This window comes from Phacochoerus africanus, chromosome 4 (assembly GCF_016906955.1).
Source record: "Phacochoerus africanus isolate WHEZ1 chromosome 4, ROS_Pafr_v1, whole genome shotgun sequence".
Lineage (NCBI taxonomy): Eukaryota > Metazoa > Chordata > Mammalia > Artiodactyla > Suidae > Phacochoerus > Phacochoerus africanus.
The window spans coordinates 11,043,075-11,164,970 of record NC_062547.1 but is presented as its reverse complement, the minus strand read 5'-3'; the positions used below and the strand labels follow the sequence as shown (position 1 = coordinate 11,164,970).

General features: G+C 37.5%; 2 protein-coding genes and 1 pseudogene across 2 annotated transcripts; all 3 read left to right on the top strand.

Moving 5' to 3' along the window:
- The first annotated feature begins 8,510 nt into the window (after positions 1-8,510).
- Positions 8,511-11,222, top strand: LOC125124399 (nuclear nucleic acid-binding protein C1D-like; annotated as a pseudogene).
- Positions 11,223-19,971: 8,749 nt separating this feature from the next.
- On the top strand, positions 19,972-29,950 carry LOC125123951 (membrane-spanning 4-domains subfamily A member 12-like). The gene is made up of 6 exons (XM_047774122.1): positions 19,972-20,235; positions 23,278-23,415; positions 24,511-24,567; positions 27,021-27,137; positions 29,379-29,489; positions 29,677-29,950. Exons 1-6 carry the CDS (start codon positions 19,975-19,977, stop codon positions 29,761-29,763), a joined length of 771 nt encoding a protein of 256 aa, XP_047630078.1. The 5' UTR covers positions 19,972-19,974; the 3' UTR covers positions 29,764-29,950.
- An 11,883-nt stretch (positions 29,951-41,833) lies between these two features.
- MS4A13 (membrane spanning 4-domains A13) lies at positions 41,834-75,005 on the top strand. The gene is made up of 6 exons (XM_047774302.1): positions 41,834-41,890; positions 43,808-43,948; positions 47,340-47,396; positions 48,360-48,479; positions 59,349-59,444; positions 74,931-75,005. Exons 1-6 carry the CDS (start codon positions 41,834-41,836, stop codon positions 75,003-75,005), a joined length of 546 nt encoding a protein of 181 aa, XP_047630258.1.
- Positions 75,006-121,896: the final 46,891 nt, after the last annotated feature.

The window sequence follows — 121,896 nt, the reverse complement described above, 5'->3', positions numbered from 1 at the left end:
ACCCCACCCTGCATGCGGCTCAGTACTAAGCAGTCCAGGTAATGAGTCAGTGAGGTCTATATTTCAACCAGCAGAGCAGGGATGAGGAAAAAGGGCAAGGAGATGAGCAGGGCAAGAAGATGCAATGCTGTGCTCTAACACTCCTCAGTATAAGGTGTCTCAAGGTGGAACCATGCCTACTCATCAAAGGACTGAAACAAGAAGAAACATCTAAATTAATACAAGAAATCGATGGGCTTAAATAAGGGGAAGAGAAACTAATTTTTGTTAAATATACACCATCTGACAGGTTTTAGGGTAGAAGCATCATATGCAGTAAATCATTTTATTCCTCCACTCAACCCAGTTGAGATGGGGGTGATTCCATTCTACAGATGAAAAAAAAAAAAATTGAGCTTAAAGAAACCTCCCTTCCCAGAGAGATGTCTAGTAACAGAGGGATCAAACTTCAGCCTGGCCACAAATCCCTCATCCTTTCTCCTACTGTCTCTTTTTAGACCAAAAAGGAAAACCTCTACCTCCTATCTAAAGATAGACCATCTTATATCAATTTTATAATTCACTTGTCACGTAATAACATCTTTGAAACTTCACAGCGTCATGGGTTAAGTGGCAGCATTTTTCTTTCTTAGTGTCATATAGAGTAGTGGTGCATCCTACCAACAGAGATGTGACAGATATACAACTAGACTTGTGATAGAAGCTCTGGTCAAAATATTTTTTAAAATAATAAAGTTTTTAGGTTTGGATATTCACTTTCGGATGGCAAGGGTCTGGAATAGAAAATTTCTAAGAGATGGCTTCTTTGTTTATATCTGTTCTTTAAAAAAATTTTTTTATCATAGTCGATTTACCATGTTCTATCAATTTCTGCTATATAGCAAAGTGACCCAATTATGCATTTATATACATTATTTTTTTCACATAATCCTCCATCATGTTCCATCACAAGTGACTAGATATAGTTCCCTGTGCTATATACAGCAGGGTCTCATTGCTTATCTACTCCCAAAGCAAAAGTTTGCATCTACTAACCCCAACCACCCAGTCCATCCCATTCCCTCCTCCTCCCTTTCCCCCTTGGCAACAAGAAGTCTGTTCTCCAAGCCCATGAGTTTCTTTTCTGTACATAGGTTCATCTGTGCAGTGTATTAGATTCCAGATATAAGCAATATCATATGGTATTTGTCCTTCTCTTTCTCACTTATTTCACTTAGCGTGAGAGTCTCTACTTCCATCCATGTTGCTGCAAATGTATCTCTGTTCTTTATGCTTAAATATGGCTCTGCTCTCAGAAATATTCTACCTTCCAACACTGGAAAGAATTTATTTCCTACAGCAGCAGTTTTGCTTTGCTTGTATGAAAAACACGAAAATTTTATGATATACTGTATCCATAAAAAGAACTCATGAATAGTGCAAAAGCCAGGTGTGTTTGGGAGTATCCTATAAAATCAGAAAAGGATCATGGGTAAAACTCAAGGACCCCAAGAGATGAGGCCTGTACCATATCTCATTCACCTCTTACTCCAGAAGGCAATAACTCACGGGGAGAAGAGGAAGAGAACAGGGTGTGCCTCTGGGACTGGAGACTGGGGCAGGCCAGTCCTATGTTCCCCACTCCCCCACCTCTGCTTGCTAATATTGGGATGGGGTCAGTCTCCATTTCTCCCTTGGAAAAATAGGAAAGCTAAGCACCAAACATATCCAGGCTGCTCATCTTTTCTAGCATATGGGACTCAGACCTGAGAAAGAGTCAATGAGTGGATATGAAGACACCATGAATGGTTCTTGGTTTTAGCGGCCCATGGTGTTGGCCAAAAACAAATTCTCACGCTGATACCTTTTTAAAAAAATTAATTATAACTTACCTACAATACTATGTTAGTTCCAGGTACATAACATAATGATTCAATATTTTTATACATTAAAAAAAAATGATCACAATACACCTGGTTACCATCTGTCACCTTACAAAGTTGTTACAACATTATCGACTATATTCCCCATGCTGTACATTCCATCACCATGACTCATTTATTTTCTAACTGGAAAATCTCCCTCACCTACTTTACTCATCCCCCTGCCCTCCTCCCCTCCGACAACCACCTATTGGTTCTCTATGTCAATGGCTCTATTTCTGTTTTATATTTCTTCATTTGTTGTTGTTGTTTTTTTTTTTTAGATTCCACACACAAGTGAAATCATAAAGTATTTGTCATTCTTTGACTTATTTCACTTAACATAATATCATCTAGGTCCATCCATGTTGTCATAAATGGCAAGAGTTCATTCTTTTTTATGGCTCATATTTAATTACATATGTGTATATATGCCATATATTCTTTATCCATTCACCCACCAATGAACACTTAGATTCCTTCCATATCATAGCTATTATAAATAATGCACAATGAACATAGGGGTGTCCATATCTTTTCAAAAGAGTATTTTTGTTTTCATTGGGAAAATACCCAGAAGTGGAACTACTGGTTTGTATGGTTATTTTCTTTTTAATTTTTTGAAGAATCTCCATACTGTTTTTCCACCATGGCTTCACCAATTTACATTCCCAGCAACAGAGCATGAGGGTCCCCTTTTCTTCACATGCTCACCAACATTTGCTACCTGTCTTTTTGAGATTAGTTCTTCTCACAAGTGTGAGATGATATTTCGTTGTAGTTTTTATTTGTATTTCCTTGATGATTAGTGATACTGAGCATCTTTCTCTGTGTTTGTTGGCCATCTATATGTCTTCTTTCGGAAAAATCTATTCAGGTCCTGAATTTTTAATTGGGGTGTTTGCTTTTTTGATGTTGAGTTGTATGGGTTCTTTGTATATTGGGGGTATTAACCCCTTATCAGATATATGTTTGTAAATATAGCCTCCCATTCAGTAGACCTTTTCATTTTGTTGATATTTTCATTCACTGTGCAAAGGTTTTTAGTGTGATGTAGTCCCATTTATTTATTTTTGCTTTTGTCTCTCTTGCCTGAGGAGACATTAGAAAAATATACTGCTACGAACAATGCTGAAGAGTGTATTGCCTGTTTTCTTCTAGGAGTTTTACGTTTTTAGGTCTTATATTCAAGTTTTTAATCCATTTTGAGTTTAATTTATATACGGCATGAGAAGGTAATTTGATTCTTTTGCATGTAGCTGTAGTTTTTCCAACACCATTTACTGAAGAAGTTCTTTTCCCCATTCTTGCCTCTTTTGTTGTAGGTAAACTGACCTAAATCTAAATGTGGATTTATTTCTGGGCTTTCTCTTTTGTTCCATCAATTTATGCATCTTGTTTTGTGCCAGTGCCATATGGTTTTGATTAATATAGCTTTGTAGCATAGTTTTAAGTCAGGGAGTGTAAAATCTCCTTCTTTGTTCTTCCTTCTCAAGATTGTTTTAGCTATTTAGGGTATTTTGTGTTTCAAGAATAAATTTTAGAATCATTTGTTCTAGTTCTGTGAAAAATGTCATTGGTATTTTGATAGGGATTCATGCTTCTACTTTCAAACTGAAGACTGCTTCTTAGCCCCAGAGACCCCATAAACTCTCTCATCTCAGAGGAAGTCCTGCTCAAATGCAGGTTTAAGGATGGCATCTTCTGGGAAGCCTTCCCCACCAAGCACCTTAAATTCTTATCTCATAGACTAAGTGAATATCCTATATTTCATTGACTTTCATTCACTGACTCTTTCATCAGGGTATGAGATTTTTGAAGGCAAAAACCGATTTTACTCACCTCAATATCTCCAGTTCCTATTCAATGAATAGTTTTTGAAAAATTATGTTAGACTTTATTAAGAACCTAATAAAGTCATCTCTGACACAACATCCATCAGCAACACTCACTTCCCAAGGCACTCAGATTAGAACAAAAGTAAACATGTTTTTATATCCTACACAACTTTACTTTCCTCCAAATATTCCAGAGATCAATATTAAGCACTTCAGCTTTGCTTTTATTCTTTTGGCTCAAACTTTCTGAGAGGGAAGAGGTAGTTTAAATCACTGTCATAAATCCTCTTCTCTGTATCTTCCTAGTGTCCTGACCCCAAACCGACTGGTGTCTTCTACATGGCAAGCATCCTCCTCCACTGACCAGCACCCCTGCCCGTCTCTCCATGATGATTCTGCCACTGTTCTGGGATCCGGCACTTGACTGCGTTCTCACAGCCACTTTAACCCAAGCCTTAACGGTTCCTTCCCCCATGTCTCTAAGCAAATAAGGCAAGTTTTCTGAGTCTTTTTCAAGTGTCAATACTGTTTTACATACATATTTTTATAACCCCTTCCCAATAACCCTTTCTTTGTCATAGATACTACTATGTCTCCATTTCAAAGACAAGTCGACTAAAGCATGGAGAGGTTAACTAATCTGCCCAAGGTGACATGTAGCAAAAGGAAGAACAGGAATCTGAATCCAGCGTCTCTGCATTAGATTCCATCATGTCGTTCACCTCTGCTTTCCCTTTCTCTTTTTCAAATACCATCTTTAATCCTTACATTTACAACCTCACATCCACCTAGGTTTGTTTTGTTGTGGTTTGTCTTGTATTGCTTTTAATTTTCATTTTGAAAAGACTTTAGATTCATATAAAAGCTGCTAAACTAGTACAAAATCTCCTGGGTACTCTCCTCCCAGCTCCCATATTTGTATAATCATAATTACCAAAACCAGAAAATTGATATTTGTGTAGTGTATTAATTAAACCTTATAACTTCTTTGGATTTTATATACACTAGTGTGTGTGTGTAATTTATTTATCACATGTATTGACTCATGTAATGACCACCATAATAAGAATTTAGAGCAGTTCTACCATTCCCCAAACACTCCCTTAAGAATACAGAACTCTTCCATAAGCACAAAGAAACCCCCTTGTATTATTCCGACATAGTCACACCCCCGAATCTGACTTTGGCAACCACTGGTCTGTTCACCATTATATATTCTGTCACTTTAAGAGTAGTCTATAGATAGAATTATATTGTATGTAACCTTCTGAGACTGGTTCTTTTCACTCAACATAACACCACAGCTGGCCCTCAGTAAATATTTGGTGGATTTTAAAATGAATTCTGTTCTTTCGTAACTGCCTAGTGCTAGCTAGGGTCACAAAACCAATTAGTCCTTAACAAGTGAAATTCAAGGTCTTAAGTAAAGAAAATATTTTTTTTATTTTATGAATTGTGCTTTTCATAAAAAGAATCCTTTTTTAAGAAATCTGAGAATTTTTCACCTAGCCCTTCATTCTAAAGGTTTGCTCTTTTTTTATAAAAACTACATTTCACAAACACTGTAAACAATTTAAAAATTTTTTAAACTTAAAAAAAAAACAAAAAAACCCCTACATTTTACAGTAATATATTTTACACATGTATAGTTTTACATTAAAGTCTGTGATTCATCTTCAGTTAACTTTTATGTAAGGTGTGAGATTTAGATTTAAGTTCCTTCATTTCCTTTTGTTTTTGTTTTTTGTTTGTTTTTTGCTTTTTAGGGCCACACCTGTGGCACATGGAAGTTCCCAGGCTAGGGCTCAAATCAGAGCTACACAGCTGCTGGCCTACACCATAGCCACACAGCAGCGCAGGCTCCAAACCGAGTCTGCGATCTACACCACGGCTCATAACCATGCCAGATCCTTAATCCACTGAGCGAGGCCAGGGATTGAACCCGCAACCTCATGGATCCTAGTCAGGTTCATTAACCACTGAGTCATGAAGGGAACTCCCTGTTTATTTGTTTATGGTGTCCACTTGCTCAGGCCCCACTTGTTACAAAGGCTATCTTCCTTCTCCTGAATTGCTTTTGCACCTTTGTGAAGAATTAGTCAGGTGTATTTGTGCGCTCCTATTTCCGGGTTCTCTAGTCTACTCCACTGATCTATGTGCCCAGGGCTCTCCAATACCCCATGGCCACAATTGCTGCAGCTGTGTGGGGAACCTGAATACTGCATAGAGTGATTCCTTCTACTTTGTTCTCTCCTGGGATTGTTTTAGCTGTTCTACAGCCTGTGCTTTTTCACAGAAATTTTAGAGTAAGCTTGTTTATGTTTACCAAAAATCATGCTGGGATTTTGGTAGGAATTTTATTAAACCTATAGATCAATTGAGAAGTGACATCCTTGCTATGTTAAGTTTCTCTTTGTTTTTAAAATGCACTTTTTTCTTTAATTTCCATAACAATATATACCTTTCTGGTTTTCTCTTTTTTTTTTTTTTGCTCCTAAAATTATCCTATCTTTCAGCTTCATCTTCCTCTGCCTAGAAGTTGAATATTTGACAATGACTTTTTTTTTTTTTTTTTTTGGCCAGGTCTGTTGTATGTGGGAGTTCCCAGGCCACAGACAGAACCTGGGCCAAGGCAACAACCCAAGGCAACAACCCAAGCCACTGCAGTGACAATGCCAGATCTTTCACCCGCTGCACCACGAGAGAATGCCAACAAATACTTTCCTAAGGTTCAAGTCACCTGACCCAAATACACACACTGTACAAGCAATGTCATAAGATTCCCAGCCTTTAGTCACCCTCCCACAGTTCCTGGGGAGAAGAGAAGGGACACATTTTCTTGTTTCTCCAAGGTTCTGATAACTCGGAAAAAAAATTAAAAGTGTAATTGCCCAAAACGTGCAAGAAATTTTAAAAAAGAAAAGAAGAGGAAGAAAAGAAAAAAGAAGAGAGAAGAAAAGATGAACCATGAAGGACATCTGGTGGTGAAATCTGTCACCATCATGTCACAATTGCTTCTCTGAACCACACCTGCCACTTGAGGGCACTTCTCAGCCTCAGAGGCAACACAAAGTTTCCAGAGCCTTGGGAAGAGCTACAGCCTGGAAGTGCTATGAGTTCATTCACTCTTGAGTGCCCTCTGCCTCTGTCTGACTCCACTCTTCCTGGCTGGCTCACACTGACCTACAGACCCAGTCAGATCCAGTTCCCTACAGGTGTCCCGCTGCAAGACAGAGTTTGACACCCCTGGACACAGATCCTCAAACACTCACATATTTTCTAACTGTATGATCTTAATTTGATTGCTCACCAGGCTAAGACTCAGATTCCTCATGTATAAGATGGCAGTTAAACCTATTACAGGATTTTCATGAGAATTAAATAAAGGAGATTAATGTAAAATCAAATAGTGTCCAATAAATGGCACATGACAATATTTCTAAATCAATTCTAACCTGATAGCAAACGTACTACCAGCCTTTGACCACTAGAGATTGAGGTTTAGAATCCGTCTTATTGGGAGTTACCTTAGTGGCACAGTGGAAACGAATCCAACTAGAATCCATGAGGATGTGGGCCTTACTCAATGGGTTAAGGGTCCAGCGTGGCCGTGACTGTGGCATAGGCCGGCTGCTATAGCTCTGATTCGACCCTAGCCTGGGCACTTCCAAACTTCCATATGTCTCGGGTGCGGCCCTAAAAAGCAAAAACAAACAAAAAAAGAATCTGTCTTATTTCCATAGAAATAAATCTACATGAGTCAACATCTTCAAATTCATGACTATTTTCTCTTTTCTTGTTATGTTTGTTTAGATTATACTTATTATGACATAATGTTAGGCTTTTTTAATTTTCCTAGTAAGTCATCTTTTTTTTTTTTCGTATTTTACAAAAGTGAAAAAAAGTCCACAATTCATTGGACAGTGTTTTTAATGGTCTTTCTTCACAGACAGTTCGTGAAGCACTGAGCTAGAGGGCTGTGTCCCGGGTCAGCACTCCTGCTACTGGACTCCATCTGCAGAACCAGGCCCTGGAGCCTCACCCTGCAGAGATCAGGCTCATGAATCATGTCTCTCAGGATCTTGCCTGAAATATGGACTGTTGATTCATCTTTCAGGAATTCAGCTCTACCATTTGGTCAATTTCCCCAGACTTGAAACCTTCCAAAATAATGATTTACTTATTTGAAAAGCTAACCAGAGAAGTTTTTTCATTGTACTTAATTTTTAAAAACAGATCTTATGGTTATACATTACAGTATCAATAAGTATACACACACTAAAATTTCACTGCCAAAAAGAACAAATCATTTGCTTCTATATTTTTCCTATATAAGTTCACTCAGTTATTTACATGCGGATCCTAGAAGACTGGGACACCCTTATTTTAATAAATGGACCAGTAATGTACCTGTTACAAAGTATCTTTATACAGGAGAAAACAGGAGACAACAGGAAACAACTAACCACCTTGGACCCAGAAAGCTACCTCAGCAGGTAGCCTGCACTGCTCAGATGCTATACCAGAAAGACAGCATACCTTGTAAGTTGTATGGCATTCTCTCATAGGGGCTATGCCACTCTTCTGATTGTTCCAGTTTTTGAGACATCAGGTAGGTTTGGATTAATGTACTTCTAAAATGATAATTCAGTGACAACTTAATGCCCACAAAATGGGCTAAAAAATTGGCCAAGAAAAATTAAATGCAATTACTATTAGAGAAATGGAGTGAGTAGGGGAGTACTTTTGAGTTGACTCAGACATTGATATGATGGATGTAAATGACAGGAAAATACTTGAAATCCTGCTGAAAATTCATTGTAAAATTAAGGGTTATTATCTCATCAGTAAAAGGGAAGTAACTCTTTTTTAAAAAAAGCATGTTGGCCTTTGATTTGAGAATGAATATTCACAAAATATAACTCAGCAATTCATGCATCAGCATCTTATTTTCCTTCTGTGAAACAAAGGGATGTGATTAAGAAAGCAGTAGGCAAAAGAAATTTGGATTATTACATGGTTCCCTTGGGGTCATGCCCCTAAGGTACAGAACCTACTGAGAGACATCCATCCAAAAACGCTGAAAGGAAAAATACCTGTATGATGAAAGCGTTGATGCTCATTTTTCTAGAGAAATTACTGCAGTCAAAGAGCAGCCCAATTTCCCAATACGATGAAAGTTGGGTGTATAAAATGCATAAAATGGTACTTGGATGGGGGGCCTTCACCTTAAGCATTTGCTAGCTGTTATGACCCTGTGCAAGTTCCTTAACCTCCCTGACATGCAATTTTAGAAGGTTAATCTATAAAAAGAGCCCAGAACTAGGTTATCAAAATGTTTTCAAAAATTATCTGTATTATCATCATCATAATAGCCACTACCATTAAACACCCCTTGTTTAGTTGGAAATTCATTATCTACTGGTGTAACTTCCATACTTCCTTTGGAGACCCTTTCCAGTTGCAGGTCATGTAACTGCAAGTCCAAATCTGCAGGATACCACCATGGGTATAACTTTCTCTCTCATAGTTGACAGGATCACGAAAGGTGGGGAACATGATTCTTTAGGACACAATTCCTGGTAGTCCTTGTTTCTCAACTCTGAACGATCAGCTCCATACTGGCTTAAGAAAGAAGCTTTCTCTTCCCTTGAATTTGATTTCCAAAATTAATGTTTAACTTGTAACCTTAGTCACCTTCTGTAAAGCTCAGTTTTATGAGCATGTTCCTAAACTCATGATGTGAGAGAGGTTATAAAGTGATGCTATATCCCCTGCCTTCCCAGAAGTTAGAGCTACAGTATTGAAAAAATAACAAAACAACACATGGCAGAATCCCATCACTGTAGGTACCAACCACATGGTTATAAGACAAGGAAGGAGAGAGAACAGTGTAGAAACATTAGTAGGATTTACTGCACAGAGTTGGGTCTGCCAGCCCACCCAGAAGAAGGGGCATTCTGGGCTTAAAAAACATCATTCATTTTCACCTCATTCTTCCTGCTGTCTGGATAATATGAATCACCTCAAGCATGAGTCACCATGATTCTGTGGTCTTTCCAAAACAATGTGATTTCTAGCACTTTTTTTTTTTTTTGCTTTTTCCATGACATATGGAATTTCCCAGGCGAGGTGTCGAATCAGAACTACAGCTGCTGGCTTACACCACAGCCACAGCAACTCGGGATCCAAGCCACATCTGCTACCTACACCACAGCTCAGGGCAACAGTGGATTCTTAACCCACTGAACGGGGCCAGGAAATGAACCCAAGTCCTCACGGATACTAGTTGGATTCATTTCTGCTTCGCCACAATGGGAACTCCTTATTTCTCACTCTTTTAATTACCTACAGCCTTTGAGCAGTATTATCACCTGAAATTGTCACTTTCTAAATTCAGAGCATTAATAAATCTTCAGTATCTTTTTTTGTCCATTTTAGAAAAATACATAAAAATGTAAAACCCGAAGGGAAAGAAAATCTTCAATAACACATAACAGGGAAAAAAAACATGGAAGAGGAATCTGGATTGATTCCGATAACTTGTTCAACATACATTTAATGAGTCTAACACATCTGAGACACTGCAAAACACAGGACTGGGGGTGGGGACAGACTTGGGCTCTGCCCGAAGGGGCTCTACCAAAGAGGCGTTTATTTGTCTCTCTGAGAGAGAACTGAAAATAAAAAATTAGAAATAATTGGACACTTCTAAAAAACAGAATAGAGCCACTATTAAAAAATGTAATAAGGAGTTCCCATCATGGCTCAGTGGTTTATGAAACTGACTAGCATCCATGAGGACGCAGGTTCAATCCCTGGCCTTACTCAGTGGGTTAAGGATCCGGCACTGCCGTGAGCTGTGGTGTAGGTCACAGACGTGGCTCGGATTACACGTTGCTGTGGCTATGACATAGGCTGACAGCTATAGCTCTGATTTGACCCCTAGTCTGGGAACCTCCATATGCTATAGGTATGGCCCTAAAAAGACAAAAGACAAAAAAAAAAATTAATGAACAGCCAGGAGGCAGGAGTAGGTGGCCAGCAAGTTGGTCATAGTGTCTGGGGAAGAAACTAATAAAGACTTATTCAGTAGAAATTCATGAGGGTTTATCAACTTTTGATAACTCCGTGGGTTCTCTGGATGAGATGCTGATAACCATGTCTGTTTCTAGAAATGAATTGTTGCAGACGTTGGACCCACTTGAACAAGTGAAAGTGGATTTAGTTTCTGCTTACACATTAAATTTAATATTTGGGGTTTATTTGGCAACTCGGGGAGTGAATCCTAAGGAACATCCAGTAAAGCAGGAATTGGAAAGGACCAGAGTATACATGAACAGAGTGAAGGAAGTAACAGACAAGAAAAAGGCTGGCAAGCTGGGCAGAGGCACAGCTTCAAGATTGGTTAAAAAATGCCCTCTGGGAACCAAAACCTAAAAATGCATGCAAAGTTGCCAGTAAAGGAAAAAGTAAAAATTAACCTTTTGGTTTAATGTACACATATTCAAAAGTACATCATTTTTACTGTGTTCCACAAAGTGGATAATGATTATGTGGCAGTGTAATGTTTAAATGTATTCCTTACTGAATTCATATATTAAATCTGTATTTTAAGTTTATAACTAAATACCTTTCCCTCCAGAAAGATAAAGTTATCTTTACTGATTACCCTACATAACACTATGAGGTTTCTAACACTGTGGTACAGTTTATATTTACACTTTTTTACCAACTCTCTTGACTAGATTCTGGTTTCCTCATACAGGTGAGTCTTTCAAATGCCATTTTATAAGCAACTATAAAATTTAAATTAAAAGTTCTTTGTGAATACTTTTCTATTTTCGATGAATGTGGATTTTTTTTTTTTTTTTTTTTTGCTTTTTAGGGCCACACCTGTGGCATATGGATGTTCCCAGGCTAGGGGTCCAATCGGAGCTACAGCTGCCAGCCAACACCACAGCCACAGCAACGCGGGATCCTTAACCCACTGAATGAGGCCAGGGATCAAACCCGCAACCACATGGTTCCTAGTCAGATTCGTTTCTGCTGCGCCACAACAGGAACTCCATGAATGTGGATTTTGTAAGGTACGCTGAAGTTAGAAATGCATCTGTTTTCACTATATAATATTAAGAAAGAATGAGATGACTTAAATGTCCATATTCTGTCTGTAGTTATTTCATTACGCTTTCATGATTTGGAGAATTATTGGGTTTTTTTTGAAATTTGAAGGATAAAATTAAGACTGTAAGGTTATTCTTGAATTCTTGGCACTTTGCCACCATGTCCCATTTAAAGTAAAATATATTCTCTCATGAACTCTACATGGGAAATGAGGTGGTATATCAACGGCTGATTTTTGGCATAATGGCCATACCCTGTCTTTATAAAGTTGCAAATGTCGTGTAGCTGACCTGTTTATATTTCTCTTTTGAGTAAATCTGCCCTTGAAATTAGAAAGGAAGGTTTTAAAATCCTCAGGAATGGGAGTTCCCATTGTGGCTCAGCAGAAATGAATCTGAGCAGTATCCATGAGGATGCAGGTTCGATCCCTGGCCTCGTTCAATGGGTTAAGGATCTGGTGTGGCCATGAGCTGTGGTATAGGTCGAAGACGTGGCTCAGATCCTAAGGTGCTGTGGCTGTGGTGTAGGCCGGCAGCTATAGCTCCAATTCGACTCCTAGCCTGAGAACCTCCATATGCCGCAGGTGAAGCCCTAAAAAGACCAAAAAAAAAAAAAAAGAAAAGAAAAGAAAAAAAAGAAATCCTTAGCAATGAAGAGATTCATAAGTTTTTGTTCCTTATGCATAGCACTCACAGTCCCCTTGGCCTCACTTTTTCAGATTTTTTCATTATATGTTTCTGAGGCTCTAGCAAGTAGTACAACTTGTTTGGCAACAACTTTCTGTTATAAAATACCACTTAAGCAGAGGAGAAAGCCAAAGGATATTACACTGTGTTTATATTCTGATTTATTTTTCTGGAATATTTGTTACAGAGAATTCTAAAGAGTAAAAAAAATAATTTGGAGTTCCCGTCGTGGCGCAGTGGTTAACGAATCCAACTAGGAACCATGAGGTTGCAGGTTTGACCCCTGCCCTTGCTCAGTGGGTTAACGATCCGGCGTTGCCTGAGCTGTGGTGTAGGTTACAGACACGGCTGGGATCCTGCATTGCTGTGGCTCTGGCGTAGGCCAGGGGCTACAGCTCCAATTCGACCCCTAGCCTGGGAACCTCCATATGCTGTGGGAACGGCCCAAAGAAATAGCAAAAAGACAAAAAATAATAATAATAATAATAATTTTATGTCTGAGGCCATACATAAATTTTAAATTACATACCCTTAATGCTTTGGGTCTCTGAATCCATATCATTGGGTGTGTGAATGCCAAGTACAATAAAGTACTTTAATCTTTGAAAGAAAAAAAAATATCATGGACAGCCTCAGGAATATAGCCAATATTTTATAATAGCTTCGTAGGGAGTGAAACCTACACAAATATGGAATCACTATGTTGTACACCTGAAACTAATATAATATCATGAGTCAAATATAATTTGATTTTAAAAAAGAATTACAAGAAATATATTTATTGACATGAAAAGGTGTTTGAAAGATATTAAGCAAAACAATATGCTCTTAATTTGGTGATTTTCAAAATCACGTCCCTATGGAAAGTACACATAGCATACAAAAGTTTAAAAATCTAAACTATTATCACTGAGTTGCGGAATTATGGCTGCTTTTTTTCCTTTTTGATTATCTGTATTTTCCAATTTTGTTTATGTACTATAAAAGGCATTAAAAGGCGATATGACACTGCACTAATAAGTATCAAAAAGTGCTAAGAGGAGTTTCTGTCGTGGCACAGCAGAAATGAATCCGATTAGGAACCATGAGGTTGCGGGTTCGATCCCTGGCCTTGCTTGGTGGGTTAAGGATCCTGCGTGGCCGTGAGCTGAGGTGTAGGGATGCAGATGCGGCTCAGATCTGGCGTGGCGGTGGCTGTGGCATAGACCAGTGGCTGCAGCTCTGATTAGCCCCCCTAGCCTGGGAACTTCCATATGCCGTGGGTGTGGCTCTAAAAGAGTAAAAAAAGTAAAAAAAAAAAAAAAATGTGCTGAGGTTGAAGAAAATAGGCATGTAGTGTTGGGGTTCCAGGAGAGGCTCCCAGCCCAAGGGAGAGGAAGGCGTGAAAGCACAGCATATTCCACAGTTTACTCATGGGCCTAGGTATCCATTTATGGTGAAGCGTCAATGACAAGGACTTTGGAATTAAATAAAGATAGGAGACAGGCTGTTTCGAAGCAAGGAAGTAAAAAGTACCTGTAATATCCAGGTAAGTATCTCAGATTAGCACAGAGCTTGGAGAAGAGAGAGACAGAGAGAGGAAGCCAAGAAGTGCCAAAGGAACAGAGTAAGTCCACTGACCATCTTCATCTCTCTCTTCATCCAAAGCAATGGCCACCAACAGAGGGGCTGGTGTCGCTGTGTGGGTGGTCTGCAGCGTTCCACTTTCTGGGCTGGAGAGTTAAGGCCAGTTCTTGACTCTGCTGGGCATGTAGGTGAGTGGGGGGGAAGAGGGGGGATGAAGCAGGAAAGAAATGAAACAAGGAAGGAAAGAAAAGCAGGAGAGAAATGAAAGAGAATGTCAGCTGCTATTGAGCAGGTAAGAGATACTTCAAGAAAAAAAAAATCAAAAGTCGATGCTAACAAAGGGGAGACAGGAGGTTTGAACGTATGCTATTCCAGGAAGATTCATCAAGGAGGAAGCACTGTTCCACTGTGAGCCAGTGAAAATAGCAAGGAGACCATGGGACTACACAGCACCAGCAGAAAAACTGGAGCACTTGGCCTTGTAATACATTTTTAATGAAGGTGCTTTTTTTGAATGTCAAAAACAAAAAACGGGGGGCAGGGGGAGGGAGAATCACTCACTTTCACTAGGTCAGTACATTTATTTGTAGATATATTGGGTGATACTTGTGGAAATGATTAAGAATTATGTTGCTTTATATGCTATAATATCTTCTCAAAGATAGTGGTGATCTACATTTTGAAAATGTTAAAAGTGAAATTAATGTGGAAGAGGTAGAAAGAAACTGGAAAAAAGTGAGTTTTCCCAATTTTTATTTGAAACTATCTAATCAGAGCAAATTGGTGAGCTTTCTTCTTAGTATTACAGCCCTGTTCTTTTCATCTCATTGGACCTCCTGTTTTTTGATGTGTTCCTTGCACTTAAAAATAAATGTGTTTAATTTTTAGAATATAAAGACAATCAATAGTAAATATTTTACCAAAGGTTAAGAGAAAAATTGTACTAAACTGAAAGGTGGAATCGAAGAAAAGAGCCTATTCATTGGTTTCCTTTTCCTTCTATCATTTACAAGATTATCCTTATTTCATCCTTATTATCCTTATTTCACTTAGTTATACCCCAAGCATTTTCCCTGCTTTGCACCAAACTATACAGCCAGTAAGGCTGTTTACACATTAAGTCATTTTGGTATAAACTAAAAGGAGTGAGACTGGCTCAGCTCTTTAATCTTTTTATAAAACCAGAACTTGACCCAGGAAAAAAATGCATCTGAGGCCAACATAACCTTTACAAAACTATTAATAATCTGGGTTCTATATGGAACTCAAAGGTGTTAGTCCAGAAACTAAATAGCAGACAGGAAATTCAAAAATGATAAATAGATGGAAAGTCTAGAGTTTTCTTATCAAATTACCCAGTGAGACAAAAAAATTGCAATGATCAATAACCACAAAAGGAGGTAATGAGATTACATATGTATAGAAATACTTTAAGTCTTTCAATAAATAAATAATACTTAAACAATACTTTAAAAAAAATCAAGAAAATTATTGTTCTGGTAAATTACCCTACCCTGACTCCCCATATCCTATCTCCTTGAACTTGTCACTGACCCTTTGAAATTCATTATCTATTATAAACAAACTTTTCAGAGTTCCCGTCGTGGTACAGCAGAAACGAATCCAACTAGGAACCATGACGTTGCAGGTTCTATCCCTGGCCTCGCTCAGTGGGCTAAGGATCTGGCATTGCCATGAGCTGTGGTGTAGGTCACAGACGTGGCTTGGATCTGGTGTTGTTGTGGCTCTGGCGTGGGCCAGCAGCAACAGCTCCGATTAGACCCCTAGCCTGGGAACCTCCGTATGTCGCGGGTGCAGCCCTAAAAAGACAAAAAATAAAAATAAAAAAATAAAAAATAAACTTTTCATTTGGTACATCCACTGTTTAAATAGGGATAGAGGACCTGGGGCTCTGATAACAGAATGACAGTTACCGCTTAACACACTCTTGACGGCAGTGCTGAGCACTGTTCCAACAGCTTCACAGGAATTAGGGTTATGTGATCTTCAGGCCAGCCCCTGTGAACAGCATCATTTTACAACTGCCACACAGGGGCTAACAGGGATCTGGTTAAAAAAGCTGTGTAAAGGAAGTTCCCTTCATGGGGCAGCAGTTAACGAACCCGACTAGTATCCACGAGGATGTGAGTTCGATTCCCGGCCTCGCTCAGTGGGCTAAGGCTCTGGTGTTGCCATGAGCCCTGGTGTAGGTTGCAGATGTGGCCTGGATCTGGTGTTGCTGAGGCTGTGGCGTAAGCCAGCAGCTGCAGCTCTAATCTGACCCCTAGCCTGGGAATTTCCAGATGCCACGGGTGAAAGCAAGCAAGCTGTGCAAGCAGCAGATGAGGAAGGTTTGAACAGTAAATGGTCACAGAAACCAGGTCCACATGATATAAAATCTTCATGTTCCCAAATGTCATTTGAGAGCTATAGCGAGTCACTCCAAGAATCACAGCTATGGAACTGATGCCTTTTTTTTCTCCTTGTTTAAATAACTAGATTAAAATCTGTTTACAGGAGTTCCCGCTGTGGCTCAGTGGGTTAAGAACTCCATGAGGATTCAGGGTCAATCCCTGGCCTCACTCATTGGGTTAAGGATCCAGAGTTGCCACAAGCTGTGGCACAGGTTGCAGATGTGGCTCAGATCTGGTGTTGCTGTGGCTGTGGCTGTGGTGTAGGCCTGTGGCTGCAGCTCTGATTCTACCCCTCGCCTGGGAACTTCCATATGCTTCAGGTGTTGCCCTAAAAAAGAAAAAAAGAAAAGCAAGTGCTTCTACTTTGAATGCTAATCCCTTTTGTAATCAAATGTTTCCAAAACTTGTTTTCTGCCTTTATAGTGAGTTTTCAACCTTTTCATTTGAATCTAGCGTCTGAGCAGCTTAAGGCAAGGGTTATTTATGGGTGTAGGTTCTGGATTTAAACATCTCACTGTGAAACGGGAATGATATTATTATCTACCTCGTGGGTGTTTGTAAAAACGAGGACAGATAACTACTTAACATGGCAATAATAAAATAATCATAGAGCTACTCGTGCAGTTGTAACAGGTACAGCTATAAAAACTTTACATGGACTAACACTTTAATACTCAAAGGGACCCTCCAGAGTTCCCTATGTCACTCAGCGGAAACGAATCCGACTAGGGACCATGAGGTTGCAGGTTCGATCCCTGGCCTTGCTCAGTGGGTTAAGTTGCCACAAACTGTGGTGTAGGTCGCAGACGCAGCTTGGATCCCGAGTTGCTGTGGCTCTGGCAAAGGCTGGCAGTTACAGCTCCAATTAGACCCCTAGCCTGGGAACCTCCATATGCCGCAGGTGTGGCCCTTAAAAAAAAAAAAAAAAACTCAAAGGGACCCTGAAAAGGAAGATACTCTTATCATCCTCATTTTACAACAAGAAACTAAGGCAAAGAGTGGTTAACTAACTGGCCAAAGACACAGAGCTGGTGTTAGAGCCAGAATTCCAACCCTGAGTTTGTGCTCCTAACCATGGCACTAGACCACCCCTATTGTGCCTACATTAAGTGCTGAATGAAATGTCAGCTCTGTGGACAGCCCTCCGGAGGCTTGGTGGGCAGAGGCCTCACTAACTTAATTGCTGAATCACCAAGAAGTCAGTCAGTTTACATAGTCCTCTTCACGGCATTGGAAAATAGTACTTTTGTTTGCTGGCGTTGGGTAGTTACAGGTGCAGAGACAATGCCCTGTCACTACTAGGCAGCCTGGAAAGACAAGCTCTGTAAACCTCCACGTGAGCAGAGTGGCTGCAGGGGGCTTCCCTCCAGTCAAAAGCCCATGTTCTAGTCCTGGCTCTGCCACACACTTCCTGCGTAACCTCAATGGAGCCATTTCAGCTGCCGTGGCGTCAATTTCTTGCTTGTAAACCCAGGAGAATGGGACAGGATAACTGGAAGGGCTCTTTCCTACTTCAAACACCAGTAGGTCCCTGTTAAAACACCAGTGGTGCAAAACTCCAGTAGGCTACTCTCACTCCATAGCAGGGATGAAGGCATCAAGAAGTCCTACTTTATCGAGACTGATGGTATATAAGAACACGGTTTGAGGATGAGCTCTCAAAAAGAATCTTAGGGTACTGAAGACTAATGTTTTTAATTGTTGTGATTTTTTTTCCAAGGATTAATAGTGATGGCTGTCCATATCTAGTTGTGCTGATTTCCAACAAAATTCCCCTTGGCCACCAAGGACCTGAGATACTTTATGCTTCCTGAAGGAACCAAACTGAAGAGGGAGGAGTTCCCATTGTGGTTCAGTGGATTTAAGAACCCAACTAGTATCCATGAGGATGCAGGATAGATCCCTGGCCTTGCTCAGTGGCTTAAGGATCCGATGTTGCCATGGCTGTAGCATAGGCCAGCAGCTGCGGCTCCAATTTGACCCTTAGCCTGGGAACTTCCATATGCCCCAGGGGTGGATCCAAAAAGAAAAAAAAAATGAACAGGGAATCTCAAGTGTATTTTTTTCTTAAAGAACAAGAGAATCAACTTAATAGATCATATACGAATTATCTACTTGGAAAAATACTGACAATTTTAAATCTTGGACTCCTTCCTTGCCAGTCAATTGTATTCTAAGCCCCTGTCTTCATTTTCTATTTATTGATATAACACATTACCAGAAACATAATGGCTTAAAATAACCCAAAGTCATCATCTGATGGTTCTGGAGGTCAAAAATCCAACTGTGTTTTCACTGAGCTAAGATCAAGGTGTCAGCAGAGTGGCATTCCATTCTGAAATATCCAGGAAAGACCTGTTTTCCTCATTTTCTCTGGCTTCTAGAGGCCACGACATCCTTCGGCTCACGGCCCACTTCCTTGGTCTTCAAAGGCATCAAGCACGGCATCACTTCTTTTTTTTTTTTTTGTCTTTTTGCCATTTCTTGGGCCGCTACCGCGGCATATGGAGGTTCCCAGGCTAGGGGTCTAATCCAAGCTGTAGCTTCTGCCACAGCCACAGCAACGCAGGATCCGAGCCATGTCTGTGACCTACACCACAGCTCACGGCAACACCGGATCGTTAACCCACTGAGCAAGGGCAGGGATCGAACCCACAACCTCATGGTTCCTAGTTGAATTCGTTAACCACTGAGCCATGACGGGAACTCCGGCATCACTTCTGATCTGACTTGCACCATCACATCTCTTTCTCTGACTTAAGCCAAGAAAATCTCCCTAATTGTTGCTTTTTCCCCCCCTGGTTTTGGTTGTTTTCTTTTTGCTTTGGGTTCTTGTTGTCATTGTTGTTTTGGCCACAAAGTGCAATGGCCTGATGTGGGATTTCAATTCTCAGACCGGGGGTTGAACTCGGGCCACAGCAGTGAAAGGGCCAAATCCTAATCACTAGACCACCGAGGAACTCCCAAATCTCCCCGTTTTAAGGTCAGCTGATTATCAACCTCAATGCCATCTGCAACATTAAACCCCTTTGCCATGTAACCTAACACAGCTACAGTTTCCTGGGTTAGAACGTGGACAGGACATCTTCAGGGAAAGGAGGCGGGTGTGTTATTCTGCCTACCACTGCCTCTCTCCTCTGTCATCCTTTAGACATGGCGAATTCACAGAAGGTCATTGTATATGAATACAGCATCAAGTGGGAACTGCAAACTAAATTTATCCCCATCGTCCCCTCCTTCACGTCCTTTAAACTATAGGAGGTACAGGATTCCAAAGTCAAGTAAGAATCTGGTTCATATTGGTTATCATTCATTTCCCATTAACTGGTCACTTGCTTGTCTCTATTTGCATAGATAATTGACATTTGACAAGATTTTCTTTAGTCTCTTTTCTGGGTAAATTTATCATTCTGTCATATTTTGTAATACTTAGGACAAAGTGATGTCATCCAAGCCAACAACCTACCCTGGAGTGTATGGAACCACACCCAATCCTTACCCACCAAGTAACTTTATGGTGCCTGGGTCTCAACAACCCCCAGGGTTCATCAACCCACGAATCCAAGCTCAGAGTAGCCAGGCACCTTTCATCGTCTCTCCAGGAATCCTCAATAACAGTCAGCAGGTTCAAGGAAATATACAAATGGTAAATCCAGGTACAGGAAAAGCAGCCACAAACTTTAAAGAAGCAAAGACACTAGGGGTAAGTCTACTTACTACCAGAATTTTAATTCTGCATTCATAAGGTTTTATTGTGCTTACAAGTTGTAGGTGGAGAGAAGTTTATGATCTCATGGCACACATCCAATCATTGGGAAGTTCTGGATGCTTCTCCACAAACAGTATCCCTTTTAGGTAGAAATAATTAGTCTACATATAGATTTTACCCTGAATTCATTTTATTTTAGACTCATGCAAAAATCTAATGGGTGACAAAGGATTCTTCCTAGCAGGATGACCCAGTAACACTGACATTGTGGAAACATCACTACTTCTAGCTTGATCTCATTTCTGGAAAGTATATGGTACCCGCAAGCCTTTCTCTGGACTAGCTTCAAACCTGGTATTTGTATAGATGCAAATTCACACCAATATGAACACTGAGGGCTGTGTTAAAAACAGCAGGAACTACGAATGGGCTGTCTATGGAAAGTGGGTGAAAGACCCAGGGGCTATTCTATCTGCTATGCCCCTCACCCAGTGTCCACGGAGATGGGATGGCTTCACTGCCATGTGACCTCCACCTAGGGCACTTTGACCCTTCCCAATCCAGTTTATGGAGGCACTGTAAAATATGCCCTACTCGCATGTGAAAACTCAACTTCCACAGGCAGAACTGTTAGCCCTTTTGCTGTGCTTTTCAAACACCCCTTTCACGCCACTAACACAATTTTTCACCAAATGGTACTGTCCCTCCCTGGGTGTACATCTAACTTCTCTGCTAGAGCATTCAGTAGATAACGCTGAGTGACCATTAAGTGCCAGAAACTCTTCTATCCACCTTAGGAACTGAGCACTGGTCCCCTTCCAGCAGGCAGATCTAAGCTGGGAGGTGGCTTCTCAGGTATTCCTCCTGCCAGAGGGAAGAAGTTCCCTGCTCCCATGGAGTCAATGGGACAAACCAGCACTCCATGCAGCGGACCCCACATGGGTGTTGGGAATATTGCCGAGAACAAAAGGCACAATGTCTGCCCTCACGGAGCTTAGAATCTATTGGGGGAAATCAGACTACACACATAATAAAGCATTAAAGGACACAGGGCGTCAGAAGGTGGTAAAGGATGTGGAGAGGTTAAGAAAAGTGAAAGAGATGAGCAATTCCAGGCAGGGAAGGGGTGGCAATTTCAAGCTCGTCAGGGTAGACCTTCCTTAGATGATGACATTCAAGCAAAGACATAAAGTGAGGGGTGAGTCAAACAGACATCAGGCAAGAGGTTCCAGGTAAAATTGGAAGGTCTTTAGGGGAAAATGTGCATGACATGTTTGAAGAACAGGGAGGAGGCCAATAAAGCAGAGCAGAATGACAGACAGAGGGAGCAGCTGGAAGGAGGCCAGAGAGGCGATGGGGCCAGGCCCCTGTGAAGCTGGAAGGACCAGCGGCCCTGGCTTTCAGTGGAGTAGGGAGCCACTGGGGCATGCCGTCTGATCCCAAAGAGGTGCCTAACAGAAGCGCTTTCAAGTGCTGTCTTGGGAGTTCCCGTTGTGGTTCAGCGGGTTAAGAATCTGAGTAGTATTTATGAGGACATGTGGATGTGGGTTTGATCCGTGGCCTTGCTCAGTGGATTAAGGAGCCCGTGTTGCCACAAGCTGCAGTGTGGATCACAGATGCGGCTGGGATCTGGCATTGCTGTGACGTAGGCGGCAGCTTCAGCTCTGATTGGACCCCTAGCCTGGGAACTTCCATATGCTGCAGGTGCAGCTATAAAAAAAGAAAAATAAATAAATAAATAAATAAATAAATGTGCTGTTTTGTTGTTTAAAAGCTCCAGTCAGCAGAATCTATTTCCTCTCCCTAAAGACTGTACAACTAAAGCCCTTGGTAGCCCCCAGTCACCACAACAGGGTAGGGGCCTCCAGAGGTAAGATCTGAGTGGACCTTCTGCCCCAACTGACTCAGAGCTTAGATATATGAGCACAAAACTAAGAAATAAGGTGTAGGATTTATATCATAAGGTACAACAGAAATTTAAAAAAAATAAGATAGTTTAAATTCACTGGTATAATCTAAAATCAAGAAGACCTCATGGAAGAGGTGGAGCTGAGTTGAGCCTGAGGAGATAGTTAAGACATGGGCTTTGGACTCAATGTGCTGCATTAAATTCTCAGATCTGCCCCTAGTAATTGTGTGATCTTGGGCACCGGAATGGTCTATTTGTCTCCCTGCCCCAAATTCATATGTTGAAATCCTAAGTCTCAGGGATGATAGTATTATGAGGTGGGCCTTTGGGAGGTGCTTATTAGGTCTGGAGGGTGGAGCTCTCATGAATGAGATTAGTGCCTTATAAAACAGGCTTCTGAGAAATCCCTAGCCCCTTACATGATGTAAGGACATAGTGAAAGGCGTGGCACGGGCTAGATCCCAGAAGAGGGCCCTAGCCAGAAGGTGACTGTGCTGCCACCCTGAACTTGGGACTTCCCAGCCTCCAGAACCGTGCACAATAAATTTCTGTTGTTTATAAACCACTCAGCATGTGGGCATTTTTATTACAAGAGCCTGAACAGACTAAGTGGATGCCTAATCTCTTTATGTTTCTATGCCTCCATCCTGCTGTTGGGAGGATTAGGTGTAAAGGGCTTAGAATATTATCAAGTGTATGGTTAATGCTAAATGAATTGGTTGTTTGTTTTTTTTTTCTTTGTTGATACTTTTTTCCAGAACTGGGATTACCCAGGCAGAGGACGGGTCTGTTTGCAAAAGACAGCCATTGAAGTCAGTTAAAGCCCTTTTTTCTAAGAGTCTTAGAGGCTCTCAGGGGATACTAATACACACTTACAAGGTAGCACTTTCTGAAGAACTCTCCTTGGGCCATCGGCACAAACCTCCCCAAATACCTCAAACAAAACCTTATGCTGAGGCCCTGGCTCTAGTGAACATCAAAATCTGAAGGGCCCACCTCCTGTGGAGGTACAGCTAAATGACAGCCGTGGATCTTGACAGCGTTGGCAATAAATAACAGAGCACAATGACAGTAATGCCTGAAGATGAAGCAGTTTTTAAATGTCTGTTTTTTTTTTTTTTTTTTAGGCAATCCAGATCCTGATTGGATCAATGCACATTGGCTTCGGAATTATTCTGGGCTTAATGGGCCGCATTTATATGCAAGTTTTGGGTTTTGCTTCCTTAGCTTTTGTTAGCGGATATCCATTCTGGGGCGGCCTCTCTGTGAGTAGACTTCGACAACACCTCTCTTCAGTTTATCGAGTATAGCTACCCCCAGTCTATGTACAACTCACCTTTTTATAAGCCCTGCATCTGATTAGCTGGGAAATTCAGGTATTAGGTAGTAATATTAAATATTAGTTAGAGAATTAAATACAGGAGAGCTTTTGTTCCCCATTTTAACTTGCAGGCTAAAGTTACACCCTAAAATTTATTCTGATCAAGTAGGCAGCAAACCAAAGTTTTAGTTCCCCATTACATTTTAGATGGAAATGAATGTGTTGGATGGAGAAAAGCAAAAACAAATGATCAGCAACGTGACCAAAAATAACAATTGGAGTTCCTGTCATGGCGCAGCGGAAACGAATCCAACTAGGAATCATGAGGTTGCAGGTTCAATCCCGGGCCTTGCTCAGTGGGTTAAGGATCCGGCGTTGCCGTAAGCTGTGGTGTAGGTCACAGACAGGGCTTGGATCTGGCATTTGCTGTAGTGTAGGCTGGCAGCCGTAGCTCCAATTCGACCCCTAGCCTGGAAACCTCCATATGCCATGGGTTTGGCCCTAAAAAGCAAAAAAATAAAAATTAAAAAAAAAAAAAAACAACAGTTGAAGGAGTTTCCTTGTGGTTCAGTGGGTTAAGGACCCAGCATTGCCTCTGTGAGGATGGGGGTTCAATCCCTGGCCTTGCTCAGTAGATTAAGGATCTGACGTTGCTGCAGTGTAGGTTGCAGATATGGCTCGGATCAGGTGTTGCCATGGCTGTGAAATAGGCCCCAGCTGCAGCTCTGATTGGACCCCTAGCCCAAGAATTTCCATATGCCACAGGTGTGGCCAAAAACGAAAAAAAAAAAAAATTGTTCAGGAGAAGAGATTCAGCAGTAAGGTCAGAAGCCATCAGAACAAGGAAAGCTTACAAGGGAATGAGTTCTTTATATGCAAGAAACTAAAAAGGAAAAGAAAAGAAGTCAAAAGGACATAACTGCTTGAAGAATTTTTGAGAGGGAAGTATAAATAGGCTAAGTTTTCAGCATATAAAGAGAAGTAATTTCTGGGAACAAAGACCCCATCATCTCACAAATACACTGGTCTATTTCTACAGTTCATTATTACTGGAATTCTCTGTATTTTGGCATCCAAGGAGTCTTCCCCTGCTCTGGTAAGTTAGAGTGTTTCTACTTTTCAAATCTCTCTAAAGATTAAATTATTTGAGGAAGAAAATTGAGAGGGTGTATTCAGAAAATGCAAAGGGGAACATTTTTTCCCCAAAAACATCTACTGGCTGACTCTCCACGGTATGTGTGCCTTCACATGGGCCGCATAAGTTGCTACTCAGAAACGGCAGCGCTCCACATCCCAACTCTTTCATTCACAAGAGTGGAAATCAGTGAAGATAGAGTTGGTTATCCCTAAGGCGCCCCAATTCAGTGGGGTCACACTGCATTGGGGGAGCTCCAAGTAGAATCCTAGAAGCCAGGAAACACCTGCTTGCCACTTCAATTATCGAAGACTCTGCTATTCATTTGCCATTTCTCAGTTCTGCCTTGCCTTGTATTTGTATTTCTTTATTTGTGCATGTCTCCGTTCTTACTCAGATGTGACTTTTATTTTATGGTTCCTTAAGTCATCATTAAAAACACCTAGCTCAGTACATAAGAAGAGCTCATAAATCACTGACATAGGCCTTCCAATTCTCTCGGTCATAATGCTCCACCCTTTTAATTTCCTGGTTCCACTTTTGAAACAGGAGAAAGAAAATAGTTGGCCAAGAATGAGAGACAACTAGAGCAGAGGTGCTTTCAAAATTCAATTTAATCCGGCACAAGAGGAAAGAATGGGAAGATGGAAACGTAGAATCATGCTGCTCATCCTTTGCCAGACTAGACTCGGCTAAAAACACAATACAATACAAATGCGAAAACAATAAATCATCCTAATCCTGATTAACCAGCCCTGTTTTAATCCAAAAAAAAATAAAGCATCTTTTCTCTGGATGATTTAGAGACCCTTCCTTCTAACTATGCTTGTCCAAGCATAGAATCTGTCCATTTCGAGAGAAGACAGCTACTCTGAAATTATACCTAAAGCAATTTTTCTAGGAGCCTTACAGAGGCCATCAGAAGACTCGAAGCACTAGCTGTAGCACTAGCACATTCCAAAGAACTCTTAACAAGTCAGCAGAGGACTTGGTTTCATAATTATTCTGCTGAATTTCAAAATCTTGAGAAATGGGAAAGTTTTCGTTCCATTTTGTTTTGTTTGCTTTTTTTTTTTTTTTTTTTTTTTTCAGGACCGCACCCATGGCATATGGAAGTTCCAAGGTTACGGGTCCAATCAGAGCTACAGCTGCCAGCCTACACCACAGCCACAGGAATGCATGATCCAAGCCTTGTCTGCAACCTACACCACAGCTCACGGCAACACTAGATCCTTAACCCACTGAGCAAGGCCAAGGCTCGAACCCGAATCCTCATGGATACTAGTTAGATTGGTTTCTGCTGGCCACAACAGGAACTCCCCAGAAACAGGAAAATTTTATACTCTGCCCTTGCACCTGTACCCTCAAAAGCCTAATGAGTTCCTCATTCTAAACTGAGGGTTCTTTATCTAGTCCTTAGAAAGACAAGGGTTTCATTAATTTCGAAATTTATCAGCAAAGACTGTTTGTGTATAAACTTTTTCATCTATAAAATTTGATACTATGTAGCACTACCTCATATAGAGGCTGTGAGAGATCTACGAGATAATATACTTAAATAATTTAATACAGTGACTGTCACAGAAATATGCTCATTAAAAGTCTGTCGTTTTGGAGTTCCTGCTGTGGTGCAGTGGGTTAAGGATCCAACTGCAGGGGCTCAGGTTGCTGCTGAGGCACAAGTTCAATCTCTGGCCTTGCACAGTGGGTTAAGGATACGGTGTTGCTGGAGCTGTGGCAAAGGTCCCAGCTGCAGCTTGGATTCACCCCCTGGTCCAGGAATTTCCATATACTGTGTGTGTGGCCAAAAAAAGAAAAAAAAAAAAGTATGTCATTTTATTGTTTTAAAAAGGGCAGAGAATTGTTACTGTGCATGAGATTTAGATAAATATAACAGACGAGGTTCTGCTTTCTTTATTTATATTTTTCTACAGATTTTAGAAATGCCCTGCATTTAAGCAGCATACAGAATGGTTTTCATGGTAACTACCCAGAAGAGCAGAGGGGAAAAAAAAAATCACTTCAACTTCAAAACTGTTTTCAAGATTTCAGAGATGAAGAACCATTGGATTTAATTAATTTATTATTATTATTATTTTGCTTTTTAGGGCTGCAACCATGGCATATGGAGGTTCCCAGACTAGGGTCAAATCTGAGCTACAGCTGCCGACCTACAACCACAGCCACAGCAACAAGGGATCCAAGTCGCGTGTGCGACCTACACCACAGGGCACAGCAATGCCGGATCCCCAACCCACTGAGCAAGGCCAGGGCTGGAACCCTCATCCTCATGGATACTGGACGGATTGGTTTCCGCTGCGCCACAATGGGAACTCCCTAGGTTTAACGAATTCTTATTTCACTTAATTTCTTTCATCCTATGTATGATTTATTTTTCCTGTCATCTCCATCAGATAAAAAGCAGCCTGGGAATGAGTATTGTTAGTTCCATCTTTGCCTTCATTGGGATGATCCTGTTGCTGGTGGATGAAAGCATCAACGGGCTGCCCGAGCAAGACTACTGGGCAGTGGTAAGTATTCCATCATCCCCCAGGTGCCTCCTCCCTTTCCACTCACATACAGTGGGGTCTGCTTTTGTTCTTCCTACTGCACAGCAGCTCTAGCAGAAAAAATCCCTTTTTCTATTCTAACCCTATTCCTCGTCACATGATCTCCGGGACTACAGAATAAAGTGGGAGACTCACCTCTACAGATAAGACTAGGGCAGAAAGGGCATTCTTTATTGGTCTATTTCATGGTTAGTCACACAGGGAAGACTGCTAAAGAGAATTCAGAAATATTGGAGTTCCTGACGTGGCTCAGCAGTTAACAAATCCAACTGGCATCCATGAGGACACAGGTTCGATCCCTGGCCTCACTTAGTGGGTTGAGGATCCAGCATTACCGCGAGCTGTGGTGTAGGTCACAGACGTGGCTCAGATCCTGTGTTGCTGTGGCTGTGGCGTAGGATGGCAGCTACAGCTCCTATTTGACCCCTAGCCTGGGAACCTCCACATGCCGTGGGTACGACCCTAAAGAGCAAAAACAAAAGAGTATTCAGAAATACTGGAAAAAATTCCCCAAAATGAAATAATAACTGAATTTGTAGGCTAAATGAGAACAACTTACACTAGGAGAAAGAAATGCAAAGTAAGTGAGCTATAGATACTGATGCATATTGATATATATGTATGTACATTATGCATCCTTGTTAAAGCATAAAGTATAGAAAAGGATTCTTTGAGAGTTTAGGTAGAAAAATCAAATTACTTACAAACAGGAAAAAAAATCTACTTGACTCAGTCTCTACTAAGGCAAAATTTGATGACAGAAAATGATGGAGAAATGTCTGTAAAGATTTGATGAGGAGAAAATGTGATTCAAGAATAATCCAATAAGAGTTTCCATCGTGGCTCAGGTTAACAAACCCAACTAGTAACCATGAGGTTGCAGGTTCAATTCCTGGCTGCCCTCAGTGGGTTAAGGATCCAGCGTGGCAGTGAGCTGTGGTTGCAGACGCTGCATGGATCCTGCATTGCTGTGGCTGTGGTGTAGGCTGGAGGTTACAGCTCCAATTAGACCCCCAGCCTGGGAACCTCCATATGCTGTGGGTGCAGCCCTAAAAAGACCAAAAAAAAAAAAAAAAAGAATAATCCAATAAAACCCTTGTGACAATAGAAAAGCAACAAGAAGATACTCTCAGTAAAACAACAATAACACACATGGGCAGCACTGCTAAAAAACAGTACTATGCAACCATAAATGAGGTAAATTAAATCAAGAATTCAGAACGGCCAGGGAGGAGGTGTGTAAGGAGATTCATGAAAAGAACAAAAATTGAGATATGAAGAGATGAAAGGAAAGATGAGAGAGAACACATGAATGCTAATTACACATGGCTTCTATGTCTCGTCTGTTGTGAAAAGTTCTGCCATGAACACTGGAGTGCACGTATCTTTTTGAATTACGGTTTTCTCTGGATAAAGGACCAGGAGTGGGATTGCTGGATTATATGGTAACTCTATTTGTAGTTTTTTAAGGAACCTCCAGACTGTTCTCCATATTGGTTGTACCAATTTACAGTCCCACCAGTCTACCACTGCCTCAAATTAAAACTTGTAGGTTTAAAATGATGTTGATTCTTCATGGATTTTATAAACTTAATTTGACTTAACTTCTTTTTATTCTGTTAAAATCAAGTAATACTTTTACTTCAAAACAGGAAGTACAAAATGATTCTATTCTTAAAGAGTGAGGTTGCCTCTGTTGCTCATTCTCTCACCCTCTCTTACTCTCATTTTTCCTCTCTTGTTGTCACTCCGTGCATCCATTTTTCTATTCCCCTTTTGCCCATACATAGAGTTTGAGAATAACAGGCCTGAGATGTTAATTTTGCTCATTTCCAGACAGGGGCATTTGGAAAGATGGGTTGTGTTCTATATTGCTTGATTTAAAAAAAAAAAAAAAAAAGCAGATAAGATTTTATTTAAAAAGAAAAAAGAAAGCCACTGCAAAGAAAAAAAAATCTACTTCCTTTCCAATGTTTCTAAATAAAACAGTCCACTGGCAAAAAGGAAGGTCTTCTGACATTTTAAAGAAATTCCAAAATTAATTCACATTCCCCTGAAATAAATGTGTGAAACCGTGGAGAAATAATCCTGGAGCAAGTGAACTACAAGCAAGAGCATGTTTGACGAGTCAGTAACACTTGGAAGCCTGGGTGAGACCCTCCTGATGAGTTAAAATTTCAGTGTGTTTATTTCCAATTTCAGCTTTCTGGAAAAGGCATTTCAGCCATGCTGATTATCTTCTCTCTCTTGGAGTTCTGCATAACTTGTGCCACAGCCTATTTTGCCAGCCACACCGTCACCAACACCAGTGGGGTGAGTTGGGCCGCTTCTCTGTAAAATAGTCTGAGTATGTGCTGGAGAAATACAGACTGCAGCATCAGCTAAGTCCCACTGAGGGCTTATCAGAGCGCTCTCTGTCCTCAACTCTGATAGGACCAGGGTGGGGCGTTCTGCGTAGCATTGTAGTAACAATATTACTTGATTTATTCATTCTTTCCAGTCTGTCCTGGTTATTCCACCTGTGTATGCAAACAGTCCCTTGACAACAGGATTGTCCTCAGTTCCTCCCCCAGTTCCGGCCACTTAGCTCACACCACCTAATACCAGTAGGTATTAAAAGAAGCAGCAGCATCCTGCAATTTCATGGGGGTAGAACCGCTCTGCAGAAACTTCTTAAGAAGTTGGTCTTCGCCATTCACGATGATTGCTAATCTTTAAAGACTGTGTTTCAGGTTCTGTTCTTGGTTTGTCATGAATGAAAACTCTATGGACCTCTCTACCAGTGTTTCTTCCTACATGCCACTACCATGTGCTGGCAAAGGTGAAGGGCTGGAGGACTGGAAATGACTCTGCAATTCTCTTAAAGTTAGAAAATTTCCTGTTAAAGTTACCCTTCCCTCAATAAAATGTTACTAGGAGCATAAACCTTGTTTTGTTTTGTCTTTCTAGGGCCACACCCACAGCATATGGTGGTTCCCAGGCTGGGGTGGAATCAGAGCTACAGCTGCTGGCCTATGCCACAGCTATAGCAATGTGGGATCTGAGCCGCATCTTCAGCCTACCCCACAGCTCACAGCAACGCCAGATTCTTAACCTACTGAGCAAGGCCAGGGATTGAACCTGCATCCTCATGGATGCTAGCCAGATTCTTTTCCACTGAGCCATGATGGGAACGCCGAGCCTTGTGTTTCTTTTCTTTTTTTTTTTTTTTAAGAAATTCTTTTTGTTTGAGATTGGTTTTAAAGCAGTAGATCTGACAAAATACTGCAAAACATACTGACAAAATTTCTTTGATGATGATTTACAGGGTGCCCAAGTCATTAGAATTCCCTTACTCCTCCCCCTTCCCATTTCTGTCCAGAAAGCAAATACCCAACTGCCCTTCACAGGGGCCATGCCTAGATCCCACTGGCCAGCAATTCCAGTGATCAGCAAGGCTGTGTCCCTCACAACAAAGCTCAGCAGAACAGCTAAACAAAAACGAAGATGTGACTCCGGGGCCCGAGGGTCTAGGAACTAAAGAGTACCCACCTCCCAAATGTCTGGGGGCGGCATACTATAAGTTCATACAAACAAATTTAAAACACTTGCTTTCGGGAAGAGAAGTATTTCCAGCAATGTTGACTTTTTAAATAAATTTCCATCAAACATATTCTAGTTTTCATTTTGCTCTAGTAATAGCAATAACAATAATAGCAAATATTCAGCCTACTCTATGTGCCAGTCACACCCCAAACACTTGACATAAAACAATGCATTTCATGCTCACAACAATCCTGTGAGGCAGGTACTATAATTAACATCATTTCCAGATGAGAAAACTGTGGCAGAAGGGTCAAACACCTGCCACTAAGCTCTGTAGCTGGCAAACAGTGAAGCATGCACTGGAATGCAGGCAGTCTGTCTCCCAGGTCCAGCAGTGTTCCTAAACACTGTTCCCACCCTTCTTATTATCACGGACAGAACTAGAGATAGGAAGCTCCAAAGCAAACAAACAATGATTCTCTACGGTAAACCTGTAGTACATCTGGAAGGAATTACCACCTGGCTCTAATGGGAGAGAAAGGGTTGGGTGATATAAAAATACTACCTTCAACGCTTGCTTCCAGAAAGTTACTGTTCCCTCTTTATCACACCTGAGAGCCCCCTAACTCAACGTCTACAGCACCATATGATTCACCCCAATTCCTCTTTCTGCTGGATAGTCAAAAGATGCTAATAGAGCTGGGTTTCAAGCATCCAAAATTAATATTTAAATTGAGCTTTTTTACAGTGTGAAAAACAAGACTGCCTACTTCAGCAATTTTAGCAATGCTGTGAACATAAGACTTGTATACAGTGGATTCATTTTAGGCAATGCAATCACGTTTTTATGCAATTGGGGAAAATACTCATTCATTCTTATGCAGTGCCTTCTCTGCAGGGCACTGTTCTGTGTGCTTAAGAATGACAAAGATCCTGTCCTCTGGAAGCCTAAATTACCTAAGTGTTAGACTTCTTGTGAAGAATAAAAGCAAATACGTGTAATTTTAAGATTTAAATCTTCCAGGCTTTCTAAAAATGCATCTCTAGTCTAAGACCTGAGAAAGTGACTGGAGTAGAAACATTACATCCCAGCACAGAAATCATATGCCTATTACTTACTGATGTGATGCTATTTTAAAGTCCTATGGTATTTTTATTCTGAAATACCTAAAAATTTATTCATTAATTCATTCATTTGCTCAAAAAAAGGTATTACATCGCTACTTTGTGACCACTGTGCTATGCCATTACATAAAATTAAGACTTTACATATTTTGTATTTGGTATAATATAAAATAGGATAAAATGTGCTTTATTTAAATTCCAGTGTGGAGTTCCTGTCGTGGCTCAGTGGTTAACGAATCTGACTAGGAACCATAAGGTTGCAGGTTCGAGCCCTGGCCTTGCTCAGTGGGTTAAGGATCCGGCATTGCCGTGAGCTGTGGTATAGGTTGCAGACGCGGCTCGGATCCTGCATTGCAGTGGCTGTGGTGTAGGCCGGAGGCTACAGCTCCGATTAGATCCCTAGCCTGGGAACCTCCATATGCTGTGGGAGTGGCCCAAGAAATGGCAAAAAGACAAAAAAGTAAAAAAAATAAAAAAATAAATTCCAGTGTATACATTTTTTTCATGTATAAGCAATAAATTCTGGAGTTGAGTACAAAGACTTCACCCCAAAAATATAACTTAAGCCATACAAGAAAAACCCAAGTATATCCTATATTTAATCTCTTCCTACCTCAGAAGAAAACAGTTTATCATTAGACCTCTAGGGTGTCTTCCAATTCTAAATTATAAGGTCAATAATTCATCATGAAATATATGGATTCAAGAATTATTTTTCCACTTTTGTACACTGTTCGTGGAAATATAAGTTGGTGAAGCCACAACAGAGAACAATATGGAGGTTTCTCAAAAAACTAAAAATAGAACTACCATATGGCCCAACAATCCCACTTCTGGATATATATCAAAAAAAAAAAAACCCACAAAAACACAAATTCAAAAAGATACATGTACCCCAATGTTCACAGCAGCATTATGGAAACAACCTAAGTGTCCCTCAACAGATGAATAGATAAAGATGTGGTATACATATACAATGGAATACTACTCAGCCATAAAAAAGAATGAAATTTTGCCATTTGCAGCAACATGGATGGACTTGGAAGACATTATGCCAAGTGAAATATGTCAGACAAAGATAAACACTATATAATATCATTTATATGTGAAATTTTAAAAGTACAACTAACTAGTGAATATAACAAAAAAGTAGCAGACTCACAGGTATAGAGAACAAACTAGTGGTTACCAGTGGAGGATGGGGAAGGGCTCTATTGAGGTGAGGGAGTGGATGGTATAAATTATTAGGTGTAAGTTTGGCTCAAGATTGTATTATACAACACAGGGAATATAGCCAATAATCTTGTAATAACTGTAAATGGGAAGTAACCTTTAAAATTGAATACAAATTTTTAAAAAATTAAAAGAATATACCTGTGGAACAATCCTCACTGGAAACTAACAGAAGGACCCCTATATAACCAAGGCTGTAAGAAAGATACACATGTAATCAGGTAGGAAAGGAAGAAGACCTTTCTGTCAGGACCTGTGCCCATGGAAGGGGACTCAGAGGGAAAAGGAGATTACATGGGTGAACACCCACTCTGAGGCATGAGAGTATGAGCCATTTACAGGGCACTCCAGTCCAGGGGTCCAACACAGGGAAGATGAGCCTTCTTGGCTGCTTGGGAGGCCAGTGGACTAACAGGAGGGCTATGGGAAGCCTGGACTCCACTGGTGGAGAAAACCCACATGCTGGCTTACCTCTGAGACAAAGCAGATGGGGTTCTGCTCTAGTGGAGCCCAGTGCCCTGCAACTGCCCCCCCCCCATCCCAGCATGAGCCAAGCAAATGCTCCAGCCCATTTAGTCCACATCACAGCTCTGCACTGGACCTAGGGCTTCCAAGACCACAAAAAGAGCTCAGCCAGGGACTCAGACCTGAGATGACATCTGAGCAGGGTGAGGGCAACAATTACTGGCACCTTACAGGTGACACAATCAGAGGCAGCTCAGACGTCTGTCTGCAGCCAACCCACTTGCAGCCCATGCCCTGACAGAAGCAGAGAGCCTGCCCAGGCTCTTCTTACTTCAGCACTGTTTCACTGGGGGCAAGGGTCCCAACAGCTTAGAGAGGGAAAGCACACAATTAAAGAGAACAGAGCAGACCCTCAGGGCTTCTGCCCCAGCATCCTGGGACTCAATCACTCCCAATGGGGCAGTGACAGCCACTGAGTAGAGGGGAACCTCACCTCACACTCATCAATGCTCTAGTCCCTCCATCTTCAACCTGACAAGACTGAATCAGGAAGAAACAGACAATTTTGTAGTGAAATGGAATTTTTAATTTAAAAAAACCCTAGCAAGCAGAAGTCCAGGACCAGACAGCTTCAAATGGGAATTCTACCAAACATATAAAGAAGTACTAACAACTACCTTTCTCAAACTGTTCCAAAAAGTTGAAGACACAGCAATGCCAAATTCATTTTACGAGGCCACTATACCAGACAAAGACACTACAAAGAAAAAAAAAAATTACAGGCCAGTATCTTTGATGAATATAGATGCAAAAATCTTCAACAAAATATAAAAAAGGGTCATACACCACAGTGAATTGAGATGTATTCCAGGGATGCAAGGCTGGTTCAATATTCACAAATCAATCCATGTGATACACTACATTAACAAAAGGAAGGATAAAAAATTTTATGATCAAAAAAAAGATCACCTCAATAGATGCAGAAAAAATATCTGACAAAATTAAACATCCATTCATGATAAAAACTCTCATCAAAGTGGGCACACTGAAAATATATCTCAACATAATAAAGATCATTTATGACAAACCCACAACTAACATCATACTTGATGGTGAAAAGCTGAAAAAGCCTTTCATCTAAATTCAGGAAGAAGACAAAGATTTCCACTCTCAATGTTTTATATAACGTAGTAATGGAAGACCTAGCTGCCCACAGCCATCAGACAAGAAAATGGAATAAAAGACATCCAAGTTGGAAGGGAAGAGGTAAAACTGTCACTACTTGCAGATGACATGAAACCATATGTAGAAAACCCCAAGGTTTCCACCCCAAAACTATTAGAACTAATAAATGAATTCAGCAAAGTTGCAGGATACAAGATTAATATACAGAAATCTGTTGCATTTCTTTATACCTACAATGAGCTATCAGAAAGAGAAAGCAAAAAGAAAAAATCCCATTTAAAATCACATCAGGAGTTCCCGAAACAAATCTGACTAGCATCCATGAGGATGCAGGTTTGATCCCTGGTGTCACTTGGTTAAAGGATCCAGCATTGCCGTAAGCTGTGGTATAGGTCCCAGACGAGCCTTGGACCCAGTGTTGCTGTGGCTGTGGTATAGGCCGGCAGCTACGGCTCCTGATTCCGCCCCTAGCCTGGGAACCTCCATATGCTGCAGGTGTGGCCAAAAAAATAAAATGAAATGAAATAAAATAAAATCACATAAAAAAGAATAAAATACCTAGAAATAAAACTTAACCAAGGAGATCAAAGACCTATATTCAAAAAGCTATAAAACATTAATGAAGGAAACCGAAGATGATACAAAGAAATGAAAAGGTATCCTATGTTCTTGGTTTGGAAGAATTAATATTGGGTTTTTTGGTTTTTTTTTTTTGTCTTTTTGCCTTTTCTAGGGCGGCATTCACGGCATGTGGAGGTTCCTAGGCTAGGGGTGTAATCAGAGCTGTATCCACCAGCCTACACCAGAGCCACAGCAACGCGGGATCCAAGCCGCGTCTGCAACCTACACCACAGTTCACAGCAACGCCGGATCCTTAACCCATTGAGCAAGGCCAGGGCTCGAACCCACAACCTCATGGTTCTTAGTCGGATTCATTAACCACTGAGCCACGACGGGAACTCCAAGAATTAATATTGTTAAAATATTAATACTACCCAAAGCAATCTACAGATTTAATGCAATCCTTATCAAAATACCCATCACATTTTTCACAGAACTAGGACAAATAATCCTAAAATTCACATGGAACGACAAAACTGCTGTACTTGCAATGCAGTATGCACATCCAGACTGGATTGGAGAACCATCCCTAGACCCTGTGATTTTGCCAACAGAATTCTTTACTTAATCCCATGACAGTCATGGGCAGAGCTCTTCCAGAAAGAGACCTGGAGAAAGCAAACCGGATACAGATTCTGGAGCTAGACTGCCAGAGTTAGAATGACAAACCTCACATTTATAAGCTGTGACCATGATCAAGACCTTTAACCACCCAAGCCTCAGTATTCTCATCTGTTAAAATGATGACTAACAATGGTATGGACCTCATAGGCACACTCGAAAGTTTAAGGTCTTTAAACAAAACCATAAGACACATAACGTTGATAATTAATGCTGGGGAAAAGAAAGAAAAAAGAAAAATAATTTTTAAACTACAGCTGACCTTTAAACAATATGGTCTGAACTATGTGGGTTCATTTATACACAGACTTTTTTCCAATACTTTAATACACAATCCAGCATTACACAATCTGTGGTTGGCTGAAGGCATGGATGCCAAACCACAGATACGAAGGGCCGATTATGAAGTTATATGTGGTCCCCCACATTGTTCAAGGGTCAACTATACCAATTAGCATTTTATTAAAGAATCACTAGGTAATAATGCTAACTCTATGAAAACTGAAATCCACTACATATGTATATATGTGCATATATGTTTATACATATACACATATACTTTGTACTTTTTATAAATATTTATATATATTATACTTCTATAGTAAAATCAATTGCTTAGTTTCTCCAGTGTTTCAGAGATTTACTTCCATTTTATTTACAAGAACAGCCTGATGTTTACAAAGAGACTGCATCTATTTTCTCCTGCATGTAAGTAATGAAATCCCCCGTAACAATTTGGACAAGACATTTTATCAGGGCTTATAGCCAATAGAGTCCTTGCAATGACCCCCAACAATAGTTTAACAACATTATATCAGGCATGGTGATCTCAGCACACTTCCTCATAGTGTCTTTTTGTATCCTGAGAACCAATTCAAGGGAAATTAACAACATAATCTGCATGGAGAAAAATTTAAGGTGACAAAGATTAAAGCCAAGTCACATTGGCTGTCAAACCATAGCTGATTGTCTCTTCATTGTTAAAGGACACGGTGTTATTGAGGACCAAAAGACAAAAATTAAAAATGAATGACATCTGAATTTTCAAATCCAGGTTATACGGACAGAAGAAAATAAGGTTGGTTTACTAATCTGTGCTATTATCAGAGGAATTAATTAAGTAACAAGGAATTTGGCCTGTTTCACAGTCTGACTCACTCATCTAATCCTACCTATGTTCATACTGAATGCATGTGAATGATCCATATTCACTGAATAAAGATGAATACATATTTGGGCCCCCATCCAAGAAAATCATCAAATCCAGGATAATTTCCAGCAACTGTTGGCTAAACCTTAAGTGAAGAGAAAAGATACAACACTTCTCTCACAATCAATAAATCAATCAACCAACCACGGCAGCAAGTTACAACTGATTCTTATTTCTACTGAATCCATAATCTTGAGGTTAAAGACACATTCAAGTGACTTCCTCTTTCTTTAGTGCCTAGAATCTTAATAAACAGGTAAAGCACAAAAGAATAGTACTGAAGCTCTAAGTCCCAATTAAATATTTACATTACAGACCTGAATTTTAACTTTTCCAAAGAATACCAAGTAAAATTTTCCTGGAATAAATTATAGTTCATAACAATTAGGAGCTGCAGGAAAATCTGCTGTTCAGGTATCTTATTATTTTTTTGCTTTTTAGGGCTGCACCTAGGTATATATGGAGACTCCCAGGATAGTGGTGGAATGGAAGCTACAGCTGCTGGCCTATGTGGGCCTACGCAGGCCTATGCCACAGCAACGCAGATCTGAGCAGCATGTGCTCACCTACACCACAGCTCACTGCAACCTAAGATCCTCAACCCACAGAGCGAGGCCAGGGATTGAACCTGCAACCTCCTGGTTACTAGTCAGATTCATTCCCGCTGCGCCACAAGGGGAACTCCTGTTCAGGTGCTTTAATGCTTCAGTAAATCATAACAGTTGCATCTAACAGGATGATCTATGCTTGTCAGTTAATTTAAGCTTATACTGTTTGCTTCAGTTCATGCTTCTTTTTTTCCCCACGTCCTCATCCATCTTCCCAGATCTGCCTCTTCTCTTTGAGCAGCTACCTCTACTTCTTTACACATCTTTTTGTAAACACTGTTTTAACTACCGTCCGCATCTAACAGAAACTGACGCCAAGTATATCCTGAAAGTTGAACTCACCTCAGCAAGTGGATCAAAAAGCCATTCCAGCGTCTTGCTAAATACTCTCTTCATTAATTTCTTTCTCCGGCTACTTATGTTTAAATAAGAGCCGATGATTCAGCTACTTACCTTTTTCAATACGTACACCTTCTGAAGTGGGTTTATGGCCGAAAATTTTCTTTGAGAACAGAGAAGGTGAAGGGTTGACTTTTCATCAGTGATCCTGGTCACTCTGCTGCGGATGTATGCATAAGAAATTCACCAGAAGGGCTAATACCAGAAATGCAGGTTTGGCGAAGCCACTTCCACAGTCAGCAAGCGGTGGTTGGCGCGGGTCTGAGCATATGGCCCGCCAGGCTCTAGTGAGTCTGCGCACAAGCTCCCCCTACCCCCACCTCCACCCTCTCTGAGCTGGACCCGGTGCGCAGGCGCACGAGGACTGCGCTGCTGCCGTTGGAGGCGCGCGAGGCCTGAGGAGCCTGAGGAGCCTGAAGGCGGGCTGGGTCCTGGGCGCCTTGCTCTGTCAGGGATGATGACTGGGCAGGGTCTGGGGACCTGGCCCTGAGGGAGCCGCCAGCCAGAGATCTGCCTCTTCAGCCAGGGCCTGGGCACTGGCAGGAGGAACCAGAGGCTCCGCGGCAGGACCACCGGCCCACACAGGGACGACGCCGTTAGCCAGGCCCTGGACTTGTGAGGGCGAAAGTCGCATCCTTGGGACTTGGAGCTTGTAAAATGAGGGGTAATCGTATGTCTTTGCTTCTGGCATATGTGGAGTGTTAAAAGTGGCAAGGAGGCATGGAGATGGAATTCAGTGGCTCCCCACCCCCACCCCACCCTTCTTTTCCTCTCGCCTCACCTCCCTCTGCAGAGGCTGAGCCTCAGCCACCCACGTGCCGGCCCAGTCTTCTTCGTTTTTTTAACTTAACTGTAGTTGGTTTATAATATTGTGTTAGTTTCAGGTCTAGAGCTTCAGATTCTTTTCCATTATAGGTTATTAGAAGGTACTGAATTTAGTTCCCTGTGCTATACAACAAATCCTTGTTTATTTTATAATATAGTGGTGTGTGTCTGTTCATCCCCTACTCCTAATTTATCCCTCCTTTTTGGTAACCATAAGTTTATTTTCTATGTCCGTGAGTTTGTTTCTGTTTGATAAATGAGTTGATTTTTTTTTTTAGATTCAACATAGAAGTGGTATCATGTATTTGTCTTTGTCTGACTTATTTCACTTGGTATGATCATCTCTAGGCTCATTCATGTCGCTGCAAATGGCATTATTTCATTCTTTTATGGCTGAGTAATATTCCATTGTATAAATTACCACATCTTCTTTATCCATTCTGTTGATGGACGTTTAGATTGCTTCCATGTCTTGGCTACTGTAAATATGCTGCCATGAACATTGGGGTGCATGTATCTTTTTGAATTACGGTTTTCTCCAGATATATGTCCAGGAGTGGAGTTGCTGTATCCTATGGTAACTCCACTTTTAGTTTTTTAAGGAACCTCCATACTGTTCTCCATGGTAGTTGTACCAATTTAAATTCCCACCAACAGTGTAGCAGGACTCCCTTTTCTCCACACCCTCTCCAGTATTTATTATTTGTACATTGTTTGATGATGGCCATTCTGACTGATATGAGGTAATATATTATTATAGTTTATTTCGTCAAGTCTCAGTCTCTTGGTTGTAGCCTGGGGCTGACCTGGTCACACAGAAATGAGTTCCTGGACTTCTGGGAGCCAGTCCTGAAAATCAGAAGTAAAGACTACACGGTCATAGGAAGTATGCACAGAATGTTAGGGAATTGAGGAGAGGGGTTTTTCCAGAGAAGATTGCTATGGCTGCTGTGAGGGCTTAAACTGAGGGAGTGTGTCAGTATCAGGCTAAGGTAGCCAGGGAGCAGTTCATGAAGGTTTATAGGCCTTTCTTAATGAATTTGAACTTTATTCAGAAGACAGTGAGGTGTCACATCCCTGCTACAGATGGAGAATTGGTTTCCAGAGAGCTCTCTGCGAATGTTCCAGAATTTCTATGTTATGCAAATTGTAGGTGATAAGGATAGGGTTGAGAATAAGGGCTAGGGGCTTGTCTGGCAACTGCTTTTTGGTTTAGTGATGGAATTACCAGAAGATTAAAAATAAATACATGATAATTTCATTTTTATATTCTATTTTTGGTTTATAACTGGGTTGTAGAGTAACCAAATAAAGATTTTTTTGTTGTTTTTACTTCTAAGCATTATTTATTGCAGGGATATATTGTAGCATTTCTTAGTTTCTTCCTTCTGTTAGTTAAGCTGAGGATTTTACACACACACACTTTTTTTTTTTTCTTATTTTAATGAATACTTCATTTGGGGTGGTTTTTGTGGAGCCTGATGGAAGTTATAGTGATGCTGAATGTTCTACCTCCGAAACCAGTCATGGAGCTTCCACTATCAACTATGAATGTGAAAGGAATTTTTCCATGTACACGAAAGGACTTACTATTTTTATTATTTTCCTTTTATCTGAAAAGTGACAAATAATTTCAATCTAGATATGACTTTTCTTCATTACTGTATATATGAATTCTGTAACTCTGTTTTTAAGCATGACAGAATGATTAATCTAGCTTGCCTAGTAAGTCTTTTTTCTTTCTTTGTTATTTCTCAAAGGTGATGTTTGAATATATAAAGCTTACCATTATAATTCACTTATTAACATATTGTTTTCTCTTTTTGCTGTCACCAAGAACACACCAGCTCTTGTGTTCTTACCTAGCCTTTTCAATTTCTATACTTTATAGAATTGAGATATTCAGAAAATCAATTTTAGAAACCAAAGACTAAAATTATTAAAGTCATCAAATCATGAGATTTTAAGGGTGCAGAGAATGACAAATAATTTAGTCAAACACCTTTGTTTCCAGAAGGCCCAAGGCTCAACTTTTGATGTTATCTATTAGATGATCATTTGGATGGCTAAGTGGCATAACTCATATTATTGACCTAAATATGCCATGTTAGAAGGTGTTAAACATTGTAATTTCAGATCCACAAGTGGATAAAATATCAGAAGAGGGTAAAATTATTAGCCAAGTTTCTATGTTCATATAAATATGAATATGATTTAAACACCAGGGAGAAATCTAGGAGTAACAGGGAAAAAAAAAAACAAACAGGAAAAGTCTTTAGGATTGTGGAAGCTACTTTGATAAGTTGTCTGATGGGGGGAAAAATTCATCTTACAGAAACAACTAGGTAGCAAGTATGTGTCAAAAAAAAATCACAAGGCCATGATGAACTGTGTTTTAAAAATGCAGACATGGCATTATGAATTACATTGAATTGATTATGAATTACAAGTGAGGTATTAAAAGCTTTACTGAAAATCCTCCTATATGGTTCCCTAGGTGTTTTATATACTTTATCATCCAGAGACACTGTTTACTACTCAGAGAAAATATCTGTAATATAGCAATATTTTCTATTCATAGAAGCTTTTCAGTTATGGAGACTGTTATCAGAACAGGTGGATGCAAACTGATGCCTCTAACAATTAAGGCAAAAAAAGAAGAAAGCAATTTCTTCTGACTTTGGAGAGGTGGTTGTGAAACAGTAAGAAAAGAAATGAACTTAGGTTTTTGTCTTTTGAGCAAAGCATGTATATGTGTTTTGTACTGTTTTGTAGAAGTTTGCTAATAAAGATATCACCAAAGATAAGAGACATAATCATCTAGAGGAAATGCTGGTAGTATGGCTCCATGTGCGTGTTGTTCAAAAGTCTCTACAGCAGATTCTCTTGTTTTAGGGGTAAGTAGGACTTCATTTTGACTAAATTCAGTATCATGCACTATTTCAACGTAAATAAGGAATATTCTTGAATCTGGAGGGGGCAGATTTGGTTAAGTCAAAAGGGTAAAATTTTGGTTTTTGTATTGATTGTCTTATACAAATTTGATCTCATCGCCCTTCACAAACAACTATGTGCTTGGATGTAAGTATGCTGACTAAATCGACCTACAAAGAGTAATAGATAAATCCAAAAAAGGAATAAAAGAAAAACAGGGTTTTTTTTTTTAACTGTAAGAGAGATCTGTTGCTGATGTTTTCAGATTACTGTGTTGATGTCTGGGCAGTAGGATTATTATTAATTTGTCTCTTGTATTATAAAGAGTTTAGCTCTCTAAATAAACACCAAGGAATTATGAAAATCACAGCTGAAAGGGAAAAAAAAAATTTTTTTCCATTGGATGTGAACTTTTCCTTTGAATTTGGCTACTATAGACTAGTTGTCTAAGTCTCCTACTTGACCGTTCAGCAGAGATTCTTAACCTCTTTCAAAGCCCAGAATTATTTGGGCATAGAAAGAAAGCTCTGAAAGCTCTTCAATTTCATGTACATACCATAATTCTTTGCCCTCGTTTTTATATCGTTTTTATGACCTTTTGGAACCCATTCATTGGCTCTAGGTTAAGTGATCTTTTCTCATTTAAAAAAACTCATTTCAAATGAGTTTTCTCATTTAAAAATCTTATCTTTCTCCATGGATTATTAGCAGCTTTGCTTTCTTATAAGAACTGTTTACAAGATTTGGTTACTTGGATATTTCATAGTTTTATATAAAACAGTTTCAATCCATATAAAAGGAGACACTATTTCTCAAGCCTTTTACATTTATCATAAAGTCATGTGGACTTAATGTTCTTGATATTGATGTTATTATTCAAGGGGGTATTTACTGGGTGCCTGTTCTGTGCTGGTCACCAAGTTAAGAGACTGGATATGGGATAACTATAAAGTCCGGGGTCTCAAGGATTTTGAGATCTAGTAGAGAATTTTCTCCCAGTCAGATCCAAAGAACCTTTGAAAATAATGTCATTCTTCCAAATTCGAAGTAGAGAAACCTTAGAATCTGAATCTAAATGCATAAAATTTTTACCAAAAAAGTGATTTTTCTATACAAAAAAAAATTTATCTAAAACATATCTTAATATTGGCCAGTTGCTTTATGTGTTTCATAGACTTCTTGCTTTATGAATAACTGGAACTATTAAAGTTAAAACACTAAATAGCTTCCTATTAAAGTTTATATGAAAGTGAAAATAATGTATCCTCTGAAATTTTTAAAGAGTAATTAAAATGTAATTCAGTAGATGAAATATCAGTTCATGTATAAATTCAGAAATAAATTTACTTGTACATACTTATTGGGATTATAATTGTCTTTTTAAAATTAACGTTGAGTAATAATTCTTCCCTAACCTATCCCCTATTCAAAAGGAAGATCTTGTTCAAGTAAGAGTATTTTGGGTATTCTTTGTATCTCTGTGTTGGCTCTACCTCACCTAGCATGCTTGTGAAAAAGATCCATACATGTGTGCCTGGAAGGAAAAGAAGTACCCTCAGTATTCTCCTCTCATGCCATTACTTGATCGGTGGGGAGAATAGCCAGCAGTAGAGTCAGACTGTCAACTTTCTTATGGGAGAATTCACCAGAATCACTATTGAATAGTCTGATGCCCCAAGTATGGCTGATTTCTATTTGGTAAACCTCAGTATTTCCAGGTTAGGGCTCTCTTTTTAGACCAACCAGTCCAGAATTTCATGGTGAAGTGCACTGCAATTTTACTTTCATCTTTTGAAAAATGTTGAATGCCTCTTATAGTTAACATTTATCAAAATTATAAATTACATGGTTTCAGTACTAACAACATTCTCTTCTCATAGGCTATCCAGATTATGATTGGCATCTTTAGTGTTTTCATGTGGTATCTCCTGTTGATTTTGTATATGGGACAAATTAAAGGAGTCTTTGGGACATACGAACCTATAAGTTACAAAGCAGGATGTGCTTTATGGGGTGTTATTGTGAGTAGAATACATTTATATGATTTAATCATTCAGTAAATAATATTCATGCCACTAGTGGAACATAGGGAATAAAATTTTAAGGAAAATTAAGTAACTAAATCCCACCTCAGTAATTTATTCAAAATCAGAGTCCTTTTTTCCAACAACTATTTATTGAGCATCTTTAATTTACCAGTGCTATTATAAGAGATGTAGATATAAGAGTGAATATACAATGACAACCATGGGTTGGATTGTTCTTAGATATATGAAAGACAGAATCTTAAGCATAATATCCATTAGCAAGGTAAATTTTTATATTTAGGGTCCTTACCTTAGGTTCCTCACACAATGAGTCTATACTCACACATTTTCTAAATCTGTCATTTTCTGCACTCTTCTGTGGTTTCTAGACAGACATAAGGTAGTAGGAAATCTGGAGAGTGTGACATCATGGAAGCCAAGTGAACAACAACAACAACAACAAAAAAAAAAAAAACAGGGAAAAATCAACTATATCAAATTCTGTTATGTTGGCAAATAAGACAAGGGCTGATAATTAACTATTGGATTTAACAACACAGAAGTGAATAGTAAACTTGACAGTAGTTTCAGGGGATTGGTGGGGCAAAAGCCTGATTGGAATTGGTTTAAAAAACGAGAGGAGAGGAATTAGAGACAGCAAATAGACAACTCCTTTAAGGGCTTCGGTGTAAGGTGGTATAGAGAAATGAAGTGATAGTTGAGGGGAACTTGGGTCAGGACAAGGTTGCTTATTTGTTCCAGTAAGTTAAAAGTATCATGTCTTTTGTCAAGAGGGCTGAACCAGAGGAGAGAAAATTGATGATATATGAGATAAATGGGGGGAGTGAGCTATTGTTAGAATCACGGACTTGTATAGGTAAGAAATGATGCATTTTAATACACAAATCTCTGGGAGTATTGACAGTTTATCGCTAGCAGTGGTTCTCAGCTGAGGTGATTTTTTTATCCTCAGAGGACATTTGGTGATGACATTTTTGATTTTCATAGCTGGAAGTGTATGTCTAGTGGGCAGAAGCGAAGGATGCTGGTAAACGTCCTACAAAGTACAGGAGAGGCCCAACAAAGAACTCTCCACCTTTAATGTAAATAGTGTCAAGGCAAGTAACAGGAAGGAAGGTAGAGGAACAGAGAGAGAGGACAGATTTTATAGATAGGTAGTCAGATGTTGGGAGCTTGTGGAACTTTTCTTCTGACGGCCTTAAATATCTCAGTGACTTAGGAAGCAAGATCATGAGTTAAGAATGTGAATGGTGAATGGATTGGTTGTTTGAGGAGAAAGAAAAGGGTAGGAAATAGTCATCTAGGAAAAGTGAGAGAGTGGATGAACTGTGGAAAAGTAGTATGACTTTCATGCAGCATTAAAGGACTCACTTGTGCTTTTGGAATGTGATTGTATTGTGAGATGGGTCAAGATGGTTTGCACACACCTCTCTCAGAACATGTTCAGCTGCATGGGTACAGGTGTGTAGTAAGGAGGAGAACTGCATTTAATCAAGATTTTGGTTTAACTGTGCAACTATGATCATACAAGAAAGATGAAAAGGAGTTGAGAGTGTATAAAATGATCATTTTTAATTGTTGACCATGGAATTTAAACTGGTAGAGGACAGAATATAACAGAGAGGTAAGGGGCTTAGATTATAGATCCAGATGGGGTCAAAGAATTGTTAGAGTTGTACTACTGCACAGCATGATTTATAAAGATGGAAGGTGGTGGTCAGAGTAGGATAAGTAAAATTGAGATTTGATAGGTATTATACTTAATTGACAGAAACAAGTACAAGAGAATGAATATGTGATAAGTGACTAAGAAAAGATGGAGTCGAAGGATTAGAGGAGAGAAATTCAAAGAACTACAAGACCAGGGTATAAGAAGGATCATATAAGTATACATTGAAATTACCAAGGATTAAGAGGTGTTACAGAGAAAGTTAAAAAAAAAAAAAAGAAAGAAAGAATTAAACTCACCTAGAAAGAGACGAGTGACCAAGGGGTCAATAGATGACTTCAACCAGAAGGGATAGTGAGTGATAGAATCTGATGATACCAGATTCAAAGCTGAAGGAGAGAGAGTGGTTGGAAGAAACAAGAAGGAGCAAGGGGACCACTTACCCAGGCTTAGAACCAGTAATGTTCCATAGCTTTTGCTATAGGAGATAACATAGCCACCATTTGAGAAGGCTGTAAGGGAAAGAGTAGTCTGGAGGAAATCCTTTGCCTTTGTATAGTGGCTTACAGGTATCAAAGCATTGCCTTGGAAAACAATAGGAGAAAAATAATGAATCTGCAAATAAAGTCCAGATAAATGATTCATGTCTTTCAATGTTTTCAATCATTTATGTTACAAAAATAGCACAGTTAGTTCCTAGATTAAATTATCTAAAGCTTCAATTAGATATAATCCAATGCAAAACTTCCCATTTAGGTCATAAACTTTGAAAGGCATTTTGTAAAGCCCATTGTTTGGTAATGTAGTTAGCACTAGTTTAAAATTCACAAGGTATTTTCACTTTCACTTTCTATTTTGAACTAGTTCTTATCTTCACTGTGTACCTTCTTGGAAATCTCAGCTTTTGCTACAGAATGAGGTGCTGAGCATGTAGACCTAAGTTATCCTGGAGTAGTTAGTCAGCTTAAAGTTTGGTCCTTCTGAATATGTTGCATAGTATGTGTGTTATTTTTCTACAAATTAGCAGTTGACTTGGAGCTTTGTCAAAGCCACTAAAACAGACAAGACAAAAGGAATATTTCAAAGGGATTGTGCAGCCCACTTTCAAATAATACGGCATCGCTTTATACTTCTGGGAAATAAACACAGGAACCTGGTATGAAATAATGGAACCTCTTTAAAAAGGAAAAAAAAAAGGCAAAAACATGAATAGCAGCTATTACCTTAGTAATAGCTACTGTCTCAGTTAAGAGATATATCTTGTACAAACACAATTTGGAATATAATCACAGACTACTTTTTCATATCTGGATATATATGCAGTAATTATAATCAATGATATCTCGATAGGGAGGATAGCTTTAGAAGTGAGAATCAAATGAGTTCCAAAAGCATGCATAGATAAAAGCAAATTTGGCCCCTAATCCAGGACTTCTTAAGTCATTTTGGCATATTCCACAATTCCACAACCTACTGTCTGAATTGCCCACTGTCCCCTATATGTTTCTGTTACCTGTGACCTTGCATTAGTATATGATGTAAATTTGTCCTAATCCCTTCTACTGAAATTTATTTATATTTTACTTGGTGTTCTAAAAATAATTGACCTAAAAGAGGGAGTTGTTCAAAATATGATGATATTAAGCTGATGGTCATTATCAACGAGTATTTACAAATATATGTTTTTATATACAGTTTGTCGTGTCAGGAATTTCCATAATAAGAGCAACAAGGCGTCCATCTCAACGCCTGGTAAGTTAAAATGTTTAGAATACCCTAGAAATCAGTTGTCACAAAGATAAATAGGTTTTAATGAAAAGATAGTGGGCATCTAAACAGTGAAAGAATCTACCCTATCTGTAAAATAAGTGAAGGAATTAAATAAAAATCTAGGAGCACATAATTTAATATAGACAAACATGCTGTATTAGTTTAAATATATTACATTAAAGTTTCTAAATTTAAGTGTAGAGGTATTTTTTTGGTTTGGCGTTCTATCAACACTGTATGAATTTCACCGTTACAAAAAATTAAATAAGGCCTAATGCCTTTACATATAGACATAATACTGCTGTAAAACTTCATTTTTCTAACTATCCAATTTGGGAACAGGGTATTTTGTATCTTGTAACAAAATGGAAAATCTGTTCAGAATAAAGATTCAGCTATGGTATAGGTGCAAAGATATTGGGAAGGAAAAAAAAAATCCTAGACTCTTAGAGCTAAAATGACACCTTAGAAATTAACTGGTCTGTTCTCATAATTGTACAGATATAAAGAACTGATATCCAAAGATATTGATGGATTTCCTTCCCTACAGAATGAAAACCCAGGGTTAAAATTCATTGAATCTTATTTGGCCTGTTTCTACAAGCAATCATCTTTTTTTTTTTCTTTTTGCAAAAGAATTCCTTTTATTCAAATCACATCTTACAAGGCATTCTTCCAACTGACTCAAAAGATTATGAACTATAATATTTTTGAGCCCAAATGGAAGATTTATGCTTATTGATGTGATGATATTTCAGTGTTTCCTCCAAATTAACTGAATTTCATATAAACTAGAAAAAGTGTTCAATGGCAAGCATACCGACACTTCTAAAGCTTCAGAACTAGATCAGAGTTTTAACTAGATGGTTTTTTTCAGCAATACAAACTATTCAACTAAACTGTCTATTCTGAGTATAATAAATTTACCATATATCTTCTTTTCAGCTTGTATGTGCTATGATCATGAACATCTTATGCATGATTACTGCAATTATAGCAGTGGTTCTAACAATATTGGAGTTGTCTTCTTTTCATTCTGTGTCATATAGAAATTATGGACAAGCGGTAAGTGACCAATACTATAGAACCACCTTAATTTCAAAATTATTCTTTTAAGAGGTTTTGAAGTCTGAGGAGGTAAACTAAGGCTTTAGGGGTGGGGTCTTAGACTTAGTAGTGAACTCTTGATTGAAGGTTTTAATTAAAAATAACTTTAATATGGAGTTCCCATCATGGCTGTGGGTTAAGAACCTGACCAGTATCCCTGAGGATGCAGGTTCGATCCCTGGCCTCGCTCAGTGGGTTAAGGATCCGGTGTTCCTGTGAGCTGTGTTGTAGGTTGCAGACACATCTGGGATCCCACGTGACTGTGGCATAGGCCAGCAGCTGTAGCTCCAATTCAACTTCCATGTGCCACAGGTGTGGCTCTGAAAAGAAAAAAGATACTAAATTAATTAAAATAAAGCAAGTAAAACATTCAAAAACCTCAGTGATGAGTTGTACATACATTAAGATATATATTAAGATACATATATATGAATGATTCTCTTAATAAAAGAAAAGTATAATCCTAGACCTTAAAACCATTCTCAAAATCAACAAATCATGGACTTGCAGAATAGACTTGTGGTTGCCAAAGGGGAGGGGGGAGGGAGTGGGGTGGTTGGGGAGCTTGGGGTTAATAGATACAAACTATTGCTTTTGGAATGGATTAGCAGTGAGATCCTGCTGTGTAGCACTGGGAACTATGTCTAATCACTTATGATGGAGCATGATAATGTGGGAAAATAGAATGTGTACATGTATGTGTAACTGGGTCACCATGTTGTACAGTAGAAAAAAAAATTGTATTGGGGAAATAACTATTAAAAAATAATAATAAAAGCTGAGACAATGATAAAATAAAGAATTTTGCTCTTGATGTATATAGTGGGAATATAACACCTAGTAATTTCTGATTTAACATAGGTATTTTCATATACAGCCTATTTTTGTGTCTTAGATGAATTTTGCTTTAAGTCTTTAAATGCTCAATGTACATGAATCTGCCTTGCTTCCATTTAACTAAATATCTAGTCACATACTTTGTACCAGAGAAATAACTATGTTTCTTTTTAAGATAACATTCTTCAGTAAAAGTGAATCTCTACTAATATCACAATATTCATTTCAGTTGTGTTGGCTTTAAATTTAGAATCACAGAATATTAGTGCTGCAGAAGACTTTAAAAGTGGTTATAAAAAAAACTTCCATTTAAAATGGGAGATCCCACTGTGGCTCAGAGGTAACGAACCCCAGTAGGATCCATGAGGACGTGGGTTCGATCCCTGGTTTTGCTGGGTAAGTTAAGGATCCAGCATTGCCATGAACTGAGGTGTAGATCACAGACTCATCTTGGATCCTGTGTTGCTATGGCTGCGGTGTAGGCTGACAGCTATAGCTCTGATTCGACCCCTAGTCTGGGAATTTCTATATGCTACAGGTGTGGCCATAAAAAAACAAAAAAGTAAAAATAAAATAAAATAAGAACAGGTTAGAGTGGAGCTCCTCATTGTTACTGAACAATAGAACAAAACATAACAATTTGGAAATTTAATTCAAAATAATTCTGAGTAGGAGCGTCCTTGTAAGTGAGGGATCAGCTTCTTCCTCTTCTGCTATCTGCCCTTTCTCCACACCTGCTGTATATTATAAAGGGGACCATCAGTGGAAGGAATCCCAGCATGGAGAACAAAAGCTGAGAAGACTAATAAGATAATGAGAGAAGATGCAGTAATACCTCCAAATGGATTGTAATGAACTATATATTTATTTAAATAAGCATGTATCAGATTTTCTCTGTAAATTCTAAGCAGGTTTTCCATTTCCCCTGGAAATTCAATCTAGGTATCTTCAATTCTATTTTCAGAGGCAGAGATAGAGAGGGGGGAATTAAATTAATAAGTATAGAATTGTTTCAAGCTATTTAGCTTACCACTCTTACTCATAAGTTTATAATCTTAGTTTAAGAGATGACATAATTGCCAAGACTTATCTTTTGCAAACAGTATTACAAACCATTGTACATCATATATATCTGATATGTCAGTACTAATGATCAGTTTCATAATCTCCCAAACACACATTTCAGCTTTGCTATGATTAGTTGCACAAAATGAACTTATATACACTCTCATTTCCTAAAGGCATTATAGAATTATATACCTACATTTTCTAACACAGCCAAATAGTCTACAAGTAGTTTGGCTCAATCCATAAACCCATTAAGTTATCAGTATTCTCAGGTAGGTTCAGCAGTCCCCCAAAGTTCGTGCCTCTAAAATATACTTCTCAAATAGAAAAATGGTTAATAAAATAAATCCAGAACCAGACTGCCTTTATTCAGTTACTATCTTTCATACTCACTGTGTGTGACCCCTTGGACATGTTTCTTAACTTCTAGGTTCTTTAGTATTTTTATGAGTAGATAGAGAAAATGCTGCAACATATCTATTGACTGCTCTGTCTTCCATACTCCAGGACTGTTGTTGTAATGAATTTTCTTCTTGGACATGCTTCAGTTGTCATCATCTCAAACTCAACATATATAAAATGGAAAATGTTTACTTCCTCCAAAGTACTGTACTGCAGGACTGCCTTATTTCAGTCTCCTAGGCTCAAAACGTTGATGTAATCCTTACCCTTCTCTTTCCACTGTCTTTCCAGTTATCAAGTATTGTTTATTATTTACTCAAATTTTTATCAGCTAGGGATCTCTTGGTTATAAGTAACAAGAAATATGACCTAGGAGTTCCCATTTTGGCTCAGCAGTTTAAGAACCTGACTAGTATCCATGAGGATGCAGGTTTGATCCCTGGCCTCACTCAATGGGTTAACAATCTGGCATTGCTACAAACTGCAGGGTAGGTTGCAGATGCAGCTCAGATCCCATGTTGCTGTGGCTGTGACATAGGCCAGCAGCTGCAGCTCCAATTTGACCCCAGCCCAGGGAATTTCCATATGCAAAAAGTGCAGCTATTAAAAAAAAAAAAGAAAAGAAATATGACCTAAATTGATTTTAGCCCAAAAGGGCCACTTAAGCTGGATTCAGAGACTTAAATCGTATGTTGAAAACTCAGTCACTCTCTCTGTTGTTTTCCTATTTGAACATCTTTGGCACACATCTTGCCACTTTCAGGGGAAAAGTTTGAGAATAACAATAACACATAAAAATTAAGAAAACAAAATTTGTGGGCAAAATTACTTTCTATAGTCTTGCCAGCTAAGAGGTCACAAGTACTTTCCCACTGAAATGCTATGATTATGTTTCTGTCAGTATTAAATGAGAATTCTTTACTTTGCCATTTCAAACCCCCTTTTCTTTATCCTACTGTTAGTATCATCATAAATGAACACTTTAGCTGAGTTAAACTTGATTATCGTTTCCACACATGTTATGTTCATTTTTACCTTCAGTTTTGTGCTCATAGTATCAAACTGTAGATTATGTAATAGGCAGTTTAGCTTTATTTGGGGTTTTTTTGGTCTCCATTTCTTAATTATTTTATCACACTCTTAATTTATGCTATTAAGTTCTGTATGAAACAAAATAAGTTACAAAGAAACAAGTAAATTAAAGCTGCCTAGAATGTTGCTCCCTCCTTAATTTTTCTTAGTCCCACTCTTGTTTCAAAAGTGTTCTTTCTTTATGAAGCCTTCCAAGATATATATGGCTTAAGGTGAGTCTCCTATTCCCCTACAATTATTGATCAAGTTTTTTTTGACATCTTTAACCTTATATGTTACCTTATGCTTTCTACTTGAATATAAACTTTGAGAAATCAGGAGTTTTATCACTTAATTATCACCATCTAATCTCTATCACCTAATAATTTCTTTGGTATAAAAGATATTTAATAAAAAAAAGGAAAATGAAGGAATTGAAGAAGAGAAAATTATGATTTTATTCTTTCCAGGTCAGAATATCATTCTTCCCTTGCAATGAGCACAAAATATACATTTATTTTCAGGATTAATGCCAAGTAACTCATCCTGAGATGTAGTTGAAAATATCTTTCCAATAGCAACAGAAGGAATCTTCTGTTTATCCCAAAAATAACAATTACCTTATACTTCCAAATTAAATGTTCTTAGAACCCTTTTTGAGTGTATTCATTCTTCCATATGATATTATAGAAATTTCTCTATGAGCTTTTTACCACCACACATTTACATTTAAGAAAGTTTGTAATTAATAATAGCCATGGGTAGTTCCTGTCATGGCCCAGTGGTTAACGACTCTGACTAAGAACCATGAGGTTGCAGATTCAATCCCTGGCCTCGTTCAGTGGGTTGAGGATCTGGCATTGCTGTGAGCTGTGGTGTAGGTTGTAGATGTGGCTCGGATCCTGTGTTGCTGTGGCTCTGGCGTAGGCCAGCAGCTACAGCTCTAATTAGACCCCTAGCCTGGGAACCTCCATATGCTGCGGGTGCAGCCCTAGGAAAAAAGACACAAATAAATAAAATAAAATAACAGCCATTTTAATAATGAGAATTGCTTGATGAGCTCTCTTGATAGCCCTCTTATCATTGGAAATAGAAGAGCCAAATATTGTTGACTGAAGAGTTTGGACAGTGAGCTGTGCCAGAGGCTTTAATGAAGAGGATGAAAATGAAGAGTTACAAGAATTGAGACAAGATGAGTGATAAAGATCAAAAACTGAAGCTGTAGCTAATGAATTGGGATGAAAACTAGGAAAGTGAAGCAGAAGATACAAGAGTAGGGAGTTCCCATCGTGGCGCAGTGGTTAACAAATCCTACTAGGAATCATGAGGTTGCGGGTTCAATCCCTGCCCTTGCTCAGTGGGTTGACAATCCGGCGTTGCTGTGAGCTGTGGTGTAGGTCGCAGACGCGGCTCGGATCTTGCGTTGCTGTGGCTCTGGCGTAGGCTGGCAGCTACAGCTCCGATTCGACCCCTAGCCTGGGAACCTCCACGTGCCACGGGAGCAACCCAAGAGATGGCAAAAAGACAAAAAAAAAAAAGAAGAAGAAGAAGATACAAGAGTAGGAACGCTTAGGGAAGCCAAACGGTGAAAGAGCCTTATTTATTCTTTGATTTCCCTTCTTTTCCTTGACTCTCATATTGGTATCTCCTTCCTTGAACATATCAGCACTTAAGACAAGGATGCAAGTGAGATTGGTGAGCTCTTTGGGCTTTTCTGTGGTCTGGTCAGAGGGCTGGTCTCCATATACTTCATCTCTGCTTCCTCAGGTTTTCCTGGGGTTCTTAACTGAGAGGACCATGTTAGGACTGGGCACTTTCATAATACTGTGACTTGGCTCAAGACTGGACCTCATGTACAGACCTCTCTACAATCCTTAAACAGCTTAAAGATAGTTTCCAACATCTTTCAGGTATCTTAGAAGCTTAAACTTGTAGGAGACAAGATGGTGGAGTAGAAGGACCTTGAGCTCATCTCCTGTCACGATCATACCAAAATCAGAACTAACTTCTCAACAATCATTGATTAAAAAAAAAAAGGACTGGGACATACCAAAAAAGATATTCCACATCCAATGACATAAAGAAGAAACCATGATGAAATGGTAGGAGCATCCCACTCACTGTATAATCAAATCCCATATCACACAGGTGGGCAACCCACAGACTGGGAGATAAGTATATCACAGAGGTTCTCCCCACATCAGGCTCCCCAGCCTAGGGGTCCAACATCAGGAGGATGAGCCCCCAGAGCATTTGTCATTGAAGGCCATCATGACTTGATTGTAAGAGTTCCACAGGACTGGGAGAAACTGGGTAAACATAAAGTCTTGCCTGCACTGGGACTCAGGGCAAAAGCAGTGACTTCATAGGAGCCTGGACCAGACCTACCTGATGGTCCTGGAGAGTCTTCTAGGGAGGCAAGAGGAAGGGGAGCAGCTGTAGCTCCCTCTAGGGTCATAAAAGCTGGTTGTGTATATATCAGAGAGTATTCATCTGCATGAACTCTCCTCAAGGCAGATGTCTTGCTTGGGTGATTAGCACCAAGACCTGGCCCCACCCAACAGCCTTTAAACTCCAGTGCTGGCACACCTTAGGACAAAGAACTAACCAGGTGGGAACACAGCTACACCCATGAGCAGACAGGCCTGACCCACAGGCACCTCTAGACATGCCCTTTTACATGGTGTTGCCCACCAGAGAACCAAGACCCAGCTCCACCCACCAGTGGATCGGCACCAGGCCATCCCACCAGGAAGACTGCACAAGCCTCTAAACTAGTCTCAGCCATTGGGCGAGAGGAGACACCAGAAGCAAGAAAACTGATCCCATAGCCTGCAAAACTGAGCCTACAAACACAGTTCAGAATCTAACCTGGGACCAGCTGGTCCCTGACCCTTGGGTCACTAAAGGGGAGTATATTGCTCAGATACAAAGGACACCACCTACAGAAGGCCATTTCTTCAATGTAGAGAAGTGTAACTAACCTAGCAAGTACATAAAAATAAAAAAAAGAAATTTAAACAAGATGAGAATGCAAAGAAACATGTTACAGATGAACAAACACTATTAAACCCCAGAAGAAAGAGTAAGTGAAGTATAGATAGACAGTTTACTCAAGAAAGAGTTCAGAGTAATGATCATAAAGTTGACCCAAGAGCTCTGGAAAAGAATGGATGAACAAAGATGTTATAAGAGGTTTTTGACAAACAGAAAATATAAACCAAAAAACAGAGTTGAAGAATACAATAACTGAAATAAAATATACACTAGAAGGAGTCAAGAGCAGAATAAGTGAGGTAGAAGAAAGCATCAGTGAGCTCAAAGACAAAAGTGGTGGAAATCACTGCCACAGAACAGGAGAAAAAGAAGAATGAAAAGAAATGAGGACAGTTTAAGAGACCTCTGGGATAACATCAAACACAACATTTGCATTATAGAGGTCCCAGAAAGAGAAGGAGGGGTAGAGAAGATAATTGAATAAATAATAACCTGAAAACTTGGGAAAAGAAACAGTCACTCAACTCCAGGAAGTGCAGAGAGAGTCCCATACAGGATTAACCCAAGGAGAAACACACAAAAACACATAGTAATCAAATTGACAAAAATTAAAGGTAAAGAGAAAATATTAAAAGCAACACAGAAAAAGCAACAAATAACATACAAGGGAACCCCCATAAGACTGTCAGCTGATTTTTCAGCATAAACTGCCTGCCAGAAGGGAATTGCATAATATATTTTAAATGATGAATGGAAAAACCTACAACCAAGAATATTCTACCCAGAAGGGCTCGCACTCAGATTTGACAGAGAAATCAAAAGCTTTCCAGACAAGCAAACGCTAAAAGAATTTAGTACCATCAAACCAGCTCTACAACAAATGCTAAAAAACTTCTCTGGGTGAAAAAGAAAAGGGCACAATGAGAAACAAGAACATCATGAAATGGGAAAGCTCAACAAAGTCAGTAAAGGCAAACATACAGTAAAGATAGAAAACAGTAATCATGAGAGGAAGAGTGTACAAATTAAAATGTATTTTTAATTAGGAGACCAGCAACTTAATCATATAAAAACTAAAACCTAATGGTACAAAACCTAATGGACTTATGTACAAAAACCTAGTGGTAACCACAAACCAAAAATCTATAATAGGTATACACAGAAAAAAAGAAAAAGGAATCCAAACACAATACTAAATATACTCATCAAATCACAAGAGAAAAGGGAAACAAACAAAAAAGACTGACATAAATCCATAACAGTTAATAAAATGGCAATAAGAACATGCATGTTGATAATTACCTTAAATGTAAACAGATTAAATGCTCCAACCAAAACACTTAGACTGGTTGAATGAATACAAAAACAAGACCTGTATATATACTGTCTACAAGAGATACACTTCAGATCCAGAGACATACACACTGAAAGTGATAGGATGGAAAAGGGTATTCCATGCAAATGAAAATCAGAAGTAAGCTGGAGTAGCAATGTGATACACCACATTAACAAATTGAAAAATAAAAACCATATGATCATATCACTAGATGCAGAAAAGCTTTTGACAAAATCCAATACCCAATTCGGATTTAAAAAAAAAAAAAAAACCCTCCAGAAAATGGGCTTAGAGTGAACTTCCTACCTTAACATAATAAAGTCCATACATGGCAAAAGCACAGCTAATATCATTCTCAATGGTAAAAAAGTGAAGGCATTTCTGCTAAGATCTGGAACAAGACAAGATGTCCACTTTCACCACTTTTATTCAACATCATTTTGGAAGTCCTAGCTAAAGCAATTAGAGAAGAAAAAGAAACAAAAAGAAGCCAAACTGGACAGGAAGAAGTAAAACTGTCACTGTTTGCAGATGACATGATATTATACATAGGAAATCATAAAGATGCTACCAGAAAACTACTAGAGCTCATCAATGAATCTGGTAAAGTGGCAGGCTACAAATTTAATGCACAGAAATCACTTGTGTTTCTATACATTAACAACAAAGAGTGCGAAGAGAAATGAAGGAAGCAATCCTGTTTATCATCACATCAAAAATAATAAAATACCTAAGAATAAACCTACCTACAGAGGCAAAAGACTTGTACTATGAAAACTGTGAGACACTGATGAAAGAAATTGAAGATGACACAAAAAGATGGAATGATATACCATGTTCTTGAATCAGAAGAATCAATTTTGTCAAAACGACCATACTGCCCAAAGCAATCTACAGATTCAATGCAATCACTATCAAATTACCAATGTCATTCTTCACAGAACTAGAACAAAACATTCTTAACTTGTATTGGAAACATAAAAGTTCCCAAATAGCAAAAGCAATCTTGAGAAAGAAAACAGATCTAGAGGAATTAGGGTACATGACTTCACACTATACTGAGAAGCTATAGTAATCAAAACAGTATGGTACTGGTACAAAAACAGACATATAAATCAATGACACCAGGGTAGAGAGCCCAGAGATAAACCCACACTACCTATTGTCAAATAATCTATGACAAAAAAGGCAAGAATATATAATGGAGTAAAGACAGCCTCTTCAATAAGTGGTCCTGGGGAAAATGAACAGCTAATTCATATAAAAGAATGAAATTAGAATATTCCCAGATACCATATACAAAATATTTTCAAAATGGATTAAAGGTCTAAATGTAAGACTGGATATTATAAAATGCCTAGAGGAAAACATAGGCAGAACACTGTTTGATGTAAATTGCAGCAATATCTTTTTGGATCCATCTCCTACAGTAATGGAAATATAAACAAATGGAACCTAATTAAACTTAAAAACTTTTGCACAGCAAAGGAAACCATAAAATGAAAAGAAAGCCTACAATGGGAGAAAATATTTGCAAATGATGCAATTGACAGGGGATTATCCATCTCCAAAACATACAAACAGCTTATCCAGCTCAATATCAAATGAACAAAAACAACCCAATCAAAAAAGTGAGCAGGATATCTACTAGACATTTCTCCAAGAAAGACAAACATATGACCAAAAGGCCCTTAAAAATACTCAACATCACTAATTATTAGAGAAATACAAATCAAAATTACAATGAAGTATCACCTCATCCCAGTCAGAATGGCCATCATCAAAAAATCTGCAAAAGATAAATGCTTGAGTGGATGTGAAGAAAAAGGAACTCTCCTACACTGTTGGTGGAGATGTGTGTGTAAATTAGTACAGGCACAATGGAAAACAGTATGGAGGTTTCCTTATAAAACAGAAAATGGAACTATCACATGATCCAGCAATGCCAATATCTGGAGAAAACCGTAATTCATACACCTCAGTGATTCATTGCAGCACTATTTACAATAACCAAGACAATAAAAAGATACATACACCTCAGTGATTCATTGCAGCACTATTTACAATAACCAAGACATGGAAACGACCTAAATGTCCACCAACAGAGGAATGGATAAAGACGTCATACATATATACAATGGAATGTTACTCAGCCATAGAAAAGATCAAAATAATGCCATTTGCAGCAACATGGATGGACCTAGAGATTATTATACTAAGTGAAGTAAGTCAGAGAAAGACAAATATTATATGATATTACCTATATGTAATAAAAATGATATGAAATAACTTACTTATAAAACAAGCTCACAGGTTTCAAAATCAAACTTATGGTTACCATAGGAGAAGCCATGGGAGGAGGGATAAATTAGGAGAGTGGGAATAACATACATACTACTGTATACAAAACAGATTAATAAAAGGACCTACTATATAGCATAGGGAAGTCTACTCAATAGTTTCTAATAACCTATATGGGAAAAAAGAAACGATAAATGTATATGTATAACTGATTCACTTTGCTCAAACTAATACAGCCTTGTAAGTAACTATACTCCAAAAATTGTTTTTAAATTCAAAATGAAAAATTACAAATTACAACTTGACACGACATATATTCAAAGGATCGTAAGAGACAAGCAACTATACTCCAATGAAATGGAGAACCTGGAAGAAATGGACGAATTCTTACAAAGTTACAGTCTTCCAAAGACAGACAAATCATGATACCACTAATAAATGGAATCTTAAAATACAAACGAGCTTATTTACAAAACAGACCCATAGATGTAATAGAGGACAGACATAATGTTATCAGAGGGGAGAAGGTGGGGAGGGATAAATTAGGAGTTTGGGGATTGCCATATACACACTACCATATACCAACAAGGACCTATTGCATAGCATGGGAAACTGCACTCAGTCTTTTGTAATAATCTGTAAGGGAGAAGAATCTGAAGAAGAATATATACATATTAAAAGAATATATAATATTGAATCACTGTGCTGTACACCTGAAAGTAACACAACTATAAATGAACTGTACCTCAATAAGTTTTTTTTATATTTTTTTACAAAGATAATAATGCAAGTATCTCCCTATTTTCTGGTTTCAGAAACTTGGGAGAGAAATTTCACGTGTTTTACTGGGCTTCTACCCCTTGGAATTGGGTATCTCATTCACATACACAATCTTCAGCTGTGTTGGTTTGGTAAGTGTTTATTTAACTCTCTGGCAAATCAAGAGACATAGATTTCTAGGAAGCAAACACTATGGGGACATGAAATGTTCTGATACAGTGTGTTTAGAACTAATAAAAAATGAATATGTAATTTTTACTTCACTTTTTAATATTCTTTATAAAATTACAAAAGAAATGCATAAAACAATATTTAAAAGTAAAAAGAAAGAGCAAGAGGTTATTTTCCTTTTAATGTAGTCCTCATCATGCTCTCATTTATCAAAATCTACACAAAAAGGCACATACAGTTATTTTACTAATTGTGTGATCATACTGTTTTGTCACATGCATTTTTCTTAACTATCATCTTTATAAAATAATATCTAAACAAGGCCTTTTCTTTTTGCTTTTTTTTTATTTTTAGGGCCACACCTGAAGTGTGTGGAGGTTCCCAGCTAGGGGTTGAAGCTAAGCTGCTGCTGCCTGCCTAGGCCACAGCCATAGCAACATGGGGTCTGAGCTGCATCAGTGACCTACACCACAGCTCAAGGCAATGCTGAATCCTTAACCCACTGGGCGAGGCCAGGGATTGAAGCTGCATCCTCATGGATACTAGTTAGGTATGTTACTGCTGAGCCACAATGGGAACTCCTCTGAACAATGCCTTTTAATAGCATCATACTCTTCCTTAGTATTCCTTTTAACATTCCTTTCTGCTGCTGCATACTTAACTTTTGTCTAGTTTAACTTATAAACCATGATGCCGTGAAAATCCCACTATGTGTGTGCCCATCCCATATATGTATGCAGTAATACTTTTTTCTTTGCAGATAAGATCAGTATTTCTATAGGTGGTTGATTCCTAGAAATGTAACTGGAAGTTTAATAATATCCTAAAATGCTGTATTAATTCACAATACCACAAAAGTTTATGAGACTGGTTATTTCTTCTCAAGCTTAAAGGTTAGATATCTGGAGTTCCTGCTGTGGCAGAGTGGATTAAGAATCCAACTGCAGCAGCTTGGGTCACTGCAGAGGTGCAGATTTGATCTCTCCCCAGCTTTGTGGGTTAGAGGATCTGGCATGGCCAAAGCTGCAGGATAGGTTGCAGCTGCATCTCAGAATCAATCCCTAGCCTGGGAACTTAACATATGCCATGGGTGTGGCCATTAAAAAAAGAAAACTACACAGTCATTTATTCTTCCTTCTTATGGAGGGCCCACTATTTACTAAGCATTGTAATAGGCACTGAGGACACAATGATTAACATAACAACATCCCAGCCCTCAGGGTGCCTGCATTCCAGTGGGAGAGAAAGACTATAAACAAACAAATACATAATAATTTCAGGAAGTCGAAAAATATCATACAGTAAAATGAAACACAGTAAGAAGATAAGGCAAAGGTTATTTTTCCTAAGATGGTAAGGGAACACCCACTGAGCAGAGACCAACTGAAGTACGTAAGTAACTATGAGACTACATGTAAAAAGGTTTTTCCAAGAATAGGGAATGATAGGACTTCCAGAATGGCTGGATGAGGATATGGCAAATTTCCCTAAAAGTAAATTATAAAGCTGGATGAAATTGTTGATAAACATCCTTTTAAAGATTCTGGAAATATACCAGATCATACAGCAAATTGAGAAAGGTTTGTTTAAGAAAATTTACCGAACCTTTAAGAACAGTGGATGTCTGTGACATTTTATCCTGGGACTGTTCCAGTTCTTCCAGCTCCCCTCCTCAACACCAACTTCCATTCTGCAGAAGTTTACCTAGATGTGTCAGACTGTGAGGACCAGCAGCCTCCTTTCTGGAGAGGGCTGATTTTATTTGGAGTGGAGCTCCTAAAGTTTTATGAACAGGGATGTTATTAAAACAATAATGGTCTCACTTGTAAACAATCTGGAAAAGCCAATATAACACCTAGCCTATAACACCTTATTATGATACTTATTATGGCAAGAAATCAGAAACCAGCTAGAAACTTACCAAGGATATTCTAAGAATAAGATTCTTATAGTGGGCCTTGATAATATCCTATTTATCCCTCATGGCCTGAAAGATTACTAAAGTGCATGAGGCTGTGCATGCACCAAGGACACTGGAGAGGGCCCTGGTAGGCTCTTACTCCTGACTGAGTAAGAGGCCTTGTACCACACAAAGTAAAAGATGTGATACATTTATAGATGGCCTAAACTTTGAATGCTTTTCTTAAGTTACACTTATTCATTGATAAATGGTGGTTGTCTTATTGGCTTAAGGTATATGTTACTTTGCTAAGGTTATCGTAACAAACTACCACATACTGGGGGCTTAAATAACATAAACTTGTTTTCTTAACAACTCTGAAAGCTGGAAGTATAAGATTAAGATGTTGGCAATGTTGGTTTCTTCAAAGGCCCCTTTCCTTGACTTTCAAACTGCTTTCTTCTTTCGGTGTCATCACATGGTCTTCCTTCTGTATGTGTGTGTGTCATAATCTCCTCCTATGACAAGGACATCAGTCATATTGAGTAAGGCCCACACTAATGACTTCATCATCGTAACTTCTTTACTGCTTTAAAGACCCTATCTCCAAATACGGTCACATTCTGAGACACTGGGGATTAGAACTTTAACATGAACTTTAGGAGGACACGATTCAGCCCAGAGCAAGATGTTTAAGCATAACCTCTAACCAGTCATTACTGACCACTTAGGCTGACCCAGGGGAGAACCTAGGAAACTAGCCTTAAATATAAAAACAGAATTAAAAACTACAAAAAAGTAAGCATAAAATATCAGAGGCTACATACTGCAGTCCACAAAATTTCTACAGGCAAGTCACAAAAGAAAGCAGTAACAACCACTCCAGAGGAAAGATGAGGCAATCAGAATCCAAAGTTGCTACAACATATTATCTAAAATATCCATTTTTCAATAACAACAACATATGATATGCAAAGAAAAGAAAATAGTGACCCATACACATGAAAAAAAGCAGTCAATAGATATTGTGTTTGAGGGGAGGAAAAGGCAAAAGTTGGACTTCACAAAGAAAGACTTCGAAGAATTAAAGGTAAACTTGTTTAAAGAATTAATGGATGATATAATGACTAATCAAATAAGAATATTAGGAGTTCCCATTGTGGCTCTGTGGGTTATGAAACCAACTAGTATCCATGAGGATGCAGATTTGATCCCTGGCCTTGCTCAGTGAGTTAAGGCTCTGATGTTGCAGTAAGCTGTGGTGTAGGTCACAGATGCAGCTCGGATCCCATGTTGCTGTAACTGTGGTGTAGGCTGGCAGCTGCAGCTCCAATTCAACCCTTAGCCTGGAAACTTCCATATGCCACAGGTGCAGCCCTGAAAATAAAAAAAAACAGATATCAGTGTCTATTCTGTTGATGATAGCAATGGTATCATGCTGTTTCTATGTGTCTAAATTTATCAAATTGTACATATGAAATATATATAGTTCTTTGTATATCAGCTATGCCTCATTGAAGCTGTTACTTTTTTGATAAATAAGAATATCAATAAAAGAGAAATTATTAAAAAGAACCAAATGGAAATTCTGCAATTTAAAAATATGATAAATGATATGAAAAACTCATTAGAGGAGCGTCAAGAGCAAATCTGAGCAGACAGAAGGAAAAATCAGCAAACGTGATAGAACATTTTAAATCATCTAGTCTAAAGAACAGAAATAAAAATGAACAGAGCCTCATAGATATGGAGGACACCATCTAGTGCACCAACATATGCATAATGAGTCCCAGAAAATGGAGCAATGAGAAGAAAACTTGAAGAAATAATGGCCAAAAATTTCCCATATTTGTTGAAAAATATTCTATCCATCTAAGAAATTCAATAATATCTTCTTAGAATAAACACAGAGATTTACCCCTAGATGCTTCAGAGCCACTCTGATTAAAAAGGGAAAATCTTGGGAGTTTCCTTTTGGTGCAGTGGATTAAAGATCTGGCATTGTCTTTACAGCAGCTTGGGTAGCTGCTGTGGCATAGGTTTGACCTCTGGCCTAAGAACTTCCACATGATGTGGGTGCAACCAAAAAAAAAAAAAGCCAACCAACCAAAAAAAAAAAAAAACCTTAAAAGCAGCAAGAGAAAAATGACTTTATTTGCAGTGTAAACCACAATAAGATTAATAGTTAGACTCATCAGAAACAATGGCGGCTTAAGGCAGTGGGATGGTGTACTAAAGTTTTGGAGGAAAATACAGTCAAGCATGAATTCTACATCCTTTAAAACTATCCTTCAAAGATGAAGGTGAAATAAAGGCATAACACAGATAAACAAAGACAGTGAATATGTGGCCAGCAGAACTTCTTTACAGGAAATGTTGAAAGAAATTTGTTTGACCGAAAGAAAGTGGTATCAGATGGAACTCAAATATACATGAAATAATTAAAGAGCATCAATAAAGATAATTATGTTGATGACTATAAAAATAGTATAAATATGTCTTTTGTTCTTTCTTGACTGACTTAAAAGACAATTTCATAAATTGTTCTGGGCTCACCCAAATAATCCAAGATAATCTCCTTATTTTAAGGTCATGCTCTTATCAACTTTAATTCATGTCACAGCTGCTCAGCTCTGCCTTATAACATGAGTAGCCATAACCAGTATTAAAATGAATGGATATAGCTTTGTTCCAGTAAAATCTTACAGAACAGGTAGTGGGCCATGTTTGGTTCATTTGCCATAGTTTGCCAACCTCTGATCTATAGATACATATTTTCTACTTTTTTTCTGAAATTTTAAAAGAGATAAGAATTATAACACTATCTTGTTAGTTATATAACATATTTAGGTTTAATATATATGGCAATAATAGCACAAAGGAAGGGGAAGGAATACTGAGACATGAGAACAAAGTTTCTATATTTCACTGGAATTAAATTAGCATTCAAGTGGAGCAGATTGTGATAAATTAAAATGCATGTTGTAATCCCTGACCAATGACTCAGAAAATCCAAAATATTATACTAACAAAATTAACAAATTAAGATAATACACAAAAAGTATCTAATTTTTAAAAAACAGATAAAGGAACATAAGACATGAGACATATAGAAAACAAATAGCTAAATGTCAGACATAAATCCAGCATTTCAATAATAACATTAAAACTAAGAGATATTAAGTACCTAAAAGAATGACTATATTTCAAAATACAATTCTATAAGATGATAATAACTATGGATAAGAGAAATTTCTCACACACTCCTAGTTGTAATATAAATTATTGCAACAACCTTGAAAACCTATTAGGCATTATATACTGAAAGTTAAGATGTGCATACCCTATTAGTAATTCATTCCTTATTATTTACTCAACAGAAGTGTGTACACATGTAGCAAGATATACTTCCAGGAAATACATATATAGTTTATTCATAATAATCCCAAAGTGGAAATGCATTCAGTAAATGGTGGATATACTGAGGTCTATAATTCTATGAAATTCTACATAGTAATTAAAATGAGCTATACTGACGCTTAAAAACATAGACGAGCCTCATACATACAATGTTGAATAGTGAAAAGTGACTCAAAAGAATGCATACTTTTTTATTCCGTTCACATGAAGTTTAAAATCAGGCAAAATGGAAACTAAGCCACAATGTTTAGGAAGCTGTTGATAAAATGAGAAAGAAAAGATGTTGATAAAATTAGAAAGAAAAGATGGATTACCTAAAAGTCAAAATGACTGTTACTTTCAGCGGGAAGGAACAGATAATAACTGGGAATATTACAAAGTGATTTCTAGGGTACTGGCTGTTCATATTGCAGAAGACTATGAATATTTATTATAAAACCCTAGAGTATACCAGAGGTTACACGAGGTTCTATAGGAATTAAGAGAGTGGATTGAGGTAGAGATGAAACAGAAAGAACACAAATGTCACTTTAACATTTTATTCTGTAAACATCAGTATCATATTTTTTAAAAACTAAGTACTTATATGTATGATATTAGGAATCAATGTGATTTATAAGAGGTTATTTTTTTTTTCAGTGTCGCAAAAATGAAGACACTCACACAGAGGAAGCTGAAAGTACTCTTTAAAAACTTAGAAACGTGAGATTTTTCCCTAGCACTCTTACCTGATGTGGGCCCTAATGATATATCTGTGTAAGAAAACGCTACAAAGCCCACAGATTTTCTGCAAAAGAAAATACACAAGGTGAATTTTTCTTATCAGTATTCAAGAAAATTCTTTGCACATATTTTTGTAGGCTCCAATTGGAAATCTTTTCCCTAATTAAATATGATATCATTACAAGGAAGAATTTATTTTCTTGATACTCTGGATAGCTGTCACCTTTTCCTACTGGAGCTTTAGTAAAAGACCGTTGAATAGATTTGTGATTTTCTCTAGAGTGCAAGCTACACAAACTTGGAGGATGATATTGTATGATTATCAGGAGAATTTTAAATTATTTATGCCTCTACAAGTAAAGAGTACATTTCAACTTGTGTTCTTCTACTTGAACTAGCTTCTACCTGAACAAAGTATGAATCAAATGACATCCACTTTATTGTCCCCCATTGTTCTTTAACTGCTCCCTTCCTCATTAAAGTTCCATTCTGCCCTGAAAGTCTCTGCTGTCTTTCTTCCCTTTCATCCCTGCTTCTTATTTCGTCTCATCCCTTGGATCACTGTTCAATTGCTTTGCAAAGTAAACAGGATGCGTTTCCATATGAAGGAAGATTTCCCAAGGAATTGTTGTGAATTGAGATGTCCTTTCTTCAAATATGGAATTTCAGAAAGCATTGCTCAGCAGTATTAATCATGCTTGTGAGTATATGCAGCTCTTTTTAAGTGTGCTGCTGTTTTTTGTTTTCGGTCTTGTCTCTCATGAGCTTTCATCTGTTGTTATCTAATACTACAAATTAAGATTTCGTCATACTAAGAATTTCAATGCTTAGCTCATGAGTATCAGCTTCACACACATTGTCTGTGTTCCAATGAATATATTAAACTTTGGAGTATCAAAAATTAGCAAGGTACCTCATTACAAAGAGTTTTTATTTCAGGAGAGGAAACAAACAGGTAACAAATCAATACAGATTATGCAGCATGATACATGTATTAACAGAAGTATGAAAATATTGAAGTAGCACAGAAAAAATAATGATCCTTCCATTGGGGAATAAGAGGAAATAAAGCTTTATGAAGAATATGGCCTCTGAGCAGGGAATTAACTGTACTTTACCAAACAGATTGAAAGGTGGGAGGACATTTCAAATAGAAGAATTAGCTAATGCATGTGAAAAAGATCATAGTATATTCCAGTAGCTAATAAAATAATGAAAGAGGGATTAAGATGGCAGAATAGAAGGACCGGAGCTCACCTTCTCTCATAAAAACAATAGAATTACAACCAAATGCTGAACAACCTTCAACCAAATGGACTGAAAACTTCAAAAAAAATATATCCTATTCCAGAAGACAAAGAAGGGGCCACATCAAGATGGTAGGAAGGGTGATTATGTGATATAAGCAACCCCATACCCACCAGGTGGGAAGCCCACAGACTGGAAAGTAACTGTATCACAGAGACTCACTTACAGGAGTGAGAGAACTGAGCCCCACATGAGGTCCCCATGCCTAGGGATTCGGGATTGGGAGAAAGAGACTCCAGAGCATCTGGCATTGAAGACCAGTGGGACCTGTGTGCAGGAGCTCCATTGGACTGGCTGGGGGAAAGAGAGAAACCATTCTTGAAAGGTACACATGGGCTTTCATGTGCCCTGGGTCCCAGGGCAGCATGGAGGCTCTGTGGGAGTCTGGGTCAGACATGACTGCAGTTCTTGGAGGATCTCCTGGGAAAATGGGGTGACTGTGGTTCGTTGTGGGGGAAGGATATTGGAAGCAAGGGTCTCGGGAGTATTCATCAGCATGTGTTCCTCTAGAGGTGGACACTTTGGGAGAATCTGGCCCCACATCAGCACTGAGAAGCCTCAGACCAAACAATAATCCAGGTGGGATCACAGCCCCATCCATCAGTAAACAGGCTACCTAAAGACCCCCCAGGCACACAGCCACCTCTAATCTCACCAAGAGACAAAGCCCCACCCACCAGAGGGAGAGAAATAAGTGCCACCTACCAGTGGGCAGGCACCAATCCCTCCCATCAGGAAGCCTACAGTAAGCCCCCATACCAATTTCAGCCACAGGGGGAGCAGATACCAGAAGTAAGAGAGGCTAAACTCTATTGTCTGCAAAAAGGAGACCACACCAAAAACATATAAAAATGAAAAGGCAGAGAACTGTAACTCAGATAAGGGGACAAGAAAACCCCCAGAAAAACAGCTAACTGATCTGGAGATTATCAGTCTCCAGGAAACGGACTTTAGACTGCTAATGCTGAAGATGATGCAAGACATTGGAAATAAACTACAGGCAAAGATTGATAATTTACAGCAAACATTGAGCAAAGAAATACAAGATTTAAAACTCAAGCAAGCAGAGATGCAAAATACAATAAATGAAAAAAAAATTTATTAGAAGCAACCAATAGCAGAATACAGGAGGCAGAAGAATGAATAAGCAAAGTGGAGGACAGACTAGTGGAAATCACTGATGTGGAACAGAGAGAAAAAAGATTGAAAAGAAATGAAGACAGTCTCAGAGAACTCTGGGACAATGTTGAATGCAACTACATCCATATTACAGGGGTGCCAGAAGGAGAAGAGAGAGAGAAAGGGACAGAAAATATTCAGAGATAATAGCCAAAAACTTCCCTAAAATGGGAAGGGAACCATTCACTCAAATCCAGGAAGCACAATGAGTACCATATAAAATAAACCCAAGGAGGAACACCCCAAGACACATATTAATCAAACTGACCAAAATTAAGGACAAAAAAAAAAATACTGAAAGCAGCTAGGGAAAAGAAACAAATAACATACAAGGGAACCCCAATAAGACTATTGGCAGATTTTTCAGCAGAAATTCTGCAGGCCAGAAGGGCATGATATACTTAACATGAAGAAAGGAAAAAAACCTCCAACCAAGATTACTTTACCCAGCAAGGTTCTCATTCACATTTGAAGGAGAAATAAAAAGCTTTACAGATAAGCAAAAGCCAAGAGAATTCAGTACCACTAAACCAGCTTTACAACAAATACTAAAGGAACTTCTCTAGGCAGAAAAGAAAAGGCCACAACTAGAAACAAAAATATCACAAATGACAAGGCTCACCAGTACAGGCAGGTATACAGCAAAGGTAGGAAATCATCCACACACAAATATGCTACCAAAATCAGAAATCATGAAAAGAGGTGGGTACAAATGCAGGACACTGGAGATGCACTTGCAATTAAGAGACCAACAACTTAAAACAATCTCATATGTATATAGACTCCTATATCAAAACCTCAGGGTAACTGCAAACCAAAAATCTACAATTGATACACACACAAATAAGAAAAATCAACTCAAATACAACACTAAAGATAGTCATCAAACCACAAAAGGAGAGAACAAGAGAGGAAGGGACAAAAAAGACCAACAAAAACAAATCTAAAACAGTTAATAAAATGGCATTAAGAACATACATATCAATAATTACCTTAAATGTAAATGGACTAAATGCCCCAACCAAAAGACATAGACTGGCTGAATGGATACAACAACAGACCCATATATATGCTGTCTTCAAGAGACCTACTTCACTTCTAGGCACACAAACGAATTGAAAGTGAGAGGATGGAAGGAAATATTCCATGCAAATGGGAATCAAAAGCTGGAGTAGCAATGCTCATATCAGACAAAATAGACCTTAAAATAAAGGATATTGTAAGAGACAAAGAAAGACATTACATGATGATCTAAGATCAATCCAAGAAGAAGATACAACAATTGTAAATGTATATGTACCCAACATAGATCACCTCAATATATAAGGCAACTGCTAAGAACCTTGAAATGAGAAACTGACAATAACACAATAATAATGGGGGACTTTAACACCCCACTTACAGCAATGGACAGATCATCCAGACAGAAAATCAACGAGGAAACACAGGCCCTAAATGAAGCATTAGACCAGATGGACGTAATAGATACTTATAGGACATTTCATCCAAAAGTAGTAAAGTAATAACAGAAGAGAAAAAGATCAAGAGTGAAAGTAGGAGACCTAGGAATAGATCAGATGATAGAGTCAAATCATCAAAGACTGATGACTAAAGTACTTTGCAGACAATAGGAAATCACTAAGAGCTTTTACGGAGGAAATGATAGGCTTGTATTTACCCTTGAAAAAGTATTAAATAGAGGGAAATGTGTTCAAAAGGTAAATTTAATAAGAACTAGAGTATAGGTGATAGTGTCGGATAACTGCCACAATGATTCAGACAAGCAGTGAAAAGAGAGATTAAGTTTTAGTTGTGTTGATTGATTAAACATAAGGTATAAAGAAAAAAAAATCTAAAATCACTCTCCTTTGGAGTGGATAAGCAATGAGATCCTGCTGTATCACACAGGGAACTATATCTAATCACTTGTTATGGAACACGATGGAGGATAATGTGAGAAAAATAATGTATATATATGAATAAATAGGTCACTTTGCTGTACAGCAGAAATTTACAGAACATTGTAAATCAACTATAATTTTAAAAAAATTTTAAGTCACTCCCCAGTTTCTGAATTGGGTGACAGCTGCAGTGATGCAAAATGCAGGAGACCTAGCAGGATTGGATAAAATGATAAATTCTATTTTGAATAAGTTGAGTTTGAGATAACTATAAGATATTAAAGTAGAGGTGTCTATTAGACAGCTGAAAATACGTAACTGGAGATTGAAGAAAGGTTAACTATGTAGGAAGGGATTGATTTTGATGGTAATTAAAAATATGGAAATAGGAGGGTTTGTATTTCCAGCAGTTCAAAACTAGGTTCTTGCAGCAAAGCCTCCTACAAAGAACACAACAAAAGCAAGCCAAAAATTTTAAACAACATCTGTTTGAAGGTGTTGGAAATCTAGGATTTGAGGGAGCTGGAATTTAAAAAAACTGAAAGTCCAGAATTGAAACCAAAGGATGATCCAGGTTTTTAGCCTAACTTTTCCCAAAAATGCATTTTCTGAATCACAAAGAGCAGATGAGAGGTTAAGAAGCTAAGAGCTTCTGATATTCTTAAAAGATTGTAAAGACTACATTGGGACCTCAGGCTCATGAGAGCACAAGAAGTTCATAGACACCCAGGACTTTCTGTTCTAATTCTTACAAGGGCTATATCCTAACAGTAAAAGTGAGAAAAATAAGACATCCCTCTCATAGTCTGATGCTCAGCTCAGTTACAGGTTGTATTAAAGTGAGCTTCTGCAAATCTAACATTCTACCAAAGCAAATATAAATCATTTCTAGAGGAGGATAGCATTATCCAGAGCAAGTTATCACTACAATTTTCCTACACAATGTCTGCAATTCAATAATAGTAAAATAAAAATTAACTTAAATCCAAGAAAAAATACAAGCCCACAATAGGTCCAAAAAATGGATTTATAAAATCTTAAATGACAAGATTTCAGCAGAGAAATGAAAATTATTTTTTAAAGAAGAATCAAGTGTAAATGAGAACTATCACAATAACTGAAGTTACGGTCTAAATACATAACTGTAACAGCAATTAGACAAAGCTGACAAATAAGTAAGCTGGAAGAAAGAGCAAAAGGAAAAAATTAGATTGAAACATTGATAAAGTGTTGGAAAATGCAGTGTGGGGATAGACAAGGTAAGAGATACATGATGCTGGTGAAAAGTTCCAATACCATGTATTTGGAATTTCAAAAGGAGAGTAGAAATAAGAGAAAATAAGTAATATTTAAAGAGATTATATCTTGGAATTTTCTCAAGTTGATAAAAAATTGCAAAGTATAGATTCAAGAAGGGTTATAATCCGGAGTTCCCATCGTGGCGCAGTGGTTAACGAATCTGACTAGGAACCATGAGGTTGCAGGTTAAATCCCTGGCCTTGTTCAGTGGGTTAGGGATCCAGCATTGCTGTGAGCTGTGGTGTAGTTTGGCTCGGATCCCTGTGTTGCTGTGGCTGTGGCGTAGGCCAGTGGCTATAGGTCCAATTCAACCCCTAGCCTGAGAACCTCCATATGCTGTGGGAGTGGCCCAAGAAATGGCAAAAAGACAAAAAAATTAAAAAAAATTTAAAAATAAAGAAGGGTTACAATCCTAAGCTAAGTAAATACAAAAAAAAAAAAAAAACCAGCATGAAAATACATCATAGTAAAACTACAAAACCAGCCACAAAAAGTCTTACAAGTAGACAAGGAAAAGAGACATTTTACCTTCAAAGAACAACAGTAAAAAAAAAAAAAATGGTGGCTGACTTGCTAACAAAAATAATAAAAGCCAAATTTATCAACGTTAAATTAAAATTTTAGTAAATGTTCATCAGACAAAAGGGAAATGATCTTAGATGGAAATTTGAAGTGGCAACAAGAAAGGAAAGAATAAAATTTTAAAGGGTAAATGTCTGAGTAAATATAAATAAATAACGACCATGTAAACAATTTTTAGGAATACTAAAATAGATTTAAAAGAGACTTAAATAGCACAAGGAAGGTGATAGGTGTAGTTAAAGTATTCTAGACTCTTTGTCTTGTCTGTAAAGCAGTAAAGAACTAATTTACAACAGCCCTTAATAAAATGAGGGTGCATGTTGTAATCTCTAAGAAAAACACAGAAAGAATACTGAAAGACTATGTAACAACCCAGGAGTTCATTAAAATAAAATAAAAATATGTGAGAAATCTGAAAGGGGGGAAGAAAGTAAAGAAACAGAACATGGGTAAATAAATTAGTATTAGAAAAATTATTAAAGCAAGAAAAATTCTTGGGATGAAGAGGAAATTTCATCAGAAGTGTCAATCCACCAGGAAGATGTAATTCTATATTTGTATGTGAATAATATTAAAATACAAAAAGCAAAAGTTGAGCGAAAATGAGCAACATCATCATGATTATACTGGAAAAATTTTAAGAATTTTTGTCAGTAATTGATGGAACAAGCAGACAAAAATCAGTAGGAATATAGAAGATTTGAATAAAACACAACAATACTCACCCACCTGAATGGCAAAGAAAAGAGTGATAATACCAACTCTTTGTGATCATGTGGAGAACCTGTAACTTATATATGCTGCACGTAGGAATATATTAATTGTTTAAAACACTTTGGATACTAGTTTGAGAATATCCAATATGGAAACTTCAATCCTAGGTTGAAAGGCTAAAAATTTGTACATATTAGCCTATATGTTCAACAAAAGACAGGAATACCCATGGAATAGTCACAGAATCAGTATTCCAAAACCCAACTGGAAAAAAAAAATCTAAAATCCCAAATCCAAATGCTCATCAATGGTAGAATAGATTTCATTAAATAAATTTAACATTGAGCAAACATATTAAGCACAAAGTGGGATTTCCTGTTGTAGCTCAGCGGGTTCAGAACCTGTCAAGTATCCATGAGGATGCAGGTTTGATCCCTGGCCTTGCTCAGTGGGTTAAGAATCCAGTGTTGCCACAATCTGTGGCTCAGATCCCATGTTGCTGTAGCTGTGAAGTAGGCCAGCAGCTGCAGCTCCAATTTGACTCCTAATCTGGGAACTTCCATGTGCTGCAGGTGCAGCCCTAAAAAGAAACGAAAAAAGAAAAAGAAATAAAAAAGAAGTGCAAAGTATTATATACTTCAGGATTCAATTTGGTTAAGGATCAAAAACCAAAAAAAAAAAAAAATGCATGTTGGAAGTCAAGATTGTGGTAACTTTTCAGAATAAAGGATGGAAATTAAACAGCATCATTCTAAATAACCCTCAGGTTAAAGAGAATTTCTCAAGGGGAGTTTTTTAAATGTACATAATAATGAAAATTTGAGCTATCAATTTTTTTTGTGATATAGCTATAACAGTGAAATTTATAGCATTTAATGTTTACACTAGAAAATAGGAACTGTCTTAAATCAACCTAAACTCTGACCTCAAGAAACTAGAAAAATAGCAAAATGAACACAAAGCAAGAAGGAAGTAAGAAATAAAAGGAAATAGTGAAACCTAGGACAGAAAAATAGAAAACAAAACAAAACAAAAAACTGATTCTTGAAAAGACTGATGAAATTGACAAGAGTTTAGGAGGACTGACAAAAGAAACACATTTCTAACTAACATAAGGTATGAAATGAGATATCACTATAGATCTACAGACATCAAAAGTAAGGGAACACTACAGACAACTCTATATGAATAAATTGGACAACTTACTTGAAAGGGTCCAATTCCTTGAAAAGTAAAAAGCTACCACAAATCATTAATATGAAATAGATCATTTTAATAGCCCTAGAAATATTTTTCAAATCTAATTTATAATTTAAAACTGTATGCAAAAAAATTTCCAAGCCTACCTAGTTTCACTGGAGAATTCTATGGAGTATTTTAAGGAAAACTAATGCCAATTCTGCATAATCTCTTTCTGAAATACAGGAGCCAGAAACACTTCCCATTACCCTGATGTCAAAACAATTAAAAATAAAAAAAGAGTAAAAAAAAGAAAAAACCCTACATGAATAAAAATGCAAAGATTTCTTTTAAAAATTAACAATACAATTACTTGAATGGATCTCAAGAGCATTATTCTGAGTGAAAGGCAACCTCAAAAAGGCCACATGTGATATAATCCCACTTACACTGTTTACCCTTGAACAACCCAGGTTCAAACTGCATAGGTCTACTTATAACACATAGTTTTTTTTTCAATAAATGCTGTAGTACTACATGACCTGTGATTGACTGAATTCATGGATGCAGAGCTGCAGATATAGAGAGCCGAGCTGCAGATATAGAGAGCCAACTGTGGGACTTGAGCATCCATGGATTTTAGTATCACTTCTGGGTCCTGGAACCAACCCCCATATTGTTCAAGGGTCAACTGTAAATATATTCTCAAATGACAAACATGGAGATATGGGAAACAGATTCCTGACTGTCAGGGTTAAGGATAGTGGGGATAGACGTGATTAAAACGAAGTAGCATGAGGGACATCTTTGTGATAATGCAATCATTCTGCATATTGATTGTGTCAGAGGTTACATGAATCTACAGGTACGCCCCACTTTTTAAAACTTCACTTTATACTATTTCACTTTTAGGTAAGACCTACCTTAGTACCTGTTTTTGCTGAGAGAAATCTGAAAAGGATTGTCACATTTATGGGGAAAAAAGGGCAAAAAGCAAAAATAGCATTCAGTGTTTATTCTGCAGCAAACAGTTATAGAGGCAGCAAGCTCTCCAAGCAGCAAGAGTGGTACTGCCAAGCTCCTTTCCCAGAAACTATACTTGGCATCTCAGCATTAAGCCACCATACCTTTGAACTGTGTCTCTGAGCATCTGTGCTTTATCTTGATTTATTTTGTGTATCCATTAGCAAGATGTATTTTCTTTTCAAAGGTAATTTCTTTTTTGTTTTGTGCTATTTCAGCTTACCAGAGGTTTTATAGGAACACTCTACTTTCAGGTGGTAGGGGAAATCGGTACACATGATAAAATGACATAGAACTATACTCACACATAGTACTAATATGAAGTTCCTGGTTTGAATAATTATATTATAACTGTGTAAGATGTAACTGTTGGGGATGCTGGGTAAGGAATATATGAGGCCTCTCTGTACTTTGTTATCTTTATGAATCTATAGTTACTACAAAACTAAAAGTAAAAAACAGAAAATTTATGGGTTGTGATATCACAGGGTTGGAGAGGGGCTTCTCAAGAGATAGTAATGCTTTCTTTCTTAAACTGAATGGGGGGTTACATGGATTTTCATTGTGGTTAATTTATCTAACATATACTGGATGTATACAGCTTCTGGCATATTTAATTCAACCCAATTATTTTTTAAAATGTGAGAATGTGTAAAACCAACCAGGATGAAAGTATTGAGTGAATAGAGTGTACTGAGGGAAGAACCCTGAAGAAAACTAACTTTAAGATAATGACAAGAAAGAGGATGTAACAGAGTCTGGAAGTGGTCATAGGAAAAAGAAAAGAAAATTAGGAAATTATAGTATCATGAAAGCCAAAGGAGAAGTGAGTTCCAAGGTAGGGACTCAATTATGTCAAATAAGTCAGTAGTGGAATTGGAAAATAATAAATTCTCAGTACTTACATCTTTGGCAAAATTTCAGGAAGTTAAAAAGATTTTAACAGGATATGGAAACAGAGATAAGAGGATGAACTAATTTGTGCTATTTATACTCTCAAAAAGGTTAGGAAAAACTTAAACATATATACACCAAGAGAAAAGAGAGGGTACAGAGAACTGATAAATGGCAGACTGCACAATGATCACAGATTCTTCACATTATCATATGCATGCCACTTTGAAATGTGACTTTGAAGCTCCTAAATATATTAAACATTATTAACCCATCTTAAGGCAAAAATAGGTAATAAAATAATATTAATAGAAATAATGGCTATATTATCCAAACAAAAAGCCAGTCAGGAAATAATGGACTTGAACTATACTTTAGAACAATTGAACCTAATGTATATATAGAAGATTACATACAATAGCAGCAAAATACACTGCTCATCTCAAGGAGACATCGAACACCTTCTAGGATAAATTATATATTTAGTCACAAAACTAGTCTTCACAAATTTAAGAGAATTGAAACCATACCAAGTATCTTTTCCAATCACAATGGTATGAAACTACAAATAACATGAGGAAAGATGGAAATTTCACACAAATGTGAAAAATAAAATGCTGATCAACAACCAGAGTGTCAAAGAAGAAATCAAATGGTAAATCAAGGAGTTCCCATCATGGCTCAGCGGTTAACAAATCCGACTAGGAACCCTGAGCTTGCGGGTTTGATCCCTGGCCTTGCTCAGTGGGTTAGGGATCTGGCGTTGCCTTAAGCTGTGGTGTAGGTCACAGACGCAGCTTGGATCCTGCATTGCTATGGCTCTGGTGTAGGCCGGTGGCTACAGCTCTGATTCAACCCCTAGCTTGGGAACCTCCATATGCCACAGGAGCGGCCCTAGAAATGGCAAAAAGACCAAAAAAAAAAAAAAGGAAAAGGTAAATCAAAAAAATATCATGAGACAAATGGAAATCGAAACACAACATATCAAAACTTGTTGGAGGCAGTGAAAGCAGTTCTGAGAAGAAAGTGTATAGGAATGAATGTTTACATTAAGAAACAAAGATCTCAAGTAATCAATCTAGTCTTACAATTCAAGGAACTAGGAAAAGAACAAACTAAGCCCAAAGTTAGTGGAAGGAAGAACATAATAAAGGTTAGAGCAGAAATAAAATAGATACTAGAAAGACAATAGACATGATGAACAAAACTAAGAGTTGGATTTTTGAAAAGATAAAATTGACAAACTTTTAGCTAGACTAAGGGAAAAAAATAGATGTCTAAAAGGAAGAGACATTACAACTGTTACCAAACAAATATGAAAGATCATAAGAAAATCCTAGAAACAGTTATATGCCAATGAATTAGATAACTTCAAAGAAATCGATAAGTCCCCAGAAACCTACAAGTTAAGACTGAATCTTGAGGAAATAGAATATATGAGCAGACCAATAACAGACAAGGGTGTTAAATCAGTAATCAAATCTCCCAACAGGTGTTCCCACTGTGGCACAATGGGATCAGTGGCATGTTAGGAGCATTGGGGCACAGTTTCGATCCATGGCCCAGCACAGTGGGTTAAGGATGTGGCATTGCTGTTGCTGCAGCTTAGGTCACAACTATGGCTTGGGTCTGATCCCTGGACAAAGAACTCCATGTGCTATGCATGGCCACACACAAAAAAATCTCCCAACAAACAAAATCTCAGGACAGGTGGCTTCACTGGTGAGTTTTATCCAACATTTAAATATCCAATACTTCCAAACTCTTCCCAAAAAATAAAGAGTAAGGAACACTTCAAAATTCATTTTGCAAGACCAGTATTGTCCTGATACCAAAGCCAGACAAGTACACTATAAGAGAATAAATTGTAGGCCAATACCCCTGATTAAAATAGATGCAAAAGTCATCAACAAAACATTAGCAAACTGAATTCACAAGTATATTAAAAGGATCACACTACATCATTCAAGTGGAATTTTCTCTGGGATGTAAGACTGGTCCAACATACACAAAGTGATATACCACATTAACATAATGAAGGATAAAAATCATATGATCATTTCAATGGATGCAGGAAAAACATTTGACAAATTTTAACATTCTTTTATGATAAAAATTCAAAAACATAAGAATAGAAATAAATGTACTTCAACATAATAAAGGCCATATATGACAAACCCACACTTAAACATCATGCTCAAGATTGAAAAGCTGAAAGCTCTTGCTCTTAAGATCAGGAACAAAATGAGAATGCTCACTCTTGCCTGTTCAATTTAATACTGAAAGTCCTAGACTGAAAAATTAGGCAAGGAAAAGAAATTAAAAGCATCCAAATCAGAAAGAAGAAGTAAAATTATCTTTGTTCACATATGACAGGATATTATATATAGAAAATCCTAAAGATTCCACAAAAACTGTTAGAACCCTAACTAATAGAGGAATTAGTAACATTGCAGGATACAAAATCAACATACAAATATTGCATCTATACCTTTACAATGAGCTACAGTAGAAAGAGAAATAAAAGAATCCCATTTGCAGTAGCATCAAACACAATAAAATATTTAGGAATAAATTTAACAAAGGTAGTAAAAGATCTATAGACTTAAAACCTTAGTACATTGATGAAAGAAAGGGAAGAAGACACAAATAATTGAAAAGATACTCCATGTTCTTAATGAGAAGAATTAATAGTGTTAAAATATCCATATTACCCAATGCAATCTATAGATTTAATGCAATCTATAAAAATTCCAATGGCACTTTTCTAAGAAATAGAAAAAAAATCCTAAAATTTATATGAAACCGCAAAACCCCAAATAGCCAAAGCAATCTTGAATAAGAGGAACAAAGAGAGATAATACTGAAAACTTTCCTAACTTGGGAAAGGAATCACTCACTCCAATCCAGAAAGCACAACAGATACCATGTAAAATAAACCCAAGGAAGAACACCTCGAGATGTATATTAATCAAACTGAACAGTATTAAAAACAAAGAGAAAATATTGAAAGCAACTAGGGGAAAGCAGCAAATAACACTCAAGGGAACCCAGATAAGGTTATCAGCCGATTTTTCAGCAGAAATTCTGCAGTCCAGAAGGGAGTGGCATGATGTACTTACTCTGCACAGCAAGGCTCTCATTCAGATTTAAAGGAGAATACTCTGCCTAGAAGGCTCTCATTCAGATTTAAAGGAGAAATCAAAAGCTTTACAACAAGCAAAAGATAAGAGAATTCAGCACCACTAAGCCAGCTTTACAACAAATGCTAAAAGAACTTCTCAGTTAGAAAAGAAAAGGCTACAACTAGAAACAATAAAATTGCAAACAAGAAGGCTCACAGTAAAGGAAAACATAGTAAAGGTAGGAAGTCATCCACACACAAATATGACACCAAAACCAGCAATCATGAGAAGAGGAGGATACAAATGCAGGATACTGGAGATGCACTTGCAATTAAGAGACTAGTACTTAAAACAGTTTTGTGTATATCTCTATATAGATTCCTATATCAAAACCTCATGGGAAATGACAAAAGGAGGCAAGAATATACAATGGAGAAAAGAAAATCTCTTCCAAAAGTAGCATTTGGAAGATTGGAAAGCTACATGAAAAATAATGAAATTAGAACACTATATACAAAAAATGAATAAACTCTATATACAAAAAATAAGTTCAAAATGGATTAAAGACCTAAATGTAAGACTGGATACTATAAAACTGTTAGAGGAAAATGTAGGCCAGACACTCTGATAAAAACTGCAGCAACATCTTCTCAGCTCCACCTCCTAGACTAATGAAAATAAAAACAAATATAAACAATCGGGACCTAATTAAACTTTTTTTTTGTTTTTGTCTTTTCTAGGTCCAAACCCATGGCATATGGAGGTTCCCAGGCTACGGGCCTAATCAGAGCTGTAGCCACTGGCCTATGCCACAGCCACAGCAGTGTCAGATCCGAGCCGCATCTGCAATCTACACCACAGCTCAGAGCAACGCTGGATCCTTAACCCACTGAGCAAGGCCAGGGACTGAACCCTCAACCTCATGGTTCCTAGTTGGATTCGTTAACCACTGCGCCACGATGGGAACTCTGAGGGCTGATATATTGATAGAATTAAAACAAATATTCCTTCTAAATGATTTTCCTGGGAAGTTAAGAAAAAATGCCGGGGTAAATGTGTACTTTTTTTGTTTGTTTGCTTGTTTGGCTTATAGTTGAGCATAAGGGGAAACAAAATCTTCCTATATAAAACTGTGAATAAATTATAAGTTGATTTCTATGTCTCTACCCTCCTAGGACAATAGAATAGGTATGATTTTTCTGTCTCTATGTGTCAATATGTATTCTCCTGGGACCATGAATACTTGGCAGATCATCATTAACCACAAGATTAAAGGGACAGTGAAATTTGTGGTCTCTATATTTTATAATTTGCTGTATACAAAAAGGCAGGATATTCTTCAAAAATCAGAAGTTCTACAGCTAGAGTTGAAACATCAGGTGCTATCCCCAGAAAATTCGGTGCAGTTGTTCAGTAAAGTTATATATAGTTCTGCCCTTTCTATACTTACCATTGCAAATCTGGAAGACAAAATTTATCTTCAACTTGTTTCATCCATCAGTGATGCAGAGAACTCTTTGTCAAAGGTACATCTACCTCTTCCATTTCCATGCCAAGTGCTTCTAAAATTTATGTCACAGGCCCACACTTAAGAAACAACCCAGAGGCAATACTAGTGTTCAAGAGAGTGTACCCTTGCCCCAAAAGAGTATGGAGGTCAGGAATTTATGAGAAGATTCTGGCACCTAGGAGCACTGGAACTGAAGGAAATGCTGAGACTTGGGACTTTAGGAGGCAGGAGGGGGTTGGGAACCAGAAGATTATAGGGACTGTTTTCAAGTACTTGCATACATGTCTGGGTTAAACCAGAGATGCCCAGATAATCCTTTTTTTCTAATCCTGGGTTCTCATGGGAACAGACTATTAGCCCTCCAACTTTGAAATTCACTCATGCTAAACTACAAATGATTGATAGAAGACAGGATATAAAAACAAAGAGTTCAAGTTATGTGAAGAAATAAAAGTACAAGGGACTCAAGTATGAGTTTCAGGCTGAAAGAATAGAAATCATGTTCATTTACCAAATTAGGCCTAAGATATTTTAGTTTTACTTCTAACAATGTGTCATACAGCAGGGATATTCATCAATAAAGATTATAATAGGGAGTTCCCTGGTAACCTAGTTATTAAGGAGTCAGCAGGTTGAAACTGCTATGGCTTCAGTTTGATTCCTGGCCCAGAAACTTCTACATGTTAGGGTGCGGCCAAAAAAAGATTATAATAACTGGAATGTGAAAAAATTTCCCACAGATGATTCAATGGAAGAAACTAATAAGGAGGGAGGAAAAAAACAGAGAATTTAGTAATAATGCCACAGTCTTATTAGTTAACCAAATTTTCAAGAAATCAGACTATCCGAACTGACTTTAAATCCACATATTTTAAGAAAACAAAACGTTTCCAAGCATTAAAAATTAAGAGCCAACCTCTAAAATTCAATGAAAAAGGAAAATAGAGTAATGCTACCCATGCACACACAAAAAGTTCTAATGTCTGATAATAGTATCTCCCTACTTACTGGACTTAATCAGATTCATTCAAAAATAGAGATTTAATCAAAATGAATTCATTTTGGCAGCTTGACCTGCTCTGATCAAAGGAAAAAAGCAGGCACATATGTTGAAGGGCAAGTAGCTTGATGAAGATGAACCTTGTAAAGATTAAAGGTAGAAGGATTTATGCTGATACTAACTTAGCAGAGAAGTGGAGAGGAGGGCATGTATTTGATGGAGATGTCTCTGCAGAGGTAGCCAGGGAATCAGGAGTGCCCCGATTGTGATGCCAAAAGCCGTCAGAGGATGATGCCAACACAGGCAGCAAAGGGTTTGTCTATGTCAACTCCCTTCCCCAACATCTCTTTCTCTCTCCGTGTCCCCCGGGACCTGCAGAATCCGCAGGGCTTCGAGGGCCCCACCACGCAGGTCTTCCCACGGGGCTCCTGGTGCAGCCGCCCCGGAAGCGGCGCTCTTGGCTGCAGTTGCAACGTTGGAACCGCGTGGGGGGTGATGAGGGGCACCACCAAAGAAGCAGCGCCCACTCGGCAAGTGCTGCCACCAGGACTTCTGGGGCAGAAAAGGCCCGAACTAAGGGCGCACCCGAGAGAGCCCACCACTCTAGCCCTGTGATGAAGTGAATGCAGGGGTCCGTGGTCGGTGTGGACCACGCTGAGGGCAGGCATTCTCAACGCTAGTTCTTCTGAATTTTCAACTTTGTACCAATTTCTCTTATTTGCTCCCCCAAACAACCCTGTTTGCTGCTGAGGAAACACCCTTTGAAAGAATAAATGACATGGGTAAGGACAAGATTTGAACGCAAATGTACCGTCTACATTTTCTCAGTTTCAAGCGACAATAGGCCAGCTTAAAGAACTCAAGCCTAAGAGTTCGTGTGAATGGAAGTTGACTAGTGAAGAATTTAAAGACAGTCTTAAATTTCAGAAATGGCTGTAAATAAAAGGGGGAGGGGGGAGAAGAAGAGCCAGACTGGAGCTTCAGGAGAGTGGGTGAGTGGATTATGAGAGTAGATTGCCATACGAGAAAAGTTAGAAGACAAGGTGATTTTTTTAAAATGGCCTCTTAGTTGCAAGAAACTGTCCCTTACTAGTTTTAGCAAAATGGAGATATATTTGTTGTACTATATGAACATATATGATTATATAATGTAAGGGCAAGAAGTTAGCCAGGTTTCCAAAAGAAACTGGAACTAGAAAATTGAAAGCCCTCAGAAACTCAGCAAGTTCTGCTGCTCCTTATCTCTTTTTTCCTCTGGGTGTCCTATTTTTCTCATTCTCAAATGTCACTCTCCAAACACTTTCTCCACAACTCTGTCCATTAGAGTAGAGCATGCAATGCCACTGCTCCTAAGGTTTTAACCTTCCCCTCAAGAAATCAGCCCAAAAAACGTGGGAAAGAGGACATTATGAACCCACTTTGAGTTATATGTTCACATTTTGCCTAGCTATCTAAGATTAAGGAAAAATTCTCATAGATATTAAATATGGAGTCTAGGGACAACTGATACGAGTTATACAGAAAAACCAAAGGTTATCCACAATTTTAATGATAGTTATCCATAAGTTTTACTTGTCTTATCTGTAGAATCCCTTTCCTATATCTTCATAGGTCCCTAGTTTATGAAGCCCGTCTTTACAAAGTAAAATACAGAGCACTTTCCTTTTTAGAATCCCATGCAGCTGATATAGACATTCAGGTTCTGTCAGTCAGACACCCCCGCACCAGACTTTAATTGGAAGGAAACAAGGAGTAAGAGAATAAACCATAGCAAGAAAAAAATCCAATTTTTCTGACCCTGTGACTGTAGGAATGTGGGTAATTTCTAAAGGAACTGATGGATCAGAGCAACCACTGTGTTCTATGTACTGCAGTCCAATTTAAGGTTGTCAAATGAAGAACACTATTTGAGTACTAATTATTGGATTTTTCAAGTTAGTAATATTGATGGTTTGATGAAAAAGAGGGGACTAAGAAACAGTGAAAAATGGGCAGTTCTAGGATTAGATTTCTCTCAATTTTAAGTATCTTATCAGAGAACATAATTACTATTTCTTTTTCTCCATATTTTCCTGTAGAAAAGAAACATTTATCTTCTCATTTCTCTATTGTATCCTAGTGAAAAATGCCAGGACGTCATCTGTGGATAAGAGAGGAAACTAGAATGATGGGGGTAAGAACTAAATGCTACTTGAGTGAATAAATGACTATAGTGTTGCAATTTCTAAATTTGAAAAGGAGAAGATATTAACCACCTCTATTATGAACTCCTCAATTGAAAGAGAAGTAATGAAAGTGTCCTGAAATAGTTATGTAATACCTGCATTTTCCACATGCCACCTAAACGTATCAACTATATATCAGGCTAAAGTTAAATAAAGCAAAAATTATGAATCTATTAACTATATTTTTAAAAAACCCAAACTACTACAACCTAGTCATACTCCCAGAAAATATACTCTGAGTCTGGAAATGATTATAAAATCCCTCTGGCATCTATAAATTATTTCAAGCTGAACTGATGATGACATGGTCCCATATTAAATGGTTAGATTGTGGGAATTAATATTCAGGAGAAGCTGCAGGCCATAAAGCCGTGTGGACAGTGATCATAACAGTGGTAAGTTCTTGACATCGTTTGCTAGACATGGCACTGTTTTCCCAGGCAACCTCCATCAAATCCAGCAGGTTATATTCTTTTGCATTAGCCACCCATATTGCTAGATGATGGAGCCAGATTAGGAATTAAACCAACAGGAGTAAAGCTTGGTCCAGGAATATTCCCAATATCTCAAGTCTGTTGTTGCCTTCTCTTAAGATCTATATGATCCTCTACCAGAATTGTACTAAGAGCCTTACATAAAGCAAGCAATGAACCCAAAGTTTCCTCTCCTCATTCCCAGTTTTATGTTAAAGATCTGGATTCCTAACCTGTTTGTCCCCTAACCTGGTCTGTATGTTGAGAAGGAATAAAGTGTTTCTGAAAATATGTCTGTTACTGGCCACATTACTGTCCTTCTAATGAGATCTACCATTTTCCAAGGGTAAATTTCATTCAATAAAGCATTCTACCTTCTAGCTCTGGACAATATAGATACACTTCTCCCTATTCCTACCACTAGTTACAGCTAGTACTTTGGACAAATAGAATAAGACCTGAAAGGTACAGAGGAAGCGGAAGAGCTAGGGCCCTTGGAACCCAAGGAATGACATGGTGGTGAATTTCTTGGGGTTTTTTGTTTGTTTGTCTGCTTTTCTTCAAATATCCAGAACTGGGTGCTCAAGAAGCCTATAACCCCAAAATAGTATTAAGCACAGACAAAAAATAAAAACAAAACCAAGAAAATCCTATTTTCTCAGCCATAGATCCAGGAAAGGGCAGCCTAGCAAGGCAGAACACTTTCAGACAATAACTGACCTACTCTAGCCAAACACCATAGGAAAAACTATGGCTCCCCACCTCCATAAACAAAAGCCATGTGGGAATCTAGACTTCCATCATCATCTGGCTGTAACAAGACACCCCTCCCCTTCCCCAGGGTGGTGCCAGAGGCAACTAAATGGGAACCTGAGACTTTCACGTCTCTCAGCAGGAATGAGCGCCCTACCCCAGCCTCCCCAGTGTCAGTATAGGCCACATGGTGGAGCAATTAAGTAGTGACCCTACCTTAACCAGGCACCGTGGTGCCTAAAGTACCCCTCTCCCCACCCATCTGCCAGTGTCAGTAGAGGCTGACTGGGGAATCTAACTCCCACCCAGCAGTAATAAGGTTGTACCCCCATGCCCTTGCCAGCACAGTATCAGAGAAGACTTGCTGAAAAAGATTTAAGTAATATATATATTTTACTTTTTTAAAATTATAGTTGATTTACAATGTTCCTTCAATTTCGGCTGTACAGCAGAGTGATCCAGACATACATATATGTACATTTTTTTTCTATACTATCTCCCATCATGTTCTAACCCAAGAGATTAGACATAGCTCCCTGTGCTGTGCAGTAGGAGGACCCCCTGTTGCTTATCCATTTCAAATGTAATAGTTTGCATCTACCACCCCAAACTCCCATCCATATTTTTAATTGTACTAAAATACACATTATAAAATTTACCATCAAAACCAGTTTAAGGCATTCCCATTGTGGCTAACAAATACAACTAGTGTCCATGAGGACGTGGATTCAATCCCTGGCCTTGCTCAGTGGGTTGGAGATGCAGTGTTGTAAGCTGTGGTGTGGGTCAACGACGCAGCTCAGATCCCATGCTGCTGTGACTGTGGTCTAGGCTAGCAGCTATAGCTCCAATTTGACCCCTGGCCTGGGAACTTCCATATGCTATGGGTGTGGCCCTTAAAAAACTTTTTTTAAGTGTTCGGGGACATTAAGTACGTCTACATTGTTGTACCATCACCACCATACATCCGCGGAATTCTTTTTATCTTAACAAAATTATTTTCATCTTACAAAACTAAAACTCTATACTTATTAAACAATTCCTCCCTTCCTGCAGACCGAAGCAACTACCATCTTTCCTCTCTCTATGAATTTTACCACACTAGTGCCTCGGAAAAGTGGAGTTGTGCAGCACTTGCCTTTCGTGATTAGCTCAGCGAACATAATGTCCTCAAAGTCAACCAAGTTGTAGTATATGTCAGAATGTCTTTCTTTTTCAAGGCTGAAAATATGCCATTGTGTATATAACCACATTTTGTTTGTCCATTTATCCATCAGTAGACATTTGGCTATTACAGATAATGCTGCTGTCGACGTAGGTGTATGAATATCTCTTCCAGTCCCTGCTTTCAGTTCTTTTATACATATACCTAGGAATGGAATTGCTGGGTCATATGCTAGTTCTATGTTTAACTTCTGAGAAACTGCCAAACTCTTTCTGAAGCAGAGCAGCTTTTTAGAGTTCCACCAACACTGCACAAAAGGTCCAATTTCTTCACATCTTCTCTAACACTTGTAGTCTGCTTTTTAGATGGTAGTTATCCTAATGAGTGCAAAGTAGTATCTCATTGACTGGCATTTCCCTTGGATTAGTGATGCTGAGCATCATTTCATGTACTTATAGGCCATTTGTGTATCTTCTTTAGAGAAATGTCGAGTCCTCTGCCCAGTTCTTAATTGGGTTATATGTTTTTGTTGATGTGATTGTTGAGTGCTAGGAGTTACATTTTCCATATATTTACTCTTTATAATACTCTTGTGGATATATACTCTTGTGAATATATGTGATTCGAAAATTTTTCTACAGTTCCGTGGGTTGCATTCTCATTCTGATTGTGTCCTTTGATGCACAGCAGTTTTAAATTTTGATGTAGTTTATCTTCTTCTTTCTTTTGTTGCCTGTTTTTTTTAATCTCATATCCAAAAAAATCATTGCCAAATCTAGTGTCAAGTAACTTTTCTCCTATATTTTCTACTAAGAGTTTTGTGTTGTCCCAGCTTATTGATTGTGGTATTCTTGGCTGGGAATGCAGAGCCAATTTCTGAGACCATATTTACTCATAGGGAGCCCCTCCCCACCCCACCCCCGCCGGGGTCCATGTTGTAACTGGCCAGTCCTTGTGGTTCTTATGACCAGAGGGTTCTTATGATCACAGGGTGCACTTCAACAAGAAAACATCAGGGACCTTTTAAGAACAAGATTTATTTCTTGCAGGTCCTGGAGGATACAGAGCAAGTCCTGGAGTTACACAGTGAAGTTGTAAGTAGAGACAGAGGGAGAGAGCATGGACCTGGGGCTCTGCATTATTAGGGCCCTAGCGTAGAATATCTAGCATTTCATGAGCTCACTATTATTGGTGAATTTAAAGCATAAGAGCAGGAATCAGGGCGTGGGAAGGAGGATTCTCTTAGGCAGCTAGTTTTCTAGGTTACCCAGGGCTTTCTAAAGGAGAATTTCATAGGTAGAGGTGGCCTGGTTCCTTATCTGGTTGTTTTGCTAGATGCTGTGTTACACAGTTGCAGTACATTTTTTCAAGAGGGATGTCTTTGAAATAAATTCCTCAGCAATCAAAAGATTAATATCAAACATTTACATTACAATCACAAAAGCTTGATGTCAGGCACTTACACTGCGGAGTTTTATAGTATTAAATCCTACATTTAGGTCTTGGATCCATTTTGGGTTAATTTTCATACACAATCTAAGAAAGGGTCTAACTTCATTGTTTTATACACAGATATCCAGTGTTCCCAGCACTATTTATTGAAAAGATTGTCTTTCCCCATTGACAGGCCTTGGCATTTTTGCCAAAAACCATTTGACCATACATGCAAGAGTTTCTTTCTGATCTCTCCATTCTGTTCCATTGGTATATATGTTCATCTTTATGTCAGTACCACACTAGAGTTTTTTTTGTCTTGTTCTTTTTTTCTTACTAAGACTTTAATTTTTTAAGAGTAATTTTAGTTGCACAGCAAAATTGAAGGAAAGGAACAGATACTTCCCGTAAACACCCAAATAGCTTTCCTCACCATCAACAACCCCCACCAGAGTGGTATATATATATATATTTTTTTTTTTTTACAATTGATGAACTCTACATTGACACATCATAATCACCCAAAGTCTATTTGCTCTTGGTATTGTATATTATATAGGTCTTGACAAATGTATAAGGATGTGTATCCATCTATATGATATCACATGGAGTATTTTTGTGTCCTATAGGTCCTGTGAGCATCACCTTCTCATCTCCCCCCCAACCCAACCACTGATCTTTTTATTATCTCCATAATTTTTTCATTTCCTGAATGTCATATCCTTGTAATCAAAGAGTATGTAGATGTTTTACATTGACTTCTTTCACTTAGCAATATGCATTTAAGTTTCCTCCACGTCCTTTCATTTGGACCTTGTGCTTTCTGTTTTGGAAGCTTATTTATTATTGATTAAATTTCTTTCTTTTTTTTTTTGTCTTTTCTAGGGCTGTACCTGTGGCACATGGAGGTTTCCAGGCTAGGGGTATAATCAGAGCTGTAGCCACCGGCCACAGCCACAGCAACACCAGATCCGAGCCGCGTCTGCAACCTACACCACAGCTCATAGCAACCCCGGATCCTCAGCCCACTGAGAAAGATCAGGGGTCAAACCCGCAACCTCATGGTTCCTAGTCGGATTTGTTAACCACTGAGCCACAATGGAAACTCCCTAAGTTTCTTTAATAGATAATACTTACTCAGATTTTCTGTTTCTTTCTGCGTGAGCTTGGCAAATTGTGTTTTTGAAGGAGTTGGTCTATTCAATCTAAGCTATCAAATTTGTAGGCATAAAGTTGTTCATAATATTTCTTTATTATCTTTTTAACATTAATGGTGTTTTGATTTTATAGCTTTGAGATTAGTTTTGAAATCAGGAGGTGTGGGACAGCCACATCTGTTATTCTTTTTCAAGATTGTTTTGATGATTCAGATTCATACTTGAGATTTTGCATGAATTTCAGGATTTATTTTATTATTTCTGAAAAAAAATTGTTGAGATTTTGGTAAGGATGACATTGACTTTGTATATTGCTTTGGGTAGTGTTGACATCTTAACAATATTAAATCTTTCAATTTATGAACAAGAGCTATCTTTCCATGTATTGGTATCTTTAATTTTTTTTCAGCACTGTTTTGTAGTTTTCAGTGTACAAGTCTTTCACCTCCTTGGTTAAATTTATTCCTAAGAGTTTTATTCTTTTTGGTGCTATTATAAATGGGAATGCTTTGTTAATTTCTTTTTCTGATTTCATAATTACAAATGCACAGAAATACATCTGATGATTTTTATATGTTGACTTTGTAACCTGCAACTTTACTGAATTCATTTGTTAAGTTCTAACATTTTTTGTGGAATCTTTAGATTTCCCACAAACAGAGATCACTTGACTTCTTCCTTTCCATTTTGGATGCCTTTTATTTCTTCTCTTTTCTGAGTCGCTCTGACTGGAACCCCAGTACCATGTTGAATAGAAATAGCAAAAGTGAGCATCCTTGTCTTGTTTCTGATCTTAGAGGAAAAGTTTTTAGTCTTTTACCACTGAGCATGAAGTTAGTTATGGCCTTTAATGTTTGGTCTTTATTATGTTGGGGTAGCTTCCCTCTGCTCCATTTGTTGAATGTCTTTATCATACAAGAGTATTGAGCTCTCAGGTATTCAGCTCTCAGAAAGCTATTATAGTCAGCCTGTTGTTTTTCACTTGATATTTTCATGGGGGAAAAAGGGCCTGGAGCTTCCTAATCTTCCATCTTGCTGACCTTAAGTAATATCTTGATTTTCTAACGCTGTACACAAAAAGTCCAGGATACAATTGGAAATCACTCATCTAAAACAGAACCAGGAGAATCTCAACTTTCATGAGAAGAGACAGTGCATAGATGCCAACACCAGGATAATACAGACATTAGAATTATCTGACAATGATTTTTAAGTAACTACTAGAAAAATATTACAAACAATTATGAGCATGCTTAATACAACTTTAAAAATAGAAAGTCTAAGAAAAGAAATAGAAGAGAGAGAGAAAACTAAATGGAAATGTTATAACAGAAAAATATAATAACTTACAAAACAATCACTGGATGTGTTCATCAAGAGTATAGAAAAGACAGAGGAAAGAATCAGTAAACTTTAAGTATAACAATACAAACTACCCAATTCGAGAGGAGATCAAGAGGACAAAAGCACATAGAACACAAACACATCACTGAAAACAAACTGGAGACTGTCAGAAAAACTCTTATATAGTCCAGGCTGTGAGAAGGAACCACACAGAGTCAAGTAAGAAGGGAAGACAAGAAGTCAAGTCAGGGCCCACATCTTCTGGAGGCTGACACAGAGAGGAAGGGGATCACACAGGTTCATAGATCTTCTCTGGGGAATGAGCAATTCAAACCACATACTGGGGATCCCAAACTTGGAGTCCAACATTGGGAGGATAAGTCCCCTTAGCAGGTTTGAAAACCAAATCCAGACTGACATTTGAGCTGTAATAAACCTAGACTCTGCTCATGAAAGGTGTGTACATGCTTGCTTACTCCTGAAATAAGGCAGAAGGAAGTGGATTGAAGTTGCCTGGCACTCTGACTGATTTCCCACAACTGCCTTAGTACATACTCTAATCTGAATCCAGCACCCATTCTGGTCCCTCTTGCACTGTTCCCTCCTAGGGCAAAGACTGCCACTGCCAAGGATAAAGCACAGTTATGGGAGGATCATACATCATGATCAAGTGGGATGTGTTCCAGGAATGCAAGATTATTCAATATCCACAAATTAATGTGATATACCACATTGTAAAAAAAGAAGAATGAAAAGCACATGGTCATCTCAATATACACAGAAAAAGCATGTCACAACATTCAACACCCATTCATGATAAAAACTCTCATCATGTGGGTATAGAGGGAACATATCTCAACATAATAAAGGCTATTTGTGACAAACCCACAGCTAACATCATACTCAATGTTGAAAAGCTGAAAGCTTTTCCTCTAAAATCAGGAAAAAAAAAAACCAAGGATGCCCAATTTCATCACTTTATTTAACATAGTATTGGAAGTCTAGCCCACATAAATCAGACAAGAAAAAGAAAGATAATGCAGCCAAGTTGGAAGGGAAGAAGTAGAACTATCACTATTTGCAGATGACATGATACTATACATAGGAAACCTAAATCTCCACCCCAAAACTATTGGAACTACTAAATGGATTCAGTAAATCACAGGATATGAAATTAATACAGACGTCTGTTTCTTTTCTGTACACTAATAATGAACTATCAGACAGACAAAGAAAAAAAAACTTGCTTAAAATTACATCAAAAAGAATATAATATCTATTGATAAAATTTACCAAGGAGGTGAAAGACATATACTCTGAAAACTTTAAAACACTGATGAAGGAAAATTATACAGGAAATGGAAAGATATCTCATGCTCTTGGACTGAGAGAATTGATATGTTCAAATGTCCATACTACCCAAAGAAATCTATAAATTTAATGCAATTCCTATCAAAATACCCAGGACATTTTTTATAAAACCATAGCAAATGATCCTAAAACCTTTATGGAACCACAAAAAGACCCTGAATTGCTAAAGAAATCTTGAGAAGGAAGAATAAAACTGGAGGTATCATAATCCCTGACTTCAGACTATACTACAAAGCTATGGTAATCAAAACAGTATGGAACTGGCACAAACACAGACCTACATAATCAATGGAATAGAATAGGGAGCCCAGAAATTACCCACACACATATGGTTAATTAATCTATGACAAAGGAGGCAAGAATATACAATGGAAAAAAGACAGCCTTTTCAATAAATGGCACTGGGAAAACTGGACAACTACATGTAAAAAAAAAATGAAACTAGAGCATCTTCTCACACAATATATAAAAACTAAAAATGGATTAAAAACCTAAATGTAAAACCAGAAAACATAAAACTCCTAGGAGAGAACAAAAGCAGAACACTCTTTGACATAAATCATAGCAATAGGAGTTCCCATTGTGGCGCAGTGGTTAACGAATCTGACTAGGAACCATGAGGTTGTGGGTTCCATCCCTGGACTTGCTCAGTGGGTTAAGGATCCTGCATTGCCGTGAGCTGTGGTGTAGGTTGCAGACGCGGCTCGGATCCCGCGTTGCTGTGGCTCTGGCGTAGGCTGGTGACTACAGCTCTGATTCGACCCCTAGCCTGGGAACCTCCATATGCTGCAGGAAGAGGCCCTGGAAAAAGACAAAAAAAATCATAGCAATATTATTTTTGATCTGTCTCCTAAAGTAAAGGAAACAAAAACAATAAAACTTTAAACCTTTTGCAGAGCAAAGGAAACCATCAAAAAAAAAAAAAGAAAGAAAAGAAAATCCAAACAACCTACTGAATGGAATAAAATATTTGCAAATAATATGACTAATAGAGGGTTAATATTTAAAATATATAAACATCTCATAATACTCAATATAAAAAAACTGACAATTCTAACAAAAAACTCACATAAGACCTGAATAGTTACTTTTCCAAAGAAGATATACACATGGGCTACAGATTTATGAAAAGATGCTCAACATTACTAATCATTAGAGAAACACAATAAGAGCAACATGAAAAGAAATGCTCAACACCACTAATATTAGAGAAATGCAAATCAAATCTACAATGAGGTACCACCTCACACTGGTCAGAATGGCATCATTAACAAGTTCAACAAATAACAAATGCTGGAGAGGGTGTGGAGAAAAATGTACCATCCTTCACTGATGATGGGAATGTAAATTGGTAGAACCACTATGGAAAACAGTATGGAGGTTCCTCAGAAAGCTAAATATAGAGCTACCATATGATCTAGCAATCCCACTCCTGGGCATATATCCAGACAAAAGATTCATTCAAAAATATACATGCACCCCTATGTTCATTGCAGTGCTGTTCACAATAGCTAAGACATGGAAACAACCTAAATGTCCACTGGCAGATGAATGGACTAAGAAGCTCTTGTATATATACACAATGGAATACTACTTGGTCATAAAAAAGGACAAAACAATGCCATTTGTGGCAACATGGATGGAACTAGAGATTCTCATATCAAGTGAAGTAAGTCAGAAAGAGAAAGACAAGTACCATATGATATCACTTACATGTGGAATCTGAAATATGGCTCTGATGATCCTATCCACAAAACAGACACAGATCACAGACATAGAGAGCAGACCTCTGGTTGCCAGGGGAGGATGCCAGAAGGATTGGGACGGATGGGGAGTTTGGGGTTGGTGGATGCAAACTGTAAAATTTGGAATGGATAGGTCTTCTAATGTACAACAGAGGGAACTGTATGTGTTTGTGTCATTTTGCTGTACAACAGAAATTAAAGAAACATTGTAAATCAACTATACTTTAACAAAAAATAAAAATTATTTAAAAAAACTACCATGAGATATCACCTCACACTTCTCAGAATGCTACCATCAAAAAGTCTACAAACAACAAATGTTGGAGAGGATGTGGAGAAAAGGGAACCCTTTGTACACTGTTGGTAGAAATGTAATTGGTACAGCCACTACAGAAAACAGTATGGAAGTTCCTCAAAGAACTGAAAATAGAACTACTGTATGATCCAGCAAATCCACCCCTGTGTATACATCCAAAGAAAATGAAAACATTTATTTGAAAATATACATGCACCCCATTGTCAATAGCAGCACTATTTATAATATCTGAAGTGTCGATTAACAGATTAATGGGTAAAGAAGATGTGGCATATATGTGTGTGTATGTACACACACATATATGTGCATGCACATACACACATACACACATACATACATACATGCAATGAAATATTACTCAGCCATGAAGATTGAGATTTTGCCATTTTCAACTACATGGATGGACTTGGAGGGCACTGCTAAGTGAAATAAGTCAGACAGAGAAAGACTAATATTTTATGTTATCACTTATATGTGAAATCTAAAAAGTAAAACAAGTTAATGAATAAAGCAAAGCAGAAATAGACTCAGAGATGTAGAGAACAAATGAGTGATTACCAGTGGGGAGGGGGAAGGAGGGAGGAGCAAGATGGGGTAGGGGATTCAGAGGCACAGACTACTAGGTATAAAATAAATATGCTACAAAGATATATTGTACAGCACAGTGAATATAGACATATTTTATAGCTTTAAGTGAAGTATAATCTATAAAAGATTGAATCACTATGTGGTACACCTGAAACTAATATAATTTTGTAAATCAACCATATTCAATAAGAAAAAGATTATTCAATGTGAACATGGAGAGGATAAACTAAAAAATAAAGAGTTCCTGTTGTGCTGCAGCAGAAACGAATCCAACTAGGAACCATGAGGTGAGGTTGCAGGTTTGATCCCTGACCTCACTCAGTGAGTTGAGGATCTGGTGTTGCCATGAACTGTGGTGTAGGTTGCAGACGTGGCTCGGATCCCACGTTGCTGTGGCTCTGGCGTAGGCCGGTGGCTACAGCTATGATTCGACCCCTAGCCTGGGAACCTCCATATGCCGCGGGAGTGGCCCAAGAAATAGCAAAAAGACAAAAAAAAAAGAAATTAATGCCAAGACATGTCATGATGAAACTTCTGAAAACTAATAAAAAATCATAAGAAAACAGTGAAAGAGAAGTATGCCCTTAGCTTCAGAGGAAAGGTAACTGGAATGACATATATTTCTCATCAGAATACCATGGAAGCCAGAAAAAAGTGACACAACATTTTTAAAGTGTTGAAAGAAAAGTACTGACAACTCAGGATAATGTAATGTAATATAATATAATATAATATAATATAATATGATATGATATGATATGATATGATATGATATAATATAATATGATATAATATGATATAATATAAATATATGCATACACCCTCCAGGAACAAAGGGAGAAGTCAAGACAATCTCAGGTAAAGAAAAACTAAGAACATTTGTCCCAAACAGACTTACCCTAAAAGAATGGTTAAAGAAGTTATCCAGAAATAAATGATAAAACAACTTTGGAACATCAGGAAGAAGAAAAAAAAGAATAATGGAAAAAGTAAAATTTGGATAAATACAATATACTTTTTTCCCTTGAGTTTTTAACGTTATGTTTGATAGGTGAAGCAAAAATTATAACATTGTCTGATGTGGTTCTCAATGTAAGTGTCTATCTGTGAGTCTGTTTCTGTTTTGTTATGTAAGTATGGTATAAATGGGAGAAAATAAAGGGAAGTAAGTTCTACACATCCCTTGAACTGGTAAAATGTCAATACCAGTAAACTGTGATAAACTACATATATCTTTAAAAAATACCCAGCACAACCACTAAAAAACCTCTACAAAGTGATATTCTCAGAAACACTACAGATACATCAAATGGAATCCTAAAAATTATTCAAGAAACCCAGAGTAAGACAATCAAAGGAAAACAAATAAAAAAGAATGAACAAATAAAAAACAAAACAAATTTAAAAAAAGATTTAAGCTTCATCAATAACTATATGATGTCTACCAAAAAATTCAATGACAAAGGTTGAAAGAAAAAGAATGGGAAAAGAAATACTATATAAACTTAATTAAAATAAAGTTGGACTAGCTCTATTAAAACAGATAAAGTTATAAAGGAAAGGACAGAAAGAGGAATTACACAATGATAAAATAATCATTAGACCAAGAAAATATAATCTTCAGTGCATAGGCACCAAACAACAACACTGCACAAACAAGGAACAAAAACTGATAGAAGTGGAAGAAAAAAAGAAACAAATCTGCAATTTTAGTTGTAACTTCAATATCCCCTTCTGAAAAATTGGTAATTAAACAAAAATCAGCAAGGATACCAAAAAACCCAGGAACTTCCATATTCCATAGGTACAGCTTTAAAAGAAAAGCAAGTAAGGTAAAAAAATACCAAGTCTAGTATCATATAAAACGTAAGAGCTATATCTGCAGGTAAAGATTGTTGACCACATGAGGACTGATGTGTATCAAGGAGATCAGTTCTTTCAAGGCGCCAAGGCTCTTGCCATATGGCTCCTTCAAACAATAGATAAACAGGCTCTTAGTACAATTTTTTTAATAATGATTTTTATTTTTTTCCATTATAGCTGGTTTACAGTGTGTCTTAGTACAGTTTTATTGGGTGTAAATTGTCATTGTATCTGCAAACTTAGTTAAATGTTGAAAATCTCAAAATTCTGTTATGTTGTCACCTTACCTCTCTACCCTGGCTTTTACTTGATGGGTGTTTCTTTCAAAGGTTGGACTGGAATAGTAGTAAGTAATTAATGGTGTTCCTTTATTCCAGGCCATACAAATAATGGCTGGCCTATTTCTTCACTTCCTGGGACTGCTCTGGATGTATTTGTTAGCCACACAAAATCCAGCATTTGGAAATTCATATATTCCTATTGCAGCACTAACAGGATATCCATTTGTGGCAGCTTCGTTTGTGAGTAAATCATCTACTTTAATTGTTATTCATTAATTTATTCATTGAATTTAATAAATATTTCTGATCCCAGTAGCATGCCAGAGATAGAACACTAAAAATGCACAATTCCTATTTTCAAGGAACTCATACCTAGTTGAAAAGGCATATATCAAGATGAAAAAAACTTAGAGTCTTACCAGTCTATTTTCTTCTGCAATAAGAGTCTCTTTTGTTAGATAACCACTTTTTACATGCTCTTGGATATGGGGAATAATGCTAAGATGCACAAGGGGCATTTTGGGAAAACGGAACGGTGGTGATAGTTCCACTACACATAGAGCTTTTCTTTTCCCAGTGGGCCAAGCAAGATGAGAGAACGTAATTGAAATAGTGGCATATATAGGACTTGTACAGGGAAAGAAAAATGAGATCTTTTTTACTATGTGCCCAAGAAGCATTTAGTATAATTGAACAGAGATTTCTAAAGTAAATTTTGTCTGATAGTATGATGAGTGATATGCCATTGTCTCCACAACATGCTGAGTAAAACTCTCAATAATAATAATACATTTGAAATTTGGTCATTCAACTAGAGTACCTGCTATGTGTCAGGTGCCTGTTCTAGGTGTGAGAAATATATCAGTAAACAAAACAAAGATCCCAGCCCTTATGGAGCTTTATTCCAGCAGGGGATTGTATGTTAGAAGATGATGAAGCTATAAAAATAAAAAAAGAAAAAGTTGAATAGGGTAAGACAGAATGAAATTTATGGGAAAATAGCAGAGGAACATGGGTTATCATTTTTAAGTGAATAGTGTAGGTAGACCTCATTGAAAAATTACTACTGATAATCTATTATTATATAGCAAACCATCACAAAACTCAGTGGCATACAATTACAGGTATTTATTTCTTATATCATCTGTAAGTCAGCAGAGACTGGAACTAGCTAGACTTGACTTCAAGCTATAGGTCAGGTGCAGATATGTCCATATGTATCTTATTCTCCTTAGACTAGTGACTACTGAAGGCATATTTTCCTCACTGTGAAAACCAGGAACACAAGAGGTCAAGACTAATTAGACAAGAACGTTTCAAGCCTTTGCTTGGCTTTTGTTTACTAACATCCTAGCCAAAGCAAATAAAATGGAAAAGTCTTTAGGTGAGAATCAGAGAAGCATAGTCCAACCAACCATGAGACCATGGAAAGAACTTCTGTACAATGTTATTACCTGGAAGTAAGGAACTGTGACCAATAATTCAAACTACCATGGTGATATTTGAGCGAAGACTTGCAAAAGTCTTGGGCCAGATGTGGGGAAAGAACATTTTAGGACAGGAAACATCCAGAACAAAATCTTCAAAGTCTCATGTGCCTGCATTGTACCTCAAAAAGTATGGCAAATATTGCTGAAGTAGAGCTAAAAACAGCAAACGTAGCAAAAAAAGAGGTCAGAAAAATAATGGGGGACAAATAATATAACACGTTTTAAGCCCCTATAAGGATTTTGGCCCTTGTTATAAAATGGAATTAGAGTGTTTCATGAAATTAGCATTTAAGGTACTGTTAAATCATCTGGCCTATGTTTTCAAAAGATCACTTTGGGCGTTCCTGTGGTGGCACAGTGGGTTAAGGATCCAGCATTCCTACAGCTGTGGTGTAGGCTGAAGCTGCAGCTCACATTTGACCCTGGCCTGAGAACTTCCATATGCCACAATGTGGCCCAAAAAAAAAAAATTAAAAAATTAAAAGATCCCTTCGGCTGTTGTGTTAAAAAAAAAGAAAGAAAGAAAGAAAGAAAAAGAAAAGAAACAGTGAAAGGACTCAGAGACTTTTTAGAAAGTTACTGGAGAAATCCCGGTAAGTCCCAAACAAGGTTGATAATAGTGAAGGGATGAAAAGTAACCTGTTGAAATAGAGTAAATTGAATATCTTGATAGATTGGGTGTGGAACAAGAAAGAGAGGAATGATTTATCAACTGATACAAGGAAGCCTACAGGTAGAGCTGGTTTTCAAGGAAGATAAAACTGAGTGTGCTCTGAATACAATGAGTTTGAGATATTTAATATTCAACTGGAGAGCTGTAGCCTCTTTGATATAGAACCTAGAGTTTTGAAGAAAGAGCTAGGCTTAAGGTATAAGTTTGGGAGTCACTGGCAGGTAGGTATTTGAAAGCCATGTGACTGAATGAGATGACCAAGGATGGGATTGAAGATAGCAAAGATGACCAAGGACTGGAGCTGCTCTGTCCAGTTCAATAGCCACTAGTTACATGTAGCTACTGAGCCTTCAAAGTACAGCACTGAGAAGTGCTGTAAATATAAAATACATACCAGATTTCAGAAATTTAATATGAATAAAGAAAATGGTAAATATATCATTTTATATTGATTCTATGTTGAAATTACAGTCTAAAGTAATATGAAATATATTAAAATCAATTTCAGTATTTTTTATTATTTTCCTTAATGTAGTACTGGAAAACTTAAAATTTACGTGTATCCCTTGATTGTATTTATATTGGATAGCCCTGGACCCAAGTATTCTGACTGAGGACAGTGGCATGATTAAATTGTTCTAATATCTTTCTATGAGTAGTAAGAGATTAGATTGGAGAAAAGGCCACCACAGTTCATACAAGAAAAATGAGGGCCTTAATTCAATGTAGGAGTGCCAAATATATAGGTTCTAAGTGAAGAACAAATGAGTCAATGGTATTAGTATCTCAAGTAATACTCTGATTAAGAACTAGGTTGCTATTATATAAATTATATAATTTACATGTTATACATTATGTTAGTTATGTATTCATATTATGTGAATTATATTAAATTATCACATATATTCATATTTATCATCTGAAAGTAGCATTTTAAATTATTTAGAATTTTTTGTTAACTCACAATTTTCCTAAGACCACTATTTCCTTTGTTAGTATATATTTTAGTTTTACTCAAGAAACATTTATTTACTAAAAGAAAAATAAATGTTACTTAATCTCACTAAACTTACACTTCAAACTAGGAGACATTCTTTTATTCTTTAATTTAAAAAAAATTTAAAAAAATGTTTTGGAGTTCCCATCATGGCTCAGTTGTTAACCAATCCGACTAGGAACCATGAGGTTGTAGGTTCGATCCCTGGCCTTGCTCAGTGGGTTAAGGATCCGGTGTTGCCGTGGGCTGTGGTGTGGGTCACAGACGTGGCTCAGATCCCGCATTGCTGTGGCTCTGGCATAGGCTGGTTGCTACAGCTATGATTAGACCCCTAGCCTGGGAACCTCCATATGCTGTGAGTGCAGCCCTAGAAAAGACAAAGAAAAAAAAATGTTTTGAGTCTATTAAGTTCCAGACAGATTGTAGGGGAGAGGAAAAAAAGAGGAACTTTGAAGGTATTTCTAGTTGAGAGAATTACATGGATGCTATTCTTAATCAAGAATATTTAATTGAAAGAAAAAATATTTAATTAGTATGAGTTCATTTCTCATCTCTTCAAAATGCCTTCCTTATTTTTAATTATTTTTATGAACTCTTCATAGGAATGTTAGTTCTGACTCTTATATAATGCTGCTAACATTATCTGTGTCCCTATCTCTAACATGAGCAGGAAGACATTATAATTATTAACACTTGCATGGGGTTATTAAAACATTGAATCAGGAGTTCCCATTGTGGTTCAATGGATTAAGGACCTGACATAGTCTCTCCAAGGATAAGGGTTCAATTCCTGGCCTTGCTCAGTGGGTTAAGGATCCAGCATTGCCACAAACTGTAGTGTAGGTTGGAGATGTGGCTCTGATCTGGTATTGCTGTGGCTGTGCTGTAGGCCTCAGCTGCAGCTCAAATTTGACCCTTTGCCCAGGAACCTCCATATGTCACAGGTGCAGCCATAAAAACCTTCAAACAAAAGAAAACATTGAATCAAAATATTAATGAGAACAAAATCCATTTTGCCACTCAACATAAGACAAATCCAGGGGAAAATTGCTGATGGTGAGTTGGATTTGGTACATTAGCTCCTAAAATAATTCCCTGATTTATCTAAAGCTGTTGGAGAGAATTTTCTCGGCTAGGTGCTATGATTTTCCTGCTTTTTATTTTTTTCAAATGTTTAAATAAAACATACACACACAAAAGTCCAAAATAACAATTGTACGTCTTAATTATCACAAAGTGAATATATCAGTGTAACAACACCCAGTCAGAAAAAAAAAAACAGAAATAACAACACCCAGTCAGAAAAAAAAGACAAATTCTAGCACCTCAAAAGTCCCACTCATGTCCCTTCCAATCAGTAACTTCTCCATCCTATCCTAGCCATTAACCTGACTTCTAATATCATATATTACTCTTATGTGTTTATAAAGTTTATATTAGTAGAATCAGGCAATGTGTATTATTTTGTATCTGGCTTCTTTGCTCAATTTATGATTGTGAGATCCATCCTTGTTATTGATATAGTTGTAGTTCATTCATTGGTATTGCTGACTCAGTATTCCATTGTATTAATCTACTATGGTTAATTTTTTTAATCTAACAAATGGACATTTGGGTTGCTTCCAGTTTGGAGTATTACAGTACTTTCAGTTTGGGCTATTAGTAACTTCTGTGTACAAGATTTTAGTTGCACATGTGCAGATAGAGCTTTCAGGTATATACACAAAAATGAAATTATGAGGTCTAAGGTTATGCACATACTCAACTTCAGCATGTAATGCTAAACTTTTCCCACATAGTTTTGCCAGTTTACACCTTCATTAGCAGGCAATGAGAATTAAACCGCTGTTCTGTATCCTCAGCAGTACTTTCTATTGTCAGTTTTCTTAATTTTAGTCACTTTGGTTAGTGCTTTTAAATTTGTAGTTACTATACAGGAGCACCCAGATACATACAACAAATATTAGCAGACATAAAGGGAGAAAACGATGGGAATACAATCACAGTAGGAAACTTTAATACCCCACTCACACCAACTGACAGATCCTCTAGACAGAAAACCAATAAAGCAACAGAGATCCTAAAGGAAACAATAGAAAAGTTAGACTTAATTGATATCTTCAGGGCACTACATCCAAAAAAATCAGAATACACATTCTTCTCAAATGCACATGGAACATTCTTAAGAAATGACCACATATTGGGACACAAAGCTAACCTCAACAAATTTAGGAGCATAGGAATTATCTCAAGTATCTTCTCTGACCACAACGCCATGAAATTAGAAATCAACCATGGGAAAAGAAATGAGAAAAAACCTACTTCATGGAGACTAAACAACATGCTACTAAAAAACCAATGGGTCAATGAGGAAATCAAGAAGGAAATTAAAAAATATCTTGAAACAAATAATAATGAAGACACAACCTCTCAAAATCTATGGGATGCTGCAAAAGCAGTGCTCAGAGGAAAATTTATAGCAATACAGGCCTTTCTCAAAAAAGAAGAAAGATCCCAAATTGACAACTTAACCCTCCACCTAAACGAATTAGAAAAAGAAGAACAAAAAAGACCTAAAGTCAGCAGAAGGAAGGAAATTATAAAGATCAAAGAAGAAATCAATAAAATAACAATAGAGAAAATTAATAAAACTAAGACCTTTGAAAAGGTCAACAAAATTGACAAATCCCTGGCCAGACTCACTAAAAAGAGGAGAGAAAGAACTCAAATAACCAAAATTATAAATGAAAAAGGAGAAATCAAACGGATACTGCAAAAATACAAAAAAAAACCATAAGAGAATACTATGAACAACTACATGCCAACAAATTTGACAATCTGGATGAAATGGACAATTTTCTAGAAACTTACAGCCTGCCAAAACTGAATCAAGAAGAAACAGACCAACTGAACAGACCGATCACTAGAAATGAAATTGAAGATGTCATAAAAACACTCCCTACAAATAAAAGTCCAGGATCAGATGGCTTCACAGGCAAATTCTATCAAACATATAAAGAGGAACTGGTGCCACAGTAACGCTAGATCCAAGCTGCATCTGCAACCTACACCACAGCTCATGGCAATGCTGGATCCTTAACCCACTGAGTGAGGCTAGGGATCAAACCCACATCCTCATGGATGCTGGGCGGGTTTGTTAACCACTGAGCCACAACAGGAACTCCAAGTTTAAGTAAGATTAAAAGTGCCTCTATTTTCATAGACTTCCCTTTCTTAGTGAGGAGACAAAAAGTTAGCAAGCAAGTATTTAAAATCTCTTACAGTTAGGAAGTGTCAGGAAGAAAATAAGCAGCATCCTCTTCTAAAGGATAGTGATTGACCCTAGAGCAATCTTTTGGGGTGATAATCTTTCTTAATGCTCCAAGCACATTGTTCTTGGCTCTATTCCTTAAAGATTTCTCCTCTGTCAAGTGCTTGTATTTCCTCTCCCTAGAAAACTCTTTCTTTCCTCTAGTTTTCAAGACTTCATATCACTCTTAACTCAGCTTTCAAGTTACTCTTTCAAGAGACCTTCTTGGAGTTCCTGCTGTGGTGCAGTGGGTTAAGGATCTGACTACAGCAGCTGGGTAGCTGTGGAAGTACGTGTTGGATCCTTTAGTTTTGACCCAATGCAATAGGTTAAAGGATCCAGCATTGCCAAAGCTACAGCATAGGTCACAGCTGAGGTTCAGATGCAGTTCCTGGCCTGGGAGCTTCATATGCCATGGGTGTGGCCATTAAAAAAGAGAGAGAGAGAGACCTTGTATTCACCTATTTAAGGTGTCCCCAGCTATTCCCTTACATATCAGAAATACTAGCCTGACAAATATGAATGTACTAATAGAGAAAATAGGAATATCGTAAATCAAGGTTTTCCTTGCCATGCTATATCCCATCAACTGGTCTCCATGTCCTAAGTCCTCCTTCACAGTCCCACTAAATTGGAAATTAACACCTTTGAAACAGTTGGTTACCTACCTGTAGATCATTTGGCATTTATTATTGCTCATACACCTTTTTGATGTCTTAATGGATTATCAGTCAGAGCTAGAACTGCAAGAGAAAATGAATGTATGTGCTGTAGCATCTGTACTTTGTGAGAGGCCTGTGAAGCAAGTGATAAATAACTATAGCAATTTTATTTATGACTTTGACTTTGCCTGATATTACAAAAGTAAACATTGTCCTGGTGGTCATTTTCTTTTTGCTGACTTTTATGTTTTGATTTTTCTGGGAGACTTTTTAGAATGAGACTGTCAAATGGAGGAAGTCCAGGATGCCAAGGAGGAACAGATTGTTCTCTTGCTATATAGAGAATACCTAAGATAAGCAGCTGGAAGACAAAGGAAGCACCCATTTCAAAGTTCTGGAAAGAATCCCAAGTAAAATATGTGGAAATAGAAAATGAAACAGAAAGAAATAAAAGTCAATAATATCTTCCAATTGTCCAAATTTGGGGCCCTATAGTAAGGTGCTTATTTCAGTGCAGAGTTTTGTAAAGAAAACAGGGCCACTTTAATACTTATGGGAGTATAGAAACTGGTATAAAAATTGGAGTCTTTGTAAATGTGGGAGTTCCCACAGATGAGAAGATATGGAAAGAAAGTTGGGGGATCTTAATAAGGATCACTAATTACTCCTGCCAAGGCACTGGCATGAGTGGACAAGTTGAGATTGCAATTAAATCTGAGAAGCCCAGTTCTGGGACAACAGAGTAGGGTTGTAAAGGGAAGGTCATGGAGCAGCCTGGAAACCACAGTCTCCAGAAGATAAAATGGAAATAGAGAAGAGGGAGGAAAAAAAAAACAGCCACACTTGCCATGTCTGTTCACTATGACTTTCTGAGGGTAATAGTTTTTATTTCCCTTCTCCCTTTGAAATATTGCTTGAGATTTTCTCTTAGACTGTTACAACCAAAAACCATAAAATGAATTAATTCTGGAAAATACAGTTCTGAGCATAGGTGAAAATTGTAGAACCAAGTTGAATACAAGTAATTCAGTGAATTACTTGATATGCAACTATTACGATAACAATGTAGTAACACAAGGTGGAAAATATTATTCCCATTTACCAATGGAAAAAAATAATAGGTTAAGTAATTTCTCGAGTCACATAGAAAACAACGTGCAAAGAATTCAAGTTCAGGTCCTTCTGACCCAAAAATGCTATTTAGTATTGACATGTTAATGGCCCATTTTTTCTGGGGAAAGAACATTCCTTTCCACTAATACTAACTGAATAGTCTATTTTTTATGCTGTGGAAGTTTCCATGCAGACATAAAAGTTGCACCAAAGGCAAAAATAAGTTCTGATGCACTGTAACTGCTATCTCTATAACAAGTTTTAGGAAATGATGGAAGCTACTCATTGTCATTGAAGACATTATATGATTCTTATATTTAAATACATAAAATGTACTTTAAAAACAGAGCAACAATGAATCAAAACTGAACATTACATTCGCAAAAACTGAAAAGAACTCAAGCATAAAAAAATGGAAACCGGAGTTCCCGTCATGGTGCAGTGGTTAACGAATCCGACTAGGAACCATGAGGTTGCGGGTTTGGTCCCTGCCCTTGCTCAGTGGGTTAACGATCTGGCGTTGCCCGTGAGCTGTGGTGTAGGTCGCAGATGCGGCTCGGATCCCACGTTGCTGTGGCTCTGGCATAGGCCGGTGGCTACAGCTCCGATTCGACCCCTAGCCTGGGAACCTCCATATGCCGCGGGAGCAGCATAAAAGAAATAGCAAAAAGACAAAAAAAAAAAAATGGAAACCATCCAGCCAAAAAAAGAAAAGAGAAACAAAGAATCAGCTGGAAAACAAGGTTGAAAATGGCAATAAGTGCATATCTATCAATAATCACCTTAAATGTCAATAGACTGAATGCTCCAATCAAAAGACACAGAATGGCTGATTGGATAAAAAAGCAAAAACCTTCAATCTGCTGTCTATAAGAAGCTCATCTTAGGGCAAAGGAAACATATAGATTGAAAGCGAGGGGGTGGGAAAAGATATTTCATGCCCATGGTCAAGACAGGAGAGCAGGAGTTGCAAAACTCATATCAGATAAAATAGACTTTAAAATGAAGGCCATAAAGAAAGACAAAGAAGGACACTAATGTTTAAAGGATCCATTCAAGGAGAGGATATTACAATCATCAATATATATGCCCCTAATATAGGAGCACCCAGATACCTACAACAAATACAAACAGACATAAAAGGAGAAATTGATGGGAATACAATCATAGTAGGAGAATTTAACACCCCCGTCACATCAATGGACAGATGCTCTAGACAGAAAATCAGTAAGGCAACAGAGATCCTAAAGGACACAATAGAAAAGTTAGATTTAATCGACATTTCAGGACATTACATTCAAAAAAATCAGAATATACATTCTTCTCAACTGCACATGAGAACATTCTTAAGGATTCATCACATACTGGGGCACAAAGCTAACCTCAACAAATTTAAAAGTACAGAAATTATTTCAAGTATCTTCTCTAACCACAATGGCATTAAACTAGAAATCAATCACAGGAAAAGAAATGAGAAAAAACTGACTGCATGGAGACTAAACAACATGCTACTAAAAAAACCAGTGGGTCAATGAAGAAATCAAGAAGGAAATGAAAAAATACCTCAAGACAAATGATAATGAAGACACAACCACTCAAAATTTATGGTAAGCCACAAAAGCAGTGCTCAGAGGGAAATTCATAGCAATACAGGCCTTCCTCAAAAAAAAGAAGAAAAATCTCAAATCAGCAACTTAACCCACCACCTAAATGAATTAGAAAAAGAAAAATGAGAAAAACCTAAAGTCAGTAGAAGTAAGGAAATCATCAAGATCAGAGAGGGAATCAATAAAATAGAGATTTAAAAAAACAATAGAAAAAATCAATAAAACAAAGAGCTGGTTCTTTGAAAAGGTAAACAAAATTGACAAACTTCTGGCCAGACTCACCAAGAAGAGGAGAGAAAAAGCCCAAATAAACAAAAATAAGAAATGAAAAGGAAGAAGTCACAACAGATACTATGGAAATTCAAAAAAACTATGAGAGAATTCTATGAACAAGTTTATGCTAACAAATTTGACAACCTAGAGAAATGGACAACTTTCTAGAGACTTACAGCTCGCCAAAACTGAATCAAGAAGAAATAGATCAACTGAACAAGACCGATCACTAGAAATGAAATTGAAGATGTCATAAAAACACTCCATACAAATAAAAGTCCAGGACCAGATGGTTTCACAGGTGAATTCTACCAAACATACAAAGAGGAACTTATACCCATCCTCCTTAAACTTTTTCAAAAGGTTGAAGAAAAAGGAACATCCCAAAGATATTCTATGATGCCGCTATCACCCTAATTCCAAAACCAGACAAACATACCACCAAAAAGGAAAACTATAGGCCAATATCTTTGACGAATATAGACACAAAAACTCTTGACAGAATTTTAGCCAAACAAATTCAACAATATATAAAAAAGATCATATACCACCACCAGGTGGGATTCATCCCAGATGCACAAGGATGGTTCAACATACGCAAATCAATCAATATCATACACCACATTAACAAAAGAAAAGTCAAAAACCACATGATCATCTCAATAGATGCAGAGAAAGCATTTGACAAAGTCCAACATCCATTCATGATTAAAACTCTTACCAAAGTGGGTATGGAGGGAACATACCTTAACATAATAAAAGCCATTTATGACAAACCCACAGCAAATATAATACTCAATGGAGAAAAGCTGAAAGCCTTCCCACTAAAATCTGGAACAAGACAAGGATGCCCACTCTCACCACTGTTATTCAACATGGTATTGGAAGTCCTAGCCACAGCAGTCAAACAAACAAAAGAAATAAAAGCATCCAAAAGGAAGCGAAGAGGTAAAACTGTCACTGTATGCAGATGACATGATACCATGCATAGAAACCCCAAGGACTCGACCCAAAAACTGCTTGAACTGATCAACAAATACAGCAAAGTAGCAGGATATAAGATTAACATTCAGAAATCAGTCGCATTTCTGTATACTAACAATGACATATTAGAAAAGGAATACAAAAATATGATACATTTTTAAATTGCACCACAAAAAAAATCAAATACCTGGGAATACACCTGACCAAGCAGGTAAAGGACTTATATGCCAAGAACCATAGAACATTAATCAAGGGAATTAAAGAAGATGTAAAGAAATGGAAAGATATCCCATGCTCCTGGGTTGGAAAAATTAATATTGTAAAAATGGCCATACTACCCAAAGCAATCTACAGATTCAGTGCAATCCCTATCAAATTACCCATGACATTTTTCACAGAACTAGAACAAACAATCCAAACATTTATATGGAACCACAAAAGACCCAGAACTGCCAAAGCAATCCTGAGGAACAAAAACCAAGCAGGAGGAATAACTCTCCCAGACTTCAGGCAATATTACAAAGCCACAGTCATCAAGACAGTGTGGTGCTATACCAAAACAGACATACAGACCAATGGAACAGAATAGAAAACCCAGAAATAAACCCAGACACCTGTGGTCAATTAATCTTTGACAAAGAGGCAAGAACATAAAATGAAGAAAAAACAGTCTTTTCAGCAAGTATTGCTGGGAAACCTGGACAGCTGCATGCAAATCAATTAAACTAGAACACAGCCTCACACCAGGCACAAAAATAAACTCAAAATGGCCGAAAGACTTAAATATAAGACAAGACACCATCAAACTCCTGGAAGAGAAGAACACAGGCAAAACATTCTCTGACATCAACCTTATGAACATTTTCTCAGGTCAGTCTCCCAAAGCAACAGAAATAAAAGCAAACATAAACCAATGGGACCTAATCAAACTGACAAGCTTTTGCACAGCAAAGGCAACCAAAAAGAAAACAAAAAGACAACTTATAGAATGGGAGAAAATAGTTTCAAATGATGCAACTGACAAGGGCTTAATCTCTAGACTATAGAAGCAACTTAGACAAATCAACAGCAGAAAAGCCAACAACCCAATGGAAAAATGGGCAAAAGACCTGAATAGTCAGTATGAGTGAAGTAAGTCAGAAAGAGAAAGACAAATACCATATATCACTTGTATCTGGAATCTAATATATGGCACAAATGAACCTTTCCATAGAAAATAACATCAAGGACTTAGAGAGTAGACTTATGGTTGCCAAGGGGAAGGGGGAGGGAGTTGGATGGATGGGGTGCTTAGGGTTAGTAGATGCAGACTATTGCCTTTGGAATGGATTAGCAATGAGATCCTGCTGTGTAGCACTGGGAACTATGTCTGGTCACTTATGATGGAGCATGATAGTGTGAGAGAAAAGAATGTATACATGTATGTGTAACTGGGTGACCGTGCTGTATAGTAGAAAACTGACAAAACACTGTAAACCAGCTATAATGGAAAAAAATCATAATAAATAAATAAATACATAAATACATAAAATGAAGCTTAAATATTTTCTGAATGAGGTATTTTCTATTACTAAAATCTTTTTAACATTATGTTTAAAGGACTCGCTTATGATATCACTAAGATATAATATTGTCTAGTAGTAAATTAATCAATGATACATATTTTCTTATAATTCCCCTTGTGGGTTTGATAAATTATGATTGACAAAAATTAAGTAAAATTTAACACTCCTTTTGCCCCACTCCTTGTCACTCGAGGAGACTACGATTGTCTTAATGGCCCCCCAAAGAATCAAGGTGATATTCTTCATATTACAGCATTCCAGAATTCTCTTACTCTTTAAGTAAGTATATGTAGACATAATGACTTGGTATTAATAAATGCGATTTTTGTTTCCAGTGTGTCCTCTCAGGAGTCTTTACAGTATTGTTAGAGAAGAAGCGTTCAAGGTTCTTGGTAAGTCAGAATGTTTGTAGGAACTCTGGAGATAAGTTTTATTTGCCAAAAGGAGAGTCCATAAGGAAGTAGCATTGTCTTTAAGTCACTAGAAATCTATCCAAACTTTTGGAGCGTAAACTTTTAAGATATAAAAATTTAAGTTCCTATTGAATTTTTATCCAATTACTGAAATCTTTGTTATATTTAATTAGCCACAAAAATAACTCAGGATGTTTGAAGTCAATCATGAAGTTAAATTTCTACATGAAAAATATTTAATGCAAATTAAAATGTTGGTTATGACACATATATTTGATTTCTTGAAATGACCCAGTATCTGTTATTACCTTTTTTATTTTCTTCTTCACATTTCTCAGAGCTTTTGATTGTATGATGGACACTGTGTGTGAGATATTGTAGAGTCTGGATTATGTTGATTTCCTTTAGAGAGTGCTGAGTTTTATGTTGGCAGGTAGTAAAGTGTATAATAATAATAATAGAGAATAAAGGGAAGAAGCAGAAGTATATTGGAGCAAAGTTCGATAACTATATAAATTTAAGTTAGCACAAATCCAAAATATTATTTTAAATTAATACACTAATTAGAATTCTCATGGATTTGTTACATTTTCCATGAAATCATACAATATTAATTCATAGACCCTAAATATACAATAATGTAAAAATATATATTTTAAAGTTCATGGTGGAAATAAAATTTTTAAAAATATTTTATTAACACAAAAGAAGGCAGAGAAGGAAGAAAAAATGTAAAAAAAAGGACAACCCAAACGTATCAATAATCACATCACATGTAAATAGACAAATACTACAATTAAAAGACCAGTATTCTCAGAATGGATAAAAATAGTAATGCCCAACTATGAGTTATCATTAATAAGCTCAGTTTCAATACAATGACAAATACAGATTATATATAATAGAATAGAAAAATATATACATGAAAAGAAAGTATATGCACAAGCATAAGGAAGCTTCTGTGATTATATTCATACCAGCCCAATAAACTTCAAGATATAACATATTACTATAAATAAAAAGATACATTTCAATAAAAGGAAATGTTATTTTAATAAGAATACATAACGAGACTGTATCTATGACTGGGTCACTTTGCTGTACAGTAGAAATTGGCAGAACACTGTAAATTAGTAATAATGGAAAAAATAAAAATCATAAAAAAGAATACATACTGCCACAAACATATATATACAATATTACAGCTTTAAGATAAATAAAGCAAAAACCAAAGAAATAAAAGGAGAAATAAAAAAAATCCACAATCATAATAAATTTTTGCATCTAAGTAACTAATAGAACAAGTGGACAAAAAACAGGTAGAAAATTGAAATAATATTTGATCTAGTTGACCGTTATAGGATACTACACACAAAGACTACATACAGAATGCTACAGAATACATACTTTTAAAATGCACATAGAATAGTCACAAAGATGCAATATATTTGAATTAGAAAAAATATTGGTAAATTTCACGATTGAAATATTACAGAATAGGTTTACAAAGGAGGTAGAATTAAATTAAAAATCAACTATGTGTCCAAGAAATTATCCAAATATTTGAAAATTGCATATTTTTAATAAATAACCAACCCATGGATAAAAAATCGTGAGAGAAATTAGGAAATATTTTGAATTATACCACCACATACAAATTTTTTTTCTTTTGCTTTTTAGGGCTGCACCTGCGGCATATGGAGATTCCCAGCCCAGGGGTCCAATCAGAGCTACAGCTGCTGGCCTACACCACAGCCACAGCAACATCAGATCCGAGCCACATCTGTGACCTACACCACAGCTCACAGCAACACCAGATCAAACCCGCAACCTAGTCAAACTCGTTTCTGCTGTGCCACGACAGGAACTCCCACCACATATCAATATTTTTGAGACACAAAGCAATGCTTGAGGGAAATTTACAGCTTTAAAAGCATATATTAGAAAAGATGAAAGGATGAAGTCCAATTGTTTAAATTTCCAACTTAAAAAGTTAAAAAGAGCACATTTAACACAAAGTAAATAGAAGATAGGAAATAATAAAGATAGGAGCAGATGTCAATAAAATACTTAATAAGGAAAACTAGCAATGTTGAAAACTTTTTCTCTAAAAATAAACCCCTGGTAAGACTGATCAAGAAAACTGAGAGAAAACACGAACTAACCTTTATCAGGAATGAAATAAATATCACTACAGATGGTAAAGACAGTGAAGAAATAACAAGAAAATGACATGAACAATGTTATGTCAGTAAATTTTGAAGAATACAGTTTACCAAAAAGAAATAGAAAACTCAATATCCCTGTATCTGTCTGTTAAAGGAATTATATTAGTCACTAAAAATCCTTCCATGAAGAAAACTCCAGGCATGCATGATTTAAATGGCAAATTTATCAAGGATTTAATGAACAAATACTATCACATAGTACAAAATATTTCAGAAAATATAGGAGAAAGAACACTCCCACTGATTTTTTGGAGTCCAAGATAATCCTGACACTAAAATTTGGCAAGGACCTTAAAAGAGAAGAAAAACAGAACAAGTATCCATCATGAATGCTGATGTCAAAATACTTAAAATATCATAAATCATATTTGTTCTTATTTTTTAAAAATCGTACTGAAGTGGAATTTATTCCAGGACTGCAAGCTTGGTCCAACATTCAAAAAAAATCAGTGTAATTCAACATATTAGGGTAATTGAAGAGATAACGCTAATATAAAACACACTTGATTTTTTTTTTTAACTCTCATCAAACAAGCTGTGAAGGGGAACTTCCTCAATCTATTGAAGGACACCTACAAAAAAACCTATAACTAATATACTTAATGGTGGAAGACTGAATGCTTTCCCCTAAGATCAGAAACACTGCAAGTACGTACCATTTCACCACATTTATTTAATATTGTACAGGAGCTCTGATTCAATGCAGTAAGTCAAGAAGAAGATATAAAAGGAATAATGTTTGAAAAGTTAGAAGTAATACTTGTTTTGTACACAGATATCCTAAAACATCCTAAGTACTCTGCAAAAAAAAAAAAAAAAAAAAAAACAAATTTCAACTAATAAGAATTTATCAGCATTGCAGAATGAATACAAGTTCACTACATAAAGAATCAATTATATTTCCATGTATTAAACATAAAAAATTGAAAACCACCAATTACAACTGCACATAAATATAAAACACTTAGAAAATATTTCCCCTAAATTTTAGTGAAATATTTTCATTACCACTTAATAGAAAACTACAAAACACTGCAGAGAGAAATTGAGTAATATCTAAATTAGGTATGTTTACAGATGGAAAGATATAAACATTTTTAAGATGTCAGTTTTCCCTCAAATCATTTTATAGATTCAATACAATCCCAATAAAAAACCCTAAGAGGACTTTTTTCTAGATATTGGTGAGGTGATTTCAAAATCTATATGGAAATAACCAGAAAAAAAAAAGCATATACTACTTGATTTCAAGACTTATTGTACCACAGTCAAGACAATATTAATGTGTGTGTTCACATAGGCATATATATATATATATGACACACACACACATTTAATCTGTGAGATTAAATATATGTATATATGTATGTATTACATACATTTTACATTACATTCTTATATATATACATTATGTGTGTGTGTGTGTATACATATACATTACATTCTAGTCTTATCACACATGTTTATCAATTCATTTTTGACAAAGGCACCACTATAATTCATAGGGAATGAATGGTCATTTAGACAAATGGCTCTGGAGCACCTGAATATACGTATGGAATAAAATGCCCTTTGACTTCTACCTCATACCATACACAAGTTAATTTGATATGGATTATAAATCTAACCATTAAACTGAAATTATAAATTTTCTGGAAGTAATAGAAGAAATTCTCTGTGATGTTGGGGTAAGTTAAGACTTCTTAGAAAGAACCTAAAAGCATAACTCACGAAAGAAAAAGCCAATAAACTGGACATAGAAATTAAAATCTGCTTTGTAAAAAACATCAAGAGTTCCCTGATGGCCTAGTGGTTAAGGATCTGGCATTGTCACTGCCATGGCACAGGTTGGATCCCTGGTCCAGGAATTTCCACATGCCATAGACGTGGCCAAAAAACCAAAAAGAAAAAAAAAGACATTATCAAGAAAATTAAAAACATGCTACAGATTGGGAGAAAATATATGAAACTCATATATCTGACAAAGGACTTGCACCCAAAATATACAAAAGAAATCACTATAGTTCAGTATTAAGAGGACAAACAACCCAATTAAAATGGGCAAAATTTGAGCAGATTCTTTACAAAGAAAATCTATACATGATCAATAAATAAAGTTGCTTGACATCATTAGTAATTAAGGAAATACAAAAAAACAAAGAAATTAGTAATTAAGGAAATACAAAATACAAAAAATACTAATTAATTAGTAATTAAGGAAATACATTACTGAAATGAAAAAAACCCTGTAGTGGATGGCAGGGTCAAAGGGAGTAGCTGATCCCCTACCTCACACTTTTTAATCGCTGTATTGGCCTTTCACATACTGCCACTTCAAGTTGTTCTTTTTTATTTCTTAACAGAATGGGGTTTGGGGAGGTTTTTTTTTGGGGGGGGAGGGGAGGTTTTTTGAGGTTTTTTTTGTGTGTGTGTTTTTTTTTTTTTTTGCTTTTTAGGGCCAAGCCCTGCAGCACATGGAGGTTCTCAGAGTTACAGTTGCCAGCATACACCACAGCTACAGCAATGCAGGATCCAAGCCATGTCTGCAACCTACACCACAGCTCAAGGCCACACTGGATCCTTAACCCACTGAGCAAGGCCAGGGATCACCATGTCCACATGGATACTAGTCGGGCTGGTTACCACTGAGACACAATGGGAACTTCCGAATGGAGTTTTTTAAAATTCTGTTCACATGCACTTGTTTGTCTTCCTTATTAGTCTGAAAGCTCCTTGAGTACAGAGACCATTTCTTTTCTACCTCTTTATCTACTTAACGGAGAGCACAGTTCCCATGATACAGATTCAATAATTATTTGTCAGTTAAGGAATAAATACATGAATTCTACATCAAAAGTTTTGTTTTCTCTAAAATTGTTCGGTCTTATTGGTATCCTGAAAAGTCTGCAGTTCTGACAGCCCTTTTAATGACCTTCCCATTCTGGAAAGATCAGAATTTATATAAAATCTTCCACATGAATACATTTGCCAGTGATGCATATGGATAACTTCCAATGACCAAGTGATTCTTTTTATCTATTCCAGATGCCCTATACTATAATATTTAACATCCTAAGTGCCTGCATTTTAGTGATAGGTCTGCTTTTACTATTACCTGAATTTTTAATATATGGTTTATCTTCAAAACGTATTTGGCCTCACGTAAGTACCATTTTCTATGAGAATTTCATCACAAATTTAGAATTAAATTTCCAAATGAGACTGCGGATGTATGTGTACTTACCTATATAGGCTTGTTGCTGTGGAGAGCAGGAGGAGCTAGGAGAGCAGGAAGCTGGGAGTCAGTCCTAAGCAAATAGTGTAAGAATTGCCATAGGTCCAAGCCTTCTCTGTGGAGTCCTGTCCTGCTCTATCTCATCTGGCCAGGGCTTTTCAGAGGTTATAATAGCTGGGCCTTTGACCAAGACCTAGAAACCAATTTTTCTGGATTGAGACCCATTGATGTTGCTTGTTTTTAAATTCCTAGCCTAATTCAGCAAAGCACTCCTTACTTCAACATCCCCAACTCTTGGTCAATTAACTAGTTCCAAAGCATTTGTTAGTTTGCACTTTGCTGAATTTTATTTCTACGTAGCTTTGAAAGCAACTGGGATTGCAGACTTCCTCAAGGAATGATGTATGTCACTGATTCAATTAAAGAAACAACCTTAGAAATGAGCTTAGAGCTGCTTGCTCAGGGTCACAGGGCTGTTCACTTGTAGAATATTGTTCCCAATCAGGATGATTTAAAATCCAAGTTATTTCACTGCACGAAATTGAGCCCTAACAAATCAATTAAATGGCACATCAAAGAAACAGCTTATTGTTGTAGAGGATGCTAATATTTGATGACACATACCTTGAAGGATCCCTCAAAGAGAAATTTTAAATAAATATAAACCTCCAGATATTGCTTAAGATTATATTTGCATAACAGGAATGTCTCATTTTACTGGACTGGAGTACAATTACAGTCTTAATTCTTTTGTTTTCCCAATTCTTCTCTTGAACCACCAATGTTCATATTAGCAAGAAATCTACAATCTTCCTGTTGAGGTCCCTTCCCTGTTTACCCTTTCAAGTTATTCAAAAATGTTGAGAGCCTAAAGTTCAATATTGACTCCAAACCTCTAGTTGATAGAATCCTGGAGCATCTCAGCAGTGTACCAGCATGCCTGTAATTTCCATTGCCATAGCTTCATTTACTATTAAATGCTGTCAATATTGAAAACTGATCCCAAAAGCCATTGTGACCTTGTCACAAAGTGCTTTTGGTCCCTCAGGCTTGGGTTTCCAAAATTACCAATTCTATATTCTTGTTTTCAACCCAACTATCCTGCAAGAACTTGGGTCTACTGGGGCTTACAGTCAGAGGCACGATCCCAAAAGGAAACCAACTACCCCTGGGACACACATACCCTTGTGTTGAGCCTAGGTCACAGATCCAAACCTCCTCTTCCTTCACGGTGAACTCCTCTCTATGGCCCTGTCTAACAGTAGGTCTATTTTAAACCTTAAATAAATTCTATAGCACTGAACCTTGAGTGTCCCAATTCCATCTTCTCCAGAAATCTATTAGCCTCAATGAAAATGTATTGACCTTATCCATAACAATGAATGTGAAAACACAATGTCACATCCATTTGGTGACATTTATCAGCTTAAACTAATCCTCAATAATTATTAGTTGTTATGATGATAAAATAGAAATATATGTAACCATAGTTGAAGGTGGGAGGTATAGTGAGCACTCTTTCTCTTCTATTTGCCATCTTTCTGCGATTTTATCTTTATTATTTTTAAAGTGTTAACATATAAAGATCTGTAAGGAATGGACATTTTCTTTTTGAAAACAGAGAGCTGGTAAAGTCCTTTCAGACGGTTTGCTCCTGTTCAGCATCTTGGAGTTGTCTGTGACATGTACCGTGGTCAACTGGATGTACAAAGCAAAATATAGCAGATAATAAAGATGGGTGAGCATCGCATTTCTTCCTTGGTGAGCCAGAAGGTATCAGCTTCTGTTATTAATCCTGTTTGAAGAACTAAGGTTTTGATAAGAATTAAGTGTAAATAGTGTCATCTCTAAGCTGCAGTTATAGGTAACTGAAAACACTCTGCACTAACCCTCATATACTACATGATTTCTACACAACCAAGGGTAAATAATTTTCCCAAGAAAAGGTGTCTTATATTATAGGATATCTTTATATTCATACCTCATAGGAGAATAAGATAGAAGATATATGACTTTCTGGATCAGGTCTAATTCCACAGATATTCCCCTGGAAATCTTTGTGAAGGGTGTTGCCAAGCATAGGAATATGGAAATACTGAAGTCTCATACCTTTAGCACTCACAATTTGAGAGGAGCAGTGAACGTTAAGATTCAGGAACTTTAGTATTTTCAGAAACCAAGATTCTGGAGTAATAACTGGGAAGTTGGAAAAGATAATAACACTTTTCAGTAAAGCTATTTTCCTACTACTTCACTGTCTGAAGGAAAACTTTATCTCCAGTTTATGTCAACATCACAGAATCAGAAAACTCTGATGAAAGATGTATTTGCCTTTTCCTTCCCAGTACCCACACAACAGGACCAGGCTTAAGGGTCAGCGGGATCATGACAACAACTCAGAAGGAGCGCAAGTCATGAAAGAGAGAGTAACTTTGTCCATTTAGTCTAGAAGAGATACATAGATAAATTTAGGAAATAACAAGAAAGAATGGAATGGCTAGGACCTGGGAGTCCAGGAGCAGAAGGAAAAGGAGAGTCGAGAGAAAAAAGTAAAGGAGATGCTGAAAGATCCTGTTCTCAAATATTTCTGATTCTAGGACTTCATGTGTACTTGGATGAAATCATTGATACCCAGGTAATATTTTCCTCCACTTCAAGCATCTGTCGGGAATAGGTATGGCTAACTTAAATACTAAAGCACAAATGACTGAGATCAAGTCAACCACTACTTTGATAAGAGAATGGGAATAAAAGCAAAATGCCCAAATAAGAAGTGGAAGAAGCCCAAGGAAATCTCGCATCTAAGCTGTAAAGTGGTAGGAATAATATGGGTAAATCCCAGCATTTAAAAGCTATACTCAGGCGCCTCATTAGTGCAGTAGGCGACACGTCAGTCGCATAAAAGCTATTCCCAAGACTACTGAATTATTTTCCAAGAAAAAGTGTCATTGTGTGAAATGTGTGATGATAGAAATTATAGAATGCCAGAATATGGGAAAACATCCTCAAAAGACATGTTTTTTAGGATCTCAAAAACTAGCAATAGAAAATTTTTTAAAGAGTTCCCGCTGTGGCTCAGCAGGTTAGGAACCCAACCAGTATCCATGGGGATGAGGGTTCAAGCCCTGGCCTGTCTCAGTGGGTTAAGGATCCAGCATTGCCTTAAGTTGTGGTGTAGGTCGTAGACATGGTTCAGATTCCGTGTTGCTATAGCTGTGGTGTAGGCGGGCAGCTGCAGCTCCTATTCGATCTCTAGCCTGGGAACTTCCATATGCCACATGTGCGGCCCTAAAAAGCCAAAAAAAAAAAAGAAGAAGAAAAAAGAGAGAAAATTTATTGAAAGGTAGTCAGTGATCCAGATATCAGGCTTTCGAAACACTAATTTCTTTGGAATGACACCTAACTCACATACATTTAAAAGGAGACGCCTTCTGCAGTTCAAATGGAGATGCAGCCTCTGAATATCAAGAAAAGTAGAAGACCTAAGGGAAATTTTTGCTGATAATTCCTTATCTACTTCTAATTAATTTTATCAGATTAATTCAGTATACAGATTATTTAAGCAAAGCAATCTGCAGAATAAGATGGTAAACTAAACAAACATATTTATGGAATTTTAGTAAATAAATTAATGAGCCTGGAGCACAGCTTCTGTGGGGGTGAATGGTGGGAAATGGAGGTCAAGAAATCGATTGGGCAGAATTATTACAGAAATAAATGCTGTGCTCTATGATCAGGCTCCCATGCTGAGTGTTGCCTGTATAAACTTGAATTGTGGGAGGTAGGGAAAAGGAAGACATGATTTAACTATACCTAGATTGTACTGTAAGGAGTGTAGAATGTTCTCCATTTGAGACTGCGTCTCAGCTCCTTGCCCAGGGAAGTTGGGTGATGGCAATGCTCTTAAATGGAAGAGAAAAAAATGATTTTGTGGATGAGACGATGAGTTCAGTTATTTTATTTGAAGTGTTTTGTGATCATCTGGGTTGGAAGCTGTAGTAAGAAATTGTAGGAGTTCCCACTACAAGAGGATTTCTGCAGCACCAGGACACAGGTTCTATTCCCAGCCCAGCACAGTGGGTTAAAGGATATGGCATTGCCGCAGCTGCAGTGTAGGTTGCAACTGCGGCTCATATCTGATCCCTGGCCTGGGAACTCCATGTGTCATGGGGTGGCCAAAAAGGAAAAAAAGGTGCAGGGGTATTGGAAATATGATCCCAGAGAGGTCTTGGATGAAGATTCACCATAAGGATTATTGTAAATGTGTAAGGAGTGGACCAAGCCAGAGTTATAAAAGGTGTTGCCAATGGAGAGACAATAAAACTAAAGTTAGAAAAGTCAAGGGACAGAAATAGCAGCCTGAGGAGATTAAGGCCCAGATACAAAGCCGAATTGAAAGGTCAAGTATGTGAGATTTGAAAATGGTGGCTAAGTAGTAAAATGAGGAGTGGAAGTTCCATCTAAAGGCATCCAAATTCAGAATTTAAAAAGAAATCATGGTTCTAGCCAAAAGGAAAGTAAACAAAAACACACCACACCACACACACACACACACACACACACACACACACACACACACACCCCCCTAATTCTTAATTCTCCTCTGAATAAAGTGAAAGGACAAAAAAATGAACACATGATGAGTATAGTTTTCTACTCAACTAGATCAAATTTAAACTGATAGGTATTCAACACAGTGCTAAATAATGCAATTTAGTTTGAGCATAAAACTGTATGTTCTTATGTGATCAATCTGTTTTGGAATCTATCTCTTAACATAGCATTGTCTTTGGCTTTCAACCTAAAGAAGCAAAAAGGAAGGAGGGTATGGAGAGAAGAATGAAAGGAGGGAGGGAGGAGAGGAAGAAAACTAAAACATATATGGTTTTATTTTAAAATCTCAATGTTGAAAATATTCTTATTAGCATTTTTTTCCAAATTTCTACCCCCCAATTCTGTAGTTCTCTATTTTAGAGTATATTGATTATCAACTTACTAATACCCAACTTACCCTAGATATCTAGATAGATGTCATTTACTCATGAATTGCAAGAATTTTCAACATTTAGAACAGTCCTTTGCTGCAGTTCCTATAGGTTTCACATCTTTCTTCAATAGAGTCTGTATACATTTTGCCCCTTAGAGAGTCACAAATTCTGCTCTCAAAATAGTGTCACTTCTTATTTTCCAATATAGCAAAGATTTTTTTTGCCGTTTCTCAGAATTGGGGTTCATATGAGGAAGAAGTAGTATCTGTTCATTCAACTTTTATGAACTAGAAACTACAACCATCAAGAGAGACTTGAGCACATTTATGGGTTGAAAGGAAATGTAGAATAGGGAGTAAGGTTTGAATATGAGGAGAAAGATACCTTGTGGAATAAGAATCATAAGGAAATGAGGTTAATAGCACATGAACAGATAGATATACACTTAGGGACAGAGAAAGAGCACCTGATTCTTAACAAGTAAATAAATAAGAAATAATCATCATGTAAAAACATACATTAGGGAGATACAAGGGAAGAACACGAGAGCCTTCGTTTGTCCATTGAAATAAGTGGCTAGGCAGTCACCTAAGGGTGAGGGGTGGTAATTAGTAAAGTAGTAGTTTGGATTAAGAGTTATAGAAATTAGAGACATAAATGACTGAATTATAATCAAAGAACTGACGAGAAGCACAGATAAAGCCAAAGATTTGAGAACAGATTTGTTGTGCTGCTATCTGTGTGATTGTGAGGGTTTGCCTACAACATGCCACGGTAAAGAAGATCGAATTATAATTTGTGGGTTCCAAGAAGAAAGCAATGAGTTGTATCTGTGGGATCCAGGATGAATAAAGAAGGATATGATACTAGGAAGGGGTCAATAATTTTGAAAGAAATGTAGGGTTCAGGGGGCCAATAATCTGAAACACAGATGAAACACAGGGTGCCTTTGTGGAAATTAGAAAAAAGCACCCTTCTGAGAAGACACATTACTCAATGGCAACCCCTCTGGGTTGAATTAGAACATAAGTTCCCCTCTGAACAGTAAAATTGGAGGCCTCTTCCTCCTAGCTGATCCAACACCAAGGGGAGTCAGTTCTGCAGGTGGAGCCCAGGTAGGATTTCAGCCCCAATTTTTGCCCTCATTGGCATGTACCCTTGTGCAAGCATCTGCACAGCTTGCTCTGGTTTAACACAAGGAGTAACTAAAGAGTCATAACATATGGAAACTGGAGAATGATGTTTGTGACCACAAAGCAGGATGTTAGAATTCAGATACCTGAGAGAATTAGCTCCAAGGGATCAGAAACTATAGGGTGGCTCTTTTATTCATTCATTCATGTACCAAAAACTAGTTATTGATTACCCACTGTGCACCAGGCATAACTGCTGCTGAGAATACATATGTAAACAAAAGAGACAAGACCCTGTCCTCATGGAACTAACTTCCAAGGAGAGGAAGGCAGTGGTACTACATAGATCACGCCCTGGTCAGCAAATCAAACATAAAAAGCTTAAGGGCCACTCTTATCCCACCCACTCTGGAGAGTGCTCATTATTCCAAAAAATCATAAATTAAGAGATAAAATAAAGCTTGCATTCTCCTTTAAAAAAAAGTTTCACTGAGATATAATTCATATATCATAGGATTCACTTAATTATATATAGTTCAGTGGGGTTTTAATGTATTCACAGAGTTGTGCAAACATCACCAACACATAATTTTGTAGCATTTTTATCATTATCCCCCAAACTTATTAGCAGTTATTCTAATTCCTGACCCATTCACGTCAGCCCTAGGATAATATTAATCTACTTTCTGTCTCTACGGATTTGCCTTTTAGGGCTATTTTACTATGAATGTCTTTTGTGCCTGGCAAAGCTTAGTATAATTTTTTTAAGACTTGTCCATGGTATAGCATTAATCAGTAACTGGTTCTGTTTCATTATCAAATAATATTCTGTTTTACAGATATACAAGCATACCGAAGAGCTATTGCAGGTTTGGTTCCAGACCACTGCAGTCATGCAAATATCACAATAAAGCAGGTCACACAAATATTTGGTTTCCCAGTGCATTATATAAAAATTATGGGTTGAGTCCTTAGGGTTTCCTATATATGATATCATGTCATCTGCATACAGTGACAGTTTTACCTCTTCTCTTCTTATTTGGATGCCTTTTATTTCTTTGTCTGATTGCTGTGGCTAGGACTTCCAGTACTATGTTGAATAACAGTGGTGAGAGTGGGCATCCTTGTCTTATCCCAGATTTTAGTGGGAAGGCTTTCAGCTTTTCTCCATTGAGTATTATATTTGCTGTGGGTTTGTCATAAATGGCATTTATTATCTTAAGGTACGTCCCCTCTGTATCCACTTTGGTAAGAGTTTTAATCATGAAT

Coding starts and splice junctions, on each gene's coding strand:
- LOC125123951 (XM_047774122.1), top strand. CDS start 19,975: ATGTCATCCAAGCCAACAACCTACCCTGGAGTGTATGGAACCACACCC. Junction 23,416..24,510: donor CATTCTGGGGCGGCCTCTCT/GTGAGTAGACTT, acceptor CTATTTCTACAG/TTCATTATTACTGGAATTCT. Junction 24,568..27,020: donor AGGAGTCTTCCCCTGCTCTG/GTAAGTTAGAGT, acceptor CATCTCCATCAG/ATAAAAAGCAGCCTGGGAAT.
- MS4A13 (XM_047774302.1), top strand. CDS start 41,834: ATGGCTCCATGTGCGTGTTGTTCAAAAGTCTCTACAGCAGATTCTCTT. Junction 47,397..48,359: donor GGCGTCCATCTCAACGCCTG/GTAAGTTAAAAT, acceptor TCTTCTTTTCAG/CTTGTATGTGCTATGATCAT. Junction 48,480..59,348: donor ATAGAAATTATGGACAAGCG/GTAAGTGACCAA, acceptor TTCTGGTTTCAG/AAACTTGGGAGAGAAATTTC.